This window comes from Balaenoptera ricei, chromosome 3 (genome assembly GCF_028023285.1).
Source record: "Balaenoptera ricei isolate mBalRic1 chromosome 3, mBalRic1.hap2, whole genome shotgun sequence".
NCBI classification, from domain to species: domain Eukaryota; kingdom Metazoa; phylum Chordata; class Mammalia; order Artiodactyla; family Balaenopteridae; genus Balaenoptera; species Balaenoptera ricei.
In genome coordinates, this window is record NC_082641.1 from 57,409,984 (window position 1) to 57,531,879 (window position 121,896).

The 121,896-nt window shown below is 35.9% G+C and overlaps 1 protein-coding gene across 4 annotated transcripts; it reads left to right on the forward strand.

The window, feature by feature from the left end:
• The first annotated feature begins 29,534 nt into the window (after window positions 1-29,534).
• Window positions 29,535-116,765, forward strand: TNPO1 (transportin 1). 4 transcript variants are annotated; one of them, XM_059916558.1, is made up of 25 exons: window positions 29,538-29,756; window positions 63,221-63,334; window positions 66,108-66,183; window positions 70,317-70,466; window positions 73,401-73,507; window positions 75,634-75,767; window positions 77,173-77,254; window positions 80,216-80,338; window positions 82,460-82,578; window positions 90,290-90,350; window positions 91,120-91,288; window positions 96,494-96,646; window positions 97,381-97,606; window positions 99,733-99,904; window positions 101,001-101,087; window positions 102,244-102,351; window positions 102,484-102,642; window positions 102,723-102,810; window positions 105,155-105,253; window positions 105,424-105,519; window positions 108,397-108,472; window positions 109,356-109,455; window positions 111,769-111,843; window positions 113,013-113,155; window positions 115,116-116,765. In XM_059916558.1, exons 1-24 carry the CDS (start codon window positions 29,742-29,744, stop codon window positions 113,118-113,120), a joined length of 2,697 nt encoding a protein of 898 aa, XP_059772541.1. In that variant the 5' UTR covers window positions 29,538-29,741; the 3' UTR covers window positions 113,121-113,155; window positions 115,116-116,765. The 4 variants fall into 4 exon arrangements, with proteins under 4 accessions (XP_059772543.1, XP_059772541.1, XP_059772544.1 ...); XM_059916561.1 differs by lacking the exon at window positions 29,538-29,756 and adding an exon at window positions 62,958-63,086; XM_059916559.1 differs by lacking the exon at window positions 29,538-29,756 and adding an exon at window positions 62,993-63,082.
• The last annotated feature ends 5,131 nt before the right edge of the window (window positions 116,766-121,896 follow it).

Genomic DNA, 121,896 nt, shown 5'->3' on the forward strand with positions numbered 1-121,896 from the left:
TTACTCTAGGAGGTGGATCAAAAAAGATCTTGCTGTGATTTATGTCAAAGAGTATTCTTCCTATGTTTTCCTCTAAGAGTTTTATAGTGTCTGGTCTTAAATTTGGGTCTCGAATCCATTTTGAGTTTATTTTTGTGTATGGTGTTAGGGAGTGTTCTAATTTCATTCTTTTACATGTAGCTGTCCAGTTTTCCCAACACCACTTACTGAAGAGACTGTCTTTTCTCCACTGTATATCCTTGCCTCCTTTGTGAGGGATTACTTGACCGTAGATGTGTGGGTTTATGTCTGGGCTTTCTATCCTGTTCCATTGATGTATATTTCTGTTTTTGTACCAGTACCATATTATCTTGACTACTGTAGCTTTGTAGTATAGTCTGAAGTCAGGGAGTCTGATTCCTCCAGCTCCGTTTTTTCCCTCAAGACCGCTCTGGCTATTCGGGGTCTTTTGTGTGTCCATAGAAATTTTAAGATTTTTTGTTCTAGTTCTGGAAAAAATGCCATTGGTAATTTGATAGGGATTGCATTGAATCTGTAGATTGCTTTGGGTAGTATAGTCATTTTCACAATATTGATTCTTCCAATCCAAGAACATGGTACATCTCTCCATCTGTTGGTATCATCTTTCACTTCTTTCATCAGTGTCTTATAGTTTTCTGCATACAGGTCTTTTGTCTCCCTAGGTAGGTTTATTCCTAGGTATTTTATTCTTTTTGTTGCAATGGTAAATGGGAGTGTTTCCTTAATTTCTCTTTCAGATTTTTCATCATTAGTGTATAGGAATGCAAGAGATTTCTGTGCATTAATTTTGTATCCTGCTACTTTACCAAATTCATTGATTAGCTCTAGTAGTTTTCTGGTGGCATCTTTAGGATTCTCTACATATAGTATCATGTCATCTGCAAACAGTGACCGTTTTACTTCTTCTTTTCCAATTTGTATTCCTTTTATTTCTTTTTCTTCTCTGATTGCTGTGGCTAGGACTTCCAAAACTATGTTGAATAATAGTGGTGAGAGTGGACATCCTTGTCTCGTTCGTGATCTTAGAGGAAATGCTTTCTGTTTTTCACCATTAAGAATGATGTTTGCGGGCTTCCCTGGTGGTGTAGTGGTTGAGAATCTGCCTGCCAATGCAGGGGACACGGGTTCGAGCCCTGGTCTGGGAAGATCCCACATGCCGTGGAGCAACTAGGCCCGTGAGCCACAATTACTGAGCCTGCGCGTCTGGAGCCTGTGCTCTACAACAGGAGAGGCTGCGATAATGAGAGGCCCATGCACCGTGATGAAGAGTGGCCCCCACTTGCCTCAACTAGAGAAAGCCCTCGCGCAGAAACAAAGACCCAACACAGCCAAAAATAAATAATTAATAAATAAATAAATAACTTTAAAAAAAATGATGTTTGCTGTGGGTTTGTCATATATGGCCTTTATTATGTTGAGGTATGTTCCCTCTATGCCCACTTTCTGGAGAGTTTTTATCAAAAATGGGTGTTGAATTTTGTCAAAAGCTTTTTCTGCATCTATTGAGGTGGTCGTATGGTTTTTATTCTTCAATTTGTTAATATGGTGTATCACATTGATTGATTTGGATATATTGAAGAATCCTTGCATCCCTGGGATAAATCCCACTTGACCGGGGTGTATGATCCTTTTAATGTGTTGTTGGATTCTGTTTGCTAGTATTTTGTTGAGGATTTTTGCATCTATATTCATGCGTGGTATTGGTCTGTAATTTTCTTTTTTTGTAGTATCTTTGTCTGGTTTTGGTATCAGGGTGATGGTGGCCTCATAGAATGAGTTTGGGAGTGTTCCTTCCTCTGTTTGATAGAATTCACCTGTGAAACCATCTGGTCCTGGACTTTTGTTTGTTGGAAGATTTTTAATCACAGTTTCAATTTCATTACTTGTGATTGGTCTGTTCATATTCTCTATTTCTTCCTGGTTCAGTCTTGGAAGGTTATACCTTTCTAAGAATTTGTCCATTTCTTCCAGGTTGTCCATTTTATTGGCATAGAGTTGCTTGTAGTAGTCTCTTAGGATGCTTTGTATTTCTGCTGTGTCTATTGTAACTTCTCCTTTTTCATTTCTAATTTTATTGATTTGAGTCCTCTCCCTCTTTTTCTTGATGAGTCTGGCTGATGGTTTATCAATTTTGTTTATCTTCTCAAAGAACCAGCTTTTAGTTTTTTTGATCTTTGCTATTGTTTTCTTTGTTTCTCTTTCATTTATTTCTGCTCTGATCTTTATGATTTCTTTCCTTCTGCTAACTTTGGGTTTTGTTTGTTCTTCTTTCTCTAGTTCCGTTAGGTGTAAGGTTAGATTGTTTACTTGAGATTTTTCTTGTTTCTTGAGGTAGGCTTGTATAGCTATAAACTTCCCTCTTAGAACTGTTTTTGCTGCATCCCACAGGTTTTGGATTGTCGTGTTTTCATTGTCATTTGTCTCTAGGTATTTTTTGATTTCCTCTTTGATTTCTTCAGTGATCTCTTGGCTATTTAGTAACGTATTGTTTAGCCTCCATGTGTTTGTGTTTTTTCTGTTTTTTTCCCTTTAATTGATTTGTAATCTCATAGCGTTATGGTCAGAAAAGATGCTTGATATGATTTCAGTTTTCTTAAATTACCTGAGGCTTGATTTGTGACCCAAGATGTGATCTATCCTGGAGAATGTTCCATGCACACTTGAGAAGAAAGTGTAATCTGCTGTTTTTGGATGGAATGTCCCATAAATATCAATTAAATCTGTCTGGTCTATTGTGTCATTTAAAGCTTATGTTTCCTTATTAATTTCCTGTGTGGATGATCTGTCCATTGATGTAAGTGAGGTGTTAAAGTCCCCCACTATTATTGTGTTACTGTCGATTTCCTCTTTTATACCTGTTAGCAGTTGCCTTATGTATTGAGGTGCTCCTATGTTGGGTGCATATATATTTCTAATTGTTATATCTTCTTCTTGGATTGATCCCTTGATCATTATGTAGCGTCCTTCCTTGTCTCTTGTAACATTCTTTATTTTAAAGTCTATTTTATCTGATATGAGTATTGCTACTCCAGGTTTCTTTTGATTTCCATTTGCATGGAATATCTTTTTCCATCCCCTCACTTTCAGTCTGTATGTGTCCCTAGGTCTGAAGTGGGTCTCTTGTAGACAGCATATATATGGGTCTTGTTTTCATATCCATTCAGCAAGCCTGTGTCTTTTGGTTGGACCATTTAATCCATTCACGTTTAAGGTAATTATCGATATGTATGTTCCTATTATCATTTTCTTAATTGTTTTGGGTTTGTTTTTGTAGGTCCTTTTCTTCTCTTGTGTTTCCCACTTAGAGAAGTTCCTTTAGCATTTGTTGTAGAGCTGGTTTGGTGGTGCTGAATTCTCTTACCTTTTGCTTGTCTGTGAAGTTTTCGATATCTCCACTGAATCTGAATGAGATCCTTGCCGGGTAGAGTAATCTTGGTTGTAGGTTCTTCCCTTTCATCACTTTAACTATATCATGCCACTCCCTTCTGGCTTGTAGAGTTTCTGCTGAGAAATCAGCTGTTAACCTTATGGGGATTCCCTTGTATGTTATTTGTCGTTTTTCCCTTGCTGCTTTCAATAATTTTTCTTTGTTTTTAATTGTTGCCACTTTGATTACTATGTGTCTCGGCGTGTTTCTCCTTGGGTTTATCCTGTATGGGACTCTCTGCACTTCCTGGACTTGGGTAGCTCCTTCCTTTCCCATGTTAGGGAAGTTTCAGACTATAATCTCTTCAAATATTTTCTCTGGTCCTTTCTGTCTCTCTTCTCCTTCTGGGACCCCTATAATGTGAATGTTGTTGTGTTTAATGTTGTCCCAGAGGTCTCTTAGGCTGTCTTCATTTCTTTTCATTCTTTTTTCTTTATTCTGTTCCACAGCAGTGAATTCCACCATCCTGTCTTCCAGGTCACTTATCCGTTCTTCTGCCTCAGTTATTCTGCTTTTGATTCCTTCTAGTATATTTTTCATTTCAGTTATTGTATTGTTCATCTCTGTTTGTTTGTTCTTTAATTCTTCTAGATCTTTGTTGAACATTTCTTGCATCTTCTCGATCTTTGCCTCCATTCTTTTTCCAAGGTCCTGGATCATCTTCACTATCATTATTCTGAATTCTTTTTCTGGAAGGTTGCCTATCTCCACTTCATTTAATTGCTTTTCTGGGGTTTTATCTTGTTCCTTCATCTGGTACATAGCCTTCTGCCTTTTCATCTTGTGTATCTTTCTGTGAATGTGGTTTTTGTTCCACAGGCTGCAGGATTGTAGTTCTTCTTGCTTCTGCTGTCTGCCCTCTGCCTTTTTTACAATTTTTCCCTTAAAATAATTGTTTCTGAAATTGTCTTATTGCAGTCAATTTTAAAATTTGCATTGCTCTCTTAAGACAATTTTTTTAAGTTTATATAACTGGGTGATTTAAATTTTTTCTTTTCTATCTTTCAGCTTATTAAGCATTTTCCTTGGTACAGATATGCAAGGAATCAAATATTCCTTACATATCTGCATAACAAAATATTAAACTCTGTAACAAACTTCTGCCTGTATTCCAAAGTTTAGGAAAATCCTTAATTATGTCCCTTAACTTGGCTCTAGATAAGAATTTTAACTCAACCTTATGGTCTAGAAATTTTACAATATAATTGTTCTTTCCCTGAGGAAACCCTGAAAAAAGAATAGCTCATTTAGAAAGTCAAGTAAAACTGAGTAGAAAACAAGAGAGAAATGCAAAGTGAATAGGTTTCAAAAGGTTACAAAGTTTTTGAGAGAGACTGTCTTGAGTTAGAAATTTTTTGAGGTCTTAGCATGATAATTTTTTTAACATCTTTATTGGAGTATAATTGCTTTACAATGGTGTGTTAGTTCCTGCTTTATAACAAAGTGAATCAGTTATACATATACATATATCCCCATATCTCTTCCCTCTTGCGTCTCCCTCCCACCCTCCCTATCCCACCCCTCTAGGTGGTCACAAAGCACCGAGCTGATCTCCCTGTGCTATGTGCCTGCTTCCCAGTAGCTATCTATTTTACATTTGGTAGTATATATAAGTCCATGCCACTCTCTCACTTCGTCCCAGCTTACCCTTCCCCCTCCCTGTGTCCTCAAGTCCATTTCCTACGTTTGTGTCTTTATTCCTGCCCTGCCCCTAAGTTCTTCAGAACCTTTTTTTTTTTTTTTTAGATTCCATATATGTGTTACCATATGGTATTTGTTTTTCTCTTTCTGACTTACTTCACTCTGTATGACAGACTCTAGGTCCATCCACCTCACCAAAAATAACTCAATTTTGTTTCCTTTTATGGCTGAGTAATATTCCATTGTATATATGTGCCACATCTTTTTTATCCATTCATCTGTCGATGGACACTTAGGTTGCTTCCATGTCCTGGCTATTGTAAACAGAGCTGTAATGAACATTGTGGTACATGACCCTTTTTGAATTATGGTTTCCTCAGGGTATATGCCCAGTAGTGGGATTGCTGGGTCGTATGGTGGTTCTATTTTTTAGTTTTTTAAGGAATCTGAGTTTATTTTTGTGTATGGTGTTAGGGACTGTTCTGATTTCATTCTTTTACATGTAGCTGTCCAGTTTTCCCAGCACCACTTATTGAAGAGGCTGTCTTTTCTCCATTGTATATTCTTGCCTCCTTTATCGAAAATAAGGTGACCATATGTGTGTGGGTTTATCTCTGGGCTTTCTATCCTGTTCCACTGATCTATATTTCTGTTTTTGTGCCAGTACCAAGCTGTCTTGATTACTGTAGCTTTGTCATACAATCTGAAGTCCAGGAGCCTGATTCCTCCAGGTCCATTTTTCTTTCTCAAGATTGCTTTGGCTATTCAGGGCCTTTTGTGTTTCCATACAAATTGTGAATTTTTTTGTTCTAGTTCTGTGAAAAATGCCAGTGGTAGTTTGATAGAGATTGCATTGAATCTGTAGATTGCTTTGGGTAGTATAGTCATTTTCACAATGTTGATTCTTCCAATGCAAGAACATGGTATATCTCTCCATCTGTTTGTATCATCTTTAATTTCTTTCATCAGTGTCTTATAGTTTTTTGCATTAGCATGATAATTAAACAAGTTGACTAGATTATTTGGTATTTTGTCTCTAATAATTTTAAGTTCTTCTTAATGATATTAATTTAATGATTTGGACAAGTCAAACATGACATTATTATTTTAAGTCAAAAAAATTTTTTGCTGTTTACCAAGAAAAGTGCAAAAGTTAGATTACAGTGCTTCTTAAAGGAAACAGAAGCTCTTCCAAGGGGACGGATGAGATTTTGGCATAGACAAACCCATTACACACAAGAAAGACAGGCCACTACAGTCAGTTATAGTGTGGGTTTTTGAAGGGTTTTTGAGTTGCCCAACCAAGCAGAGACTAGGAAAGGGCCATTCTGTCAACAACCTGACAATCCTTGACACTTGAGTATGGGCAAAACAAAGTGAACAGATTAACAAGAAAGAGGGTACCTTCATGAAGGTTTTATAGGGGACCCTAGGTAAAGTTTGACAAACCTTTTTTTTCAAAATTGATTGCTGGTCCAACAGATCTCCAATTAGCCCTCAAGTCTGGCTTGCATTGAATTGAAAACTTATCAGGCTTATGCTCCCAGCTGTTCCCTATGGAACACTTCCTTATACCTTCAAAAGCAACAAAACACAAAATAGAAATTGAGTCACAGCTGTAGAAAACAAATTTATGGTTACCAAGGCGGAAAGTGGGGGAGGGGTAAATTGGGAGATTGGGATTGACATAGCACACTACTATATATAAAATAGATAACTAACAAGAACCTACTGTATAGTACAGGGAACTCTATTCAATACTCTGTAATGACCTACATGGGAATAGAATCTACAAAAGAGTGGATATATGTATATGTATAACTGACTCACTTTGCTATACACCTGAAACTAACACAACATTGTAAATCAACTATACTCCAATAAAAAATTAAGAAAAAAAGGAAAAGAAAAAAGAAACAAAACAACCTAGGGCAAAGCAAAAACACAGGAAACAAGACTTTGTACATATAAACAAACAGCAGCAAAAGCAAGGCAAGCAGCAGGAGAATAAGTAGGTTAATGGCAAAAAAACATTTCTCAAATGGCATGCCTCCAAAATAAAAGGTATAATGATCTTATACAAAGACCTAGGTTTAATTATTTTAGTAAATGGTGCATCTCTAAATCAAAAGATCTAATTGCTGTACACAAAAATCTAGGCCTAAACAAAGACATATTTGGTTACAAATCCTAGAATAACAAAATAAAATCAGCAACATGAACTCAGTGAAACTAGTCAGAGATCAGATTATTGTTGAAACTGACTCAGCATATCTGAAGAGTAAATAGAATTTTGGCACAATGTGCCCAGCGAGTGTACCTGTTGGCCTCAGGCTTCCCTGGAATGCTGCCAAATGAGGATCTTCAAAACAATCTCGGTGGAACCTCCAAAACTGTCCAATGAGACCATCACTCAACATCTGAAATAAAAAGACAAAGCTAACTTACTACTTGTTATAGTAAGAGATGCTAGTCAGACAATCTTTTCAAGCAGAATACATCGTCGATCTTATTATATAAGGATATAGGGAAGCATGAAGTTCAGGAACTGGTGAACTCTTGGAGGTGTAATTGGGTTGACATCATCTGTAGAAGTGTGGTTACTCAGGTGAGACTATTGTTGGTTGGGTACCACTCAGAGGCATGCTATTGGAGTGAGTCTGTCCTTGATAGGCTGACTTTCAGAAGTGAGAGACTGACAAGAGTGGTTGGCTTGTAAAAGTGTGTTTACCAAGGTGAGTCATATGACAGAACAGGCTTTAAATTAATTAAGGTGGCTGCTTGTTTCATGGCTTTGTTATCAAACGCAAGTCCACGTGCTCGACACACAGTGAGGCCAAACAATACCAAAACGTTGGAGTTTGGAGCACAGAAAGGTTTATTGCAGGGCCATGCAAGGAGACGGGTGGCTCATGCCTTAAAAACCCTGAACTCCCCTAAAGCCTTCAGCAAAGCCCTTTTATAGGAAAGGTAAGGGAGGTGTGTGGTTAATGGTCGCAAACTTCTTGGTGTCAGATCCTTGTTCTTGAGGTCAGGTCACGGTCACGTCATGATGTTCGTATAAACCTCCACCAAAACAAATGTTATTCTCTGTTCTGACAAGAAAGGGCAAGGTCCCAAGGCTCAACTTTCACCCCCAAGGTCTAAGCCCTGACTAAGGAGGGAGTCCTTGTGCCAGCCAGTTACCCTGACCAGGAGAATTCGTCCAGCACCTAGTCTGGGCCCTCCCACCAGTGCCCAGGCCTGGCTGAAGAGGCAGATCTCAGCTGGCGGCACCCTCAGGGCCAGGTCCCCAGACTCTGCCCTGCTGTCATCACTGAGGGAGCAAGGCGCCCAGGACCCAGCTGCCCTCAGGCTCCTAAGGCCGCCAAAAGGGGGCCAGGTCCCACGGACTGCGACCCATGGAGACCACCACTGCCATTCGGTCACAGAGATAGGGATGGGGCAGAGGTTTGCTGCTGCTTCAAGGCCTGGGCCCGGTCAGTGGGCCGCCGTGGCGAGGGCTCTGGAGCTCTATGGGACACGGCCTTCAGCCTGTCCCCGGGCCCCCCAGGACACTTGCCAGTCCCGAGGCCCGAGGGCCTGCAGGGCCCGGGGAGGAGGCCGCGCTCCGCCTCTCACCGCACTCTCTGCCCCTCGCAGCACTGCCCTTGGAGGTTGGCGGAGCTGCCTGTTGGCGGAGCGGGACCTCCAACCGCCGTGCTAAGGGTCAGGCTGTGCGCAAGCTCCACCCCTGTTACAGCTTCAGAATAATCAATCTTTTCCTACATTTGTAAGTTTGTTTTTTTTTTCCTCAAGTTCAAAAATAAGATAAAGAAGGAAAAAGTAAGAGAACTATTGGAAGCTACTCATGATGTCAAAAATGGTAAAACTGACCACTCTGAAACAGGAGCCAGCCTTTGCGTTAGATGACAAAGTCTTTGGTATGAGTGAGATTTCTGTGTGTACAGTTGTACTTTATATGGTTGAGCCAGCAGAGGAAGGAAAAAAAGGATACTTCTGGAAGAAGGGCTGAAGTTGAAATCAGTACATATTTAGATAATTTCAAATTTTCATTCCCTACTGGCATTAACATTTATTGTACACAATATTCCTTTTTAGTAAACATATTTGTAAAACATATATGTAAATTTGTCAAGAGAGTGTTCCATATTCCACTTGTACATTCCTTTACTTGGTTTTTCTTCTTTATTTCATCATACAGCAAGGTTCTCTTCAAAGAACTTCATAATTTCACCTTTTTTTCATATTCAATATTGTAAGTCACATCTAGTTTTAATTTATGATACCCTCTTCATTTCCAAGGCAACTGGTTATAATGTTATCTGTAACCACAGAATTAGAACTTTATCATGGAACTAAACATTAGAGAAAGTAAATCTAAGTTTATTTTTGGAAAAGAAGAGGAAGAAAAGATAGTATCGGTATGATTCAAGCTGGTATGAATCACAGCTTGATTTCTGGATTCAGACAGATCTGGGTTTAAGTCCTGGCTCTTCCACTTATAAACTGTGTGACATGGGGCAAGTTACTCAACTTCTCCAGCTTCTGTGTTCTCATCTGTGATACAGTAATAATGAATAATACCTACTTTTATGGCTATTCAGAAGATTAAAAGCAATTAATTATGTAGCAAGATTAGCATAGTTCCTGGCACATTGTAGATTTCTAATAAACGGGATGTATTATTTTTGTAATTAATAGGAAAAAATGTGAAGAGACATGCTAAAATACATACTTTTTCTTCTCTTTTCTTTCTCGTTTTTTCTTTTGCTACTGTGAATGAAATTATTTTAAATATTTTGAAACTCTTTTACTAACATTTCCAACACAAAACCCTACTTAGATCTTCACAGCCTGTTAATGTAAGAAATGTGTTGATAACTACATTAATATATATATTTACGGTAAAAAACAGCTTTACTTGGGTGAGGTAACAAGGGTGAGAATATGAGGTCAAAGAAATGTATGAGTTCATTAAATGTGGCTAAAGTATCCAGGGAAGATGGTAATTTATACTCCTAAAGAACTTTCACTCCAGCCACACTCTGTCCATCTAGTGACATAATATATGGAGCCATGGGCTGCTGCAGCAGAAAATAATAGAGTGCCCAATTGGGATAGGACCTCCTGATCTTTATGAATGGCTCAAAGACATAGAGACACAGAGAAGGCTTGCAAAAGGACAAGTAATACTTTTGTGAAGTTGGTGTCCTATACCAAGAAAAGTTCTGAACAACTCTGGTTGAATAATTATCTATTGAATGAATGTACTATAATATATTTAACCATTCCCCTTGTGGAACATGTCGTTTTCTCCCCATTTTTTTTACATTATAAATGATAATGCTACAAGCATCTTTGTATACAGAACTTTTTTCTTTCATCGAAACATCATGATGCAGTGATTATGAGTCCAGTCCCAGGAGCTTCAAATCTCAGCTCTGCCATGTGATCTTAAGCAATTTATTTAATCTTGGTGTCCCTCAGTTTCCTCATCTGTAAAATGGGGATAATAAAAGTACCTACTTCATATGACTGCAATGAAGATTAAATGCATCAAGCACTTAGAAAAGTGCCTGGCATGGAGTAAGCATTCTAGGTGGCGATTACTATTAAAAGTGAAATCTTGTCTTAGGATGAATGTTCAGTTGTAAAAGGGCATTTATATTTTTATGCTCTCAATGTTTAATGCTAAGTCACTTTTTAAGAATTAAATTGAGAATTTAAGATTTAAGAATTAATTTATACCAACAACAGCAATGTCTGGGTGCTTATTTTTCCATAGCCTCTTTCAAAGTTTTCTGCTTCTTCTTATACTTCTCTTACACACACTTTTAAATTTATTAAGTGTGAGATATTAGCTGATTGTTGTTTTAATGCAAATGTATTTAACTGCTATTGAAGGTATTTTTTAAAGTTTCCTCTTATTTGAATGCTGTTAGTGTCCTTTTGTTCTTTAGGGATTTGGTGTTAGGCTTTACCTTTGACTAAAGACTGATGTATTTAAAATTCCATTAGCTCGCTTGTCATATTTAGTACAAGTAATTCCCTAAGTCTGTTTTCTTTTTCAGCTTCCTTCATTGATTTTCATTTTATAGACTTAAAATGTTTATACAGTAATATATATCCATCTTTTTTTTCATTTCTCTGTTTCCGCTCTTATTTTCCTTGTTATTTTCTTACAATTTGATTTGTTAATATTTACTTCAAGGAGTATTCTCCTAAAGGGCAGAGACTGTTAGTCATCATTGTACCTACATGCCTAACCCAGTCCCAGAACGTGGTAGGCAACCAATAAATATTTGTGGAATGTATGAATAAGTAAAGGAACAACTGAATTGGCCTCAGTAGTCCACAGACCACACAAATCTGGGATAACATAATAAGGTCACATTTTCTTTAACAGCCAAATTACAAAAACCATGAAGCTACATTCCATAAGCTTTAAGAAACCCATTCTTCCTTGGAATTTCCTTCCCGCAGACCTATTACACGTCTCCCTAAATCAGTTCTCCTGATCATTTAGCACCACTGTTGGAGTCTAGCAGGTCACTCCTGCCACCTGATAACCAGCTTCTCCAGAGCAGCACTCTGCCCAGCCAGCTTCTCTCCTAGCATGGACACAGATATCGCCTTTCTTTCTCCAAGGCACAGCTAAGATAATAATAAAACAATTAACAAAATATACTGCAGATTCAGGAATGAAATAACAATACAGTGTACTACTGCTAGAAGGAATTCCTGTTAGAACACCCAATGTGGCAATGGCCAGCTCACCCCCACCAAGAGAAAATCTCCAGGCATCTCTACACTCTGGAATACTGGCCCTGAGAGTCCCTGTGGTGGAAGTATGAGTGGGAGTGTGAATGTGTATGTGCTTGTGTCTGTGTGCGTAGGCACGCATGTGTGTGTGTGCGTACATGCACACATAGAAGAAAGAGAGGTGGAGAGAGAGACAGTCAGAGAGAGAGAGATCTTTCCTCTTCAAACCCATGTCCTGTCTCATATGGCTGTTATGAAGATTAAGTGAGTTAAACAAATTAAATAACTGACAGTGGGAACACCCACCCAGAGAGTATAATCTGGCTCCCATGTCTCAAACAAGGCTATGATAAAGGTCAGCAGTGCATGTCCCAGGTCTGAGTTATTTTGTCTTAAATAACACTATGCGAAAGGCAGTAATGGTCCAATCCAAATATTAGTGGACCAAGTCCAGTCCTACTGATTCTCTTTCACACTTTTAATCTCCAGCATAAAGATATCAGGTCTACACAACCCTCTTGGCATAGTCCAGTATGACAATCTCCTGTAAACAATTAGATGGACAAAACACTATCTTTCTTTCTTTTCTTTCTTTCTTTCTTTCTTTCTTTCTTTCTTTCTTTTCTTTCTTTCTTCTTTCTATTCTTTTCTATTCTATTCTATTCTATCTTTTCCAAAATAAACACTATTTTGCAAGGACAGTTCAGTCTAAATCCATATTCCAGGGTGCTATAGTTTGAATGTTCGAATCCCCCCAAAATTCATGTGTTGAAATCCTAATACTCAATGTGATGGTATGAGGAGGTGGGACCTACGGGAAGGTGCTTAAATTATGAAAGAGGAACCCTCATGAATGGAATTAGTGCCTTATAGAAGAAGCTCTAGCGATATCCTTAGCCCTTTCCACCATATGAAGACACAATGAAAAGTCTGCCATGCCAGAAGAAGGTCCTCACCAGACCATGCTGGCACCATGATCTCAGACTTCCAGCCTCCAGAACTGTGAGAAATAAGTTTCTATTGTTTATAAGCTACTCAGTCTGGTACTTTGTTATAGCAGCCGAAACAGACTAAGACACAGAGATATATTTTTCCCCTCTGATTCCAAAAGGACATACGCCAGCCAATAAACCCAAAGTTGTCAGCTTACAGGAGACTTCAATTTCCTCCACAAGCAACAAGTGAGTGTTTGTTCTACATTTGTGTAAGTAAAAAGATCCATTCTGGTGATTTTCCCGAAACAAAGAAAGTCTTTTCCAAAGATGAATTGATGACTCCACCCCTAGAAGAAGAAAATAGATGGCAACTTGTAAATGATTTAATGCCAGCTTTCAAAAACAGTAAAGTCCTGATGGGCAGCTTCTTGCAGAAGGGATAAAAATGTAGTATGAGGTCTAAGTTTATTTCTCTTCACATTAATATGTGGTTTCCTTGCCGGTTCTTAAATATGACTACTTTCTCCATCATTTGGGTAGACTGAGTTAATATATTAAACTTACATTATTTGCAGACTAGGTTTTCTATTCTTTCCATTATCCTTTACTCCATCTTTGAACTAATGCCATGCCATTTCCGTTCGTTTCCTCTAAAATTCTAGTACCTAGCAAAGATAGTTCCTCCTCATTGTTCTTTTTTTCCCCATAGTGTAATATTTGATAATTCTGCCAATTTGTTTTTCCAAAACAGTTTTGGAATCATTTTATTGAGCTCTATGAAGTATTCTTTGGTTTTTAATGGGCTTATGCTAAATCTATACATTAATTCAGGAAATATCATTTCTGCTATCCACAGTCATGCTATGTCACTGCATTCATTTGCTTTTCTGAATTCTTTCATTAAACTTTTTTTATAGTTTATTTTATGTGCCTTGAACATTTTATATTAACTTCTGCATATTTTATAATTCAGTGACTTTGTGAATAAGATCTCTTTTTAGTTACCTTTCCTAGTTGTTTTTTTACTGATATTTAGGAAAGATATACATGTTTACAGATTTATCTTTCATTTTCCCATTTCACTGAATGCTTTTAACATCTTAAATAGTTTTGTGGAGGGTGGGAATGGCTTAATTTAGGTCTTCTATTTCTTGAAATCACATTTTTGTTTCCTCCTCCCCACCCCAAAATTTAGTTTTCATTTCTTCTGGAGATTGTACTGGGATAAAAAAAATTTTCTAGTATTATAATGGAAAATAATAGTGAAAAACAGCACCTTTGTTTTGTTCATTTTTTAAAAGGGAAATGTTGCTAGATTTGCTCTGCCATTTACAAAATCAACTTTTATTTTCAAATTCTTAGTTTTTCCTTTTTTTTGTATAAAGAAAGAGCAACCCTATATCTCACTTTCAAGGTGTTTAAGACTGGATATTGAATTTTATCAAATATCACTTGGGGCTTTTATTGATATGACTGTATGATTTTATTATTGAAGTTATTGATACGTGGTTTTAATTTTGATAGTTTTCCTTTCATTAAATCACTCATTAATTCAGAGAGAATTTCCCTGATGCCCTAAACTTGAGTAGCCTCCCATCAGTCTTTATCACATCCCCTATTCTATTCTCTTCATGGCAGTTATCCCTGTCAGGAATTATCTTGTTTATTTGTTTACATGTTTATGTCTGTTCTTATGTATGGGGCCCTTACTAGTATTTCTGCTTTGAAACCCTTACTGATCAGATCATCACTGCCATATTAAATTGTGATATACCCTGATCTAACATTATAGAACTATCTTAGAGCTGATGGAATCCAAATCTGCTCCCTAAATCCTGGCTTTCCCTGCAGATCTATTTGCAAGTCATCTCTGGGCAGAAGTGGTCTTTCACTCAGGCGAGAGCACTGCGTGGAATTGATATTCCTCAATTTCTGAGCTGAAGTTCTGACCTGCTGTTAAGTTTTGCTGCCCACTGGACATAGTGAGACCAGGGATTTATATATACTTTTATTCAGAGATTGTGCAAAAATGAACCCATCATCCTTAAATTTTTTAGCAAAATATAAACTATTTCTAAGCAAATAAGATCAAAATATCAGCACTAGATAATAAGTAACACTTGGATTTCAGCCTAGATGTTTTCACTTAATGTACCATTGACCTTGGTCAAGTTATCTATCCTTTTAGATTCATCTTTATAAAATGAGAGAACTGCATTAGATTTATCAATGCCTTCTAGCTGCAATTCCAAATGAACAATTTATTAGAGAAAATGCATAAAATCAATATCAATAAACTATTCTTTTGAAATCTAAGTAGTTAAAATAAACCTTGGTAAACCTTCAGGCACTGCTATTTTACCAGAATATGTTGGTAGCTTGGTGGGATTTTTGTGCCCGAGCATCAGATCCTCTTTTCCAGTTAAATCCCATGAATCAAATGATTTGGAGACGTACTTCTCCAGTGGAGAACTCTAAGGTAGTCTTCCTAGCCCCTCTGCTTATTCTAGAAACTGCTCTTCCTTCTCTCTTATCCCCTCCCACTACAATGAAGCCACAGCAGGACAGCCCTACTGCAACATGACCCTTCTTTCCAGCCACAGTTAATTACTTGTGGTCCAAGTTGGGCTTCTCACTCAGTCAAGGCCAGTAAGTCCCATCCCCAGGAATTTAGGTCTTAGATAGGAAAAAGATGGAGAGTTGGTCCCTAATGCTTGAAGCCATAAAATGTAAACCTTGGGTATACCGGGCAGCCATGTTCCCCATGGGAAAGATGTCTATATAAACAAGAGGCAAACAGAGAGTCTGACATTGCTGGTCCATAGACAAGCTGTATTCCTATCACTAGAATAGGTTGTTCAACTCTTTTTTGAGAAATAATCCAGTATACTTTCAATAAGTTCTTTTTGCTTTAGGTGATCAAAATCTGGTTTGCTTGCCTTCCTCCCCAAGCCCCAAATCTAAAGTAACACAACTTCTATCCAAATAAGTTGAACTCTCTCATCTTCAGATAATCTCCCTGCCAGGGATGATTGCTTCCTTCATAGCCCTGTCCATCTCTATGACTTCTATAATACTGCCTCAAGTCATCTGCTCACATTCCTCCATTCTTTTAAATTGAAAGATTTCCATTAGCTTAACTACTAAAAGATGTACTTTCTCCAGCTAAAATTGACCTGTATGACTTAGAGATATTTTTAGCTTCTTTCTTTCACTTCTGAGCCTTTCTCCTTCAGATTCTGTTGCACAGGAGTACTATAGTTTCCTGTAAAAGAAAATTCTATAGACACAGTTCAGTAAAAACAAGTAAATATATATATATATATATATATATATATATATAAATATATATTTATATATATATATATATATATATATATATATATATATATATATTCTGTTGCACCTGTAAGATGGATCTTAATTTTATCTACTCAGATCTTGAAGTGAGAGGAAAAAAACGATGTGTGATACTTTACAAGAAATAATCCTTTGAACCAAACAACTTAAGATATACTAGAATCATGGTAAATCATCAAAATAGCAGTGTGATGGCATCCTGTCTCCTCAGCAATCCAAATTCCAGTATTACATCCATTTGTAACAGTGTAAATATGCACTCCACATAGTATTGGAAAATCCTTCTGAGGAAGGAACACAAATACACAAATTATTTGAGCAAAAATGTTACTAACCAGCATAGAAAAAAAAGAGTTAATGAGAAAATCGGAAAGGTATTAAGGGATATGAATTAATAGCTTATCCACAACTATTACTGAAATAGTCCTTTGTTTTGATTTTTTTAGATGTCTTACTGGCTTATATGTTCTTCATAACAAAATTCCCTAATGGTTTTTCTTTCTAATTTATGTGAATATATATCCCCTCAGAAAAATCCAATTCCAAGATGAGAAATCTTCTGTTCAGTCCTTAGGGACCATGAAATATGTTTACCCCCATAGGCAACACAAGTCCTGTGAAATGCAGGCAGAGCTTTCATGCCTTAAAATTCATTTCTCTGACTGTACAATCATTACCAGTATAAGCAAAGCAAATCCAAATTACCACTTCCACTTCAGGCCAACTAGAGAAGAGACAGCCCTCATTTTAGAATTCTTTAAATCTTCCCCACCAGGAGGGCTAGAAAAAGCATAGCATACAGAATCACAAATTGGTCTTTTGACAAACTGCCAATCTAGTGACTCTTGCGAGAACAACAGTGAACACTAAGGACAAAACAAAAGTAATAGCTGAGAGATGCAGTTGAAAACTGAACTAAAAATGCAGTGGAAGCGGGGGGGAAAAGAAGCCAGTTCAGCATACATGTAACTTCAGAGCCCCAAGAGAAAACTTCATAAGGATACCTTTTATTGCTTTAAAATTTATGAATAAATATCTTTGTAGCAGAAAGCCCTCATGGTTTGGTGAAATTCTTTGGATGCTTGGATATTATGACCCTAAAATTTCTGGTGCAGAAATTAAAAGTTAAAAAAGGACTTTCCCGTTTTCTGTCTCAAGGGATGATTTATTTTCAAAGTTATGAATACATATTTATCTATAAATTTTACTATAATAATCTGTGTTTAAAAATATAAATCTTTCTGGACAGAATGTCTTTATTCTATGAAAGCTGCTAATCAATTTGTAAATTAATTTTGTGAAGAATTTTCATGACATACAAAACATTAAAAATTACATGGCAGTTTATTTGGATCAATTTCATGTAATTCCCTATGGGCTATAACAAAATCATAACACTGACTCCTAAGGTATCACTGGAATTAAACCTAAATTTAATTTTTAAAATATTTAATTCCCAGTTGCTAACCTACTGACTCAAAATTACATACATTGAAATACTCTCTTTCTTACTCAAAATTAAAAATGAAACCATGTCCAGTATAACATCCAACAGCTACTTTTTAAAAGTAGAATCAAAAATTCTAGTTTAACTTGTTAGACATATTTTTCTCTTTTCTGAAATCCCCTGAAAATGACAGTAAAGGAAATTTTTTTTTTAAGGTATAAATTCACAAGCACAAAGACAGCTGGAAAGACACTATAGCAGACAAGAAATGTTAACAAATTTGTGGAGATGGAAAGCAGATGAAGAAGTGGAAACTGGCTTAAAAGAGAAGAGAAATCTGAAATTGAAGTGCCTAATGCCAAACTGAAGCAAGCTGAGTCTCTCCATAGAGCCCAGGAAGGGCTCAGGAATTGGAGGTACTAAAAAAGGCAGAGATGCAGAGTGGCACTGACAACAGGAAAACTGGTTGAAGAGAACACTGGAACCCTATCCTCCCCGATGAAGCCAGATGACTACTCTTTCTTGTCTCACCTTAAGAAAATGGTAAGAAGTGAACCAGAGAGGCCCCAGACTTGAGGACTCCAGGCACAGTAGAGCACAAGGATGGCACCAAAATGAAAATAAAGGACTAATCAGAGTTAGGCATAATGAACAATGAGACCTCCCACTTCCATGCTTATAACCTGTTCCTGGTCACAGAACACCAGGAGCCAGGCTTATTTCTCCCAATCAAGATATCAGAAAAGTTGTTGACACAAAAGTTGTCTCAGTGCCCCATCGCACTATGGAGATGGCCACCTGTCCACAAATTCCTCCATCACAGCAGAGCCTACAATCTGCTTTTCAGCGCCTTACTCTTAAATATGTTTGGATGGAGAGCCAAGTCTCATCAGACATTTAAGGAAAGCTCCGAAATGAAAGGCAGAGACAAAATAAAAAGAAGAAAAAGAACTTGGGGGGTAGGGAGGGGCGGAATGCAGGCAGTAGAAGAAAACTTTGTTTTGTAACTCTGATTAATATCCTCCAAGAGGTGAGAGGACTAACCCAGTCTTTTCCATGCATAAAAGAGCTGGATCTGAGATAACTTTAGGTAGCATTCTCACTAAGTTTTGCCACTATTTGCCATTATTTCTGCCTTGCTGGGTTTAGACAATCTGCCCAATTCCTCTTTAGTAGAGTATAACACAAACACTCAAAACATTTATCAAAAAATAAACATTTTTAAAGAAAAAAGTTCACATTCCTCTATCATACTGTTAATAATGTTAGTATAATTAGCATTATTTTCAATTCACCTGGAAAAATTATTACTCTTTCCAAATAGCTGGCATTTACTGAGTGCTTACTTTGTGCTAGGTGCTGTGACAAAACCTTTACAAGCATAGTCTCTTTTCATCTTCTCAACAACCCTAGTCGGTGGGTACAACTAATATTTTCATCACACAGATGAAGAAACCAAGGATTCCAAAGGTCAACTGACATCTCCAAGATGACAAAGCCAGGATTTGAATCTAGATATGCCTGGAACTAAAGGTTTGCCTTTAACCTCCCTGGTCACTACTTCTTAAAAAAATTTTAAAAGAAAATCAAAGTTGTATTGTGAGGGTACAGGAGAGGGAGTAAATGGTAAATTGGTAATATGTGTCTCTTGATGGATGTGTTCCTCAAAAGTTTTTTAAGTTGAAGATAAATACAGACCTAGAAATATTACAAAGGGAGCAGAGCTGTTCTTCTAGACAGAGCCTCACACAGGGCCCTTAACTTGATATTGATAGGGTTACCACGGCCCAGTGTTGGGGGTCCTTAGTGCTGTTCTAAAAGAAGATGCACAGCAAGATAAGGGGTCATCTGGAAAGAGTCTAAACCCAAAGGCACATCTCCCTTTCAGGAGCAAACTCTCGTTAACAAAATGTGGGGAGACACATGCGTAAGAACCAGAATACCAGTCCATGTCCAAAAACAATTAGAATGTTGTTTCTCCAATCATCAAATTTATGTGGGAAGTTAAGTTATAATCAGAAGGTTGCTTAGTAGCATGGAAACAAATCCAGGGAGTTAGGTTCTCTTAATGTTTCACCAAGCTAGTCATCCATTCATCCATTTATTTTTCCATTCACTAACTATTTATTGAGTACCTACTTTATGCCTGGCATTGTTCTTAATACTGATAATGTGATTATTAGTAAGATAGACAAAGTTCCCACTCTAATGGAGTCTGAATTTTAGTGAAAGAGATGGACAACCTCAAACAAATAGAGAATGTGATTTTAGATATTGATACATGCTATGAATAAAATTAAGCATGGTAAGAAGACAGAGGTTTAATAGGGTGGTCAAGGAATAATATCTAGCAGGATCTTTGAGATCTGAAGAGGTAAGAGAGATCATTGTGTTAAGTCCTAGGGGGATAGCAATCTAGCAGAGGAAACAGCAAGTGTAGACAGCCTAAGGTGGAGATGAGCTCACTATGTTTGAGGGACAGTGTGGCTGGAGCCCACTCAGCAAGCAGTAGAGAGGTAGAAGATGAGGTCAGAAAGTTGGTGAGGGCCAGATCAAGTAGGGCTTTATAGCTATGATAAGGATTTAATTCTAGGAGTTATTGGAAGCCATTGGGGAAGTTTTCAGAATGACAGAATCCAATTTCTGGGAATCAGGCCTTGGACTGGAATGAGAGGAAAACTTAGACTTTTCTTTGGGAGTGGAGTTATGCCTAGATGTTAAGCTACGTATGTGTCATATGACAAGTGACAAAGTTCTAGCTAATGACAAATGAAAGTGGTGTGTGAAACTTTCTGAAAGGGTCCTATACCTCTCCTTTTTTTTCTCCTTCCCAGTGGCTGGGATGTGGTTGTAAATGGCTAAGCTGAAATCTGGTATTCCATATTAGACCTTGAGAAAGGAGCTTCATATTAAGGATGGAAAAGTAGCAAGATGGAGAAGCCTACATCCCTGATAATTATGAATCTTCCAGACCAGATGTGAACTGCCTCTGTTTACATGAGAGATAAATTACTATCTTGTTATAAGTTTTCTGTCACTTGCAGCTGAATATAATCCTAACTAACATACTTCGTTCTTAGCTTGTTTGAGACTGCACAATCATTAGAAATTTCAGGCCATGACATTGACTCGAGTCTTCTCAGAAACACTGATGGAACATACTGGTCCCTATTGATAGTTTATAATAGGTTCTTCATAACTTGGCAGATTGCTCATTGTGGCACCCAAAGTCCACTTAGTGGAGCACTAGTTTATCACTGAGGTCTGCATCTTTTATTCTGGTTGATGACTTGATTGGATGCTGTGTTTCTTTGGCTCTTAAGATACACAGATGTATTCTCCCTTCAACCCTAAAAAGACTTTTGAACTTGATGGAATCTTGAATTCTTTCTTAACTTAGAATCCCACAACTCTTACAAACATTAAAATCATATCCAGTTTAATTCTGGCAAAGTTTTGGATCCAGTGGAGAGGGAGAGGTTGAAGATACAGGTTAGAGAAGTCTAGAGGAAGATGAAGCAGAGAGAATGAACTTTGCTAGAAGAAATCATGGATTAGCTTTTTTTCATTCATCATTCTCTGGAGATTCATCCAAGCTGTTGTGTGTATCAATAGTTTGTTTCTTTTTATTGCTGAGTAGTATTCCATGGTATGAATATACCACAGTTTTGTTAACCATTCATCCATTGAAGAACATCTGGGTTGTTTCCAACTTGGGGCTATTACAAATAAAGCTACTATAAACATTCATGGACAGGTTTTGTGTGCAAGTAAGTTTTTGTTTCTCTGGGATAAATGCTCAAGAGTGCAATTGCTGGGTCATATAGTGGTCGCATGTTTAATTTTTTAAGGAAGTGCCAAACTGTTTTCCAGAGGGGCTGTACCATTTTATATTCCCAATAGCAACATATGAGTGACTCAGTTTCTTTGAATTCTCATCAGATTTTGGTGTTGTTATTTTTGTTTTTAGTTTCAGCCATTCAGATGGGTGTGTAGTGATATCTCATCACCTGGGTTTAATTTGCATTCCTCTGATGGCTAATGTTGACTGGTTTTTGAACAATGATTTAGCCTTGCATCCCTGGAATAAACCCCATTTGGTCATTGTATATAATTCTTTTTATATATTACTGAATTTTATTTGCTAATATTTTGTTAAGAATTTTTGAGTCTATGTTGAGTCTATGTTTGAATCTATGAGAGATACTCGTTTGTAGTTTTCTTCTTTATACCATATTTGTCTGTTTTGGTATCAGGGTAACAGTAGCAACACAAAATGAGTTAGGAAGTGTTTTCACTTCTTCTCTTTTTCTAGAAGATATTGTGTATAACTGGTATTAATTCTTTAAATGTTTGGTAGAACTCTCCAGTGAAACCATCTGGGCCTGGAGATTTCTTTTGTGGGGAGTTTTGAAATTATGAATTCAACTTCCTTAATAGTTATAGCACTATTTCAAATTATATATTTCATGTTGGTGAGTTATGGTAATTAGTACTTTTCAAGGAATTGGCATTTCATCTAAGTTCTCACATGTATGTGTGCTGAGTTGTTCATAATATTCCTTTATCATCCTTTTGATTTCTGCAGGGTCTGTAGTGATATCCCCTGCTTCATTCCTGAGTTTTTGGTAATTTGTGTCTTCTTTCTTTTTCAGTCTTGCTAGAGGTTTGTCAATTATATTGTTTTTTTTCCCAAGAAGCGTTTTGTTTCATTGATTTTCCTTATTGTTTTTCTGTTTTCAGTTTCAGTGATTTCTGCTCTTATCTTTATTATTTCCTTTTACTTTCAACCTGCTTATATCATATTTGAAGTGAGTTTCTTGTAGACTGCATATATTAATACTTGGGTCATGATTTTAATCCACTCCTGCCAATCAAAATACAATGATGTTTTTAGACCATTTATATTTAATGTAATTGATATGTTAGGGCTGTCATTTTATTTCTTGTTTTCTGTCTGTTCTTTTTTTTTATTTTTTACTTTTCCTGCTTTCCTGTTGATTATTCACACATTTTTTGAATTCCATATAGATTTACCTATAATGTTTCTTAGCGTATCATTTTATATAGCTTATTTACTGGTTGCTTTAGGTATTACATTATATATATATTTAAATTACATATATTTATATATGATATATAATATATATAGTGTATGTATAACTTATCTGAGTATACTGGTATTGTCATTTTACCAGTTCAAGTGAAGTGCAGAAACCTTATCTCCCTTTATGTCTCTTTACCTTCTCCATTTAAAAGTACAATTGTCTTAAATATTTCTTCTACATACATTCAGAATCATATCAGACAATGTTATAAATTTTGCTTCAAGCACCAAATATAATTTAGAAGACTCAAGAAGAAGAAGGGAAACCTATTATATTTACCTGTATTTTTGCTCAATCTGTTCTTCTTTCTTCCAGGGTTCCTATATTCCTTCTTTTATACTTTCCTTCCTGCTTAGAGTACTTCCCTTAGCTATTCTTTTAGAAAAAGTCTGCTAGTGACAAGATCTCTTAATTTTCCTTTATCTGAGAATGTCATGATTTTCCCTTCATTCCTAAATGGATATTGGTGCTGAATATAGGATTCTGGGTTGATAGTTCTTTCCTTTCAACACTTGAAAAACAGTATTATTTCCTTTTGGCCTCCATGGTTTCTGGTGTGAAATTCACTGTCGTTCATATAAGCTTTTATAGGTAAGGCGTCATTTCTTGTTCCCTAAGCTTTCAGGGTTTTTTCCTTTGTTTTGAATTTTTAGAAGTTGAACTATGTATCTTGGCATGGATTTTTTTTTTTTTTGGATTAATCCTATTTGGGTTTCATTTGTCTTCTTTATTTTTTTAAATAACAGCTTTACTGAGATATAATTTATATACCATAAAATTCACCCTTTTAAAGTTTACCATAAAGTGTTTTATAGTATATTCATGGGGTTGTGCAACCTCCACTGTCTAATTTTAGACTGCTTTCATCCTCTCCAAAAGAAACCTCTGATACTTACTGGTAGTCACTCTCTATTTCCCCTCCTCCAATCCTTGGAAACTACTAATCTACTTTCTGTCTCTGTAAATTTGCCTATTCTAGATATTTCATATAAATGTAATAATACAATACATGGTCCTCTGTATTGGCTTCTTTCATTTGGCAAAATGTTTTCATGGTTCACTCAAATTGTAGCATGTATTAGTACTTTATTCATTTTTTAAATACAATTAATATTCCATTGTATGGATACACTATATATTTTGTTTATTCATTAATCAATTGATGGACATTTGAGTTGTTTCCACTTTTTGGCTATTACAAATAATGCTGCTATGAACATTTGTGCATAAGCTTTGTGTAGACATATGTTTTCATTTCCATTAGGAGTGGAATTGCTGGATGTTATGGTAACTCTGTGTTTGTTTGAAGAAATGCCAAACTGTTTTCCAAAGCAGCTGTAGCATTTTACATCCCCCCCCTTCCCCACATCCTTGCCAATATTGTTATTATCTGTGCTTCTTACTATAGCTATCTTAGTGGGTGTGAGGTTGTGTCTCATAGTCTTGATTTGCATTTCCCTAATAGCTAATGATGTTGAGTATCTTTTCAAATGCTTATGGGCAATTTGTACATTTTATTTGGAGAGATGTCTATACAGATTCTTTGCCCATTTTTATTTAGGTTATCTGTCTTTTTATTATTGAGATATGAGTTCTTTATTCTAGAAAAAGTCTCCTATATGTGACTTGCAAATATTTTTTTCCCATTCGATGGGTAGTCTTTTCACTTTCTCTCTTTATGGTGTCCTTTGAAGCACAAAAGTTTTAAATTTTTTTGAAGTCCAATTTATCTAGTGCTTTCTTTTGGTGCTTGTGTTTTTGATGTCATATCTAAGAAATCTTTTTCTAACTCAAGGTCACAAAGATCTACTTCCATGTTTTCTTCCAAGAATTTTACAGTGTTACCTCTTAAATTTAGTTCTATGATCCATTTTGAGTTAATTTTGTATATGGTATGAGGCAGGGGTCCAATTTTACTCTTTTGCAGGTGGATACTCAGTTGTCCCAGCACTATTTGTTGAAAACTGTCTTTCCCTCATTTAGTTGTTTGGGCACTTTTGTTGAAAATTTGCTCAACTTCTTAAATCTGTAAGTTTATGTCTTTTGTCAAATTTCAGAAGTTTTCAGCCATTATTTCTTTGAGTATTTTTAGCCCCACATTCTTTCTTTTCTCCTTCCAGGACTCTGATGACATGAATGTTAGATCTTTTGTTATAGTCACTCAACTCCATGAGACTGTGTTCATTTTTTTAAAATCTATTTTCTCTCTATTGTTAGATTGGGTAATTTCTATTTTTCTATCTACAAGTTCACTAATTCTTTCCTTGTACTCCTCCACTGTGTTGTTAAACCCGTCCACTTAGTTTTTTACTCCAATTATTATATTTTTTAGTTCTAAAATTTCCATTTGGTTCTTTTTTATATCTTCTACTACTTTGCTGAGATTTTCTATTTTTTCTGTTTCAAGTGTTTTTGTAGTTGTGCACTGAAGCATTTTTGTCTGCTTTAAAATCTGTCAGATATTCTAACATCTCTATCATCTTGGTTTTATCATTTATTGTCTTTTTTATATACAGTTTGAAATCTTCCTAGTTCTTAACATGACAATCGATTTTCAATTGAAATCTAGACATTTAGGATATTGTGCCATGAGATTTTAGATCTTATTTAAATCTTTTGTTTTAGCTGGCTTTTTCTGACACAGCAATGCAAGTGGAAGTGGGGTTGGGGAGCATGCACCACCTTATTACTGCCAGGTTGGGGGAGAAGTCCAAGTTCCCTACTTGGCCTCCACTGACACCCAAGGTGGGAGGCTCCTCATTACTGGCTAGTGGGATGAAAGTTCTAATTCTCTACTTAACATTATCTGACATGAGAAGAGGGGAGGGGAGGTTGGGGCACCTTGTTATAGCCTGCTGAGGGTGGAAGTCTAGGCTCTCCACCAGACCTTTGCTGGCATGAGTGGGAGGTGGGGGGTGTCACATTTGGGTGTTTTTTCATAGTTTTTGTCTGGAGTAGAGCATTTATTGTCTAAATGTTTTCTATCTGCTTTACTGCCCCTTTACTGGTCCTTCAGCTAAAGAGAGCAATACTTTGTTGGGCCTTTTTTTGTCTGTACCATTGGCACTTCCAGGTAGCCAGCTTCTTCAGTTTCAAGTCTGGAACATATGAGGCAAAAAGAAAACTCAGGGAACTAACCATCATGTTCCTTGGGTTTCCAGGGCCCTAGTTGGTCTGTCTTCTCTCCATCTTTCAGAGTCTTATGTTTGTTTTATGTGTAATATTCAAGGTTTTTCATTGTACTTAGTGAGAAGAAGAGGGAAAAGTAGGTCTACTCCATCTTCCCAGAAGCAGAAGTCTAAGTAGACCTTTCTATAAATAGAATCACATTTTAATCACTAGGAGATATTAATAGTTAAAGGGACTTTGAAGTTAATCCTTTCCCAGTTAATAATAATTCCCTTGTGTATCTCTTCTGTACATTCAAACTATATCTTGGGTTTGCTTTAAATGAGAAATGCTTATAGATTATATACACATTTCTGAATATTGACTACAACTGTCCTCTTACAATATTTGAATTAAATTCCTCTAAACAATTACTTTTTAAATGTTTTTTCCTTATTGACAATCTGAACATATTTCAATGGAAGGCAATTCCTTAAACTGCCTAGTGTTAAAGGATTGAATGAGAATTCCCAACTTTCCAGAAGCATAAGATGGAAACATTTCTTAGAAGTTTTCTATTTTAGAAGCTTCCCTGTATCTAATAGATTATTAGATCACTTCTCTTACTGAGTTTCTATATACTCACTAATAATTTACTATTAAAGATATTTATTTAACAACTTATGGATTTCCAGTCCTATTATTTTTTCAATAACCATTCCTCCTTGTCAAATATCTGCTCTTTTATACATATTAATACCTAGTAATACTGTCTTTTATTGCCCTCTAACTATCTGCCAGGCACTCTGCTAATGCGCTCCTAATATACTTTCATATTTAATCCTGTTTAAAGCAAGGAAAGTGAAGCTCAGAAGGACAGAACTGAAAGTGTTTGCAAGTACATACAAGCCCTCTGCCTACCAGCTTCATGCTTGTTTTGACAGTGCTACATCCTAGAGTAAGCATCTTTTCCTTCCAAGGTGAAAGCTTATAGGTATGTTTTCTCCTTTAATGCTATTTTGTAATTTCTACCATTCTTTGATTTTTATCTTGGTCAATTTTTTTACCTAAGAAATAAATTTTAATACAGAAATTTAAAATATAAGATATCTGTAATAGGTTCTGAAGTTAAACTCAAAGTTTATTTACTGTTTTTAATTTCAGTATATGTCATTAAAAAGTACTGACAATTCTTCAAAGTTTTATCACATGAGCATTGCAGGACTGTATTTGGGTACAAAGAGAAAACACTACTGGGTAGCTGCTACTTCATGCACTAACTGTGCCAAGAGAAAACAAATAACAGGAAATGTAAACTAAAATAAGCTGTGTTAATAAATCCTTGCTAATGATAAGAAGATTTACTGTTTAAAACATGTATTTTTAATTTAACCTAAAGGATAAAGATAAAAAGGCTACATGTCTAAGTATCTCTTTATTCACTGCAGAACTATTTTATATTAAAATTTTAATCCACTTTCATTTAAATTTTATAAAAGAATGGATATTTAATTTGCCTAGTCTTAATTTCAAAATACTGGTAATCAATATTTTTTCTTTCAAAAAATTTTGGCCAATAAATCCTCTCGCATACACTAAATAATACTTCACTTCTTTCCAATCCATTTCAATTATTTCCAAACTATTAATCAGGTGAATTCCTTACTAATTACTTAATCAATAGTTCTTTACATCGGTCATTATTTGCTATTCCTACACATTTGAAAAGTATTCCTGTTATTTTTCTTTAGCAAAGTAGAATACAGATACCACATCCACGCTCATTTGTACAGAACAAGGCTCCCTATTCCATGATGGAAATTTTCAAATGCAGAAATAAACCCTGTTTGTTATTTGGACACATATCCCTGCAGATACACTGAACTACCATTTAGGAAGGTTTACATTAAGATTTTTTTTCTTGGTAATCTATTCCTATTTTGGGGGCCTCTTTTTGCTGTATGCTATTGTATTCAACTGCTATCGAATTACCATCAGAAAATGTTAAAATCATAATTACGAATATTTTAGTTAAATTTTTTTTCTTGCCATGTTCAATTTCCTAATGACAGAAATGGTCCTTTTTTTTTTTAACGTGTTTATTGGAGTATAACTGCTTTACAATGGTGTGTTGGTTTCTGCTTTATAACAAAGTGAATCAGCCATACATATATATATATCCCCATATCTCTTCCCTCTTGCATCTCCCTCTCACCCTCCCTATCCCACCCCTTTAGGTGGTCACCAAGCACCGAGCTGATCTCCCTGTGCTATGTAGCTGCTTCCCACTAGCTATCGATTTTACATTTGGTAGTGTGTATACGTCCATGCCACTCTCTCACTTCGTCCCAGTTTACCCTTCCCCCTCCCCGGGTCCTCAAGTCCATTCTTTATGTCTGCGTCTTTATTCCTGTCCTGCACCTAGGTTCTTCAGAACCGTTGTTTTTTTTTTTTTTTTTTAGATTCCATATATATGTGTTAGCATATGGTATTTGTTTCTCTCTTTCTGACTTACTTCACTCTGTATGACAGACTCTAGGTCCATCCACCTCACTACAAATAACTCAATTTCGTTTCTTTTTATGGCTGAGCAATATTCCATTGTATATATGTGCCACATCTTCTTTATCCATTCATCTGTCGATGGACACTTAGGTTGCTTCCATGTCCTGGAGAAATGGTCCTTTTATACTCAAAATTTAAGTTAAATAAACTTGTTCTTTCGTAAAATGATTGTTGTTGCAAACGAAAATTATTAACAAATTTATTAACAAGTAAGATGTCTCAGTATAAAAACACTTCCTAGTATTAGTACTCTAATTTTATCTAGAATATGCCTGGAAGGCAACAATCACTACACATTTCCAAAACATAATATATACAGCACTTGCAAGTAGGATAGTCAAAACTGTTGGCCTTTTGACACATTGACCATGTGAGGAAGCATATCATCAGCGACATCATCACCTTAGGAAATAATGATCTAGCTATGCAAATATAAAATATTCACATATAGTAACTTTATATAGAAGAATACCGTGAGGTAAGGGCACTGCTTTTTATCTATTCACTACCATTATTATAATTGAGTATATAAAAAGTCTACCTCTCCCATTTTGAATTATTTTCTGTTCGGAAAATAGAAGACATTTTAATTTCTCGTGATGGCCGGTTACGGAGAGGAGGACTTGTTATTTCTAAGAGCAAGAACCTAGTTTTATATGAATACACGCCTGGAAACGTAAAACCTAATTTTAGAAGGCATTTAATTTCACCTACAAAGCAGTTGATGTGTTAGATACAGCATACCTCAAAAGCTATCCTGCAATATTAGCGGAGGACCGTCCACCGAATCTATCCACTGAAGCCAGTTCTACTTTTTACCAGCGGCGATGGAACGGTATTATTGTGGAATATGCGGCACGTTCGGTGTTTAATAGGCTCCCCGGGAAGGGCTGTCACTTTGGAGGTGGTCCTGAGGTATGGAAGTTGGGCTGGGGTAGGGTCGTCGTGCTCGGAGTCAGCCACACGTACAGGCCATTTTGGTCGAGGCCTCACAGCGCGGAGCAGCGTCCGTGCGGGCTCCTCCAGTGAGCCAGACGCTCGGGCCCGCGCGCCGGCCGCAGGGGGCGCGAGCGGAAGCCTGGCGGCGGGCCGAAGCCCGAGGCTGCAGCGCGGGCTTAGAAACCGCTGCCACGCGCCGCCGGGCGTAGACCCATAGGCCCCGCAGGCCCGGGCCGCGGTTTTCCCAGCCCCGCCGCCGTTGCCAAGGCGACAGCCGCCGAACGTTCCCGTGGCAGGCCCCGCCCACGCCCAATCAGACCGGCGCTCGCTGGAGCCCAGATTTTCTTTGTTCCGCAGCCATTTCAGGCCCCGGAGGGGAGGCAACGCCGCTTCGGCAGAGGGCCCGAGCGCCGGAGGCCTCTGGGATGGTGTGGGACCGGGTAGGTGGCGTGAGGGTGCGCGGCCCCGGACTGGAGGGCGGGAACGGAGGCAAGCTGTTCGGAAGCTGCCTGACGGGCCGCGGGGAGAGGCGCCGGACCCGCTGCCGCCTTCTCGGTGCCCGCCCGGCCGTTTGGAGCCCGGCGGCGGCGGCGGCGGCGGCGGCGGCGGCGCGGTTCTAAGCCCAACAGCTGCCCGCCCGGGCGTCCCTGGGGATCCGGGCAGGGGGCTGGCGGCGGCTCTTCAGGTGTCCGAGGTTAGGGCCTGAAGCCCGTTAGGGGCGGTGGGAAGAGGGTGTGTTCCTCGGGGAGCCTTTGCCCCCGACCATTAAACCGCGGCGTTTCAGGGCCCTGGGTACCGCAGTCGCTGCCCTGGGACACCTGCTTCCCGAGGGTTCTGGGCACTGTCGGGCGCTGCCCCGGATGCCCGGTCTTTGTCCCCGCCCGGCCCCCTCTGCCCGGGTGTCCCTGGTCCACACACACCATCGCCACCACACTCCGCTGGCTGATCGCTTTCTCCAGGCGGTTCTTTCCACTTGGGGACTCATGGTTTCACGACATGTGTACATAATTTTAATGTCTGTAACTGTCCGGGTTTTGCGTGGGTTTGTGTTTTTTGCGCTTTTGCCCTTTTGTACTTCTCTCACGCGAACGCGCCACAGGGAACTGCTGCTGAGAAGCGGACCCACGCCACAATCAACCTGTTTTGGGCATGGCTTTCATCCTTCAAAAACAATCGCCTGTTATTTGTTTCCTGATTTTAAAAATCAACTGGATTTTGCAAGGATTGCTTACAGTTTAAGTCCGTTATCTTAACAATCGCTAATCAGTTCGGTTCTTCAGCAGATAAAAATGTAGAAATTTAAAGTTGGAGACTATCCACAAATTGATTTTGACAGTTGTATTAAGAAGCTCAGTAACGATCCTGCGTTGAAGCTCATGACTTCAATGATGAGTGCATAAATGGTGCTTTTCTTTTTTTTTTAATCTAAAGGAAAGATGTTTTTAAAATACAAATTGTATCGTGGAATAGGTATTTGAAACTGTAAGGTTGTAAAATGGCTGTCCTGACATGCTCATTATTAGGATAACAAATTACTTTTGGATTTTAAGTTTCTCTGTTTTATTAAATTTTCATATTAGAATGGTAAATAAGTTATGCCTAATGAAGCAGGGGAGGATTCCGTCTTTTGAAAACGATTCTGTTTTCACTCCCTCCTGCACCCCATTCTTCTTAGAGAATGACTCCGCCAAGTTGAAAACTTGCAACTGCAAGAGAGAAATATTAGCTTGAAGGTGCAGATTTCTTCTTTACTCCTCAGCATATGCAACGCATAAATGTGTAACAGTTTGGAGTATGGTTTTTACTTCACCTAATTTAATAGGAGCCTAATGAACTATTAGTGCTCCATTTTCTTTTTCCTAAAAGGGGCCCCCACCAGATTAGCCTTGATGTAGTTACATCTTCAGCCTAGATATTTAGGGAATTACTAAATTCCTCCCACTGAAATATCTATAAAAATATTTTAAAGTAATCGAGCTTATTATCATTATATATTGGAGCAGGATAAGATTTTGGTAAAAAATATGTATGATTCTGGTTGTAAATCTTTCCATTATCAACACTTGTTATTGTATTCATTGTTTTTATGACTAGTTTTTTTCTTTATATAATGTTAAAGCCATCTCATGAACTCTGTTCTTCTAAATACTGTAAATGAACTGCATTGAAATATAAATGTACTATGTTTGGAAGAATTGCAGTTAACCATGTTGGATTCTGCAGATACTGTTTTTAAGAAAAGGAATTTGGTTATAAAGGAAACCAAACCAAGTGACATACGTAATGAAATAAATTTATCAAATGTAAGCTGCAGAGAAGAACACAGTAAGTGGAAGTTATTTTTATTGCCCAGGGTGTACATTATGAATATTTTTTCCTGGAATTGATATTTGAATATGTATTGGTGCCAAAAAGACCTTGTTCGTAAAAAAACAATTTGGTTTACCAGCAAAAGGGTGAGAAAGCTGAGAAAGTCAAGGTGATTGATTAACTGATGAAGTTTTTAAAAACAGTGGAGAATAATGTCACCTTCAGAAAGGAGGATGAGAGACAGTTAAATTCCCCAGGTGTTGAAAATCTTTCTTAGTTGGTTCCATTCAGCCAGTGCTATGGTAGCTATCTGCTGAGTGTTGGCAGGTAAGGGGTCTCCTGGGTTGCAGAGGGTGAGAACTTTACAATGGAAGACAGATGTTTGCAAAAGTGGTAACTGTAGATTTACCACTACAATTACAACTACAAACTGTAATTGTAGTTACATGGATGGGTGTTAGTTAGTGTGGGAAAGAGTTTCTAGAAGCCACCCTTGCTTGCTCTAAGACCTCCTTACTAGAAGAATTCTTTGAAGTACTGTCAGTAGGTGTAATAAGTAAGAATGTTAAGAGTTCCAGAGTCTCAGTGGTTAAATGAGATATTGGAACAGGAAATAGGGGTGGAGATTTGTCTTAGAATTTTCTGGAGTAGATAGAACGTATACAGGAATGGTGGCTACATCTTATTCCAGAATGGCACCTGATGGCAAAGCAAATATTTGAATTCAGAACTGATGGAAAGCTGAAAGAAATCTCATATCTGAAAGGCCACAAGGTTTGAATTGACATGTACCTTTTTAATGGTTAAAATTTTTAAACAAAGCAAGTCTTTTCAGTGTAGTATAGCAGAAGCAGGAACTCTGGAGCCAGACTACTTGGATTCAAGTCTTGGCACCTTCCATAATTAACTGTGTAACCTTGAACAAATTACTTCATCTCACTGTGCCTCAGTTATCTCATCTTTTAAGGAATTAATCTTATGAGGATTAAATGAGTTAATACTAAGCTCTTAGAACTTGGTCTGGCATGTAGTAAACACTTCATACATAATAACTGCTATTATTATCATCATTGTCATGATCATTGGTATTTTAGAAAACTATAGAAAACACCATAAAATAATAATCACTAATATCAGGACCATGAGGTAACTACTATAAACCCTTTGATACATTTCCTTCCAATATTTTTTCTCAGTTTATTTGATCTTTACACAGTTGAGACTTTAATATTAACAATTTTGCATTCTGCTGTTTTCACCTAGCACCATAAGCTTTCTCTTGCTATTAAATTATTTCATCAGCATCTTTTCAAATGACCACATAATGTTTTTGTGAATTTCTCATAAGTAAACGTTTTACTGTTGGACAGTTAGCAAGTTTCTTTTTGCAGTTGTAAGAAACACTACAGTGAATATTCTTATACATAAAACCGTTTCTGTGTTTTAGATTATTTCATTAAGATAGATTTCCCAAAGTGAAAGTGTTGGGTCAGAGTGTATGAACATCCAGAGCTCATGGTTCATATCGCCAAACTGCTTTTACTTAAGGGAATTTAATAATGGACTTAAGTTGAGGAGCACAGCATTTATTGCCCTTTTGCTTGAGTTGGGAGGGAAGAGAGAGTGAATTAACATTTTTTTCTGTATAATATACTAGGCATCATTTGCAGTCCTTTAACATACATTGTTACTTTTATGTACATTATGCTCATTATCCTAGCCCTATGTCGCTTTACACATGAGAGTTACTTCCATTTTACTGGATGGGAGAACTGAAGTATCGGTAGGTAAGTACGTTGCCCAAGGACTCAAGAGTGTTCAAGGCTGGATCTGAATCTAGATCTGCCTCATTACAAAACTCAAAACTTTGTAAAGTTTTATGTGATACACATATTCAGAATCTTATAATGAATATGTATCCATTGAATGAATACAGAATCTTTAAAGGAATCTTATAATTCACTATAACAGTGAATCTGTTAACTGTAGATCGTAGATCACATTATTAAGATAGTGAAACTGAGCTGGAAGTAATGAATGAGTAAATTACAAAGTTAAAACAAGTAAGGCTTAACTATCCAAGTATATTTTAAAAAGGAAAAAAAAACTCCTTACCTGGATGAGATGTAATATGTATGTATGTATGTAATGAATGTAATGAATATATAAAGCTGGTTTCTAAAATGATTGCAGCAAACATTTGTGGGTGAAACACTCTTTTAAAGACCTCAACACAAATAGAGGAGAAAAAAACAAATCCATCAAATTTGGGGTATAAGAGAAGTGACAAAGGCCCAATAAATAACTATATTGAAAAATATGTTTAGTGAAACCACTGGCAAAGTAAACTAAAATCTTAATTTAAAAAAAAATAAATAAATAATTGAGATGTTCCAGTTAAGGAGAAGACTACCAACAAGGTGTGTGAGATTAATTTTATACTGAAAACTAAAGCAAAAAAAAAAATGTTGAGTCGCATTTTATAGTTGACTTTGAAGCACTCTGAAGCCATTAGTGAAATAATTATCGGTGAAGTCTCTGAAACCTCAGGTGCCAAAGTAACCACCATAGATGAAAAGGTTGATCCCAGAAAGGCCAAGATTCCATTGCTTTTGTCTTTACTAGGGAAGGAATTAGGGGGGAGAAATACTTCAGCAGATTATGAGTGTACAAAATAGATACAAATAAATGATTAGGAATAGGTGGTATCCATCAAAATTGTAAGTAAATGAATATAAAACATTGATCATTATGCTGCCATTAGAAATAATGTTTTTGAAAAATACTTAATGAAGTAAAAATATAGTTTATTTTAGAGCATAGGAAAGTGATGAGAAACATGCCAAATTATGAAGGACTTGTTCCCTTTATTCATTCAGTAAGCATTTTTAGTGCTGACATTGTCCCTTGTCCTCAAGAGATTTAGATACTACTGTAGAGAGAGATATGTAAACAAAAAAGTGCAGTGAAGTGTAGATAAAGCTCTTATGATATAAATCTGAAGAGACACCCAGTAAATATTTTCTGCTTTGTAGCCCAAACCAACTCAGCCATTGTAGTGCAAACGCAGCCATAGACAATATGGTAACTAATAGGTGTGGCCAGATTTGATTGGTGGGCTTTAAATAGAGAATCTCTTAAAGTATATACTAGAAGGATTTCAGGAAGAGGTACCTACCGAGCCTTGTGTTGCCCTAGCATGAGCCATTGAAAGATTTGAAATGAGAAATTCGCAACGTTGATTTGTGTGATTCATTAAGAGCAGAGAAATAGAAAAATAGGTTATTTTTAGGTGCTATAAACTAAGAAGAGAATCCAATTTTTTAAGTGGGCAAATCCACAGAAGAGGAAGTACAGCTAGCCAATAATCATGAAATAATGCTCTACCCCACCAATAGGGAAATGCAAAGTAAAACAGTGAAATTTTTTTTTACCCATCATATTGGCAAAAGTGATAAAGTTTTACTAGTATGTATCGATAAGATTGTAGGGAAACTCAAACATTGAATAAATCAGTATAGCCATTTTAATTTTAAAGTAAAAACATTTTCGACCTAAGCAATTTCCATTTCTTAGAGAAACATAGGGGTATATCAGGAATCATGTATATTCAAGGATGTCTTTGTCAGTTGCCACAGAACCTCCAGACTTCCAGGTCACCTTTTTTTTTTTTTTTTAATTTATTTATTTTATTTATTTATTCTTGGTTGCATTGGGTCTTTGTTGCTGCGTGTGGGCTTTCTCAGCGGGGGCTACTCTTGTTGTGGTGCGCAGGCTTCTCATTGCGGTGGCTTCTCTTGTTGCAGAGCATGGGCTCTAGGTGCACAGGCTTCAGTAGTTGTGGCTCACGGGCTTTAGAGCACAGGCTCAGTAGTTGAGGTACATGGGCTTAGTTGCTCTGCAGCATGTGGGATCTTCCCGGACCAGGGCTCGAACCCGTGTCCCCTGCATTGGCAGGTGGATTCTTAACCACTGCGCCACCAGGGAAGCCCAGATCACCTTTTATCTCCTGCATTCTAAATCATTAAAAGGTCTATATTTGTCTCCTTTTTTTGAAACCCCGTAACAACTCTTCATATTCTTCTACTGTGCCTGCTGGAATTTACAGTCCGTCATCCACAAAATCCAATCTCAATGTAGCTACTGTTCTCCCTCCCTTCTCCCTAAAAATCCTGTTTTGGATTATGTCATCAGATTATGTGACTACTACCCTTCATGATTGCTATCAACTGCTAACCGTTCAGGTCATTCCTCCTCATTTCTCAATTATTTTAGCTCCAGGCTCATTGCCTCTCTATACCATCTCAGTCTTTATATTGAGATTAAAATGAGTGTACCTGATCTTTCCTCCAGTGTTCTTCCCATCTATTCTATCTTATCTCAGTCATTCACTCCCAAAGTGGTACCCTCTTGCATTGTCAATAACTACAGTCCCTCTGTGGTTACCATTTCATGTTTTCTACTTTTTGACCATACTTCCTTTTTTAGTAGTTCCTTCCTTCTAGCTAGTATCTCAGCCCCAACCTTCTTTTTACCCCAATGGAATCACCAGCCCATTGATCCTATTACTGTGTCCCTGCCATTCACCCTCTTGATGTTTTTACTTCCTTTCTTACTCAGTTAAAATTCCATGGTTAATCACTCCTTTGGATAGCTCCCTTGCTCTTTGCTTGTTTAGTAGAACCATACCCTGGTTAAAACCAACTCTCTGCTTTCTTTGTGCCTGCCCCTATATAACTTAGTATGGCTGGAAGAAAACACACAACCACACATGACCACATACCTCACATTACTTGTTAATGCTGCCTGTTGATTATACTGTATTTTCCTAGTCTGTTCACTTTCCTACTTTCCTCAATAACTGTTTCATATCTTCTTCAAACCTCCAATATAACTTTTCCCATCTTCATTTTCAGTTCATGACCTTGCTTCCTATTTTGTTAAGAAAATTGAAGCAATCAGAAAACTTCCACACACTCCCACCACCCCATGAACTACCATCATCTGTGTCAGTACATGCTGTCTTCCTGCTTTTTATCTTAGGTGAACTGTTTTATGTTCTTCTGTATGCTTTTGTACTAGATCCATCCTTTCTCCTCTATCATCTGCTCAAGGAATTGCTTCAGCTTCTGTCCTTCCACATCAATTTTTTTCTTTACTGGATTATTTCTGTCAGCAAACAGACAAACTATTATTTCTGCCATCTTAAAAAAATTGATCCACTCTTCACCACCTGTTTCCCCATATTTTTGGTTTCCTTTTGCAGCATTATTCCCCGAAAGAGTTGTCTATATTTGCTATTGCCAAGGTTTCTCCTCCCATACTCTATTAAACCCACTCCGATCAGGCCAGTGAACTATTCCTGCTGAAACAGCTCCTTAGTTTCTCCAGTAACTTCCATGTTGCCAAATGCCATATGTCCTTGATTCTGTTCATCTTACGTGACCTATCAGCAACATTTGACAGAGCTATTTCTCTCATTCTTGAAACACTTTCTTCTTTGCTTTGCAGGATACCTTACACCCTTGGTTATCTCCTACCTCAGTGCCTGCCTCCTTGTAATTCTCCTTTGCTTTTCTTCTCACAGACCTGTTAGTGTTGGAGAGCCCCAGAGCTCAATCCTTGTTTTTTGTTTTTCATAAATACTCAGTCCATTGGTAATCTCATTCAGTCTCATGGCTTTAAATACCATCTAAATGCTAACAATGCCCAAATTTAGATCTTTAGCCTCTCTCCCTAATTCCTTACATGTTCAACTGCCTATTCAACATCTCTACCTAAATGTCTAATAATAGGCCTCAAACTTAGCTTGTCCAAAACTTAACCTCCTAAACTTCCTCCCCAGTACCTACTCTACCCATAGACTTCCCCATTTTGGTTTGTCAATGGCAACTCCATCCTCGCAGTACCTCAGGCTAAATATTGGAGTTGTTCTTGACTTTGCTTTTTCTTTGACACTTTAGATCCATTCCTTCAGGGCGACCAGTTTTTTTCTATATCATCAAAATATATCCAGAATCTTACCATGCTTCACCTTTTCCACTGCCACCACCCTGGTCCAAGCCACGACCATCGTATCTCTTTGGATTACTTAAATAGGTTATTACCTGGTCTCCCTATTCCACCCTACCCTCCTCCCAGTAGTCTTCCCTCAGTACAGTAGCCAGAGCAAACCTTTCACAAATTAAGATAGTCCCTGTCACTCCTCTATTCAAAGCGCTGCAACGGTTCCCCCTTTCACTCAGAGAAAATCGAGTCCTTACGGTAGACTACAAGGCTCTACATAGTCTGCCCAGCCACTCCCCTTTCTCCTTGCTTCCCTGACCGCATTTCCTACGACCACTTTCCCTCCTTGCTCACTGGCCTAACCTCCAGGTCTTTGCTCAGATCTCACATTCTCTAAACACTCTGTTTAATACTGCCTCCTAACCCCCCACCCCCCTTATCCTGGATTCTTTTTTACTTTGTGCATAGCACACACCACCTCCTAACACACTATATCAGGGATCAGCAAGCTAGAGCTCCATTGCTCTGTGGCCTGTTTTTGTACAGCCTATGAGCTAAGAATGGTTTTTACATTTTTTTAAGGGTTGTAAAACAAAAACAAAGAACATAGAACAGACGTATTCTTACTGTTTGGCCTGAACGTGGTCTGCAAAGTCCAGAATATTTACCGTCTGGGCCTTTGCAGGGAAGTTAGCACTAAATATTCTGTTTATTGTCTTTCTTCTCTCACATGAATAAGCTCTAAGAGGGCAAAATCTTTGTTTTATTTATTGCTCTATTTGCAATAACTAGAACAGTGCCTAGAATATAGGTACTCAGTAAATATTTGTTGAATGAATGAATTGCTTGTAATGGTATAAAATTATAATGAAATAGAGCTATATATACAATGAGTAGGAAAGCTAAGGCATATTTTGGACGAGTTTTTATAGAACAGAAATAAAATTCTTTTTATTTCGACAGAAACATACGATTTAAATGAGCAAAAAACAGCTCTGTAAGGATACACATCAAATGCATATTAGAGTACCTTTGGGGAGGAGACCAGGATTAGGAGAGGTACTTGAATTTCATCTGTATTGTTTACTTTTTTTATACGATGAGAAGCAGTAACATCAATTTTTCATTTAAAGATACTTTTGGGGCTTCCCTGGTGGCGCAGTGGTTGGGAGTCTGCCTGCCAATGTGGAGGACACGGGTTCGTGCCCCGGTCTGGGAAGATCCCACATGCCGCGGAGTGGCTGGGCCCGTGAGCCACAATTGCTGAGCCTGCGCGTCTGGAGCCTGTGCTCCGCAACAAGAGAGGCTGCGATAGTGAGAGGCCCGCGCAACGCGATGAAGAGTGGCCCCCACTTGCCACAACTAGAGAAAGCCCTTGCACAGAAATGAAGACCCAACACAACCAAAATAAATAAAATAAATAAATTAATATTTAAAAAAAAAAAAGATACTTTTAATGAAGAGAAAGGGGAAAAAATAGGTACTGACTAAAGCAATGAGAAGAAATAGTAATGGGGTGGAGAGAGAGGGAAGAGAACATTGCCTTTCTTAAAGGTCGTATTTGGCCAGCAATCTGAATGAGAAGGAGTGAGCAATATGAATATTTGAAGAAAGAACAAGCAAAAGTGAGACTCTTAAGTAGGAAAAAGCATAACAACATCAGGGAACTGCAAGAAAACTAGTGTGGAACATAGTGGAAAAGGGAGGCAGAGTCTGCTAGTAGGGAGGACCCCACATTAGGAACAATTTTGTATGCTATGGTAAGAATATGAGGTTTTATTTTTAAGTGTGATGAGAAACCATTGGATGGTTTTGATGGAGAGAAGACATGATTTAATTCCAATTCTAACTTGATCATTTTTACTGCTTTGTCTCAGTATGGGGCTGTAAGTGAACAAAAGAGCAGGCTGGGAAACCAAATGTAGTAGACCATGCTTTTGTAGAAATTGGTATCTGGACTGGGGTAGACAGTGGAGAAGGTGAGAAATGGTCAGATTCAGAGTATATTTTGAAGGTATATATTAAGGACGTATTTTGACAGTACTGACTGATGGTTTAAATGTGGAATATAAGGGAAATCAAGGATGAGTCCTTGGTATTTTGGCCTGAACAACTGGATGAACAGTAATAACTGCATTTAGTGATAATAGGCAACTGGAGGAGGAGCAGATTTGGGATGGGAAAGAGTTCTGTTTTAGTCAGCAAAGTTTGAGATACCCATTTAACAAACAAGTGGATATGTCTTATAAGGTGTTGGTTACTTGAGTCTGAAATTCAGAGAGCTATTCAGTGGCACAAACTGGATGAGATTATGTAGATAGGAGAAAGGTGCCTGGGATATTTAGGGTTGGGAGAGCCAGCAAAGGAGACCGACAAAGAGCAGCCAGTGAAGTAAAAGGAAAACCAAGGGAGATGTGATGCCACAGGCTAACAGGTGAAGGAATTGTTGCCCGTTTTCAGCACTGTGGAGAAATTAAGATGAGGCCTAGAAGAAATCATTGGGTTTGGCAACAAGGAAATCTCAGTCTCTGAGGAGTGGAGTGAAGAGGGGGACATGGTGACTGTACATAACTTTCAAGATGTTTCTGTGAATGGAAGGGAAATTGAGAAATTGAGCAGTAGTGGAGGGTAAATGGAGTCAAAGCTGGTTTTTAAAGATATTTTTAAATAATTTGAAACTTAGAGAAAAGTTGTGAGAATAATTGGGAGAACTCCCATATACCCCTTACCTGGATCCACCAATTTTTTAACGTTTTGCCACATTCTTCCCACCCACCCCACACACACGTAATTATTTTTTTGATCATCTGAGAGTAGGTTGCATACATCTTGCCCCTCTGCCCCTTAACCTGAGTCTGTATATCTTAAGAGCCAGGATATTCTGTTCTGAAAGCACATATAGTTATCGAATTCAGGAAATTTAGTTTTTTACAATCTGTATTACAATTTTGTCACTTGTCCCACTAACATCCGTTATAACATTTTTCCTCCAGTACAGGATCCAGTCTAGGGTTTTATACTGCTTTTAGTTGTCATCTTTTTAGACAAAGAGTTTTTTTTTTTAATGGAACTTTGCCATTTTCTCCTCATAACAGCCCCATGAGATAGAAGTACTATTAATTATATCATTTTATAGATCATAGGTTAATTATTCTTTCCATGACTAATAAGTGGCAGAGCAAGAACTCAAAGTCAAGCCAAGGAACTCCAGGGTTTGTACTCTTAAGCTCTGTATAACAGTGCCTCCCATGGAGTGCTTGGAAAAATCTGAAATTCCATGTTTGAAGTGGGCAGATAAGTCAAATAAATAGATCAGAGCCACTGATTCTTATATTAAAAGGATGATTTTAAACTTCTAGATCTGGATTATAACTCTTTGTAATGGTGGATCAGAGTGTAATATGTCACCTTGATGAGCATCAGGGCAGAAGGAAAGCACAAGGAAAGTGAAGATATTTAAACTTCATATGTAAATTTTACCAGACTTCAGTATAAATGATATGTTTTCAGAGTTATTGCTGCTGATTGTTTAGAAAGGTAAAATAAAGTACTTGGGTTAATTCTTTTGCGGTAAAGTTTAGTTGGCAGTATATATGGACATGGACTAAAGAGTCCTGATATATGTTTCAGCTCATAAAATGCTGCTTGTCAAACCTTTATTAGAAAATATTAGGAGACTTCATTTAGGAAAAGAGCATTAAACAGCGAATCATTGAAACCACAGATGCTCCAGAGTAGGAATTAGAATGCTCCATTGGATTTTTAGTTCAATAATGTTTTATACAGTTTTCTGTTACACACTTTTGAGGGGATAATGGGTAAAGACTTCTGTTGGGTAGAAACCCAAGTTGTGATGAAAATTTTTGTACATAACATTTTCAGCTAAAGATTGTTCTTACTACTGAAAGACTTTGGTAAGAAATGACCTAAACCTGGTGCAGTGCTATGCCCTTTCACAGGAGCCCAAGTATTTGCTGAAAGAATCAAATGACATGAAGCTCTCACTCAGGTAATTTAGTAGTCCCAGAACTACACTTGAACAATTGAGTTGAATACAAGTTTCCCTGAAGACTTGGAGAATTTCAGTAGCAAGTATAAAGAAAAGAAGTAAGGCTGGCTTTTGTATGTAGAATATGACCAGACTCATTATTTACTAAATGTTTTGCATCTAGAAGCTGAAAAGGAGCATGGTCTTTAGTTGCTTTATAAATGAGGAAATGAACCAAATGAGTGTAAATGATTTGTACAGGATTGCCCAGGCAGTTCTTTTTGCAGAGAAGAACTGAGACAAGAGCCCCAGATCTCTGACACACCTTTTTTCCTGATGTTATTTTGGCTCATTGTGGCACAGAAGACTTAAAGACCTGGGCAGTTTGTCTTAAAACCCCATGAAGTTACACTGCTGCTGGGAGTTGAAGCGTCTGTTTCGCCTCCCCACATGTCATCCTTCCCTTGGTCTGACACCACCCCACCGTAAGTCAAGGATGAAACGGTGGAGAAACTGTAAAGGTAGTAGGTTTTTCTGGAGTCTTGTTTTAGCACAGGTAGTAAGCTCAGAATCAAGAGAGTGTATAGTAGTTTAAGATTTAATGTAGGAATTTGATGGGGAAGGTTAAGAGCCAGTAGAGAAATAAGTTGAAGCATAAAAAGGAAAAGGCTCTAATAAAAAGCCTAGCTTTATTTTAACCTTACATCCCAGTGGGCTAGAGGCTTTTGTGTTGGTGTTGTTACTTGCTGATAAGGTGCACAGCAGGTATTTTTATTTGTAAAACAGAATCTACACATTCACCAGTGAGATTCTAGTAGAGTTGTCCTGTCAGCAACCAGGACAAAATTGTGATTTCAGGTAAAATTATCATTTGGGAATTATTATTTATTGGGAAATACAAACTCCCGTACATCTCAAATGCTTTGGAATCAAGTTCATCAAAATACCTAGCCACATACTGAATTGTTGAATTGAATAACATAAAAAAATCTTAGGAATTTCCTAGTTCATCTCTCTCCTTCCAGGCTTTTATTGTATTTGTAGTTTCCAGTTATAAAATCCAGCTTATTACAAGTGCTGAATAAATGTTTGCTTATTGATTTAATTTCTGGAGTTTCTTCCTTCTAGAATATGCATATTACTCCTGTAAGAGTATATAATGAAGAGTTAAATGAAGACTATATATTTTATTAACTGTAAATAATATGGATTAGTGACCTATGACATTTTTTCTAAAATTGAAATATTATATGACTTAAGACAAAGATTTTGCTTTCTATGTCCCCAACCCTACCCCAGGAAAATGATTTAGGAAAAATTTGTTTTCTAGTAAATGAATTTATTTTTCTAAGAATCAGTTTAGTGTAATAGAAATAGTGTATACTTTTAAGGCAGTTCATTAGACTCCTATGTCTACCAGTTATAAGTGTATGACCATGGATGATATCCATCTCATAGACTAAATAGACACACAGAGCTATACCATTAGTGTCAAGTTATAATTTGTAAGCATTATTTTCCCACCCTATCTTAGTTATTACATTAGCTTCCTTAGGCAGAAAAATATATTAAGAAGAATCTGTGGATGATTCTAAGATAATTTTTTTATCTTAAATGAAACAGTTTTCATTTATTTTCTAAAGATCTTAATTTTATTTCTTTCTGTTTTTTTTTTATTGGAGTATAGTTGATTTACAATGTTGTTAGTTTCTGCTGTACAGCAAAGTAATTCAGTTATACATATACATATATCCCCTCTTCTTTAGATTCTTTTCCCATACAGGTCATTACAGAGTATTGAGTAGAGTTCCCTGTGCTATTCAGTAGGTTCTTATTAGTTATACACTTTATATATAGTAGTGTATATATGTCAGTCTCAATCTCCCAATTTATCCCTACCCCCTCCCTATCCCCCTTGGTAACCATAAGTTTGTTTTCTACATCTGTGACTCAATTTCTGTTTTGTAAATAGGTTCATTTGTACCATTTTTTTAGATTCCACATGTAAACTGTCTGACTGACTTCTAAAGATCTTAATTTTAAATTACTTAAATGATTTATGATTTATTTTCTTAAAGAGTGAAATAGTATATGACACAAATAACTAACAAAATGAAAAGTACTAGAACTCCAGCCTTTTTCAGTTCAGTATATGCTAAATGACAAATTTAAATTATTTGTGGTATATGCTCATTTATTTATTTCTGTAGTCAAAATTTTCTTATTCATTAGTAATTTTTGCTTAAAATATTTATAGTTATAATTATTGAGAAAATCAATAGAACTTACTAGTACAGAAGTCTCAAGAACTGTTGTAGAAGAATTGTAGATCCTCTTTTCTAAGGTAAAATTCATTTAAATTTGCTTTTGGCTTTTACATTTTTGTGGGATTTTTTTCCTTCTAGTTCAGTGTATGGTTTAATTGAGCTATTTATTGATTTTTTTCTTAAATGATATTTCCAGAATTATGTATCAATGTTTTGAAAAATTAGGAAGTTGATGAGAGATGCTTGAAATTTTTTTTATATTAAAGAATTTTGGTATTCTTGTAAATTTTGTAGTAGGCTTACTGTTTCTGTGTATCTTTACATTTAAATGTCTTAACGTTAATTTGTTACTATAGCACTGTTAAAAAATATCTCCATACGTATAAGATATTAAAACCATAATAAAAAACTAATCACAAGTATGGAATCTGTAAATAACTCCCATTATCTAAGCAAAAGTAAAACTTCTGTGCTCTAATTCTCAGGACAGCCTTTCTCTGAGACTACGTCTCTGGGATCATAAAACAATTTTTTAATATTAAATAAACAGTTTTCATTTACTGTTTTCTAGTAAGGTTTGGTACAGTTCTTTTGCTTTCCAAAGGTTGAATGCGTTTTTCCCCAGTACTACGAAGATACTCTTATTTTCAATGTTATCTTCATGTCATTGTGTCTACTCATTTTAATGGCATGATCTGGGAAAAAGTTGCTGCAAGTGCATCACTTTTCTGTAACTAAAACTTAACCCTTTAAGTACCATAACCTTTAAGCATTTTCACAAAAAACTTTCTAAACTATATTTCACACCTTCTTAAAAAGCAGGAAAGGTATAATTTAAACTTTTTAACAATTCTGTCATTATTATGAGTAGCAAGCATCATACCATAATATAGTTACGTTCTCCAGGGTCTTTTCTCCTGCCCTATTTATGACTTAAAGCAATTATACTGTTGGAGATTTTTATTATTTATTTTCATTATGAAGGTAATATAACCACAATATTGAAAATTTTTTAAAGAGAAAAGAAAAAAGGACTCATAATCTTAACATACTAATACACTGCGAGCTTTTCATTGTTTCCCTCCGGTTTTTTTCATTTAATAATTGTCTTTTTTTATACACGTTTTTTACATATTTGTTATTGTTCTCTTTTTTTTTTTTTGGCCACACTTGGGCCCTCAGCAGTGAAAGCATGGAGTCCTAACCACTGGACCGCCAAGGAATTCCCTGTAATTGTTCTCTACATACAACTTTTTATCATTTTTTCACTTTCTGATCATAAACATTTTCCATGTCATTACAGAAATTAACTATCTTTTTTCAGTTGAATGTTGTGTTAGTTACCCATATATTTATTGTTGTATTAGAAATACTCCTGGGTTAAAATCTTTGAGAATAATGCTTTCTTTTCTGTAATTAAGATTCTTCGGATGCAGTCTCAGAAATATAATCATGAGGACAAAGGGTATAAAAATGGATAATAGCTCTTGATATAGATCGCTGAGTTGATTTCCAGTAGGTTGTATTAGTTTACACTACCACCAGTAATTTGTTAGAGTTGATTCATCATGTCTTCAGCAGCATAGGATATTGTTATAAAATTATCTTTGCTAATTAGTCTAAAAACATTACTTCATTATTACATTTATTGATTACTAGTAAGGTTCAGCATTTTCCCATGTTTGTTTACTGTTGTATTTCCTCTTGTGAATTTTTCTTTCATGTGTTATCTATTGGTTCTGAATTAGTGTTCCAGATAAGTAAAGTTATTAATGTACAGTTGTCCCTCGGTATCTGCAGGGGATTGGTTCCAGGACCCCCACCCGTACCAAAATGCACAACGCTCAAATCTCTTATATAAAATGGTGTAGAACAGTCAGCCTTCCACATCTGGCATGTGGAACCTGTGGATAGAAAGGGCCGACCGTATTACTGTTTTGTTGGATCGCCTAAGTTTGTATTGCTGAAATATACTAGGAGCTCCCTTTTATAATTGTTCAAATAAAGCATGTGTTTATCCACCATATTTGTAAACAGTGGTGCCTCCTGGAAATCATGATAAGAGATGTTTTAGGTCCTTTGAGATGTGGACTGAGTCTTGGGAAGCAAGTATTACCTGAAATCTGGCATCACAGTGAGGGTAAGTTACTACTGTCCCTACATATCCCACTAGTATAAATGTTAATAAAATGAATTTGAGGCATTTTTTTTTTCCCTTGATGGCAGCAGAGGCAGTGATGGCCAGTGCTCAGAACCAAAGTAATATAATTTGGAAAAGGCAAGAGAAGGGAGAGGAGGAATAGAAGTAGATGGGTAAGGAATTCTGTTGTCTGTAAAGAGGGTGCACACCTGAACTGGCAGCTGGCTTTGTTCTTGGCTTTCTCTATTCTTCCTATTCAGTCTGCTCTTTGCCCATCTGGGTATATTCATTATACTCAGTACCTCTCAGAGACTTTCATGCCAGCTTTCAGATTTACTCTGGTGTTCAGTCTGAGGAAATTGATTTACATGATAGTCATCAGCCTTCATCAGTTCCGAGCCCTACAGTTCTGAGAGAACTCCCCTAAAAAGTTCAGTTCCTTCTACTTAAAGCAAATACATTTTGGGAATAGTTTATTTTTGTATATATATATATAAAATTATGTGATTATATATTTAAATAGTTATTTACTATTTCTATTCTGATTAAGTGCTTCTGGTTCCAAGGAAGAAAACTTAATTCAGATTGTCTTAAGAGAAAGGGAGAGATTTATTACTTTTTTAAAGTCATTTGTGGAAATAGAAAGCCATCTGGAAGCAAGGCAGCTCCCAGAAGCAGATACTGTCACTCTGGTGGACCATGTAATCTTGCTCAATGCTTCCTTGCTTCCTCTCTGTGCTGGTCCATTCTCCTCTGCTTTTGCTTACAATTCTCGCCTCTTTATAATTTTGTCATGTGTGTGGAATCGAATGATGGCCACTTGCCTACCACATTGTGACCTTTTAGCTTCTGCTTTGAGAACTGGTAAATGCTTAAATGATCCTAGTACTTCCTGTTTATATTTCTGAGAAAGGAAATTCAATTGACTTAGCTTATCTGTTTGTGCTGGGATTCATCATGTGGAGAGTTGGGAGCCCAATCCTGGTTTAATTAATTGCATTTAGGAAATGCAATCACAAAGTATCAACCTTGCCATTAGAACCATTGGTTAGACATGGGCTGTAGGCTACTCAGTTTCCTTTAGAAAGAGCCTTTGGTTTTACTGATAATTATCAGAAAACCAGTGCACTAGGCAAAAACAAAGAGAGAAAAGAACCTTATAATATAGAACTGGATGTTGTTACTATGTTTTTAAAAATAGAAATCAAATTATTTTTCTTAATTAATTTGTAATGTTGGTTTCTGGGTCTTGATTTCTCCATTTTTAAAAAAACAAGATAGGGATGTTGTCTAATGCTGTTTTCATTTTGGAGATAAGATGTTGGGATCACTATTTTCTAATTACAGTTAGTTTAAATTGATAAATTCCAATTCATGGGATGAGGGGGATGGATGGTGATAACCACATGATATTTAATTGGCTGATAGATAACTCAGTGTCTCTGTTTATAAGATAACAATAAGCTTTTCAACCCAAGGTTCAGTTTTTAAGTGTATATTCTTATAAACTGAACACTTCCTTAGTATGTATAAGAGATTCGTGTTATCTTTTATGTCTAGTGTAATCTCAGATTTCCTTACCATCTCACATTTTTTTCTAGATTTTATATTCATTAATTTTTTTATGTGTCAGTCTTGGTTGAGCCTCATTGTTTCTTTGTCATGGTAATAAAACAACAGACTTGAACACTCAGAGTATGTGCTGTTGTTTTTCATACTAAACAATTTGTTGTATATACCATCTATCATACAACATTATTTCCTGCTTTTTTTCCATTTGTGGACTATCTGTAGAATTTATTTTGTGATATTCTTTTCCTATCTCCTTGCATACCATGAAGACTGCCCTTAATCACCTACTTAGTTTTCACCCTTATAAAATTTTTACAGACTGATTACACTTATATCTGATTTAATATTCACCACTTGATTTCTGGTTCTTTTCTTTGTTCCTCTATTCCTCCAGTATTTCTCTTTTGATTTTTCTATTTCTTTAGAATATCAACTCATTTAAATGACAGGTCAAACAGCCCATTTTGTTGCATATTCTTTGATCATACAAAAATAATTTAAGTAATCTTCATCTTAATTCTATCTGATGATACAGACTATCATCAGTAAAGCTGTGTCTTAATGATAATTTTAGTTGGGGGGGTGAAGTGTGAAGGGATTGAACGTTAAGTACCTACTATTGCATCATTTTACATTCTCAGTTAATCTTCTCATCAATACCATTTCACAGATAACTAAACTATGGCTCTGAAAGTTAAGCTACTTTCCTAAAAAAGACAATTGGCAGAACTGAGATTGTATGTATGACTCTGGAGCCCATGCTTTTCCTCTACTCTATCTTCCTGCTTAGCAACAAAAATAGTGTAGAACAGTATTCAGCTCAGGCACTAACATTGTGTTGAATAAAAATTGATTTCCTTTCATGAGTTTTTTCTGCTGTGTCTGTCTTCCCACAGCTGAAATATGAATGATATATGCCCCTGTATGTGTGAGTGAGATTTCAATGAACAAAGGAAAGATTAGATAAAAACTAATGATAATCAGCCTACTGACTACTTACCATGTATCACCTTTCTGTTTTACTGTCTAAACTGCTCTGACCCTTTTACCAATTCAGCCCTGGCCAGTGAGCATTGTGCTATGTTCCTTTTTCTGTTTACACTTGAAAATGTGAAATATTGAATCAGCCCATTACACTTTAACAATCAAAGATAGTTTTGGACATGAATGAGAAACTCATAGGGCCCTCTCACTTCAGAACTTTAGGAGGAATCTAGCTGTAATGAAACAGTATACTTGTAGTTACCAAAATGATCTGTAATGGTTGTCCCCATGTGCTACCTAATTTTTCAAAAAACTATCAGCTTAGCTCCCTATCAACTATACAGGCATGTCTCACTTTAAAGTAGATACTAAAATAATGAATCATACCTTTTTTTTTTTTTTTACTTATAATTTCAGATGTGTTATATGGGAAAATATTTGGCTATTTGCATTATAGCCCTTTTTACCATCGTCTTAAATACAGTAAGTGCAGCTATAATCAATAGCTTGCCTGGTGCTGATACATTTTTAATCATTCATTACCAGCGTTTTACCAAGAGCTATTATAGTCTTGCTAAGGTACCTACAGATTTGTCTCCATCTTGCATGTATGTCCACACATGAACCATCAAGTAAGTAATCAGTGTAGAGTGATGTTACTTTAAGACAAGCTGTTCTTTTAATTAATTATACTTCCATATTTTATGAACTATGAATTAAAGAAGCAGTTTGAAGTAAAAGAAACATTGGACCAGAAAGACATACATTCCAACCCAACGTGTTTTGTTTTTTTGTAGAAGTAGTAGTGGAACTGTCTTATTTATTTTTTATATATTACCAGCTTTATGGAGATATAATTGACATATAACATTGTGTAAGTTTAAGATATACAACATAATGATTTGATATATGTATATATTGTGAAATGATTACTGCAATAAGGTTAGTTAACATATCCATCATCTCGTGTAGTTACAAGTTAAAAAAAATTTGGGGGCGTGGGGTGAGAACTTTTAAGATTTATTGTCTTAGCAACATTCAAATATATAATACAGTATTGTTAACTATAGTCACCACGCTGCACATTACATCCCCAGAATTTATTCATCTTATAACTGGAAATTTGTACTCTTTGATCACCTTCACCCATTCCTCCCTCCCCTGGCCCCTGGCTACTACCCGTCTGCTCTCTATGAGTTTTAGGGTTTTTTTGATTCCTCATATAAGTAAGTCATACAGCACTTGTCTTTCTCTATCTGACTTGGCATCGTGCTCTCAGGGTTCATCCATGTTGTCACAAATGACAGGATTTTCTTCTTTTTTATAGCCAAATAATATTCTTGTGTGTGTGTGTGTGTGTGTATCATGTTTTCTTTATTCATTCTTCTGTCAGTGGACACATACCTTGGTTCCATGTCTTGGCTATTGTAAATAATGCTGCAGTGAACATGCGGGTACAGATATCTCTTTGACATAGTGCTTTTCTCTCCTTTGAATATATACCCAGAAGTGAAATTGCTGTCTCATATAGTGATTCTGTTTTTAATTTTTTGAGGAACCTCTATCCTATTTTCCATAGTGGCTGTACCTATTTACATTCCTACCAACAGTGCACAAAGGTTCCCTTTTCTCCACATCCTCACCAGCACTTGGCTATCTCTGTTCTTTTTGGTAATAGCCATTCTAACAGGTTTGAGGTGTTATCTCATGGTGGTTTTGAGTTGCATTTCCCTGATGATTAATGATGTTGAGCATCTTTTCAGTGTTGTTGGCCATCTGTATGTCTTTGGAAAAATGTCTGTTCACGTCTTCTGCCCACTTTTTAATTGGGTTGTTTGGGTTTTTTTGATGTTGAGCTGTATGAGTTCTTTATATATTTTGGATATTAACCCTTTATCAGATACATCATTTGCAAATACCATTTTCCATTCAGTAGGCTGCCTTTTCATGCCAAAGGAGTTTAGTTTGATGAATCTCTTTTGTTTATTTTTGCTTTTATTTTCCTTGCCTGATCCAAGAAAATATTGCTAAGACTGATGTCAAAGAGGGTACTGCCTGTGTTTTCCAGAAGTATGTTTTCAGGTCTTACATTCAAGTCTTTAATCCATTTTGAGTTTATTCGTGTAAATGGAGTGAGAAGGCGGTCCAGTTTCATTCTTTTGCATGTGAATATCCAGTTTTCCCAGCACCATTTATTGAACAGACTGTCTTTTCCCCACTGAGTATTCTTGGCTCCCTTGTCAAATATTAGTTGACTGCATATGCATGGGTTTATTTCTGGGCTCTCAGTTCTATTCCATTGGTCTGTATGTCGGTTTTTATGCTAGTACTGTTTTGATTGCTTTAGCTCTGTAATATAGTTTGAAATCAAGAAGTGTGGTGTCTCTAGCTTTGTTCTTCTTTCTCAGGATTGCTTTGGCTATTCAGGGTCTTCTGTGGTTCCATATGAATTTTAGGATTGTTTTTTCTATTTCTGTAAAAAAAAAAAATGCCATTGGAATCTTGATAGAGATTGCATTATCTCTGGATGGCTTTGGGTATTATGGACATTTTAATAATATTAATTCTTCCATTTCATGAACGTGGACTGTCTTTGCATTTGTTTCTTCTTCAGTTTCTTTCCTCACAGTTTTATAGTTTTCAGTGTACAGACCTTTTACCTCCTTGGTTAAATTTATTCCTAAGTATTTTATTATTCTCTTTGATGGTATTGTAAATGGAACTGTTTTGTTTTTTATTCCAGATAATTTGTTGTTAGTGTATAGAAATGCACCTGGTTTTTGTATGTTGATTTTATATCCTGTAACTTTACTGAATTCATTTAGTTTTTTGATAGAATCTTTAGGATTTTCTATGTGTAAGACCATGCCATCAGCAAACAGAGACAATTTTACTTCTTTTCTAATTTGGATGCCTTTTAGTACTTTTATCTTGCGTTGTTACTTGGTATTGTGGTTAATCGTAGTAGTGAGAATGGGCACCCTTATCTTATTCCTGATCTTATAGGAAAAGTTTTCAACCTTTTACCATTGAGTATGATGCTTCCTGTGGGTTTGCCATATATGGCCTTTTTTATGTTGAGGTATGTTTCTTCTATACCAAGTTTGTTGAGAGTTTTTATCATGAATAGTTACTGAATTTTGTATGTTTTTTCTGCCTCTGTTGACGTGATCATATGATTCATATCTTTCATTTTGTTAATGTGATGTATCACATAGATTGATTTGTGTGTGTTGAATCATCCTTTCATCCCAAGGATTAATCTCACTTGATTATGGTGTATGATCTTTTGAATGTGCTGTTGAGTTTGGTTTGCCAGTAATTTGTTGAGATTTTTTTCATCTTTATCCATCAGAGATACTGGCTTGTAGTTTTCTTCTAGTGTCCTAACTTGACTTTGCTATCAGGAAAATGCTGTTACCTCGTAAAATGCATTTGGAAGTGTTCCCTCCTCTTCATTTTTTTGTAAGAGTTATAGAATTGATATTAATTCTTTTTTAAATGTTTGGTAGAATTCACCAGTGAAACCATCTGGTCCTGAGCTATTCTTTGTTGGGATTCAATCTGATCAATCTTCTTTCTCATTATTGGTCTGTTCAGATTTTCTATTTCTTCATGATTCAGTTTGGTACATCATATGTTTCTAGTAATTTATCTATTTCTTCTAGTTTGTCCAATTTATTGGTGTATTATAGTGATCTCTTGTGATCCTTTGTATTTCTGTGGTATCAGTTGTAATGTCTCCTCTTTCATTTATAATTTTGAGTTCTCTCTTGGTTAGGCTAGCTAAAGGTTTTTGTCAATTTTGTTTATCTTTTCAAAGAACCAACTCTTGATTTTGTTGATCTTCTCTATTATTTTCTTTTTCACTATTTCCTTTATTTCTGCTTTAATTTTTGTTATTTCCTCCCTTCTGCTAAACTTGGGATTAGTTTGTTCTTCTTTTTCCTATTTCCTTGAGGTATAAGCTAAAGTTGTTTATTTGATATCTTTATTTTTCTTGATGTATGTGGTTATGGCTGTAAACTTTCCTCTTAGAACTGCTTTTGCTGCATCTCATAAGTTTTGGTATGTTGTGTTTCCATTTCAGTTTGTCTCAAGATATATTTTTATTCCTTTTTTAGTTTCTGTTTTGATCCATTGGTTGTTCAGGAATGTGTTCATTTCCATGTATTTGTGAATTTTCCAGCTTTCCCCGTTACTGATTTCTAGTTTCATACCATTGTGATCAGAAAAGATACTTGATATAACATCTGTCTTGAATTTGTTGAGACTTACTTAGTCGCCTAACATATGATCTAACCTAGAACGTGTTCTGTGTGCACTTGAGAAGAATGTGTGTTCTGTTGCTGTTGGGTGGAATGTTCTGTATGTGTTTGTTATGTCCATTTAGTCTCTAGTGTTATTCAAGTCCAGTGTCTCCTCATCAATTCTCTGTAAGAGTGGAGTATTAAAGTCCCCAGGTATTATTGTATTGCTGTTTATTTTTCCTTTTAGTTCTGGTATTATATATATGCTTTATATATTTAGGTGCTCTAATGCTGGATACATAAATGTTTACAATTGTTATATCTTTTTGATGGATTGATTCCCTTATCATAATATGATGAACTTCTTTGTCTCTTTAGACCATTTTTAGTTTAAAGTCTATTTTGTCTGCTATAAGTATAGCTACACCTGCTTTCTTTTGGTTACCATTTGCTTGAAATATCTTTTCCATCCCTTCACTCTTCAATCTATGTGTGTCCATAAAGATAAAGTGAGTCTCTTTTAGGCAGCATGTTGTATCTTTTTTTTTTTTTTAATTTCTTCCAACATTCTTTGTCTTTTGATTGGAGAATTTAATCTATTTACATTTAAGGTAATTATTGATAGGTAATGACTCACTGTTGCCATTTTGATAATTGTTTTCTGTTTTGTAGATCCTTTGACCCTTTCTTGCTGTCTTTGTGATTTGATGACTTTTTGTAGTGTTATACTTTGAATCCTTTATCATAATCTTTTGTGCATTTACTACAGATTTTTCCTTTGTGGTAACTATGAGGCTTACATAAAATATCTTATAACATCCTATTTTAAGCTGATAACAACTTCAAGAACATACAGAAACTTTATACTTCTACTTCTCTCCCTATCACATTTTAGGTTATTGATGTTACAGTATCCATATTTTTTTACTGCTTATCCATTATCAAAGTATTGTAGCTATGGTTATTTTTAATACTTTTTTTTTAAACTTTTAAACTAGAGTTGTAAGTGAATTAAATACAACCATTACAATGTCAAAGAATCTGTGTTTCATAATATATTTACCATTACCAGTAGGTTTTATACATTTATATGGTTTTAGGATGTTAATTAGCATTCTTTTACTTTACAACTTGAAAAAGGTTCTTCTATCATTTCTTGTAAGGCAGATCTAGTGGTGATGAAATCCCTCAGCTTTTGTTTGGGAATGTCGTTATCGCTCCTTAATTTCTTTTTCCTTTCTTTTTTTTTAATTTTTATTTATTTATTTGGTTGCATCGGGTCTTAGTTGTGTCAGGCAGGCTCCTTACTTGTGGCTCGCAGGCTCCTTAGTTGCATCAGGCGAGCTTCTTAGTTGCGGCTCAAGGGCTCCTTAGTTGTGGCTTGCCAGTTCCTTAGTTGAGGCACATGGGCTCCTTAGTTGCGGCTCACCGGATCCTTAGTTGTGGCATGAGAACTCTTAGTTGCAGCATGAGAACGCTTAGTTGTGGCATGCATGTGGGATCTAGTTCCCAGACCAGGGATTGAACTCGGGCCCCCTGTATTGGGAGTGCGGAGTCTTAACCACTGTGCCACCAGGGAAGTCCCTCTCCTTCATTTCTGAAGGACAGCTTTGCTGGGTATAGTATTCTTGGCTGACAAGTTTTGGTGTGTTTTTTTCCCCACTATTTTGAATATGTCATTCCACTCTTTCCTGGCCTGCAAAGTTTCTGTTGAGAAACCTGCTCATAGTCTTATGGGGGCTCCCTTTTATGTGAAGAGTTGCTTTTCTCTTGCTGCTTTCAAAATTCTCTGTTTTTGACTTAAGACAATTATAAATTCTTGACGTAGCCCTTTTTTGGGTTTAACCTATTTGAGATCTGGATGTTCATTTCTCTCCCCAAGTTTGAGAAGTTTTCAGCAATCTGACCCAAGTCTTAACATTTACTAACCAACTGACTTTTGGCAAGTTGCTTAACATAACTGAAACTGTTTCCTCAACTCACAGTTTAGTTTTGAAAATTATAGATAAAGTGTGACAGTACTTTGAAAATTATTAAGTACTGTGTTTACCTGAAACCACTAGGCAATGATCAGCGAACATTCTGAAATGGAATTTACATTCTGAAATGGAATTTACAATCATGTTAATAAAAGAGGATTTTTTCTTAAATCAATGTCACGGAAATGACAACTGTGTTAGAGTATGGTTGACATATTCAGTGAGGATAGTCAGTTGAATGTAGCATTGGGAAGATCTCTAGTAAAGCTCTTTAATGAAGCTACAATGCTAAAAGAATCAGGGACCTAATTTACTTATTTTGTATATTTGTATTTAATGTGTGGGCTTATTTAGAAAGGTTTTCTTTCAATTTTATGAATGTCTTAATATTGCCATCTGAAGAAAGATGTGGTTATTACTTGCAAGATAAGTTGATTTGATATATGAATTTAAATTGTATTTGGCTGGTCAAGGACCATAATTGTCTAGTATGTTTTATTTATAATTTACTTAACGTATTTAATTTATATAACAACTTTTGTTGTTCCCCCGTATCTTGACTTTTCCCAAGTTTCCATTTCTAAGAACCTAAGTGCAACTCCTTAGCCAGCCTCTGTCACTGATAAATAATGAAGTAAATGACCATTGTACTTAATAGCTTCCAACACATGCAGTCCTTACCAAGTAGTACAAATTATGATGTGACTTTAAACAACATGTTCTTATGTTTTGGTTTTCATCAAAGACATTTTTCTAGCAGTTAGAATATTTCCATGTTAATCAGTACAGTCTGCATTCGCTTCCACTTTCTTCTATTTTCTGTCATTTCTGGTACAGCTAGGACACTGCTGCTCATTAGAGTAAGAAACTCATGAAAATTGCCAGGAGCAGATTTATTGAGTTAATACAAAGAGTCTCAACTGGCTGTATATTAGAACCACCTGGGAGTTGTTTAAACATACCCATGCCCAGGTGCCTAGGCTCCACTCCTACATTGAGTCAGTGGGGGTCATAGGGAACAGGCATCATATTATTTTAAAGGCCCTAATGAGTATAATGCCCAGTCAGGGCTGAGAACCACTGGTTTACATAGCTTAACGTACATGGAGAGTGAGACCAATTGTGATATTAAAGAGTTAAAACAGTTAAATCTGTCTTAGAAATCAACAGAGAATTGGTGTTTTGATGATGAAAATTATATGACCAAAAGTTAAATATATGGGAAGTATTACTCCTATCAGCTTTTTATTTTGATGTACAATAAGTAGTTTGAATTCTGAAAAGCAAAGTGCCGTTATCCCACCTGAACTAATGAAAGGAGACCCTTAAATAAGAGAGCTTTTGAGTTCTTGGTGATGCATGGAATAGAAAGAAAAAGATAAGCCTACCCATGAACTCTACCCAAGAGTTCTGTTAAGGATTAGTCACATGTTCGTGGAAGTGGCAGAATGAGAATAATATGGCAGCATGAATCAGTGCACAGGCTCTGGAGTTGGGTGCATCTGAGCTTGAGTCCTGTCTTTGTTCTTTACTATTTCTGTGACCTTGGACACATTACTCAACTTTTCTTAAGCCTGTTACTCTTCTATAAAATGGAGGTAATAGTAGTCCCTACTCATGGAATTAAGTGAGATCATGCATTTAAATCACTTAGTATAATAACTGGCACATAGAAGTGCTCCATAAATGCTAACAGGGTTGCTTTTTTTACTAGACACAGTCCAGACTTTGGAATTACACAGATGTGGTTTTGAATGCCCAATCTGCCACATACTGGCTGGGCAAGCTACTTAACCTCTTTGAACCTCAGTTAATATAAAGTAGAGTTAATATCTACCTCATAGTGCTGCTGTGAATATTTAATGAACTGAATTATATAGGAAGTACCTGATTGTAGATTGGAGTGAGTTTTGAGATCTAGTTTTCCTTCTTGTAACCTGCTCATTTTGATACTAGCCTTTTTAAAAAAATGTTTGTTTGTAAACTTTAGCACTTGAGTCACATGACTAGTCGTCTTCAGAGGTCTTCCTGAAAGGGCACTCTAAGAATACATTTATTTAAATTTTCCATAGTACTTATTTTTCATTTTCTTTTTTTTTCTGTAAATCTTTCAGCTCTTAGATGACAAATTGTAATGCCAGAGGATTGTAATTTTAACCTCTTAGCATAATTCTTCCAAGTGGTGAATGAGATCCATCACCCTAATCAGTCAAGAACAATTTAAAACCTGCTATGTGTCTAGCACCATGTAACATCAGAGGGTCCGTATGCTATGGTCCCTGCCCTTCAATCTAGTTGAGCTCATTTCCTCAAGTAGCTTGGGCTCAATGGTTGCTTTTTCCTCTCTTTTTTTTTTTTTGATCCTTAATCTCTGATTACTTTATAGAATCTCTTGAAGAACCTTCTAGTTCTACTGATATCTATTATTTTGCAAGCCTGTCGACATTTTCATTCTTTGACATTAAAAAAACCTCATTTTAAAAAAGTTACTAATAATCATTTGCCTTTAGACTTTCCCTCTTTCCCTTCATACCTGAATTTTGGTTCAATTTCTTATAAAAGTTTTATTAAATAATTTTTTAAAAATAGCATGCTCTTTTTAGCCCTCTAGGCATCTCTGATTTTTTTTCTTTCTTGTTCATCATAACATCTTTTTGTAAAAAACCAGTGTAAGAGACATTTTATCTTGGAAGATCTGATTCACATTCAGCAAGTGATTCAGCAGATGACTTAAGCTGTATTTTGATTTATCTGCTTGTCAAATGAAGATAATACTTGCCACCTACTTACAAGAAAGGGATGTTGTGAAGATCAGATTTAGAATGTTTTGAACTCATTTACTCAATGCTATTGAAATATCTCATTTTTATTATATTTTCACACTGTATACATACTGCTTTTTTAGATCTATTATAATTTTTATAATAGTGAAATACGATTTTTACTTCTCTACCTCACTACAAAGGTATCAAATACATGTTATTTCTTTAGTATACAAATGGTTTTCTTTATGATTAGTTTCCCAGTTTACAGAAATTGATGTTTCTGTTTAAAAGGCAGTTTATCAGGGGCTTAGAGACTGGACCCTGGAACCAGGTTAGTTGGGTTTGAGTCATGGGTTTGAGTCAAACTTCCTAACATAGTCTGTGAGGTCTTCCTAGCCCTACCTTCCTCTCACTTTCACTTTTTAGTAAGTCCTATTAGATCTCAGGTAAAAAAGTCACTTCCTCAAGGAAGTCCTTTCCTGACCTCTTAACTGGGTTAGCATAATGTCCCCACAGCCCCTGGTACTACCATAGTCATTCTCCACTGAGGCAGTGCCACTCTCTGAGGGGGGAGGGGAATGTCCTAGTAATTGGGAGGTGCTCTTGCCACTTAGTAGGTGGAGCTGAGGGGTCCTAGATGTTCATCATTAAGAACTGTCTGGAGCCCTGAATGACTTTTGAATGTCCCATTAGGGAGTTACATAGGTGAAAAAAATCTGTTCATAGCTGTCAGAGCCTAGAGCCTAACTTAGTTTCACATATACACATGGAATTTTTTGCAGAATTTTAATTAAATGTTGAGTTTTCCAGGAATAAAACTACTGTATTATTGAAGGAAGATTGTACCTTGTTTTGCGTGGAACTCTGCCAAGAATTGTTCACCATTTTGGGAAATCATGTCACTGATGGCAACATTTATCACATTCGTGGTGATTCACCATATAGGTGGAAACATTTGACTGCTTAGTAAATATTTGTCTGAATTTAATTGAAATTAGGAGAGAAGAAAGACTCTGAAGCATATGGGAGAAAAGCACATCTTTCTTCCTGGCAGAATATTTTCTTTTTTTTCCTATTGCACTTCAATCGCATACTTCATTCATAGATAGTGCATGTGTCTCTGTCACTAAATGAGTACTTAGGGCAAGAACAGTATTTTACTTACCTTTGAATCTCTGATGCTCACTGAGTACATGGTAGTTGCTCAGCTTAATATTTATTCAGTTGAATTAATGGACAATAATAGTATTTGAGTAATGAGCAACAATAGTATTTATTCAGCAAATACTTACTGAATCACTCTGCTAGAGTGATTCAAAGGGGCAAAAAGATACTGTCACTGCTCTCAACACATGATGTGTTGCTAAGACAGACCTGGAAATAATTATAATATGACAGTTTGTGAAAAGGAAATAGCCATAAACTATAGATTTGTAATGAAAAAAATACTTAAGTTTTGTGGGGAGGTCCTACAATAATGTTACAGAAGAGAAATAGTATCCAGTACCAATCATAGTGCCAAGGAAGACTCTCAGTAAATACTGGGAAACTGAGTAGAGGAGCATATATCTGAAGAGTGAGATGGAGTTTGCCAAATGGTCAAATTTAAAGAGTTCACTCCAGACAGGAAGTCCCTATTCAAAGGCTCAGAGGTATGAGAGGCGCAGCTGGTATTGCTGGAGCATAAAAGTTGGAGGTTGAGTTGTAAGAGATAAAGCTGTCCCTGGAGGTGATGGACCAGATCATGAAGAGCCTCTTCCATGAAAATGAAGTTAGATTTCATCTTGCAGGCAGCAGAAAATCATTGATTGATGTAACAAACAAAGCCACTAAATTTCAAACCATACTGTATGCCAGGCAAGTATCTATAATCCTATTACAGAGTCAGTATGTTCTCATTTTATAGTTGGGAAACTGAGGCTCAGAGAGATTAATTAACTTGCGCAGGTTTTCACTGCTACTAAGTGAAAGAACTAGCATTTAAATTTAGGTTGGTTGAGTCCAGCCCTTCTGTCTGCCTTATGTTTACTTTTTCAACCAGTCTGGCTTCTTTACCTCTCATAAACTCTAGTAAATTCAAAATTTTAATGTAAATTCAAGTTCTTAACAGTTTAGGACTAGAGTAAGTTTTAGTCTTCTGAAGGCCAAGATGTTATCTTACAGTAACTTACCTCTTGCAAGCTTTTTATTCTGGTGCTAGCTTCTGTATAGATAGTTCAAATAACTGTCTTGGCTTATTGAAATGCCTTTTGTGGGGGAGCGGGGACTTACCATTGAATGTCATGGGCCAATCAGCGTGATTTGTGTACTCTAAAAGAGAAAAATTTGAAGTACTATTTCCCTTTTCTGAAACATTTCTGAGTCTTCAGTGTGCAAAAAGAATAGTAACTATTTTAAGAAAATTTAATATTAATCTTGATATTCTATTTAATTAATATAGATGTAGTTTACTGTTTAAATAAACAATTTCTACCTCATAATTCTGGTGTGCTTGGTTAGCTTGAAGTACTTCAGACATTATCTAAATAACCCTGCGATATCTCTGTCTACCCTAGGATAAGATTCTTCCTAATTTTAATGGCTATGAAAATTTGGTAAGTTCTGGAGATAGAGGTGGCAATGGTTGTACAACAATGAAAATGTACTTAATGCCACTGAACTGTACACTTTAAATGGTTAAAATGCTAAATTTTATATTATGTATATTTTACCACAATTAAAAAACGTGGTATAGAAGTTCAGAGTGGCCTGAGATCTCTTATCAAGCAATTAACAATCAAATATTTTTGAGAGCCTTTTGTTCCAGATAACTTGAGTAAGGTGTGAGGGAACAGTTTATCTCAGTTCTTCCTATCTCATCATCATAGGCTGATCACATTAAATGTTCTTAATACTAAGCTATTCAAAAAGAAAAAGAATTCTGTTGACTTGATGCAGGGATAAAGAAGGAAGCATGGTAATGATATGGGGCAGCCATCCTCAGGATAGGTATGATGAAGGTATCTTTTGGACTTGGCTGCTGTTGGCCCCTGGCATTAGTTTCTTTTTCAGAAAGGCAGCTAAGGAGTTAAGTAGGTATCCAGTTGTCACCTCAACAGGTGGGATATGCATGGTAGCAGCTCAACTCATAACTAAGGCTCAGACTTTAAGGTTCCTCACCCCCTCTTCACCCACTCCCTCCCCCGTCCAGGAACAGGAGAAATTTTAAATGTTCACCCATTAGATTAACCAAAATTAAAAGAACGTGCTGGTGGATATATGGGAAACATATTATTGGTGAGTGTGGATTGCAGCTGTTTTTGGAAAGTAACCTGGTAATAACTATTAGAAATGTTTAAATACACATACTTATGGCCTAATAATCACACTGGGTTGCCATTACTGGCTAGGGGGACATTAGTACAAGAATGTTTTTTGCCGTGTTGTTTGTAGTCACAAAAAAGTGGAAGCAACCTGGAAGCCAATCAGGAAATAGTTGAACAAGTTATGTTCTATCCATTCTAAAGACCAATGTGCATCTATTAAAAAGTGAAAAGTTAAATCTATATGTAGTGGCCTGGAATGATGGCCATGCAATATTATGTGTTTTAAAGTTTTTAGTTAATAGAGTGTAGTATGTGGCATGATCCTAAAAAACAAACCAGAACTATGTGTATGTTTGAGAATAGAGAAAGGTGTAGAAGGATTCATATCAAACTGTTGAAACTGATTCTGTCAGGGAGGTAAGCTTAGTGATGGAATTGAATTAACTATTTTGTACAACCATGTTGTTTGATTTGTTGTAATATTGTTTTTGTAAAGTTTTTTTGAAGTTTCTGAAGTAAAAAAGTCAAGAGGGAAAGGGGAGAGGTCTATAATGATAGAAGTTATAATAGGGATTATGGCATGGGTTGATGACCGAGAATGGGTACAAGAGAAACCTTGGTACTGGTAATGATCTTTATCTTGATGTGGATGTTGGTCACACAGGTATTCACAGGTATTCACTTTATAAAAATCCATCTAGTTGTATGCTTATGATTTGTACAGGTTATTGTATATATTATATCAATTAAAAGTTTATTAAAATTATGGCACATCAATACAATGGAATACTTTTTAAAAAAATACTTTTAATATTTAATGATATATGGAATTGGCCAAGAAACAAGACAATCCCATTATTATAAAATATATAAACACACAGAATGAAGACTGGCATAAAAACACTACAGTATTATTAATAGATATTATGTCCAGATATCATTTTTGTTTTGGGGGGTTTTGTTTGGGGGTTGGGTCATTTAGGAAGTTGGTAGAATTTGGTGAGCAAAGCCAGACTACAGGATATTAAGCGGAAAATAAAGGTGAAGAAGGAGAGAGGAAAAGGTTTTTTAAAAATAGAAAAACACTGCTAACTAGAGAGGTACTGTAAGGTCAGGTAATTTTTTTTAACCCCTGCTAGGAAGGGACTAAATTCAGCTGTCAAACCATCAAGTAGTAGTAGATCCATATGAAGAAAATCCTCTCCTTCAGCAAATTCAGTTTGATTTTTACAATAATTCATGCCTGATACTTAAGTTTTGTTTTTGTTTAAGCATTTAGTTTTAAAGGAACTGTCATCGATATGGTACTTTCCATTGATTGTAGCAGATGCAACTCATGGTAGTTTAAGAAACCTATATTCTCCTCCCAATCTTAACTAATTAACTGTTGTAATTTCCTCTGATCTTTTTGCTCTATAGTTGCCACATGGGGGCAAATAATACTTCCTCCGGTCGGAGTGATAATAAAATGAGAAAATGTATGTGAAAACACGTTAATAGAATTAAACACTATCCAGTTGTAAAATTGCGTTATTTTTCTTGTTTTTCTTCAGCCCAAAGTCATTAGTTGTGAAATGCGGTTATTTCAGGTGGAGTTTATTTCACGTAAAGAGTTCAAAAGTTGAAGTTTATGAAAGGATGCATTTTTTCGGTCAAATTATGCAAATGTAAATGCAACATGTAGTGTTTATCGAAGTGTGGGTTGTGATTGCAATGCATCTTTAATATTTTAGACTAAATATTAGTATTTAGTGCTTTATATATCAAACTGAAATGTAAACATTTTTATTTCTTCTCTTTAAGTATTGTTGAGCTGTCAGGGGAATTACCAGGCTTTCGTCCTTATTACAGTCATTCTTAATTACTAACCGTGTTAACTTAAAATGACTGAAACCCAAAATCAGATCTCTTCAGGTGTTTCGCAGGGATTTTGATAAGGACTTGATTTTTGATTAGCCCTTAAATCAGTAATAATCTGGATGGAACTAGAGTTGGGTTGGAGAAAACTGCGTGGCACTAGGACCCAGGGGGCTCCCGTGAGCGGATCTAGGGGCCAGATTGCAAATTCGCGGTGACTCAGTCTGGTCGGCTCCTTGCGCTCGGCGGCCGCGGCGGCAGCAGCAGCAGACATTGGCGGCCGAGCTGCTAGGATCAGTTTCCCTGGGTTTCACCGTCCGAGACTTCTTTCGGGGCGCCCCAGGCAGGTCCGAGGCGTCCGGGGAGCGCAGGGGTCGTTCTGGCGGGGAGGAGGGGGGGTGCTTGGCGCGGGAAGCCCTCGGGCCTGTGCACGGGGAGTAACATTTGCTCCGTCTCTTCCTGTGTCTGGCTTTATTTGCAGCAAACCAAGATGGAGTATGAGTGGAAACCTGACGAGCAAGGGCTTCAGCAAATCCTGCAGCTGCTGAAGGAGTCCCAGTCCCCCGACACCACCATCCAGAGAACCGTGCAACAAGTATCCTTTCCGAGGCCTCGCCGCCGCCCGCGCAGCTTGCCCCGCGCGGGGCCCGCTCTCGGCGGCCGGGTGGCTCCCGCCGCCCCTCCCCCTCCTCCCGCTCCCCGGATCCCTCCGCCCTTCGTCCGCCCGCCCGGGAGGAGAGGCCCGCCCGCCGCCGCCGCCCCTGCCCGCCGCCTCGCGCACGCGGCCCTCGTGCCTCCGTTTCGGAGCGCCGCAGCGCCCGCCGGTTTCCGGCCCGCGGGAGGCTGGGGGCTCCTGGCCGCCGCCCAGGATCGCGACATGTGAGCCGGCCGCTCGTCACGTCCCCGCCCGCCGCTGACCGGCTGAGGGGGTGGAGAGCGGAGCAGCCGGGTGCCGGCGCGGACCCCCGACCGACGCCCCGGCCCACACAATGCGCGGAGGGGGCGGCGGGCAGAGCGCTGCGTGCGCGGCGGAGACCGGCGGCCTGAGTGGGGTGGAGCTGGCGCGGGGTTTGAACCGCCTGGGTGTTGGGCCTGGGGTTTCTGCCAGGCCCTTGCCCGGAAGGGCTGGAAACCAAGAAGTGAGGGGTCTCAGGCCTCTCACCCCGGGGCTGTTCGTGCCAACACCTGTTGCGAGCTCCCTGCCTCCCAAGTGAGATTTTCTTTTTAAATCTTTGGCTCAGGACGGTCTGGCTCAGTTACCAAGTCTTTACCGAGTTTGCTGGTCCTATTACTACGGATTTAGAGGCAGAAAGACTTAAGAGAAGAAGCAAAACCTCTACTGTGTGTACTTTCTGTAGTGCCCTAAACTATGGTCAAATGGAGAGCTCTTGCTGCATCCAATAAGGGAAACAAATTCACCCGATCAGAAATAACCGTTTTATCTCTTATTTTAAGACGAAGTTAATTGTTTAGAAAACTTAAGTCTGCTGTTTGCAAAAAAAAAAAAAACAATTCTTAATTTAGTATGGAATTTGGTAAGTAAGCTCTTTTGGCGTAGTTTGGACGTATTTAAATTTAAAACACTATAAACGTTAAGTTAAATACAGTTACTTGAGAAGTTCTGGTAAATAAGTTTCTCAAAGAAGTACTGCATTGCTGTAACTTAAAATTTTTCAGTAGGTAAGTATCTAGCCTTTTGGTTAATTAATACTGCTTATTTTAAAATGGAGGTGTTAATGATTTAGGTCTACTTGGTTTGGTTTTTTTTTTAAAGCCATTTCGCTTGTATACTGCTAGTACTGAGGGAAGAATAGTCGTTTTGGGGTGTATTGGAGCTTGTATTTGAAGCATTATTGTGGCTCAGTCTTAATTTGTGTTGTCATAGCTGTAGAAATGATAAATGTTGATATTTGATGAATTGTAGGTGTTATGTGACAGTGAATTTCTTAAGTTAGCCAATCCCAAAACTGCATTGTAATTTCTTGTACAGCACTGTATATCATAATTTTTTGTTTTAGTACATATTTATTAAGTACCTTTTATATGCTCAGTACTATGCGTGCGCTAGGAATCAAATTTACGGTTTATTCTGTGTGCCTGGAGCATGGTATGCCCTCTGCATAAGGAACAAATTAAATTTCAGTAGATAAAGGTTAATAGTATTTTAAAAATACGCACTGCTTTATATTTTCAGAGTGCCTAATAATGACCTTGTTCTTTTGTGTCTCCTTTGGAAGGAATGTAATTATTGTTTTTGTATAGGCTTGAGCACTTTCAGAAAGACCGTTATACTATTATGGATAGATAGCTCAAGTTCTAAGAAAGTGAACCTTATCAGGAAATATTTATAAAAAATTATTAGCATATCAGCATGCTGTTAATCTTGGCTGTTCACTAAAGAAAGAAATCACTAGGATTTTTTTGGTCAAAGAAAGTACACCTTGGAATTTTTCTAGAGAAATGTATTTTGATATTAATTTATGTTCCGAGCACTGAACACTGAGAGTATTCTAGTGTATAATAAGTAGCTAATATGGTGTGCCTAGAGTGTGTATCGTGGATTTAATTTAAAGATTTAAGTCTATTGAGAAAATTCTGTCTAATAAAACACAATTAGAGGTGTTATTAAAAAGCATGTTAGGGATTAGAGGGCATGAAGAAAGACATAGTAGACCATTATGTCATGGTTGCCTGCCAACAGAATGAAATACCTGCATGTTGGTGTCACTGGAAAGGTTAGGTCTTGTTGGGGGGTGGGGGGCAAAACTGTAGAACTGTTGCAGTGTAGTAATTTCATAATACTGACTGTTATATAATAAGGTTTGATATGTAGATTTGCACATAAATAGCATTTTATCTTAACTTTTTGAATTCTAAAGAACAAATGAGTCTGATAAAAGCACTTTAAGTTAAAAGGTGATTTTATAAAGTTAATTTCCCTAAGTGATCTTTAAGAGACTTGTTTTTGTTTCTTTGGGGTGCTTTTCATTTTTGTCATTATTTTATACTTAAATACCTTTCTGATTAGGGTTTTTTTTTTTAAGTTCAAATAAATCAAAGAAATTGTTTTGAAAATTTTTTCCATATGATATGCGCCTGTGCTGAAGGTGGAGCTTGGCTTATGTTGTCTTGAATATAATTGATGTAAAATATTAATATTTCAGCCATAAAGCGCACAAGAGGTTTAACACAACCATTGGTGTGTTCTTGGAATAGCATATTGATGGTTTTAATAAGATAACTTTATTCTTACTGGAAAAAATGCAAGGCTAAAAAATCACAAAAGAGATTCTTGATTTTAGGTTAAAAGTGCCTAATTCCTTCCTTAGATTACACTGAGAAGTTTCCTTAACTACTGTTTGTTCTAGAAACTGGAACAACTCAATCAATATCCAGACTTTAACAACTACCTGATTTTTGTTCTTACAAAATTAAAATCTGAAGGTAAGTAGGGTTTGTGTTGGTAACTACTTAAAAGTTTCTTACACTTCAAATTTTGTCTTTGAGATGTGTTAAAATATACGAAGAGTGACTTATTTCAAAGGATTTCATTTTGTAGTAACCACTTGCTTTAAAGATGTGGAATGAAAGAGCTACTATCACTCTAAGCATTTGGATGCTTAATGAGCATTCAGTTGTTAATTGGGTGTTTTTGTAATAAATTCACTCATTCTTTGCAAATGAAAAGAATGTTGCAAAGTCTACTTTGGTGCTTTGCTTCAGTCCTTTTACATGACTGTCATAGAGATTGATTTCTTTTAATACACAGATTGAATGCAGGATTTGCTAAATAACTGACTATATGTGTGATCATATTTGTATGATTAAAAGTTCGTATAACCAAAATGAAAAGTCATGTATAATCCCATCACTCAGAGACAATTGTTAATCTCTTAATTCTGTACTCCTTTATATGGCTATGTACTGTTTTAAATTTTAACCAGAAAAAGGATCATTCGATTTATAGACTCCTGTAACTTTTTAAACCTTCTAACAGTATACATGAAACTTTTTCATTAACTATTCTACAACAGTTTTAAATTATCTCTATATAACAGCCTGATTTTTAAATGACATGATCATCTGATTTTTTTTTTTAAAGATGTAGATATGTAATGACCTGATTCTTTCTTTTTTTTAATTATTTTTATTTATTTATTTATTTATTTATGGCTGTGTTGGGTCTACGCTTCTGTGCGAGGGCTTTCTCTAGTTGCGGCAAGTGGGGGCCGCTCTTCATCGCGGTGCGCGGGCCTCTCACTATCGCGGCCTCTCTTGTTGTGGAGCACAGGCTCCAGACGCGCAGGCTCAGCAATTGTGGCTCACGGGCCTAGTTGCTCCGCGGCATGTGGGATCTTCCCAGACCAGGGCTCGAACCCGTGTTCCCTGCATTGGCAGGCAGACTCTCAACCACTGCGCCACCAGGGAAGCCCAGATCATCTGATTTTTAAATGACACGGTCATTTGATTGTTTCTAATACAAGTAATGTGTCCATCTCGACTTTATTCATTTCACAAGTATTTATTGAGCACCTCTTCTTTGCCAGGCAGTTTGCTTGCTCAGGGACAATAAAAGTGAACAAAATAAATGAGAATCTGCCCTCGTGGCGCTTACATTGTAGTGAGAGGTGTTCTTCGTAGAGTTATTTGAGTATTCCCTTCCTGGAACATTGTCAGACACCCAGAACGCACTCAAAGTGTTTTTTGAGCAACTGACTGGCCTCTAAGTGAAAGCACCATACCCTTTCAGAAGCCATAGTGCAATTAGTAAAAACTACTACACTTGGAGTTGAGAAATAAGTCTTAGACTCTGACACTCATTTCACCTCTCTTGCTTTTTTCAGCTACAAAATGCCTGTGTTAGCCTACCAGACCGTCCATAAGGTTTCAACTCCAAGCACTAGCGAGTGCGTTAATGGCCTTAAAATCTCACTAATCTTGTATTTATTCAGATTTTAATAATTCATGCACAGTATAATGATTTATTTTGAATTATTTTCAAATTTTCTAGTTAATTTTAGGGATTTTAATTTGTGATTGAGGCATGTAAGAGAAACTTCTTAAATTTCTAAATTTAAATTTTAAGAAACTAGAAAGTCCTTCAACAACATATCTTTACATTCAGCAATTAATATTCCTAGTTTGATAAATATACATTAATGTGATGTGTTATTTCTTAATATAGAAATCTTATTTTTCCCACATCATAGTTGTAATCAGATAATTCTATAAGGACTTAAAGATTTAGTAAATGAATTTTTCTAAACTATATTGTTTAATTTGAAAAATTTAAGTTTGTTTTCACCAAGTCATCTATTCTGTCATGTCCTCATCCTGAATTCCAAATATTAAGATTGGTATAATATTATACTCTTTCTTAAAACTTTTTTGGGCTATGAGGATACATCAGAAGTATTTTTAAAAGCAGACAAACTTACAGTTCAAATAGCAGCAAGAGAGGTTGGGTGTGTAACTGCCTCCCAAAAGACCTATTAATTACAAAACCACAAAATGTTGGAAAGGATTTTATGTAATACTTGGTATTTCTTCCCATGTTTATTGATTTATTTGGGACACAAGTTTGCTATATCTAGTTTTCTATTTAAAAAAATTAGCATTGATGCCATCCATATTAGAGAAGGAACATAAGTAAATTCTTGAAATGAAAATGCTTATTTATTTAGGAACCTTTTTGCCATTCCTCATGTGAATTTGTTTACACTGAATCATGGAGTAAAATTTTAGATGTGGAGAGACCTCAGAGATCAGCTCATCTCCTTCCCTCACTTTACAGATGAGAATTGAGACCTAGTAAAGTAGTCTTTTTAAAAAGAGGATGTGGTTAATTTTTGGCCCTTCTAAATGAATTTGGGACTGGGGATATTTTTAATTAAAATAAGTATTTTGATATAAAATATTTTATGTTTTTAATTTTAAATCATTTCACCTCATGATTTTTTTAAAACTTCATCTTGTAATCTTAATTGTAAAAATGATATAGTGTATTTCTTATAAACAAATACACATGCCATTTAAAATTACATGACTGAATTATTAATGGCTGACTTAAGACAAAAAAGCTTATTGCTCGAAGAAGTTAAATTTATAAAGTTAAATAAATCTATTCATTTATTTTATGGAAGTTTTAAACTTTCAAGAGAATTTAGAAGTGTTTTTGTTTCATTATAGGTTACTGATTGAATGATGGTAATTGAAACCAGGAAGAAATTTTTAGAGGGTGACATAAAAAGCTCGTAGGCTATATTGCTGTGATGGCTTGAATGGGGTTTATATGCAAAGAAACACTATCTTTTTGCCTCCCCCTGTCCTGTACCCCTGAAGATTTCAATGCCAATCAGACTTTGAGAGCATACTACTAGCTAGAACAAGCTTGGGTGGTTTTATTTTTTAGTAAAGTATGTAAAACAGGAGTGCTGAAACAGCATATTGTGTTCAATACACCAGCTGTTCATGTCTTCTAGCCCTTTGAGGAGGGTGATCCTGTACCGTGCATCGAGTGTAGGCTCTGGAGCCGGACTCCTAAGGTTGATGTTTTGGCTTCCCCACTTCGTAGCCTTGTGTGACTTTGGTAAAGGCCTCAGTTTCCTTGTTTGTGCAGTGGAGATAATAATTCCTGTCTCATGAGGTTGTGAGGATTAAATGCAAACTACTTGGAAAGCACTTAGCAGTGTTTAGTACCTAATAAACATTCAGAAAATGTTGCAGTGTTTAGTACCTAATAAACATTCAGAAAATGTTAACTGTTGCTAATATTGTTGGTGATGAGGCCAATTGTTAAAGCATTGGTTATATTCTAATATTAAATTGGTTCTTGGAAAATTTGTTAGTACCATCTACGGATTAAACTTCTTTTACGTAGATTCTGTTTTTTAAAAACTTCTGGAAATTTAAATATTGTTTTACCCCCCCACCCCCCCCCCCTTTTTTTTTTTTTTAGCTCAGAGGCAAGTGAAAAACATGATATAAATGAACGGCAGTTATTTGTATGTGAAGGTGATCCCATATGTTCTTTGTCCACTTAATTTTTTAATAGGCTATCTTTAGTGACTAATACTTTCAGATCTGTAATTTGATGTTCATATCAGGTTCCAATAAAGCTTGAGTACATTGGCCATATATAAACTAAATTAACTCTTAAATTAAATCAGTGGTTCTCAACCAGGCGCAGTTTTGTGTGTTCCCCCCCCCCCCCCGCTTCCCGCTGCCCAATGAGACATTTGACATTATCTGGAGACATTTTTGGTTGTCACAACTTGGAGAGGTAATACTGGCACCTATGGCCAGTGATACTGCTAAACATCTCACAGTGCATAGGACAGCACTCCTCAACAAAGAATTACCTGGCCCAAAATGTCAATAGTGCCAAGGTTGAGAAACCCTGAACTATAAATCATGGAGCTAATCCTTGGATAATCATTTATGGTATTTTTTTTCCTGGTTATAGCAAATTAATGAAATGTTACAATCAGTTTCTGAATACATTTTTAAAGTTACCGTTCTTGGTATATTTTGAAATGAAAACTACTTTAAAACTCAGTGCTGTTGTTTTGTTACAGATGAACCCACAAGATCATTGAGTGGTCTCATTTTGAAGAATAACGTGAAAGCACACTTTCAGAACTTCCCAAATGGTGTAACAGACTTTATTAAGAGTGAATGTTTAAACAATATCGGTGACTCCTCTCCTTTGATTAGAGCTACTGTAGGTAAGTAATCTGTTACAATTTTGCTTATCCTGTTTGTAACTGGGTTAGTTTCTGACATGACAGACCATTTCCATAGGAATTTTTATCATCCATTTCATGTTGAATTGTGATGGGGAAAATTTTTCATTGCTGCTTTTGAAATAATGTTACTAAAAGCTCTCTTAATCCAGTGAGACCAGGTTCACTAGTAGTTGCTTAATCAAAGTTGGTTACAGTGGGGTATTAACAAGTGATATTAATCTAGGACTGCTGTTTTTTCTGTGGGTTCCTCAATTATGTCTTCCTTGTGTCATACATGGGGTATAATTTCCAGTTTCACTTTCTTTTGCATGTAAAGAAAAACTTCTTTGTAAAACATCTTCCGTGTAGGACCTTAGATTTTCACTGTATCCCCCCCTTGTTTTTAATTCATATTTGCCTTGTCTGTACCTAATTACAGTAATTTTTGAGTCTTTTAAGTGTTCAACTTGTTTTCAGTGAAAGAACAACTTTCTACCATTTTATGAAAGACTGTGTTAAAATGCTTAGTTTATAGTAACTGGAATAAGTAGGTTTGGGAGCCAATACAACTGACTGTGGGTAAGCACACACATCATCTGGTAGAAGCAGAAATAGACATGTACTGCAGAATAGCCCACCAATGGGTAGATTCCATATGCCATGAGGTTTCAGCAGCTATGTTTTACAAGGACCTGGAAAGCCTCTGTTAATCTGGCAGGTTGGTTAAATGGAATTCAGTTAAGAACCTCCATAATGAGTCAGTTATTTTCATTAAAAGTTCTTTGCTTTTGTATATTTTGTCTCATGGTAGGTTTGAAAAGTACCCAGTTCATCTCTGACTCAAAAAGGCTCAGAGGCTCTGTAACTTCCCTCCAAATATTAAACATTGCCATTATTAACACTGATTTTAAATAGGATAGGTAGAGGGCATTTTTACTTTGAGGAAAGGGTCTCCCTAGGTTATTCTGATGGACCCTCATATACTCCTAATTTTCTACCAGACTCTTGACAGTGGTAAAAAGGATGGTGAGTGTATACCAGTCTTTTTAAAAATTTTTTAATCTTAACAGTACATATGGTAAATCTTGCCAAGGAAGTGTACTGGGAAGGACCACATTTCAGTGACTGTGTGGTAATCCATTAGAGAGGTGTAAAATTGTTTCTCCTTGTTAAAGAATGTATGGTTTGTAATTTTATTATTTCAGTGAACATCCTTTTATGTATTTCATACACAGGTGAGAAAGCTTCTATAGAATTCATTCGTAGAAGTAGTATTACTGGGTCAGAGCGTTTTTTAAACATTTAAAATTTTAATAGGTATTGCCAGGCACATCAGTTTTCACTCCCATCTTTGTTGAGTCCACTGAGAATTACAGTTTTTCACTTTTTGCAACTGCGTTGGCATTAGAATATTTTTTGAGAGTGGATGAGATTATATGGGGCCAAATTAATTTGAATTTGTCAGTCTGTCAACATTCTTTAATATTCTCTCAGCAGAAGTCATGAATGTCAGCAGACTCTTAGTACCAAGTTTTAGTTTGTGTTTAATTTTTATTATTGCTTGTTTTAAGACATGTTTGGTTTCCTTTAGGCAGATCCAGAAATTTCTCTTTCCCTCAGTTCTTTCATGTCTTAACTTCAGGAAAGAATACATGGCAAGAAGGAACAGATCTACTGTTAGTCTCGCTGCTTTTTGATCTTACTAGAAGGCCACTTAATTGTACGGGTTATATCTTAAAAATGCTGTCATTTTAAGACCCTTACCATATAATTTAATTTTTCTTGTGGAGAGTAAATTTTTCTTGTGGAGAGTAAATACTCTTTACATTTTTTAACTCTTTACCATTGGGAGCAACCTTCCCAAAACTAACAATGGAAAACTCAAAGAGAATTTATATACACAGACAGTAGAATTTGCTGTTCAATAATAATTATTGAGTATTTACTATATGCCTGGCACTTTGTGTGCCTATCTCACTGAATTCTCAAAATAACTATGAAGACAGAACTTTTTCTCTTCTTTTAAATTTTTTTTACAGAGTAGTATTTTGAATTACATATAATTTGCCTACTGTTAGTTTATACTCTTAATTAAGGTGCTAAAAGATCTGTAATCACCAGGCATATTACATTATGGTACTAATATTAAATTTACTAAGGCAGAGAAAAATACAAAATTTTTGTGTTACATACATATTTCTGTATTTGCATGATCCTGAGCTATTACAGCTAAGCCACACAACACAGTTGAAATAATCCAGTCAGAGTGACATGATCAGTCAGCCTATGCCACTAGCCTCCATGATCCAAAATCGCTTTGCCAGTGATTCATCCTTGGAATGTTCTGGGCTAATGGCTTATGTACTTTCTCTCTCCCTGCCCTGAGTCATGGCTTTGATCCTAGGTTAAGTCAGAGAGCTGATCTTACCCCTTTTATGTGTTTTTATTTGAATCTAACAGACTCATACTCATCACCCAGTGATAAGTGCTGCTAATAACATTTTGGTGTATTTCTTTCTACTCTTTTGTATATAATTTTTATAAAATAGGGGTAATTTTAATTAGTAGAACTATTCTTGATATTGTTGGAGAAGAGCAGGTTGTAGTCTTTTGTACAGGTACTTGTTAAAAATACAAAGAGGGTGAAGTGTTCGAAAACAAGATTAGAAATGGATCTGATTTATGTTGGGGTTTCCACAGATGTACTGTGGTGATACAGTGATCCTTGGTGAATGTTACTGTTGACATGGTTTGCAAGTCATACACTGATTTGGAACATTTAAACTGTATGTGTGTGTGTGTGTGCGCACGTGCATGCGTGTGCACACACACCAACGTGCAAACGTGAGCACTCACATTGGCTTGTGGTGGTTCACAAGGCAGTATCTAACATAATGCAGTCAGATTTCCTAAAGGGATGTGTTTTCTTTCAAGGTATTTTGATTACAACTATAGCTTCCAAGGGAGAATTGCAGAATTGGCCTGACCTCTTACCAAAACTCTGTAGCCTGTTGGATTCTGAAGATTACAACACTTGCGAGGTAAGGATTTTTGTTTCATATATAATTTTTCTATTTTTCTTTTCATGTTTATTAGTAATATTGAGAAAAAATAATTCCTCTGAAACATATAACTTCAAAACTTAGAAGCCTAAAGTTACCTTTTTGTTTTACGTTAGTGATCGTGTATCCTACTGTTTAAAGACCGTTAAGTTATAAAACCTGTTTACTATATTTCCTACAAGGAAATATCTTCTGTCTTTGTATTTTAAAACTATTCTTGGGTGTGTGTATATGTAATCAGCAGAGCAATTGTCAAGCTCAATCAGGTGAAGTAGTATTTTTCGAAGATGGGCTTAATTAAATTTACCAAATTCCCAGACTGGGTACATTTTCAGTGTCTCTAAGTTGTTTTTGTGCCTCTTGTTGTATGGTATGTCTGAGGTATATGTAGTATAGTTTTAAGTATATATTAATTATAATCTCTTGTTTGCCACTGATCAAATCAGTAGCAACCTTTCTGTTTGGGGAGATGAAAGGGAATCTGTATGGATTTGTTTTCCTGTAATTTCTCACTTAATGAGTACCTTAACCATCTCTTTCATTAGCAGGCTTCCAGTTTGGATAGAAATCTGTTTTAAATAGAAATCATTTTAGGTGTTTTGCCTCTCAAGGCAGTGCCTTATCTCCCTCTCAAAAAAGAGCAAGGCTTGGAGGCAGGGCAGGTGCAAAAATAACCTAATAAAAAGGAATCAGGTGGTCTTTTTGACTTAACATTTTGTTGCCAGATCCGACTTGGGGAAGAGAGGACCAGGGAGAGGGAAAGCTAGCAAAAAGGAGTCTTAAAAAGTCACTCTTCTCCCTCCCTCAAAGAAAAAGAAAACAATCTTGCATTTTCATATATACATTTTCTAGTAATGCCTTGGAAGTTTACAGAAAAACTAAAATAAAAATAATATTTAGCCATCAGATAACAGTTGATTAAAATTTAAATAGTGCTTTGGTATAATGATAACATAAAAGGAAGCCAGGGCTTCCCTGGTGGCACAGTGGTTAAGAATCCGCCTGCCAATGCAGGAGACACAGGTTCGAACCCTGGCCCGGGAAGATCCCACATGCCGTGGAGCAATTAAGCCCATGTGCCACAACTACTGAGCGTGCACTCTAGAGCGCACGAGCCACAACTACTGAGCCCGCGTGCCACAACTACTGAAGCCCGTGTGCCTAGAGCCCGTGCTCCACAACAAGAGAAGCCACTGCAATGAGAAGCCCGCGCACTGCAAGGAAGAGTAGCCCCCACTCGCCGCAACTAGAGAAAGCCCGCATGCAGCAACGAAGACCCAACACAGCCAAAAATAAATAAATAAATAAATAAATTTTAAAAAAAAAAAAAAAAAAAAAAAAAAGGAAGCCAAAATTTTAAGCAAGCACTTTCCAAGAATAAAAAGTTTAAACTGATAAGCATGAAATTGTGGAGCTACTAAGTCATACAGTATTCTTAAATTAACCTGTAGTGTAGAGAATAAGTCCCAAGGTGCTGCTGATAGAATTATAAGCAGAGTAAAGTAGGTGGTTGAGGTAACTGGTAGGTTAGATATTATATACAGGAGCTCTCTAGGTAAGCCACTTGGTTGTAAAGTGGTTGTAGGGGAAATTGCCAATTTGAATTGCCTGCCCTTTTAACACCTTTTGTCAATGAATGGTTTACATATAAATAATTTTTTGATGATAATTAAGACCTCCTTTTGTTCTTCAAAAAGAGAAGTGGTACAATGGTTAAATGCACTTATACGTAAACATAGAGTTTTACATTGTTTTAACAAACTGGTATTTAATAAGAGAAAAATTAGTGTTGACGTAAAATTGGCAAGAATACTTAAGAAGTTAAGTTTTTTAATTAGATATTATTTATAGTCCCTGACGATAAAATTCTAATTCTAAGACATTTAATGCTAAAATTAAAATGTACCATTATATTTAAACTGAGGTTTTAAATAACTCAGTGGTATAATAAATTTCTCTTATAGCTGATGATTAAATGTATAGATTTTATGATGCAGGTTTTATGCGGACTGGGAACATTAATCCATACAAATTAGTTAATATTCCTCAATTTGCTTTTAAAATGGCTTCATTTTTAATTCTAATCATTGAAATGTCTTTTACAGGGAGCATTTGGTGCCCTTCAGAAGATTTGTGAAGATTCTGCTGAGATTTTAGATAGTGATGTTTTAGATCGTCCTCTCAACATCATGATTCCTAAATTTTTACAGTTCTTCAAGCACAGTAGTCCAAAAATAAGGTATCTATATAGCCAATATTAAATTAATTTATAAACTCTGATACGAACCTGACCACTCCCTTATTTTGCACTACCTACTATTTTTGCGATCGGCAGGAGGTAACTGGCTGTTCCATAGAGATGGACTTGATCATTGAAATCTACTCCTCTAATGACAGCCTGTGAAATGTCACTCTACTGAAATTTTCATTGACTATGACACTTCTCCACCATCTACATGGTTAATTACATTTATAATGGTTAACAGTCACGCTTTTAAAGTCCTTTGTGTGAGGCTGAAATTCAGTGTGGGGCGGACCTTGTCGGGGTTGACACATACTGTGGAAAAATAGCGAGCATAAGGGGTTAGGTAGTGATTCACAGGTGTGTTACGTAGCACATTCTTTGTCACAGGCAGCAATTGTGCAGAAACCCTGAACAAAGTAAAGTAGCAAGTCTTTTCTGAACGATCAAAGCCAAGATCACTTAAGAGGGAACAACAGTACAAAGTCCCTGGAGTTAGGAAGAAACCTTTTAGAGTGACAGAAGAAAACGATTTTGTAGCACAGTAGGAAATGAAGCTAGAGGGGTAGAGAGTAGCACATTACAGGGGTGTGTTTACGCCAGTAATCGGCACGCTGTGACCCGTGTGGCCAAATTCAGGCGTGACTTATGAGCTACAAATGATTTCATATTTTAAAAGGTTGAAGTGGGTGGGTGGGTAATAAAGCTGCCACAGAGGTCTTATGTGGCCCACAAAGCTTAAAATATTTACCTTTTGACTTTTGGCAGGAAAAGTAGATTCCTACTGGAGCAATCTGAACAAGGATATTATGTGATCTTATTTATGTGTGTCAAACAGGTAGTGGGGTTTTGCATAATGGAAATTGGGAAACCAGTTAGAGCCTGTTGGCATAATCCCGTTGGGAGATTATGGTTTGGACTAGAGGAGAAGTGGAGGTAGTAAGTGATTAGATTATGGGTATATTTTTAACAGTAGTGCCATTAAGAATTGCTATGGGATTAGATTAGGTATGTCAGAACACATAGGCTGTAGAACAGTCCCCATTTTCAGTTTCAGAAGGAATGCATACCCATTATTTTTAAATCTAAAATAATAAATTTCCGTTATGTCCCCATCCAACCTCCCACTCTTGAGAGCGAACATGTCCTTCCAGATGCTTTTCCACTTTCTTAGTAGCATTAACATATTGCTCCGCAACCTGCATTTTTCACTTAACACGGAAAGAATGTGAAGAATATGTTTAATACATAGAGAGTTTTGACTCATTCTTTTTAGGGTGCGCGTGTGCACGTATGGCTGTACATACACTGTAATATTTTTATGGAGGAACGTTTAAATTCTTGCCAGTCTTCTGTAAATGGAACAGAGCTTCAATGAGTATATTTTGAATTTTGTTTCTAGGTCTCATGCTGTTGCCTGTGTCAATCAGTTTATCATCAGTAGAACTCAAGCTCTGATGTTGCACATTGATTCCTTTATTGAGGTAAGATTTGTCCTCCCCCCACGCCACCTTATTTTTGAGGAGGTTAGAAACTGTTCATTGCATGTAGTTTTATTTTATAAATACGATAATTTATAATTATGAGCTGTCAATATTTAAATTATTTCTGATAGTATTAAAATTGGGTACAGTATAAACTTTGTGATTCTCGTTAACTGAAAATAAAACTGCTTTTTCTCTCACTGAGTTTTCTACTTGTGCAAACATTGATTATGGTATGTGTGTGTTTAATATCTTGATTATAAAAGTTTCTACCTCAATATACTGTTCAAATTGCATATGGAAATTAAATCTCCCAGCTCGTTTGTGATGTTAGAAACATGAAGAAGTTGAATAAACTTAATTTGATAAAGAATCTGAAGGTGTAAATGAAAAGGATAGTACTTCTATTTTTCCATTGGGTTTCAATGTAAAATGAGAAGTTTCAGGGGGGAAAATTGGCTGTTAAAGCTCAGCGTGCATTTCTAATGGTACTTTTTAACTTTTTGATAAAAGCAGAAAGACAACAGGAGCATAGTTTTTTGGCCATTGAACCCTAAGCAGTAGAATTTCTTTTCAGAACTTCTGCTTGATAACAGCGATTGTGAAAGGATTATTAAAGTTCCTTAGGCACTTCACTTTTATTTTCATCAAATGAAATTTAAATAGTCTATTCCTTTTCAGCTCTCCTTTAAAAAAAAAAAAAAAGTCCTTCAGAGACCATATTGCTGGTATTCCTGTTGGGAAATTACAAGAAAGAAGGGGGGGAAATTATGTCTTTTTTTTCTCATCACTTAAATTGACAAGCTTCTTTCTAAACATCTTTTACCAATAGACTACAAGTAGTAGCTATTAGAATCCTCAAACCATTTGAAAATTGAAATGAAAACATGCATCTTAAATACATTTTACTGAATACTTACTGTGACTCAGGCACTGTGCTTGGTGCTAAGGATACATAAAGAAATTTTATGCTTCAAGGTGTTTTCAGTCTAGTTTGGTATAGAGGGTAGTGGACAGTATTAGAAGTTTGGAGTAAGACTGCCTGTGTTCAAATCCCAGCTCCACAGCTTAGTAGCTTGTTAACCTTGGGCACCTTATTTAACTGGTATTTTCAGTTTTTATAAAACAAAGCTAATAATAGACTTACCTTGTTGGATTGTTTAAAAGGTATTGGCTAAAAATAAATTGGAACAGTGCCTGCTACAAAGTAAGCACTCCACATGCTAGCTACTGCTATTATTTTTAGAAGCAGTAGTAGCTTTTATTGTAACTATAATAGTATTCCCTCTTAGTGTTCTTCTCTCATGGCTTATTAAAGAGAACAGTAATAGACATACCAGCATCTTATACAGAAATATAATTTAGAATAAAATAAATTCTTTCTGAAAATAAAAATTCCACAGGGCCACACTCAGCAAGTGGAACAAGAACGTTTCCTGACATTTAATAATATTTTCCATTAGTGTTAAATACCATATTAATACTTCTCTGCTACTTGGTAATCCAGTAAGATTCACCCAGTTCTTCATCCTGTAAGAGTAGTAAACCTCCAGAGGAGGCGCCTGACACATGGTAGGCTCTCAGTAGCTATTTGCTAAATCAATAACTGGTTGGTTTTCTTCAGTCACCAGTGTTTTTATCGGGGGCTGAAATCATGCCTGCTACGTGTGACGGTACTGATGAAAAGTGTATTGGTTACTAATACTTGGCTATAACATACCTTGGCAAAGCTGAGTATTCATACTCAAGACAATATCAAATTTCACGAAGGATTTATATAAGCAGCACCTGCTGGAAAAACCATATTCTTACCGTGTAAAATTAAAAGAGCAACTACAGAGTTTTGAAAGCCTCAGAAGTTGAGGCAGGACTTGGAAAAATGAAAGTTTTAAAAATGCTACAACAGTACTTCACATATTGTCGCATTTGATATTTAAATTTTTCCATCGTCTTACCCATTTCTTGTAATATGATTTCAGGTTCATCTCTTTGGAGATGTTTCTGTGGTCCTGGGAAGAGACAAGGGAACACATTGGATTTTACTTAATTATTTTAATCATCTTTTTACTGCTTTCAGTATGTGTGTGTATGTTGTGTGTAAATAAAGTAAAACCTCAGGAGTGAGATAGGGAAGGCTTAATTGTTTTTACTTCTGACATCTCCACTTGAACCTCTGCAAGAGACAGCTTTTTCTAGTGGAGGCTTGTTGGTATAATGAAATGAGTGTGGACTCACCCATGATTTCGTGAAAACCAAATTCAGATTCCCCCACTTGCTAGCAAGTTATATAATGTCTAAACTTGTAAAATTGAGTAGCAGCATCTTGGAGTTAAGAAGGTTAATTGAAACAGTATTGTTCATTCCGACTTTTTTTTTTAAACCTTGTAGAGAAATTTAACAGCATAAGATCGATTGCTACTATTACTATTTTTTCAATAGTTGACTCAGTGAACGAAAGCAGTTTAGGGTCACGTTGTTGGAAACTCAGTATGTATTTCCCAATTGTTGGTGCTTTTATAGAATGTATGCCTGTTAAGAATCAGTGTTGGTAGGAATAATCTCTTAACAGACAGTAATTTTGAAGAGTAAATCAAACTGTATTTTAATGATTATCTCTAATTCTGGGTGATCTGGGTGAGTGCTCCTATGTCCTAATGACATGGTTTTATTCTCATAAACTAAAGATTACTTCAAGATGCAACCACTCATACTCTGAAAAATGGCTTTAGATCATTTACCAAAATCATAATTTTTGGCAGTTATCATCCTGCATCTGTCTTATTTTATAATCTAACGCTATAAAGTGTTAGTAGGGCCAGTTAATTCATAAGCCTTTATTTGTACAATATCTTCTTAGGGTTTCTTTAAATGTTGCCACCTTGCAGATTATTGCTTATTATGTATAAACCTTTCTAGTATGTTGGAATACTTAACTAGAAGAAAATATTTCTTGTGCAATAGAATCTCTTTGCATTGGCTGGTGATGAAGAACCAGAGGTACGGAAAAATGTGTGCCGGGCACTTGTGATGTTGCTTGAAGTTCGAATGGATCGCCTGCTTCCTCACATGCATAATATAGTTGAGGTAATACAAGCAATTTAAAGGCTTTCTCCTCATCGTCCCCTCAAGAAAAATCTTGGGCACAAAACGTATAGTGTGAAACCACTGTCTTCCAATTTATTTGTCACATTTGTTGGGGGGGGGGGACTATAAAAATTAGTTATGATCATCTTGAAGTTAAAAATTACCTTTATGGCGATTTTTCTTTCATGAGATATAAGATGTTATGGAGGGGAAAGTTGTTTAAAGGAGTAGATAGCTTTTAACCAGTGTAACTAGGAAATATTTAGATTATTTGTATTTATTAGATATGGGTTAGGCCAAGTTTGTTTTCAACCCGTTAACTGGTAAATTGATCTGATCAACTTTTGATTTATGGTAACAGTGATAACAATTTCTGAATAGAAAATACATAACCATTATAGTGAGTTCTAGCAGACCATTTAGGTTTTAAAAGGCTCTCTTTCAGTCCTTATGTGATTAAAATAATTTTACTAGGATATTGTAAGTATGTTGAGCACAGATAGCTGTAATTAAAGGAAGGAATACATAATAACATATAATTATTATTAGGACAAAGTAATTCGTTGGGCAATACTCATTATTGCTATAGTCATACCTAATTTTCATATTGCTGAATATAGTTGTACTTAAAGGATGGCATCTAAGACCAGTTAGAAGAAGGCTAGCATTCATGATGTTCAGCAACTCCTTTTCTAAAACATAAGGAAAGATAGTTGTAGTGATAAGGATATGTAGCAGCAAAAGATGGGGATAAATGACATTCTCTCTGAGAAAGATATTCTCTCTGTAAAGTGTTTAGAAGAATCAGGTGGGGTTGGTTGAGAGTTTAGTGAGAGTCTGGGGTTAACCAGAAAGTTAAGAAAGACATTTAATCATTTGCCACGTCACAGCTGGGGAACCTAATTTACAAGGCTACAATTCTTTCTTCAGCAATACCCAGCATAGTAGTAGGACATGATAGGGGCTAGCCTGTCACAACAGTTGTGTTGCTGTATTTTGTCGTGTGAAATGTTTCATTCAAGAATTCATCACTTGACCCCAGATTCAGTCCCAGGTACATTGGGAATTCATGCCTTTGATTATGTTTATTTTGTTTTTGCATGTAAGGTTTTTTTGGGGGGGTTTTTGGCCGTGCTGTGCACCTTGTGGAATCTTAGTTCCCTGACCAGGGATCGAACCCAGGGCCCTGGCAGTGAGAGCGCCAAGTCCTAACCACTGGGCTGCAGGGAATTCCCGGTATGTTAGGTTTTTAAAAGAGGGGTAGATTTGGATAGATTTGGAGATCAGATTGTTCCTCCAACTTAAGAGTGGATTTGGCTTGGTATGTTCAAAGGACATGAAGGACATGATAAACCTATTTTGTTGGCGACTAGAAATTAGAGTTGACAAAGAAATGTCACCACTTTTTTCCAAGTTAAAAAAAAATTAATTTTTTAATTGTATAATATGTATATATCTTTTTAAATATGTGGAAGTATATACAGTTGACCCTTGAACAACACAGGTTTGAACTTCATGGGTCCACTCATACCCAGATTTCTTTTTACTAAATATGTACTACAGTACTACACAACCCAAGATTGGTTGAATCTGCAGATGAGGAACTGGATACAGAGGAACCGTATATATAGAAGGTTGGCTATAAGTTATAGGTGGATTTTTGACTGCTTGGAGGGTTGGCATGCCAACCTCCTCACTGTTCAAGGGGTAATTGTAATTATAAGAGACAGCTTGGGTAGTTATGTTATGAAAAAGATTGTCCATTTTATGAATGGTTTAATGGTGTTTTTTATTTTGATACATCAATGAAGACAATGTTTGAATATTAATACTTTTTAAAAATCTCAGTGGTTTCATGAAACAGTATACACCTATATAGAAGCAGATAAACATGAATTGGACACTTTACATTAGGCAGCGTTCTAAAACAGTAGTTCTTAAGTTTGGCTGCTTTTTAGAATTGATTAGGAAGCTTTTTTTAAAAAATACAAAGCCTAAGTCGAGAACCTCTGTAAAAGTGCAAGGCCCATAGCAAAGGACCGTTAACTTGCTGAAATTAAATTAGGTTTATTTTAATTGTATGATTTAAACTGATTAATACTAAGCCTCCTTTGTTTACAGTACATGCTGCAGAGGACCCAAGATCAAGATGAAAATGTGGCTTTAGAAGCCTGCGAATTTTGGCTCACTTTGGCTGAGCAACCAATATGCAAAGATGTACTCATAAGGCATCTTCCCAAGTAAGTGTACCTTCTTACAAATACTCCCTTGTTGTTAAATTTAGCAGTGATTCCTCATTTTCATATTTTTAGGTTACATTCTTATGCCATCAGGTAATGAAGTTCTAAAGAAATAAGGCTTAATTTTACCGATGCTATAAGTAAAGACATTTTTGAAGAAGCAGTTACTTTTGTTTTCTAAATTACATGAGGGTGGTTTGTCCTGAATTATAACTAATTTTGGATAATCCATGGCACAATTTTTTATAATCTTATAATTTGACTATGGGGTCTCATGGATTTCCTACTAGTTGTGATACTATGCAATTTTTGGTTAATCTATTGTTAAGCCTGTTTTTAACCCAGTGAATGCTGTTAAATCAGTTATTTTTTAATATATTTTTTCCAGTTTTATTGAGATAAGTTGAATTTGATATAAAACAGCATATTAGTTTTAGGTGTACAACATAATGATTTCATATATTAAAGTCAGTTACTTTTAAAAGTAATGCTCATGTTCTTTTGAAAATAAAGAAAATACAGGCCATAAAAGAAAATTAAAATGTAGAAAACTTAAAATGTCTTGTATTTCCACTCCCTTGAGTCATCACTGTTAGTATTTTTGGTGTGTTGTCTTTTAATGTTTTTTTCTGTGATAGTACCATATACCAAATGTGATATATTCAGAGTGTTTTGGGAAGAAATAAATTTGGTAGTATGTACATGGCATGTGGCTATAGTTAATGCTTACATTTTTGATTTTACTATTTTGTGGTTGGCTCTTTTCAGTTATTATAGGTTGTGCACTTTCCTCCATGTCATTACTCTTTAAACTTTGAGTACTGTTCCATCATGGTTTGTGTACCATATATATATAATCGACTCTTCTTCTATTGTTGAATGTTTAGTTGTTTGCCCTTTTTTTTTTTTAACTCACAAATAATCCTGGACTGAGCATCTTTCTTTGTCCATAAGTAATGATTTCTTTCAAGGAGAATTCTTAGAAGTGATTTTTACCAAGGACAAAGGGCCTGAGCATTTTAAAGCATCTTCATAAATATTCCACATTGTTCTCTAGGGAAGTTATACCAGTTTACACCCCACCAGCAGGGTCCCATCTTGTCACAACTTTTGCAATCCATTAATCATAATTTTTCCAATCTTAGCCCTCTGGATGAGCAAAAAACAAAACCATTTGTTTTAATATGTTGTAGTATTAGTGGAGTCACATTGTTTTCAGAAATTAGGATACTTGGATATTCTCATTTTCATGTAGTCAGTTAAGTTTTTTTTCTTTTCCGATAAAATTCTTTCCCTACCGAGAAAACAATGCCACCTATGTTTTATTCCAGTCAGTCTAGAATTTATTTGGGAGGAAAGTGCAAGGTGATGTGCTGCATGGATTTTTTCCTCCCTTAGGAAATTCATATATTAATTATTCTCTTCTCCCTGATTTGTGATTCCATTTTTATGATATGCTTGTTTCTTACCATAGGATCATATAATTCTAAAAGTCATATAAACAGATATTAATTCTTATAAAACTGAAGAGATTTTATTAATGAAAACCTAAGCTGTAACACTGGGAGATGATAAGAACAGCTATAGGTTGGTGGTCTCTTTCATTACCCTAATAAAATCTAAACATTGGTAAGCAACCAAGAACTTGGTAGCAGGCTAAAAAGATCAGCAGTTCCCATTTAGTTGTGCTATGTGCAAACATTAAACAACCCATTCCAGTGATAAATGGATTTGATTTATATGTCTTCCAAACCACTGGTTTGGGAACCATTTTTAGATTAAACAAGACTGCTTTTATTTTTGGTTCAAATAGTGTATTGTGAGGATGGGAAAATACCAACATCAGTCTGATCCTGAGATTAAAAACACAGTAAAAGAACTTGTTTTTCCTAGATCTGTTAACCAGATTCTTGTTTAATATGAGCAAAAAATGTTTGCTGAGGAATCAAAATTGTTAATGTGATGAGATCTTTCTTATTAAAATGAATTCACATAGAAAGCATTAATGTAATAAAGAGTAAGGTTAAATTCTTTTATCTTTCTGGGCTGTGTCGTGTATTCTTTTTTTTTCTTTTCCTTTTTCTGTTTCTTTTTTTTTAGCCAGTACTATGCTCTATTGATTATTGAACATTTGCTAATATATTTTGTTATCTGGTAGAAACAGGTCTTCTTTTTTTCCCCTGAATTATTTTGGTTTTTTCCCACCTTTATTCTTGTACATTAATATCTCCTGGGGCTTATTTATGAATTAATCCATGTAAAACAACTAACCCAGTGCTTGGTATATACTTAAGTACTCAGTAAACATTCATTGTTGGTATTAACATCATTGCCTTTCCATGATGTTGCATTAAAATTCTCTTCTTGTTTTCTACAAGAGGCTTCAGGAGAAAGTTTCTTAACAATTAGATTTGTTCAAAAATAATGGTCTGCTTTGTATGATTGGAATTTGTCAGACACATGCCATATCTCCCATGTGGTCACAGTTAACTCCAATATCTCTTTCCTACCTCACTTTTTGACTTGCCCCGCCTTATCAGTCCCTCATTTCCTGCACATCTTCATATTCTTTCTCTATCTGGCACAGATATCATCCACAAATCAACAGTACTGACCATAAACCTCCAGCTGCCCCCTGCTCTGGATTAATCGAACTGTCTTTGCTACTTCTTAAATACTGTTGGGAAAAGTTACACTGCCAGGAGGATTGGTGGCTGTAGAAATCCATGGTCTTCAACATCAAGTGGACCCTTCATACAATCTGCCAATTTTTCCTGTTCCAGATCAGCTTTTATCTTCCATTCAGAAGATAATAGTGCTTCCAGAGCAACTATTTGATACCTTTATCACTCTTCTGAAGTTCTCTTCATTCATTTTGAGCACTTCTGCTTTGTAGGGAAAACAGGTGACCCTTCACATTTTGCCCAAAACTTACAGATACATTTTCGTGTGAATTGTCTTCTTCCTAACCAGGCTTTCTATTTATGGTCTTGGATAGCATAATTTTTTTCTTACCCTTAGGGACCTCACTCTATCAGATAGATAAATTCTCTCTTTAAACTTTTCCCTCTCTGCTGCCTTAACTTTTTAACTTGCTGCAGTTTCTTTCATCTTAAAAAGATTGAAAGAATAGATGGGGCTCACTGTCTTTACTTCTTTACCTCACCTCAGGTGAACTCTTCAATATTTTATGGTCTGCCATCCATCCTCATCATTTTCGTGAAATTATTGACAAAAATCATAAATGATTTAACTGTTGGTGATCCAAATGGACTTGGTTCTCTTGCAAGATTCCTGTAGCTTACACAGTATGGTTCTGTGTGTTATAATTTTATCTAGTTATGGTGTACTAGCTATAATGTTGAATTACTACCATTAATCTATTTTAGAATTTAGAAGGACTTTGAACATGAAAGTTTGGGTGGCTCATATTTTCCTTTTTACAAATTTGAAATCCCACTGCTTCCTTTTTACTATTAGTATTCCTTTGGTTAATGAGGGCTTGCAAACTTACCTCATTGAAAGTAGAGGTGTGCTTAAAATTGGTTTCATACATATTTATTTAGTGTGTGTTAAAGTATGTAACTATTTGAAGTAAGGCCACAACAAACACTGAGGACATTAACGTGGACAGAGATTTTTACATCTGGGGTAAAGAAAGGAAATTTACTTAACATTTATGGTCTTGTGGAAATAATATAAACTCTCTGAGCTTTAGTTTACTCATCTGTAAAATAGGGATCATAATACTTTTCTCACTAGGTTATTAAGAAGGTGCTTTATTAATAACTCCACAGCTGGTACTCATGAGTATGAGTTTCTTGCCTACTCACACTTTTTCCACGCCCCCCAGAACGATGAAAGGTAGAATTTTGAAGCAGTGGACTGTGGACATTGTTATGTGTTTCCAAAGTATTCTCATACCTTTTGTCTCCAGTAGACTCATTTCAGTGTGTATGATTGGACAGTGAGGAAACAAATCAAAGTTTAAGAAAGCTGTCCAAGATAAAACCATCATAGCTACAAGAGGAACTGAAATTAGTATTTTGACCTTTACATAACACGTTTTGATTTTTTTTTTTTTTAACTAGTCATCATAAATATTTCAGTATACCTGGAATTCCATGTTTACAGACATTATGGTTCCCTTTTGGTGACAACATAATACTTCAGATTAGATATAATATTCTGATTTATTTAACTATTTTCTTATTGGAAGTTTAAGTTCGTAATGTCTTAAGAAGCTAGAATTTAAATTTCCAAACTTTTTATCAGACTATGATAACCTTGTCGGTAGAGCTCTTTTTTTCCTTTTTGATTTATTTCTTTTGGATTAATTCCTTTAAGTTTACTGTTTTTATATTTTAAACACTGTCATCTCTTTTATTAAAAGGAATACTAATACTGAATGTAGGCTTATTGTAAAAATGTCACACCATTTAGAAATAAAGTAGAAGATGGATACCATCCCTTTTTAGCCTACTCACTCACCTCTCTGAAGACAGCAGTTTATTGTATAGCCTTCCTAGATAGTCTGTGTATATAAGTTATTGTATAGGTAATCTAATTTTTTTAATAATTTTTATTGGAGTATAGTTGATTTACAATGTTGTGTTAAGTATCAGATGTACAGCAAGTGAATCAGTTTATATATATATATATATATATATACACACACACACACATACACACACATATATACATATACACACACACACACACACACACACACACATATCCACTCTTTTTTAGGTTCTTTTCCAATGTAGGCCATTACAGAGTATTTACTAAGTAGAGTTCCCTGTGCTATACAGTAGGTCCTTATTAGTTATCTATTTTATATATGATAGTGTATGTATGTCAATCCCAATCTCCCAATTTATCCCTGTCCCCCTTCCTCCCTGGGAACCATAAGTTTGTTTTCTATAGCCCTCTTTCTGTTTTGTAAATAAGTTCATATGTACCATTTTTTTAGTCTCCATATATAAGTGATATCATATGATATTTGTCTTTGACTGACTTCACTCAATATAACAGTCTCTAGGTCCATCCATGTTGCTGCAAATGGCATTATTTCATTCTTTTTTATGGCTGAGTAATATTCCACTGTATATATGTACCACATCTTCCTTATCCATTCCTCTGTTGATGGACATTTAGACTCCTTCCACATCCTGGCTATTGTAAATAGTGCAGTGAACATTGGGGTGTGTGTATCTTTTCGAATTATGATTTTCTCCAGATAATATGCCCAGGAGTGGAATTGCTGGATCATATGGTAGCTCTATTTTTGTTTTTTAAGGAACCTCCATACTCTTCTCCGTAGTGGTTGTACCAGTTTACATTCCCACCAACAGTGTAGGAGGGTTCCCTTTTCTCCACACTCTCCAGCATTTATTGTTTGTAGATTTTTTGATGATGGCCATTTCTGACTGGTGTGAGGTGATACCTCATTGTAGTTCTGATTTGCATTTCTCTAATAATTAGTGATGTTGAGTATCTTTTTATGTGCTTTTTGGCCAGCTGTATGTCTTCTTTGGAGAAATGTCTATTTAGATCTTCTGCCCATTTTTGGATTGGGTTGTTTGTTTTTTTGATATTGAGCTGCATGAGCTGTTTGTAAATTTTGGAGATTAATCCCATGTTGGTTGCTGCGTTTGCAAATACTTTCTCCCATTCTGGGGGTTGTCTTTTTGTTTTGTTTATGCTTTCCTTTGCTGTATAAAGGCTTTTTTAAGCTTAGTTAGATCCCTTTTGTTTTTGTTTTTATTTTCATTACTCTAGGAGGCGGATCAAAAAAGTCTTGCTGCAATTTATGTCATAGAGTGTTCTGCCTGTGTTTTCCTGTTAAGAGTTTTATAGTGTCTGGCTTTACATTTAGGTCTTTAATCCATTTTGAGTTTACTTTTGTGTATGGTGTTAGGGAGTGTTCTAATTTCAGTCTTTTACATGTAGCTGTCCAGTTTTCCCAGCACCACTTATTGAAGAGAGTATCTTTTCTCCATTGTATATTCTTACCTCCTTTGTCATGAATTAGGTGACCATAGGTGCGTGGTTTTATCTCTGGACTTTTATCCTGTTCCATTGATCTATTTTTCTGTATTTGTGCCAGTACCATACTGTTTTTTTGTTTGTTTGTTTTGGTTTTTTATTTTTTGATGTGGACCATTTTAAAATTTATTTATTTATTTATGGCTGTGTTGGGTCTTCGTTTCTGTGCGAGGGCTTTCTCTAGTTGTGGCAGGCGGGGGCCACTCTTCATCGTGGTGCGCGGGCCTCTCACTATCGCAGCCTCTCTTGTTGCAGAGCACAGGCTCCAGACACGCAGGCTCAGTAATTGTGGCTCCTGGGCCCAGTTGCTCCGTGACATGTGGGATCTTCCCAGACCAGGGCTCGAACCCGTATCCCCTGCATTGGCAGGCAGATTCTCAACCACTGAGTGACCAGGGAAGCCCCATGCTGTTTTTATTACTGTAGCATTGTAGTATAGTCTGAAGTCAGAGAGCGTGATTCCTCCAGCTCCATTTTTCTTTCTCAAGATTGCTTTGGCTGTTTGGGGTCTTTTGTGTTTCCATACAAACTGTAAAAGTGTTTGTTCTAGTTCTGTGAAAAATGTTATCGGTAATTTGATAGGGATTGCATTGAATCTGTAGATTGCTTTGGGTAGTATAGTCATTTTGACACTAGTGATTCTTCCAATCCAAGAACACGGTATATCTCTCCATCTGTTTGTGTCATCTTTGATTTCTTTCATCCGTATCTTATAGTTTTCTGAGTACAGGTCTTTTGCCTCCTTAGGTAGGTTTATTGCTAGGTATTTTATTCTTTTTGATGCGATGGTAAATGGGATTGTTTCCTTAATTTCTCTTTCTGATCTTTCATTGTTAGTGTATAGGAATTCAAGAGATTTCTGTGTATTAATTTTGTATACTGCAACTTTACCCAGATTCATTGATGAGCTCTAGTAGTTTTCTAGTAGCATCTTTAGGATTTTCTATGTAGAGTGTCATGTCATCTGCAGTGACAGCTTTACTTCTTTTCCATTTTGGATTCCTTTATTTCTTTTTCTTCTCTGATTGCTGTGGCTAGGAATCTCATTTTTATCTTAAATGGAAATGTGCTTTATGTGTTTTACACCTAGAGGGCTTTTTGTTTTTTCAACTTTACTTAATTTGTTTGTTTGTTTGTTTTTGGCTGTGCTGCATCCAAAAATAAGATCCTTGCAGGGTCTTAGTTCCCAGACCAGGGATTGAACACTGGGCCCTAGCAGTGAAAGCGCAGAGTTGTAACTGCTGGACTGCCAGGGAATTCCCAACTGTAATTTATTTTTAACCAAGCCCTTAATGATGGACATTTAGATTGTTTCCATTGTTCTTGTTCTTGCATCAGGGAACATCGGTCTTTAAAAATTGGGAATATTCGTTCATATATTTGGGATAAATTCTTAGGGAAAAAATTGAAAAAAAAATTATTTTTATTTTTAAGCACTCTTGATAAGCTATCTTATTCCCACTAAGATTCCATCCAGTAGATCCCATGCATGAGTATTTAAAAGGCCTGAGATACATATTGGGAGTACTCATCATTTGAGAAGGGCAGACAAAGAACATGCTATAAGGCAATATTGTTTTATTGGTATTATTAGTATTCCTGAGGTTGTTAAGACTTCGAGATCTTTAGATCTTTGTTTCATGAATTCATTTCTTTATAGGTTGATTCCTGTGTTAGTGAATGGCATGAAGTACTCAGATATAGATATCATCCTACTTAAGGTAAGGAAACTATTTCCTGATGAATAGGGAAGATTATTTTTATTGACTTAGTAGATCTTTAAATTTGACTAACAGAACATTTATTTAGATTAGGCCCTATGTAAATAGGCTTTCTGTTATATAATATGCTACGGAGTTCAAAGATAATGAATTTGGGTGGTGATCGATTCTAGCTTAATTGGAACTAACTAGGCGGTGACTCTAATAGAGTTTGCATCCATTTCCTGTTAATACAGATTGTTTGGAGTTTATTTTAAAATATGTTAAATATGTTCTGATCGTGATTCAGATACTCTAGATTATACCAGCTGGTGGGAAACCATATAATGTGGTTGAAAGTGCCTGATATCTAACATGGGTTATGTGATAGCCTATTCTCCCCTTCACAAAGAACTATTTTCTGCCCAGGGGAGTGGCTCTTAATGAAGAGGTATACAGTTGACCCTTGAAAATGGGATGTTAGCAGCATCGACCTTCAGCGCAGTCAAAAATCCCTGTATAACTTTACATTTGGCCCTCCATGTCCATGGTTCCATATCTGCAGATTCAGCCAACCATGCATTATGTAGTAGTGTTAAGACTTCATTTATTGGAAAAAAATCTGCATGTTAGTGGACCCGCACAGTTCCAACCCATATCATTCAAGAGTCAACTGTATTTCAGAATAATGTGCATAATCCCATCTCTGAATATTCTCATTTTTTTTACTGATATACATATTAGCTTATAATGAATATAACCAAAATTTTCCTTTAAAAAAAATATACAGGGTGATGTTGAAGAAGATGAAACAATTCCTGATAGTGAACAGGACATAAGGCCACGTTTTCATCGATCAAGGACAGTGGCTCAGCAGCATGATGAAGATGGAATTGAAGAGGAAGATGATGATGACGATGAAATTGATGATGATGATACAATTTCTGACTGGAATCTAAGTAAGTCAGAGAGGGAGAAGCACAGTCGCCAGCTTTGATAACAGTTTTGTTGAGAAATAATTCACATACAGTGCCCTCATATCATACAATTCACATACCATACAAAAGGATACAGTTGAGTGGCTTTTAGTGTATTCACAGAGTTGTGCAACCATCACCACAGTAAATTTTGGAACATTTTTATCACCCCGAAAAGAAACCCCGTACCCATTAGTAGTCACTCCCATTTTCTTCCAGTTCCCCAGCCTTAAGCAACGACCAGTCTATATTCTGTCTCTAGGAACTGTCTGGACATTTCCTACAAATGGAATTATACAAAAAGTGATCCTTTGTGACTGACTTATCTGTTCATCATTTGATGGACATTTTGTTTCCCCCCTTTGGCTATTGTGAGTAATGATGCTGTGAACAGTTGTGTAAAGTTTGATGTGTAAACGTAAGTTTTCAGTTCTCTTGGGTATATACCCAGGAGTAGGATTACTGGGTCATATGGTAACTTTATGTTTAACCTTTTGAGGTATTACCAGGCTGTTTTTCAGAGTGGCTCCACCATTTACATTCCCCCCAGCAGTGTCTTAGGGCTCCAGGTTCTCCACATGCCTGCCTTTTTGGGTGTCTTTTTCTGTTATAGCCATTCTGGATGCGAAGTGATAATCTTATTGTGGGTTTGTTTTTGTGTTTTCCTGACGGCTCTGCTCTTCATTTACTTGTCATTTTATTCCTTAAAAAGACTTTATCTCACACTGTCATTTCTCAAAGGGGTATATATTTTGGTTGATACTGTGAAATAGAAACATTGACCACAGCTTTTCCTGTTTTCCTAACATAAACTTATTTTTTTGTGTGATAATTTGCATGAAAATTGGTTGATTATCATGCAGTTTTCCAAAATGATATAAATTGCTTTTGTCATATTCAGACTTACAAATATGCTTTTTAAAATCTTGGTTTTCAACCTTACCTGCAAATCCACATCATATGTTAAGCCTGCATTCTGGGCCACATACTAATTAGATAACTCTGGGGAGAATCTAGACACCTATGTTTTGCTTTTGCTTGCATGCTGGTTTTTAAATCTTGCTGCTCTAGCTCACAGCACATTTCACGTTTTGGGCCGTGTACTTCTTTGTTGTGAGGTCATCCTGTCCATTATAGGATTTTGAGCAGCAGCCCTGATCCCTGCCCAGTAAATGGCAGTAGCGCAGGAGGTGGGGGGAGAACACACACAAAATTGTGACAACCAGCAGTGTCTCGAGACATTGCCAAATGTTCCTTGGGACACAAAATCACCCCCAGTTAAGAACCACGCTGTGATTCAGAGGGTTGAGATTTCTAGTAACTAACTGATAGAGCAATTAAGGACATGAATCATCAGCCTGAACTGTGTAAATTATTTGGAATAATGCTGATTACTGCCCATTTAGTTTCCTATAACTAACGGTTCATTAGAGTGACTAACGTGCCCAGCCCTAGGCCAAGGACTTTGTATGCCTGTCACATTTAATCTTTACAACAGCCTTGGGTAGGTAAAGATACTGCAAAAAGAGAAACTTCCCAAGGTTAGCTTAGCTAGTACTGGTGGCACATGTAGTTTTGGAACCCAAATCTCACACAACAAGAGAACCCAAGGTCTTCATTACTACCACAGAATTACCTCCCAGTGTATCCCTACTTTAAGGTTGGTGGGGAGCATGCATTAAGATTTAATGTAGATAACTGCAAAAATAATAATGTGTGTTGAATTGGGTGGGGGGAAATACTTCCTTTTCACATCCCACCCATCTTTATGTTCTTCCGGAAATTTTTCTGTGCAGATACAGAAAAACGGGTGTACGGGCTGACCTCCTTTTGTTTCGCTTCGCTTTCTTGCACTTCATAGATAACTGCATTTTTTATAAAGTGAAGGTTCGTAGCAACGCTGCACTGATCAAGTCTGTTGGAGCCATTTTTCCAACAGCATTTACTCACTTTGTGACGCTGTCACATTTTGGTAATTCTTGGAATATTGCAAGCTTTTTTGTTATTATATTTGTTAGGGCAATCTGTGATGAGTGATCTTTGATGTTACTGTTGTAATTGTTTTGGGGCTGCGTGAACCATGCTCATATAAGACGGCAAACTTACTAATTAGTAAATGTTGTGTGTGTTCTGACTGGTCCACCCACAAGCCATTCCCCATCTCTCTCCCTCTCCTTGAGTGTCCCTGTTCTCTGAGACACAACAATATTGAAATTAGACCAATTAATAACCCTTCAACGGTCTCTAAGTGTTCAAGTGAAAGGAAGAGTTGCATGTCTCTCACTTTAAATCAAGAGTTAGAAATGATTAAGCTGGGACTTCCCTGATGGCGCAGTGGTTAAGAATCTGCCTGCCAATCCAGGGGACACGGGTTCGAGCCCTGGTCTGGGAAGATCCCACATGCCACGGAGCAACTAAGCCCGTGCGCCACAACTACAGAGCCCGCGAACTGCGGCTCCTGAAGCCTGCGCACCACAATGAAGTAGCCCCTGCTCACCGCAACTAGAGAAAGCCTGCGTGCAGCAACGAAGACCCAACGCAGCCAAAAAAATAATCAACGAATTAATTAAAAGAAATGATTAAGCTTAGTGAGGAAGGCATGTAGAAACTGCAGTAGGCCGGAAGCCAGGCCTCTTGTGCCAGTTAGCCAAGTTGTGAGCAAAAGAAAAGTTCTTGAAGGAAATTAAAAGTGCTACTCCAGTGAACACACAAATGATAAGAAAGCAAAACAGCTTGAATGCTGATAAGGAGAAAGTTTTTGTGGTTAACCAGCCACAACATTCCCTTAAGCCAAACCTAGTCCAGAGCAAAGCCCTAACTCTCTTCAATTCTGTGAAAGCTGAGAGAGGCGAGGAAGCTGCAGAAGAAGAGGTTGGTTCTTGAGGTTTAAGGAAGAAAGTCTTTATATCTCCATAACATAAAAACGCAAGGTGAAACAGCAAATGCTGATGTAGAAGCTGCAGCAAGTTATCTAGAGGATCTGACTAAGATAATTAATGAAGGTGGCTGCACAAAACAACAGATTTTCAATGTAGACAAAAGAGCCTTCTGTTGGAAGAAGATGCCATCTAAGACTTTCATAGCTAGAGAGTAGAAGTCAGTGCCTGGCTTCAAAGGGCAGGCTGATTCTTGTTAGGGGCTGATGCAGCTGGTGACTTTTAAGTTGAAGCCAGTGCTCATCTACCATCCCGAAAATCCTAGAGTCCTTGAGAATTACACTAAATCTACTCTGTGCTCTATAAATGGAACAAGAAAGCCTAGATGATAGCACATTTGTTTATGACAAGGTTTACTGCATATTTTAAGCCTACTCTTGACACCTACTGCTCAGAAAAAATGATTTCTTTAAAAACATTACTGCTCATCGACAAAGTACCTGGCCACCCAAGAGCTCAGGCAGAGATGTACAGTGAGGTTCATGTTTTTTTCACATCTGCTAACACAGCATCGATTCTGCGGTCCATGGAACAAGGAGTAATTTCAAGTCTTATTATTTAAGAAACACACGTTGTAAGGCTATAGTTGCCATAGGTAGTGATTCCTCTGAAGGATCTGGGCAGCGTAAATGGAAAACCTTCTGGAAAGGATTCACCATTCTAGATGCCATTAAAAACATTTGTGGGGGCTTCCCTGGTGGCGCAGTGGTTGAGAATCTGCCTGCCAACGCAGGGGACACGGGTTCGAGCCCTGGTCCGGGAAGATCCCACATGCCGCGGAGCAGCTGGGCCTGTGAGCCACAATTACTGAGCCTGCGCGTCTGGAGCCTGTGCTCCTCAACAAGAGAGGCCGCGATAGTGAGAGGCCCGCGCACCGCGATGAAGAGTGGCCCCCGCTTGCCACAACTAGAGAAAGCCCTCGCATAGAAACGAAGACCCAACACAGCCATAAATAAAATAAATGAAAATTAAAAAAAAAAAAATTTGTGATTCACGGAAAGAGATCAAAATATCAGCATTACATTAACAGGAGTTTGGAAGAAGTTGATTCTTCTTTGGGGGTTCAAGACTTCAGTGGAGAAGGTAACTGCAGATGTTGTGGAAATAGCAAAAGAACTAGAAGTGGAGCCGGAAGATGTGACTGCATTGCTGCATCTCATGAGAAAACTTTAATGGATGAGGAATTGCTTCTTACGGGTGAGCAAAGAAACTGCTTTTTCTTGAGATGGAATCTACTCCTGGTGAAGATGCTGTGAAGATTGTTGAAATGACAACTGAGGATTTAGAATATGACAGTGTTGGTTGATGAAGCAGCAGGAGTGTTTGAGAGGATTGATTCCAATTTTGAAAGAAGTTCTATTGCGTAAAATGCTATCAAACAGCACTGTGTGCTACAGAGAAATCGTTCATGAGAGGAAGAGTCAGTTGATGCAGCGAACTTCACTGTTGTCTTATTTAGGAAATTGCTTATAGCCACCTCAGCCTTCAGCAACCACCACCATCAAGGCCAGACCCTCCACAGAAAGATTACAGCTTTTCGAAGGCTCAGATAATGCTTAGCATTTTTTAGCTATAAAGTATATTTTAGTTAAGGTATGTACATGGTTTATAGACATAAAGCTATTACACACTTCAGTAGACTACAGCATAGTGTGAACATAACTTTTACATGCACTAGGAAACCAAAAAGTTCAGTTGACTCACTTTGTTGTGGTGGTCTAGAACTGAACCTGCAATATCTGAGGTATGCCTGTGTCTTCTTTTTAGCAGGGGAGGCTGATTTTCCAGAAGTGAAATCAGATCATATGTACTCTGCTGATTTTTTTCCATATATCATGCAACTCATCCTGTGTCAGTACCTAAATATTTCATTCTGTTTCCTGGCAGTATAATATTCATATGAATGGATCTACATACAGTATAAGTAAGACCCTTTTGATGAGTAAGGTGTTATTTCTGGCCAACGTAACAGCTTTATTTAAAAAAAAAAAAAAAAGGCAGTCGTATACAGGATAAAATATCTTCATAATTAGTTTGCTAATTCTTGGTCATAAAGTATTCTTGTCAATAGAATTTTTTTCCTGTGACAGACTACCTCCTATTTAATTGAATTCTTTAAAACTTTGTAGAGGTAAAAATAAAGTGTTGTACATACAACAAATTTTATCTCTATATAGATACAGATTTATAGATATATAACGAAATGATAATGGAAGTTAATGTAATGTCTTTGAATTAAATATTTCCATAGGAAAATGTTCTGCGGCTGCCCTAGATGTTCTTGCAAATGTGTATCGTGATGAGCTTTTGCCACATATTTTGCCCCTTTTGAAAGAATTACTTTTTCATCATGAATGGGTTGTTAAAGAATCAGGCATCTTGGTTTTAGGAGCAATTGCTGAAGGTAAGTCTAAATCAAACTTGAACTGTAAAGTCCTCAATAGGTGCTAATGTGTCTAGGCTACTTTAAGGACTTGTTACTCTGTAAGCAGAAACTGTTCACGTACTTTGTTGTCTTGTGTTGCTAATAAGACTATTGAGGTAGATAAGACTATGATCCACATTAACCTTAAAAACGATACTTGAGTCTAAAAGCCATCTTAGGATAAGTTTTTACTTTGAGCTAGTTAATTATTATTAAACAACCATAGACTTACTTATAACCCCAGCCAGATATTTTGCAAATGCTTTTGTTATAATAAAGAGAACAGAATGAGAGGATTCTGATGTCAGAAGCATCCCTGTTGCTAGAAAAATAACTTCCATAGGTAAGTGTAAGAAACATAAGTCAAGTGTCTTCATCCTCTATAAAGGATTATTATTCTGTCCTAGCTGTAAACATCTATCTACAAGAAATTGAAGCATTTTACAGGCATTTTTGAAAGCCATAATTTCTGTAGCAGAAGTAAAATGCGCTTTCCTAACCCTACTGAAAGATACTTAAAGAGCAGTTAGCGCTCATTTCAGTTATTTCTTTAAAATAATTTTGGAACAGATTAGTGCAATATATTTATTGGAATGGAGATGATCTGAATGTGTTTCATGGATGCACGTATCAGTTTAGTATTCAACTGAAATAATTTTGTTTTAACCAAATTTCAGCACTTCCTGAAATAGTTCTGTGGGTTTTTTTCCTAGGTTGCATGCAGGGCATGATTCCATACCTACCTGAGCTCATTCCTCACCTTATTCAGTGCCTCTCTGATAAAAAGGCCCTTGTGCGTTCCATAACGTGCTGGACTCTTAGCCGCTATGCACACTGGGTAGTTAGCCAGCCCCCAGACACGTACCTGAAGCCACTAATGACAGAACTGCTAAAGCGTATCCTGGATAGCAACAAGAGAGTACAAGAAGCTGCCTGCAGGTGAGACATTCATAACAAAATGTTCATTGTGGGAGAAGGGAGTGTGAGTATTTCAGGGAGAAACTTAATTTTCAAACTTGTGTTGGAATGTTGATATTAAACCACTAATGGGGTTTTTGTTATCTGTATCTTGCAACCTGATTTATAAAACCTGATGGTTTTATAAATCCAAATGAGACTCTACCTAGACATCCATATTTGCTGTTTCTTCACGTTTTTTTTTTCTTAGTGGCTTTAACAGTAGCATTATCTTTCACCCTAATTCCCACACAGATATCTGGAGTGGAAGTGGCAAGGGTCCTACTCTTGAAGGAATAAAAAAGTTTGAGCAGAGTGACATTATTAGGCGACAGGTCAACTACGATAACTAAGTTGCCACATAGTGATTCAACTCCAGTAGCAACTCTGTCAGTTGCATTTGGGGCTGCCTCTGTTCTTACATCAGATCAGCAGTTAGTTTCATTACTACCAGCATTTCTGTTTTCTGGAGCAAACCTTCATGTTCTAAAAAGGCTTGCCACTTAATGTTTATAATTCTTAATTTTTCAAATAGAATTGCTTTTACTGTTGACTTTGTTAATAAGAAGAAATAGCTGTTGAAAGAGAGGAAAGTAAATTTCAGTGTAGCTGGACTTTACCAGATCTGAAGCAAAAATGTCTGGAAGAGTCCTAATTCGTAATGATGTGAAAGAAAGTTAAACAAGGGAGCTTTGGTGATTAATAGCACTCAATATTTTTTCAAGCAGAGGGAGGATACCGATTATGCTTGGTTTCCTGTAGATTATTCATTCAGCAAGGTTTTTTTTTAGTTCCCTACTAATTGTTAGGCATATATTAAATGCCGAGCTTACAGTCTCTGCGTCTTAAAATTTACAGGCTAGTAGGGCATACTGAACAACTATATAATTATAATTTGTGGAAAGTGCCATGAAGGAAATAGATATAGCTCAATGTTAATGAATAAGACTTCAGTTAACAAATGGCTTAAGCCTATCATTTTAGGAAATTCCTACCTGGCTAGAACAGAAGAAAATAACCTTAATTTTACAAACGAAGGGCCAGATACACCTTAAAGTCGAGACACATTTAGGTATAAATTGAAGTAATTGCCCTGAGGTCCTAGAGTTTGTTCGTTTCTTGTGTATTTGTCCTAAAAAATAAGCTGCATATAAACAAATTTATAATAACAAATGCACTGTGCATTCTAATGTATAGTGTGGTGCCTAGAGAAAATTTTTTAAACTTTACTGAGGAATAATTGACAAAAATAATTGCGTATACTTAATGTGTACCACATGTTGATTTTGATATACATAAGCATGGTAGAACAGTTACCAAGATCAAGATCCTATAGTTAACATGGGTAACTCTTTTTTCTGTGAGAATGCTTAAGATCTACTCAGCAACTTTCAGGTATACAGTGCTTTGTTAACTATAGTCACCATACTGTACATTAGATCCTTAGAATTTATTCCTTTTTTTCTTTTTTTTTGAATTTTTTTTTTATACAGCAGGTTATTAGTTATCTATTTTATACATATTAGTGTGTATATGTCAATCCCAATCTCCCAATTCATCCCACTACCCCCACCAACCCCGCCACTTAGAATTTATTCTTGTAACTGAAAATTTGTGCCCTTTGACCTCCAGCACCCCATTTCCCCCTCCCACTAAGAGAAACATTTGAGAGATCGTCATACTGCTATGTTCTCATACATCTCAAACATCCTAAGTGTTAAAAAAATGTTTCTATCATTTAACAGTGTCAATTCTGATTTCATTAATCTGGAACATCACTGGAATGTAAACCCCCCGAGAATGGGGACATTGTTTTGTTCATTGCTATGTTCCCAGCACTCAGTCACTAAATAAATAGTAAACACCAAATAAATTGTTGAATGAACCAACAATAGTTTTAGATTTTACCATTGTAGTTAAGCACATGCCCGTAAGTGACAGCATAAGGAATGGGAAAGAAATGGTTAAAAATAAGCATCTGGTGTGGTACGGTAAGGAGATATGCATGTAAAGTGTAATAGGTATTCTATAAACTGTAGACTTAGATTCCTGTCTCTATTGTGAACTGTTTCTTTTCTACAACAGTGATCTCTCTTTTTAAATTATAGTGCCTTTGCTACCCTGGAAGAGGAGGCTTGTACAGAACTTGTTCCTTACCTTGCTTATATACTTGATACCTTGGTCTTTGCATTTAGTAAATACCAGCATAAAAACCTGCTCATTCTTTATGATGCCATAGGAACATTAGCAGATTCAGTAGGACATCACTTAAACAAACCTGTAAGTACCTATGATGAACTGTTAAGGAAAAAATTAAATATAAAGCATAGTTACAATCAATAGGTTAACATATTTGAAAATTAACGTGTTTGGGGAGATGTGAACACTTAGTGTTTGCTGCTTTAAGAATGTAGAGCTGAAAAAGACAGCAAGTGTATTCACCTTTTAAGTAGTATTTGAAAAAAATATGTGCAGGGTGTGAAGATTACAGGAGCATATCACATGAATGCACCAACACTTTTTAGAGTGACTAAATGAAAAGGATAAAGGTTTTATACTCTGGATTTCAGCTTTTACTTAATTCCAAGTAGTTTTGTGTCTCACTTAATAAACACTAGCTTTAGAGTACCACATCTAAACATCTGTGTTTTCTCACTGGAACTTACAAGTATGAGGAATACACTAAGGTAAAATAGTTAAAAATTAGGGTAATAGATTAAAATGCTAAATAGTGGTACAGAAGTGTGGCTAGGAAGCCAGACTCTGTCTCTAGTAGTATTAAGAATTGAAGAGATGGGTGGAATTTAATTTGTTTAAATAGGATTTAAGTAATATTAGAATTTTAATATAGCTCGAAATTCCCTGCTGAAGAATAGATTTCATGTTTATGATTACTCTCTGAAACATCATAAGAAATTGTCTGTGTTTATAAGTTATACTTAAAACTTGGTGCAGTGCACTTGTTTGTGGGTTTGCTTTGATGTTGGTTGTTTTGGTTTTGTTTGGTGGGGGGATTCCTAATATCTTAGATTAGACCATTTAGAATCTGTGCTCCTGTTTACATGATTACTATGTTTATTGACTTGGTTGCGTGAATTCTTCCATTTTAGTAAGAACATTTAAATGATTATGAATTTTTTTCTGCAAATGTCCTTAATAAGTTTACCTGTCATTTATAACCTACTGCACAGCAGGAGTCATTACATGTCACAGGCCCCAGGTCTAAAAAAAAATTCAGTCAAAGAATGAGTCTTAAAATTCTTTCAGTAATAATTTTACACAATTACTGTAAATGGATTTTAATTTTCATAGACTCAAAATGGACTAGTTTACATATGGTAGTGGAGCTTTATGTGTTTTTCATCGTTGTAATTAGGAATATATTCAGATGCTAATGCCTCCACTGATCCAGAAATGGAACATGTTAAAGGATGAAGATAAAGATCTCTTCCCTTTACTTGAGGTATGCTAAGCTGGTAACATTTAGTTAAACTGTGTTTCATCAGAAAACACGTGTTCAAATCTAAAATGGGTATATGTGGTAAGTGTTAATTTACATTCTGAACCATTTCTGTTAAAATGCTGAATAAATATGTAACTTCCCCTAACTTTAATTATGGTACATCTAAAATTTTCTGTTTTCACAGAAATACTGTGAAACAGAAAAAGTGTAATGGATGTGTTACGCTTTTTTTTTTTTTAAGTAGACAATGGATTGAATTGTATGTTTTCTAGCCTGCTCTACTTAATTGATAGTAAATTATCTTGGAGATCTTTCCATATCAGCATATATATGTCCATCTCTATTTAACTATTTCTTTATATGGATATATAGCCATGTCATAATTGACATAAATTCTTTTATATATTATCTGTTGTTTATACATACATATACTCATATATATGTGAAGTAGCATTGGGACTCTGATGGGAGGGACTTCACTTTATACCTTTTCTCTCTAGTTTGAAGTTTTGTTTTCTTGTGTACTTAAATGCTTTTTTTAACCAAAAAAAAAATGTATATGCTCTTTAAATAACTGAATACATTCTCAAATGTGGTAGCTTAAACCTAGACGAATTGATATTGGTAGAGCCAGTTCAGTCATTCTTGTTCCCCCTGTCATTCAGGGGTCACCACTTCTGCCATGGATTGTCCCTAACCAGCAAAGTAAAAACTTCTGTGACAGAGCAATGGCTAATCCTGGGCCCAACAAAACAAGAAGAATTATTATGACTAGATATATTTACTTCCAGGCAGGGGCTCAGAATGTGCCCAGTAAAGTCCACCCACAGTATTGACCAGAATGGGAGGATAAATAAATGTCTCTCTTACATTTGAGGAAAAAATAGGAATACATAATACTTAAATCTGTTTCTGAAAGATAATGTTCATTATAGAAACCTTTACATTTTTTTGAGGAAACCTCCCCTGACCAGCTAGTAAACTTAACAGCAATGAATGGCATCCAAAGGAGAGGTTTGAAAAGGTAAATCTGCTATGCTATAGACTAGTAGAACAGGCTCATAAGTGACCAGGTTCTTACTGAGTACACTTTGAAGCATTTATCATAATCTCCATTATACCTAGAAGTTTTACACATCTGCGTTATCCTTTCTAGTGCCTATCTTCAGTTGCCACAGCCCTGCAGTCTGGCTTCCTTCCATACTGTGAACCTGTGTATCAGCGTTGTGTAAACCTAGTACAGAAGACTCTTGCACAAGCAATGGTATTTTTAAAAATTTTTATATCTCTCCCTTCTTGCCATATCATAAACATTTTTCTAAGGATAGGCATAATGTATACAAACTTTTTAATTGATTCAAAGTTAAGTTTTCAAAAAATTGTGTCTTAATTTCAGCTGAACAATGCTCAACCAGATCAGTATGAGGCTCCAGATAAAGATTTTATGATAGTGGCTCTTGATTTACTCAGTGGCCTGGCTGAAGGACTTGGAGGCAACATTGAACAGCTAGTAGCCCGAAGTAACATTCTAACACTAATGTATCAGTGCATGCAGGTGAGACTTATTAAATTGAAATGAATTGAAACCTGGTTCTCTGTGTCACATTGGGGTTAATTTCTTCTTCTTTCTTGCAGGATAAAATGCCAGAGGTTCGACAGAGTTCCTTCGCCCTGTTAGGTGATCTGACAAAAGCTTGCTTTCAGCATGTTAAGCCTTGTATAGGTATGAATATTTTCTATTGCTGTGATGTGATTTTTAACATTATTTTTCATCAGCTATGGTTTACATTATTAAACTGAAATACCATGAAATCCCAACATTTATAAGTGTACATTTTACTGGTTAGAGCTGCTCTGATTCAAGCAGTCAGGATGGGAACCCCTCCCTGTTCCTTGTTTCTTTGAATTCACCATCACTTCAGCAGCTCGTTAGGCGTTCATGTGACTGGAGAGAAGTTGGAGAAGTATTACTTTAGAGTAAAGGACATGCCCACCTGTGAATCCTTGGTCCTATATGCTAGTTCATGGATACTTCTTGAATAGCCTCTCTTTTTTGGTAGAGGTACCCAGTAATAATAATAATCAGGTTTTCTCATGATAAACCAGCATAATTTTTCAGGTACTATAGGAAACTTCAAACAACTTTCTTAAAAGTAAATAATGATTTGTTTCTGTTGAAATGGCATAGCATTTGTCTTAGCCTTTTGTGAAGATAAGAAGGGATTCCTTGAATAATGTAACCTGAATTGCTGTCAGACCCATGGATTAAATGGGGTTTTGGTTATTTTTCCTTCATTTCTATATCCCATCATTTAATCTTGGTTTAAAGCATTGATCTAAAATGGTTTTTTCTGTTGTTGTTTTTTTTTTTTCATTTGATACAGTGTGCTTTGGGGAGCCTCCCTCCAGTTTTTATTAAGATATAATTGGCATATCATTGTATAAGTTTAAGGTGTGCAATGTAATGATTTGATATATGTATATATTGGGAAACGATTACCACAGTGTTTAATTAATAACATCTATCACCTCACATAGTTAAAATATTTTGTGTGTGTGTGGGGTGAGAACTTTTAAGATCTGCTCTCTTAGCAACTTTCAAATATACAATACAGTATTGTTAACTATAGTTATAATGTGATATACTACATCCCCCAGAACCTAACTTATTTTAGAACTGGAAGATTGTACCTTTTGACCTTCAGCCAATTCCCAGTTATACTTTTCAATAATAACTGTCTTTCTGAACTTTGAATAATAACATTATTTATGACGTATTAAAGTAAACCATCAAGTTTAAGCCTAACCACTCTAAATGAAAGTGTAATGAATTCTTGTTTTATGGAAAGCTTGTTCTACAAATATTTGCCACCTGATTTAGTTTTTATGAGTTTAAACTTGTATGAAAGATTACATTTCTTTTTTTATTTTACGACTTTATAGATCACGTACCTTCTTCAGGAGGTACAGTGTGTCTAGTTGTCTCCCTGTTTTTAATGTTACCAACCATGATGATTATTTTCCAGGTTAGTGTTTCTCAACTGGAGCAATTTGGCAATGTCTGGAGACATTTTAACACTGGGGGTGTGTTACTGGTGTCTAGTGGGTAGAGGCGAAGGATGTTGCAAAACATCCTACAACACGTGAGACAGCCCCTCGCCACAATAGAATAATCTGACCCAGATTATCAGTGTTGCTGAGATTGAGAAACTGTGAGATCGACTGGTTTATTAGGGGTTAAAAAATGATATTCTAATTCTTCATTTTGTAGTGAGAATGCATATATAGAGACATTTCCCATATCAATAAATTATTGCCCTGAGGTACAAATCATATAGGAGAAGAGGCAGGATAATTACTTGATTCTTTCTCTTTATTTACCAGTTTTCAAAATAATAATTGATTTCCAGCATCTTCCACGGGTATCTATATTATGTTTCAGAGTTTAGTTTGTGTTTGTTAGAGTGTCAGTATGAACTCATGATGCTCAAATTGTCCTACCGCTGGCAACAGGAGCTTTACCAACTTGGGTCCGGAGTCTTTTCTGGTATGAAAAAATAGTCCAGGCTTGTTTCGTACATTTCCTGCCCTTAGCCTGCGGTGGGACATTACTCTGATAGCCCTTTTTCCTTTTAACTGGAAAGTGATATTTAGAGACCACAATCTGAGCACTAGGGTAAAAGTTAATGTAAAAGCCAAAATCATTGATTTAAAATTTTCTGAGTGTGAAAAACCAGCTTTGAAGAAAGTTCTATTGTATCATGTTTTCCTCACTTTATTTTAAATTTTCTCAGTCTGATGACAAGAGAGATTACTCTGACCAGCTCTTTTTAATGATACTTAAAATAAAACCAAAACTTGGGCTTCCTGATACATTTCACATGAACGTTCAGTGGCCAGATACTGCCTCCTTCGGTTTAAGATAATTATTACCAACAGCTTTTTTTTTTTTTTTAAGGCTGTTTCTTGCCTAGATTTCAGTTTCCATCTGGTAGATTTCCTTTAAAGCACAAAACACTGCTATTGAGAAGTTTACTACATAGTTTTTAAAAACTTTTTTTTTCTAGCTGATTTCATGCCAATATTGGGAACCAACCTAAATCCAGAGTTCATTTCAGTCTGCAATAATGCTACATGGGCAATTGGAGAAATCTCCATTCAAATGGGTAAGATTTTTTTCCCCTTTAAAAATATACATTTTTAGATAATTTAATATTTTATAATGAGCTTTATATATATGAATATTATATCACAGTAAAGGGGGCAAAAATATTTTACATTGATATTTTAACAATGAAATTTTTCTTTTTTGTTTTCTCTTTTGGGAATGATCTAGGTATAGAGATGCAGCCTTATATTCCTATGGTGTTGCACCAGCTTGTAGAAATCATTAACAGACCCAACACACCAAAGACGTTGTTAGAGAATACAGGTACCATATGACTGAACTGTTATGGTGAAGAGAAAATTATTTGCCTTTTTATTTTACGTTAAGATGTGTAGAGAAACTAAAGCAAAGCTAGCTTTAGAAACCCAGCTTATTAATTAACAGCTAATTTGTATTCTCAGTAATGAAATATACTGTTTTAGCTTCATTCCATAGCCAGTTTTCAGAAACTTTCAAAAAAACACTTTCTCCCCTGTTATAGTGTTTTAATACTGCCTAAAATGGGCCCCAACTAAAATAACTATTGAATGATACGAATTTTACTTTTACATTAATTCAGAGAGTACCTGGCAGCTGGGGAGTATTTTTTTTTCTTTTTTTTTTTTTTTTAATCTGTAAAAATGTAGCCAAAAATAGATTGCATTATAGTGACTAGTTCATTAATAATGGCATATGTATTTTGTATTTTGTTGTATACTCTTCTTCAGATTGGGAACTTAAAGCAGTATCTTGTGGGATTTTTATTCAGGAGGCTTGTTTCTCTTTTGCATTTATAGAGAGCATGTTTATATTAAAGAGTACCTTCCATACTATAAAACACATTTCAGGGTTATTTCTTTCCACCCTCCCTGATTTTTTAAAATGTAAATTTTGTTTTCAGTCAGGCACATTTTTTTCTTGATATACTAAGACAATTCCAGTAGTATATTCATAGTCAGTGAATGCCTTACCAATATACTGGACAAGGAATCAAATAAGTTTTTCTAAATAAAAATTTATCTTCAAAGGTATTTTAATTTTACATTTTTTAATTATAGAAAGTTTATTATATCCTAATGTGATTAATTAATGTGATTATTGGTATGGAAGGAAATCTTTTAATTATGAAACAGTTATATGGCTGTTTGACTGTATGGGTACTGTTTATATCATAAAGTGAATTAGATTTTCTTGCTGAAAAGTATAAAAAGCTATGTATAGGATGGTTATGAAATCTTGTCAGGTTTTTATCTCTTTAGAATGCAGTACCTATACATGACATTCAGATTTGGAACACCTGGCCATTATCAAATTACTGTTGAACCTTAAGAAACTTCCTATTTATTTTTAAATGTGAATGCATAACTGCAAATAAATGTTGAGTGTAATGTATATTAAAGTTTCTTGTGGGATATCAGGTGGTGAATTTGTTATAGTTCCTTGAACAAATTGGCTTTATATATAAGATTATATTCTAAGTATGAGTCTACCCTAAGTAAATCAAAAGGTAGTTGATAATGCCCTTCAAGTTGATGGATTGAATTGATATGATTAAGAAACACACTTGGGATTCACTGTATTATTCTTATCACAAGTGACTGCAGGAAATGTTTCTCTTATTCCATCCCCAAAGGAGGGGGGTGGATAATTATTAAAGTAAAATCATTGTCAGTAGGTAATATCTGTATATTTTAGCAACTTAATTACCATTATCTTAATATTTCATAAAGCCAATTCCTTAGTATATGCAGTTACTTGCTTTTTTTCTAATTAGTATATCCTACACTGAACTTTTTCAATGGACCATCATCTGCTTTATCGCATGTTTCATTGGGTTGTTCATACTTGCCTGTTTAATGAGAATGTTGCATAGTTTGTGTCTTTTGAACATAGGTTTTCTTTCTCTTGCTTCATATGAATCTGCTGGATTTTAGTATTATCTGTGTAGTTTGCTTCAAGTAATCCTTAAACATTTTTCTTTATCCCCCCACCTTTTTTTTATGAAAGGTTAACCTGTAAGTTTTTGAGAGAACACCATTAAAGCACCTCATGGTTTGTTTTCTGTTTGTTTTTTTTTTTCCCCGTTGTGTATAAATGTATTTATATGTAATGTACCTTTGAATTGCAGAATGCAGTTCTGAGTTGCACTTGTTTTAACTCTGTAAATTTAAGGACTTAACTGAATTTTGATGGTGAATATATGTTTGATTAATTCCCACTTCAAATTTTTAAAAATAAAATATTAGCATGTAATCAGTGTGTTTCATTATCTATTATCATGTGCTGTGCATTTTATAGCAAGGACAGAATATTTGTTCCTTTGGTCCACATATCACATGTCATTACAGTGGACTGTCTAAATTTCCTTTTTGTCAAACAGGGTTTGAAATTAGTGGACTATTTGAGTTGTTATCATCATCACCATCCGAGGTTTTTTTTCGGAACGGGATTTGACATAGCACAGCGATTTTCCAATCCATTTATTCAGTATGTACCATAACACCTAAAATTTAATAGTTGATTTTGATATCAGGCAACAAATGGTCCACTGGCTTGTTTTGGAAATGCTGGCAAACAAACCAAAAATATACCAAAATTTTGATCAGATTCCTAGATAATTTTCAAAGAATGGAAATCACATAGAAAGCTACGTAAAGAAGTGAGAAAGCTTTTAACTGTTAACTTCTGAGAAGTGTGTTTGAATAGACAATTCAGAAATGTAATCATTTACATTTACTAGTATTTCTTGGGGGAGAAAACCTAGATTTCATTGTTAAACTGAAATTTCAACTGGCTTTGAAGGAAGAATCTAAATCCATCTGTTTAATCGCTCATCATTTTATTAACAGAATATCTTGACACTTGATTGAGCGAGAAAAGCAATTCATCACGGTTTTTGGTGTTCTCTCAATCTTTAAAGTTTTTTTAATTCCTTTTGTTTTTCTTTTTCCAAGAGTATGCCATATATGTTGCTGCCCCTTATTATAGGGGGTGGTAATAAACAGCACTGGTGAAATCTTATGTTTATTATCATACACAAATTCTGTTGGTTTCTGTTTCTGAGTTATTTGTTGTTTTTTCTTTATTTTTTCTCCTTCCCCCTCATTTGCTCATGTCTTGGTTGGCGTTTGGTGGTGTATAACCGTGATTGCGTTACCTTAGCAATAACAATTGGTCGTCTTGGTTACGTTTGTCCTCAAGAGGTGGCCCCCATGCTACAGCAGTTTATAAGACCCTGGTGTGTATTATTCAATCTTTTTTTTTAATTCATTTTTCTTCACTCTTTCTTTCTCTTTCTATCTCACTTTTAGATATATTTTCAGTTGGTTACAAAAATCACAATCCTTAATCATTGCCAACCATGTGACTAATCTTGTCCTATCAGGTTTGTGAGGTTTTTCAGTAGCATCGTCATGTATATTTATTTTATGTTGTGGCTAACGACTAATTGATGCATGGGATAAGATTGTCACATGCTTGCTGTGTTAAAAAGCTTGATTATACATAAAAAGCATTTAAATATCCACCAGTAAAATAAAGATGCATGCAAATTCTATAAATTTAGGTTTCTGCATTGTTTCTTTTTTAGAATTAATTTGAAAACTTGGATTGCATTAAGAAATACATGTTTAAATTTGTTATGTATAAAAATCTTATTTGCTTGTTAATGTAAAAATTAAACATCTACATCATAAGTTGTATAATAATAGTTTCTACTGTGGCAGTATATCCTATGTTCTGCTTCTTTCGATTGACAGTCTTTCAATTCAAGACATTTTTAGTAGTGTTTAATGGAATACAAGTCATAATACAGTTTTAAAAATGGGTAATTTACTCTTGGCTCAAGCTCATTAATAGTTTAAATGGGAAATTAAAATCAGTTGTTATTACTTAGATGCAATTTATTAGTAAGAATTGTGAATTTCAAGGTTTTCACTATATTGAGATTAGATGGGCCCAACATAATATAGTAAGTGTGAGAAACTTTAAGCTTTATGAAAATTCTTTGAATATAAACATTATCTCTACTCTGGTGCTTATTCCATTAAATACTGTCCATTAGTATTGTAGTTGAACCTGCTTTTTACTTAAATGCTAAACTCAATTCTATAATTTAATAGGTGCACCTCTCTGAGAAACATAAGGGACAATGAGGAAAAGGATTCAGCATTTCGTGGGATTTGTACCATGATCAGTGTGAATCCCAGTGGAGTAATCCAAGTAAGATGTTCAAAAGGATTTAACTTTTAGTGTTCTGAATTATGAAACTCTAAAGTTTAAGCTATAATTATTAAAAATATTACCTATTTTTACTGAAGATAACTGAAACAAATTATGTTTTAAATGTGTATTTCCTAATATCTTGAAATGATGATGCCTATTTTTATTTCCTAAATGTTTTTTTGGTCCTGACATATAATAACAGCAGATTGGGAGAATAAAAGTTATATTCTTGACTTGAATTAAGCCAAAGCTTCTTTCATTCACATTCAGACGTCACTTATTTACTTTGTAAATGCTTCCTAAAACCGTGAATATCAATTTGCTGAGTTTGAGGCTGTCTACACTTCAGAGGGTGATCAAATAGTAGGATACTCTTTCTGTTACTTAGATCAGAAACTCAGTAGTGAATAAAATAGAACACTGAATCAACCATTGAAACTGCTTTAACTTTGAGAGTTTATGATTTAGTGATTTATTCATCCTTAATTTCATTTCTTAACACTATTTCATACTATATTTAGACATCTTTAGCCTTTAAAAAATTATTTGGTGGCAGTACTAAACGTGAATCTGATCAAACCTCTGGATCCAGCTGACACACAAAACATAAAGGAACGTGTTGATTTACACCGTATGTATGAAATCAACAAAATACAGGCTGTGGGGCTATAGGTTAAATGCCCCAGGTTCCTCAACAGATGAATTGTAAGGAAAAGAAAGCATGGGAAGGGTTTTCCGGAAAATAACCTTTCACTTTCAAGGGATAGGTGCTTTGAACATTTTTTAACTGAGACCTTTTGATACTTCCTGTCTTACGTGGATTACTGTGTTGTTTGTTAATTCAGGTTTAGAAACATTGTGAAATACCAGCTTATAAAATTCAAAATTGATGTAGGTGATAGGCATTGAAAACATATGAAGTAGAACTGGAAAAAAAGTCTTTTGGCTAATTTTACATTTGTATAACATTAATAACTTACTATTAAAACAAGCCAGTACTGTCTTAAACGATGGTCCCTAGTTGCAAAATAACCTCCTGGCATTGAGTTTATGGGTTTTTTCCAATATTTAAGAACTTTGTGTCACCTTTAATACATTTTAGAGGTATCTGATGTGGTATATACCATATTAAGAAGGAGCATTTTCATACAGGGTTTTTTTTTTTGTTATTGTTGTTTTTCCTTTTGCATTAACATTTAAGACAGTGACAGTAACACGTGTGGTCATGAAATCACTACCAACTTAAAAGTTGGTATAAATTTCTACTTTTTACATACTTTATTTGGGTATGGTTAAAAGAAAATGTCTTAAGTTTTATTCTTTTATGTTTAAATTTTTAATCACAAATTCTGCATGTATATATAATTTAAATTTTTAACATCAGACTTTGATATTCAGAAGACACCGGAATCATAATTCGAATAAACCATAAACTTTGGGCACGTGGCATTTTATTTGCTTAAATATGTGTTTTATGCACATATTTTAGTATTAGTGGTTTTATTTGAAATTAATGAGGTTTTCTGAATTTAATAGTAAAATTTAAAGTAGTTGTACATCAGCAGTATCTTGTATGTTGTATGTTGAACTGTTGTTTCAGTAAGATAGTCGAACTTGAAAAATACTTAAATGAAGTATTTCAAGCATATACCTGTCACCACCTTGTTCTTCTGGTCAGAATAACCTGATTATCTTATAAATAATAGTCTGAGCATTGGGGGTTTTTTTGTTTGTTTGAGTTGGGTTGGGCTGGGTGCTGTTTGTAACTATATAATTTTTCTTCTAACTTATCATTTCATTTACATTTCTATCTGGAGGTGGATCTTGAAATTTAGATCTATAAATTCCTATGCTTTAAGTCAAACTTGTTTGGTGTATACTTAACTAGCTTTGAATTATTTCTAGGCCAATCAGAACTGTAAAATTATTGAATTTATATAATTAATTCCATCAATGAAGATTTTTTAAACTGGTGCTTATTTGATGCTTTCAGTCCTTGCTGATGCTACACGTTTACTAGACTGGGATTTTGTAATGTAAAATGAAATATTGGGTTGGCCAAAAAGTTTATTTGGGTTTTCCTGTAGCACTAAATTCCAATATAAACTGAATGAGTTAGAGGTTCCTTGATGGTGGAGTAACAGGGACAACCATGAAGACATTACTTTAATTCCTTATTATAGCTGTTTAAAAAAGTTGTTTTTTTTTAACCTAGGATTCTGTTGATATATATTCTGAAGTTTACATGTATCTTTTGTTGTGTTTGACAAATACAGTATCAATTGAAGATGTATTTCTTGCTTGTTATAGGATTTTATATTTTTTTGTGATGCTGTTGCATCATGGATTAATCCAAAAGATGATCTGCGAGACATGTTCTGTAAGGTAACTAAAAAGTCTTTATGATGCACATCATGTGACTGTTACAGTCTTAGTTGGGAAATTTAAATTATATTTTTATTTCATATGAAACTTAGACTCTTCAAATCAGTACTGGTAGACTATATAACCTTTGTTCTTGGTAATAAAGAAGTTGATTTGATCTTTTCTTAATATACAGTAGTGACTTTGTATCAATAGAGCATGTATTTTAAAAATATTTTCTCAAGCAGTACCACTGATTCATGAAGTCCCGTTATCCCACCTATGCAAAATAGCATGTATTTTCAAAGATGGCTGACTAAGATTGGAGTGTAATATAATCTATTGAACAAAGTAAATCTAACTGGTCACAGCAAGGATTAAACCTGTGTGTTTTAGTAATGCCCCTTGTGGTTAACTCCAGTCAGCCCTCAGCCATAACAAAATAAGAAATAAAATGCTGCTACACATTTGAATTACCTAATATTAAAATTAGTGAACTAGGGCTTCCCTGGTGGCACAGTGGTTGAGAATCTGCCTGCCAATGCAGGGGACACGGGTTCGAGCCCTGGTCTGGGAAGATCCCACATGCCGCGGAGCAACTAGGCCCGTGAGCCACAACTACTGAGCCTGCGCGTCTGGAGCCTGTGCTCTGCAACAAGAGAGGCTGCGATAGTGAGAGGCCCGCGCACCGCGATGAAGAGTGGCACCCGCTTGCCACAACTAGAGAAAGCCCTCGCACAGAAACAAAGACCCAACACAGCCAAAAATAAATTAATTAATTTTTTTAAAAAATTAGTGAACTATATAGTTGCAACTATGAACCCCCAAAGCTTTGTGTATTTTCAATTTGAATAAACTTAATAAGGCATAAAAATTTTAATCCCTTGGGTGAATTCTATACCTTTTTGCTTGCTTTTCATTACTACTATGTCAGATTGCTTAGAGTACTTCTGTTACTAGGACACTTGCTGAGTTCTAACCTTCTCAAAGCAAAGTGCAGCATATTCTATGAGGTGCTTTTAGGCAAGACATGGAATGGTGTAGAATTCAACAAAGTTTGAGAATAACTACTTTAATAGGGGTAAAATTTTAGAATAATAAAATCAGTAGTGTTTGATTTCAGAAGCTACGCAGATATGAGAGTTTCTCTTTTGTTATTGATAAATTAATGATTTTTTACTTTTTTGCAGATCCTTCATGGATTTAAAAATCAAGTTGGGGATGAAAATTGGAGGCGTTTCTCTGACCAGTTTCCACTTCCCTTAAAAGAGCGTCTTGCAGCTTTTTATGGTGTTTAATCTCATACACTTAGGCTGCAGTCCCATAATTAGGGGTAAGTTGTAAGAAATTTGGAATTTTCCAGGATGAAGGAACTTAAGTTAGGACTTCAGTCTAAAACTACTGAATAGAATAAAAGCTATTTGTTTTCCACAGAGGTTGAGTAAAACAGTCTCATGTTATATTTGACTTAAAATTACTTACATGTAGGCTGGAGATTGATTGATTGATTGATTGATTGATTGATGAGCCAGCAAGCAAGATAAAATGCATGGTTCCACTTTGAATCCTAGGTAGAAGGAAATCCAAGTTGGTGTACTAGTTGGATTACTCACCATTTCTTCAACCAATCCTTTTTTTAATTTTTGCCCTTTAAGAGGTCACTGACATTCACTGTGGCAGGGTAGAGATGATTCATTTTTAAAGCATGAATTTATAGTCTCATATATCAAGGACTTCCTGTGTTGCGAGCTTTAGGGAAAATCCAAGTAGAATTGGAACTGGATTTGGTCTCAGTAAATAGGAATATTTAATATTTATTCTTCATATTTTATTGAACACCTTCCTTGTTCCCAGCACTGTTTTTTTAAAAGATCAGTGGAAGATTCTTTTTTGATTTGGGGTGGTAGAGGGGAAAGTCCACCTGCACTCTTGTTGTTTGAGTTTTTCTGACTTAAGTCAAACTAACAATTCTGGTCTTTTAGCCTTAGTTCCCTCGTTAGGTTATTTTGAGGATTAAATACTATTCTATATGTGGTGCCAGGACTTCGTATATTGCCTAACACACTAAGTTGGCTCAATAAATATCAGTAATATGGGTTAGTACAGTGAGCCAGGACGCACTTCATTAGTTTTTGAACATGAACTGAGACCTGTTCAACTGGAGGGTCAGAGAGTGTACTCAGTGTGTGTTGAGAAGGCATACACTTACTTGAATTACCTTGTATGTTGGAGTTTCTGTTTGCATGCTTGCTGGTTTACTCTGAGCTAGATTTTAAACCTGGAAAGATTTGAACATCTAAGTTGACTAGCCTAAAAGGGCAGTAGAAATGGACTTGCAGCCTCTGGAATGTCTCAGAGCCCTTTGTGTGTGTTGTCCCTCAGTGGTCTTGAGTCCTTACGGCTGTCTTGTGGCTTTAGCATTTAAGAGAAGTGCTTGATTCACTTTACGTTAAATCATGAGAATGCAATAGATGAGAAATAACTTTTAGCATCAATGGCTAAATTATTCAACAGTGAGCTAAGTCTTGAGCACTTTCAGGTTAATAACCCTGATTAATAAACCGTATGTGGTCTCTGTCATTTCACCAGTTATGAATTAACTGTAGTGATCTTCATAAATGTCCAGAGTTTCGCAGGAGTAGTTAAAGTTTTGTTGTGAAAGGACAACTGTCAGGTACTAGTTACAGTCTCCCAGTAATCTACCTTTATTTCTTAATCTTCTCATAATTAAAACTGTGCTAGCATTGAAAAAGTCTTTATCAGGAAAATGAAGAGGCCTGAGAGTATAGGACATGACTGAGTAAAATAAGTCACGCTCTTTTTTTTTGCTTAACGTTGGGAATACTGGCAAAAATGATAATGTTTCATTTCTCACTAAGGAAAGTGATTGTCCTAAAGAAAGTGCTAACTTAATTTTGAAGAAAGCAAGGCAACTTGTTATATAAGAAATAATCGGCTCCCATTGGGACCCATTGTGCGAACGAGGATAGATAATTAGACTGATGGCAACCTACAAGGCATATTTCATCTATATTTCATCTGTATAAAGCGCTGCACACCTCTCTGCATGTCCCCAGCTTGGCGTCACTTTTCGTATCTGATGCAGGTGACAGCTGAGAGCTGTAGGAGAAGGGAGCAACATGGTTCTCATTGACGAGCGTGATCTTAGGCAATTTGTACAGTTTCTCATTTTCTTTAGGTAGAGATAGCATTGCTACCTGATTAATTTTGTGTTCCACTGGCTTTAAAAGAAAAACAATTTTACGTATAAAATTGTTTCTGTTTTCTTACAGGTCCTTCAGTCTTGGAGACTATGAGGGAGCCTCTGCACCCAGGGAAAATGTTACCCTTTACAGGGGGGAAGGGTAAACCAGTAGGGAATACAGTACAATCCCAACCCTACTGGGAGGGGCGGGAGGGAGGTGTTGCCGTCACTGTATTAAGTCGCTGTTGGGAAACGTTTTAACATCTGGAGCCTTTGTGGGTGGAAATCTGTCTCCAATTACAACTCTGCACTGGATGTGAAGAAGCAAAAAAAAAAAAAAAAAAAAAAAGAAAAAGCTATTCAATCTACTCACAAAACAGTACATTCTGGAATATTATGGGGAATTGTACCAAAACAAGAACCATATAAATGATGCATAGGGATGAGAAAGAGGAAAAATTCTATAGCGCACAATAAAGGAAACCTAAGAATGGGGATTAGAAGACAGTAAAGTTTTTGGGTTTTTTTTGGTTTTTTAGTTTTTTTTATTTAAAGGTTTTTATAAAATTTCCCACATTGATGGGGACTTGTTTTTGCATGCTGATGAAGAACTACACAAATGAAAGCTAATAAGAGTTAAAATCAGCTTGCCTACCCATAATAGTAGAAGCAGGTTCTTGGAAGTTACAATTTAAGGTACCCCAGAAAGTTGGAAATAAAACAAAACAAATATAAACAATGAAGCACCCTGTGAAATGCCAAATGAGTCACTCCTTTTACCTTTGTGGGGTGGGCAGGGAGGGAGGAATAAATGGGGTTGGACATATCAAACTAAAGATTGACATCTTGATTTTGCATTAAGACATTAATGTAGTGGATATAATTTGATGGTTGTACTTCATTAGATTTAATTTCTAGGCCAAGATGTTATTTTTAAAGTGCAGTTTAAGGTTCAGGCATGCATTCTGGCTCATAGTGATTGAAAGTACTTTAAATTAGTGGGAGAGTAGCATGCTTGCATCACATAGAGTGAGATTGGTATTCAGTTACCTCTGTTGCGCCAGTTTGTGTTGCAGTTTACCAGTTCAGTATAGCCCTGCATTTAAAATTCCTTTTTAAGATTTGTGGATTTTATTTTTATTAAGAATATAGATATAAAGTACTGTAGTTTACAGCTAGGCCTTGAAATATCTTTTTAGGATCTGTTAGGAATAAGATTGATATTGTATTGTGTGTAACCTGCACAATGTGGAAAGCTGATATACCTGTGCAAAATCTTTGCCTCTGTGCTGTCAGTGTGATGTGCTTTCTGCATGGTTATATACTACTAGTGATTTTATCAAAACTTCTAAAACTTAAATTACATGGTAAAAGATCTGTAAGAGGCTGCATAAATGTTAGTTGGCACATAAAGACAATTGTAGAAGTTGAAGACATGATTGCTATATTTCAATGTTTATTCCCACTCAACATATTGCCTTCTAAGCTTTCTTTTTTTGTTCAAAGCATGATCTTAAAGATATGTTTAAGTTAATGGATGTAATGCAGGGTTCCTACACTGTATTGGCGCATGTTGGTGGCCCTCTGTGCCCTAGATATATGCACACAGGGTGCAAGTAAAAAGCTACAGAGTGAAAGTTGGTTTGGATCCTCTTCATTTCATTTGTTTAGCTTTTCTGTTATTTTTCTCTACTTACATGTATTCCTGTGAATAAATCCTTGTTAAGTTAACCCTTTACTTTTCCTTCCATGTGTATTTTCTTATATACTGTGAATGTGAAAACCTAACTGGTACACTTGATCTTGTGTCCATATGAAAGTGCAAGTCTTTATTAATTTGGATTGCCTGAACAGTGTATCCCATGATGATGAAGGAAAATGGAGAGATTTTTCTTTTTAACTCTGCTGGTCAGAGATGAAGCCACACCTTTCCATTTTTCAATGCTGCATATTTAATCTGCAACAGAAATGTTAAGCCATAAAAACCTTTTTATATTTTAGTTTGTCACCTTCACATTGCAGAATAAATACTGAATAACCATTTTTGTAAGCAGTTGCTCCTCTTTGCATGGTTCTCTTCCTCTAAAGGTGTTGAATGATACAGCCATTGCACTGAAGTTTGAGCTGTATGTGTGTGAATTTATAAATACCGTTTCAAAAAATTTCAGATGCATGGTAGCATGCAGAAAGGTTTTTGTTGTGTGTGTGTGTGTGTGTGTGTGTATTTTTTTTTTTAACATGTTCTTTCACCTTCTTTCCTCTACTTTGGCTTTGCAAATTTCAGTCTGTAGAGCCTGAAATTAAATCATATTTTTAATGTACAGTTTTTTTTTTAATTGTAAGTTGGATCCAAAGGGTATGTAGCATTTTGCTTTCTAGTACCATTGCCTCACTGGGAGCTCAAAATTTGCTTCCTAGCTAGTCTTTAAAACCTGATTAGGGTAGCTATTTTATCCTTAAATTCTAGTGATATACTGTAGTTTTCCAAAACTTTTTAGAATTTAATATGGGAGATATTTTAATATTCTGGAATAAGTAGTAAACATTTTAAATTGAAAGAATTTTAAATTCAGAATTCTCCTGAACACTTTAAAATGAACATACAAGAACAACCTTCAATAAAGTTATCTGGACCTGTGATAATTCTCTATTGACTGAAAAATGTTACCTATTGGATTGAAAAATTAATTTCTAATTAAGCAGATACGTAACATAAGAATGTGCCCTTTTTTGTAGTCACTTAACGTGTTTTTAAATTAAAAGGAAATATAATTTAAAAATACAAAATATAAATAAAATATGACTGACAACCTGAGATGGGGTTGGGTTTTTTGGGTTTTTTTCCCCCTTGAGGTTATAGTTTCTTCCTAATTATATTTCAGATACATAGTATAACATAGGAATTTGCAGAAGCCATTTAAGTTATCTTTTGAGGTAAGCTCTGATTTAGCGTTTATTCTGATAAAACTTAATACATCATGGGATATATATATAAAGCAACTTAATTCTTGTGGTGTAGTCTTAATAGTTTTGAATGTTGACTGAATGTCTATGAAATTGTGAGTTTGTCTTTGTTACATTCCAGTGTTTCTGCCTCTTGGCATGCTTAAAAGCACGGCTTACTTCATCTGCTCCTTACACACTAAAGTGCTGTTAGTGTGCTCAACTACAGAAATAGCCGCTGCTAAGTGATGTAGATTTTCTACTTGAATATTTTTATGTTGTAGGAACCTCAGGAGGTCAGTGTTTACTGTTTTATATATGCCTTCTTTTTCCTGTTTGAGCTTCTCTCTTTGAAGGATTCTAACAGAACAAAAGCTGCTGATCAACCTAAGTTGGAAACAGAAAGTGTATTTAATATAATTTAAATGCATGTTTGGCAGTTCCATGTTACAGTCCATTAGTAAGTGAACCTAGTGCCACAGACATTCATTTATTCAGGAAAGAATTTTGCTTTTTGTATTGTCTAATCTCTTTAATAACTTCATATTGTGTAAAAAAGATCACTTTTTTATATTTTTTGGTTGGTTATTTTCCAAATAATCAACATGTAAATAATCTTTAAGAGCCAGTTCTGATGCTTTACATTATACTGCTACTTGATTTTGTGATGCAGGTTGGATTTCAGAAGAATAGATTTTAAAACACTTAACCAAGCCATTACATCTTAAAAACAAAATAAGTAGCATACATTTTGTAATTAACATATTGATAAACACTGTGATTTTTTTTGTTAAGACTTTTTCATTGACCTGAATTGCTTAAATTGCATATATTGTAAAATAGGATCAGATGTATATTTTAAAATAATTTCAACTGACTTTCCTCTATTGAAATGCTTTGTCTACTCAGTTATAAAATATTCAGATACAAGTTTTATCTCAGGTGAATACTCTTGTATCCTTCTTGCTTTGGTGACGTATGCTTATAAAGAGTCATCATACTTGTAGTCTTTGTTTTTTTAGTGTATTTCATGAAGAATCTTTCCATTTAGTCTGATTTTCCAATCCTTAATTCTTGCAGACTATGGTGGTATAAGTCCTTCCTGGCGAGAATTCAGTTTGGTTCTCCTTTTCTCCAAACTCTTAAGATAGGAAAGTGGAAAATTTTTCTGTCATATATTAAATTACCCTGCATAGCTGAAATGCCAGAATTAAAGTATGTCTTAAACCTTTCAGTCTAAATTTAACTTAAATCCTTTGCCATAAAGAAAAAAGTGGGATTTTTTGCTTCATATAGTTAATCTATATTATTCATATTGAATGTATTAACAGATAACGGTGCAAAAACATTCTTCCCAAGAGAAGAGTGTATCGTGCATAACTGCAATTTAAGTCCTTCCTTTAGTAGTACTTTACACACAGCTTTGCTTATTGAATTATTTTTGCAAGTAATACAAGGGGGAAAACACTTAACTGTCGCTACTAGTACTGTTATTGAAATGTAGGCATTGAAATTTTGATGAAAACTGGTCTTCAGATTAAGGGCCTAAAATAATCTAGATTAAAAGTCAGATCAATAAAGAGCTGTGTAACAATATTATCTAGTAATAATACCATGCAAGAGCATTGTATACCTACTTAGTACCTAGTCATACTGTATTAAATATGGAGATATTTCTAATGCCTCTTAAAAATTCAGTTTTACGTGAAAGTTTCATTCACTTGTACACTTTCCAGGTGACTTGTGACTAATTTTTTCAGTCTTACATAGATCTTCCCCCCATTGGTATTATATGTAGAGAATTCTTTATCTTTATGCCTAATTATTATGCGTATTAATTTTAAGGTATACATTTAAATTATAGCAACTGTTTATTGTGATTTGTATCCCAGAATGTATTGTTTTTATTTTTATTTTTTAATGTATGCATGATTTTGAGGGAAGTTAAAATGGTGATTATTTTTTTCACCTCTTGTACATTTTAAAGTCAAACCAAATCTATTTGCCAAGCATTATATCACTAATTAGGAAAATAGGCTTTTCCCGTGTATTGCAATTTTTGTTCATCTACTATAGAATCCCCTTAACTATGTGACTTGGTATTATTCACAGTTAGCTATTTTGCAAGTTCAGTTATCTTCCTAAAAGCTTATACTGTAACATGGTTAGCCTATAAGGCAATGTTGGTTCCCTCCTAATACCAGCCTCATAAAGGGGTTCCGCTGTACTTTCCCCATATTGCTTCATTGTTGTTTTTCCTCTGTGGATATATAACCAAATTAAGATTGGATGAATTTTATGGAGATAATAATAAGACAATACTATATAAGTAATTTTGCTTAATAGATTATCATCTGTGAGAAGAGATGTTTAAACGTGGTTGATGACTTCACTTCATATTATAAAACAGTTTTACACTTAATATTCATGTTAATATTGGGTGCAATAATTTAGTAGTTTTAGCTTTAGTTATAAATAACTGGATCTTTCTGCTGACAACTTAGGTTGTATGAGTTATGCTTAAAAGCTTTAAATCTGATGTTTCCTGTACCTGCCACACTATGTTAGAATGTGTCCTTCAAACATATCCTCCTGCAACTTCTCAAACTGTACTAAATTGATATTTCTTGAAGTCAAACTCTGTGCTAACAGATCTTCATTTTAAATAGAATACGGTTTTAATTTTTGATAAGCTGCTGAATTTTAAAGAGAGTTTTTTGGGGCCACCAAATATTTTGGATCATGCAGAGAATATATATTGTACTGTAGTAATTTTGTATTTACATTTGTATGATGTGACATAATAGATGTGAATGTTAATCACTGCTTGACTATGTTAATAAAGTTGTTTAACTATAGATGTTTCACTCTGATTTTTAATGGAAGGAAATGAGCTTTCTTCCCCCCTGTTCCCCCATCCCATTTTGGGTCCAGATAGGTCTTGTTGTCTTGTTCTTTGTTTTTTTTGTTTGTTTGTTTTGAGAGGGTTTTTTAGCTTACACTTTAGTGCACTCTTGTTTGACATCATCTATTTTTTTTAATTGAGTATTTTCTTAGTTGTATAATGTAGTAAAACCTGTTTTCCCCACATTTTAATCCTGTTATTGATGTATTTCTAAACAGTTGATTCTAGGTTCAGCTTCCGGTGGGAGAGGAAAAAGATACTGCTCTGCAAAAAAAGGAATTAAAACTAAGTGAAGTCATGAATAAAACATTGAAAGGATAGATTGCATGAATGTGTATGAACGTGTGGCCTATTAAGGCTTTCTGGTCATCCTTCAAAAAAATAAGACTTGTAATTTTGGAAATTAATATTTACAAAAGTAGTAGTTTCCTCTTCAGGTTGTAATCCATTATTATAGTTGCATGTTACTAATTAAATGTATTAATATATTTCAGAGGAAGTGTGTGCATAACTGTCAAGTACTCTTTGTTTTTTTTTTTTTTTTTTGGATTTATAACAAGGAAAGTGCCTGAGATTAGATTAGTGCAACCCAGAAAACTTTTAAGGGAAATGAGACTTGGGGTTTTTTTCCCTTTCGTTACCTGCACATGAGAACATTTGAGATACCTCACTTGGGTTGGAGGGGAGGGGGAAGATGACACCTGAGTATCATGTCTGAAACACATCATCAAGAAATAGTTTAAGATTCCAGAGTTTAGGACTTAGGTTGTGGAAGAAGATAATCAAAACCAGCCTAATCATTAGTTATTCATGATTCCAATTTGCTGCAGCAATCTTAGAATGTGCCTGTAGCTAAAAATCTTTTGTCTTTAACATTTTAATGAAATTAAAGTACAGACTTTTAAGATGTTTTCACTTTATACCTGTTTTTGAACAGACTGGTGTTTTTAATCTTGTGAGTTCATAATCAGCCTGACTCCAATCATTAGCATTACATGTGATTCTTTAGGAATGATTGGAA

What these genes read in the sequence shown, in the direction of transcription:
- TNPO1 (XM_059916558.1), top strand. An exon ending in ATCTCTTCCCTTTACTTGAG is followed by an intron (nt 101,088 to 102,243) that starts GTATGCTAAGCT and finishes TATCCTTTCTAG; the next exon opens with TGCCTATCTTCAGTTGCCAC. An exon ending in ATCCCAGTGGAGTAATCCAA is followed by an intron (nt 109,456 to 111,768) that starts GTAAGATGTTCA and finishes TGCTTGTTATAG; the next exon opens with GATTTTATATTTTTTTGTGA.